The sequence below is a fragment of the Gymnogyps californianus genome, chromosome 7 (assembly GCF_018139145.2).
Source record: "Gymnogyps californianus isolate 813 chromosome 7, ASM1813914v2, whole genome shotgun sequence".
NCBI classification, from domain to species: domain Eukaryota; kingdom Metazoa; phylum Chordata; class Aves; order Accipitriformes; family Cathartidae; genus Gymnogyps; species Gymnogyps californianus.
In genome coordinates, this window is record NC_059477.1 from 9,088,296 (window position 1) to 9,197,185 (window position 108,890).

At 38.4% G+C, this 108,890-nt stretch overlaps 5 protein-coding genes across 11 annotated transcripts; 3 read left to right on the forward strand and 2 right to left on the reverse strand.

Annotated features, from left to right (window-relative positions):
- Window positions 1-10,705: 10,705 nt before the first annotated feature.
- On the forward strand, window positions 10,706-14,067 carry ASDURF (ASNSD1 upstream open reading frame). The gene is made up of 4 exons (XM_050900466.1): window positions 10,706-10,832; window positions 12,397-12,450; window positions 13,004-13,079; window positions 13,997-14,067. Exons 1-4 carry the CDS (start codon window positions 10,758-10,760, stop codon window positions 14,065-14,067), a joined length of 276 nt encoding a protein of 91 aa, XP_050756423.1. The 5' UTR covers window positions 10,706-10,757.
- Window positions 14,068-14,089: 22 nt separating this feature from the next.
- Window positions 14,090-18,916, forward strand: ASNSD1 (asparagine synthetase domain containing 1). Its single transcript, XM_050900458.1, has 3 exons — window positions 14,090-15,559; window positions 17,214-17,395; window positions 18,571-18,916. The coding sequence occupies exons 1-3, from the start codon at window positions 14,090-14,092 to the stop codon at window positions 18,830-18,832; spliced, it is 1,914 nt and encodes a 637-aa protein (XP_050756415.1). The 3' UTR covers window positions 18,833-18,916.
- Window positions 18,917-26,761: 7,845 nt separating this feature from the next.
- Window positions 26,762-32,123, reverse strand: OSGEPL1 (O-sialoglycoprotein endopeptidase like 1). Its single transcript, XM_050900459.1, has 7 exons — window positions 31,422-32,123; window positions 30,389-30,776; window positions 29,274-29,478; window positions 29,042-29,190; window positions 28,417-28,547; window positions 28,199-28,270; window positions 26,762-27,105 (listed from the first exon to the last, which is right to left on the reverse strand). Exons 1-7 carry the CDS (start codon window positions 31,631-31,633, stop codon window positions 27,012-27,014), a joined length of 1,251 nt encoding a protein of 416 aa, XP_050756416.1. The 5' UTR covers window positions 31,634-32,123; the 3' UTR covers window positions 26,762-27,011.
- Window positions 32,124-33,694: 1,571 nt separating this feature from the next.
- ORMDL1 (ORMDL sphingolipid biosynthesis regulator 1) lies at window positions 33,695-40,215 on the reverse strand. Of its 5 annotated transcripts, XM_050900460.1 has the most exons (6): window positions 40,184-40,215; window positions 39,692-39,760; window positions 38,916-39,080; window positions 38,434-38,614; window positions 35,902-36,053; window positions 33,695-34,404 (listed from the first exon to the last, which is right to left on the reverse strand). In XM_050900460.1, the coding sequence occupies exons 4-6, from the start codon at window positions 38,605-38,607 to the stop codon at window positions 34,269-34,271; spliced, it is 462 nt and encodes a 153-aa protein (XP_050756417.1). In that variant the 5' UTR covers window positions 38,608-38,614; window positions 38,916-39,080; window positions 39,692-39,760; window positions 40,184-40,215; the 3' UTR covers window positions 33,695-34,268. The 5 variants fall into 5 exon arrangements, with proteins under 5 accessions (XP_050756417.1, XP_050756420.1, XP_050756419.1 ...); XM_050900463.1 differs by lacking the exon at window positions 39,692-39,760 and having other exon boundaries at window positions 40,184-40,206; XM_050900462.1 differs by lacking the exon at window positions 39,692-39,760 and having other exon boundaries at window positions 38,916-39,083; window positions 40,184-40,201.
- Window positions 40,216-40,348: 133 nt separating this feature from the next.
- On the forward strand, window positions 40,349-87,368 carry PMS1 (PMS1 homolog 1, mismatch repair system component). 3 transcript variants are annotated; one of them, XM_050899804.1, is made up of 13 exons: window positions 40,349-40,399; window positions 43,407-43,560; window positions 47,559-47,741; window positions 49,850-49,952; window positions 51,626-51,789; window positions 61,596-61,712; window positions 65,490-65,612; window positions 67,661-67,804; window positions 69,110-70,005; window positions 75,220-75,675; window positions 76,222-76,352; window positions 84,099-84,259; window positions 86,941-87,368. In XM_050899804.1, the coding sequence occupies exons 2-13, from the start codon at window positions 43,429-43,431 to the stop codon at window positions 87,130-87,132; spliced, it is 2,802 nt and encodes a 933-aa protein (XP_050755761.1). In that variant the 5' UTR covers window positions 40,349-40,399; window positions 43,407-43,428; the 3' UTR covers window positions 87,133-87,368. The 3 variants fall into 3 exon arrangements, with proteins under 3 accessions (XP_050755761.1, XP_050755760.1, XP_050755762.1); XM_050899803.1 differs by lacking the exon at window positions 40,349-40,399 and adding an exon at window positions 40,644-40,699; XM_050899805.1 differs by lacking the exon at window positions 40,349-40,399 and having other exon boundaries at window positions 84,108-84,259.
- The last annotated feature ends 21,522 nt before the right edge of the window (window positions 87,369-108,890 follow it).

Here is a 108,890-nt window from a genome sequence, read left to right on the forward strand (position 1 = left end):
TCAAGTCCAAACTTAATTCTGAAACTAGTATGGGTTTCAACACAAGAGCTTGCTGAAACTTCTGAGGACTTTTCTACAGATTCCTAATGATTTATACCTGGACCTAACCAAAAATTCACAAACATCTAGAACTATTTAAGTAGGGAAGCTGTTTAACAACCAAATCAGCATCTGTATTGCATCATCATCTCTGCTTTGCTATCTAAAGAGTCTCCCAATCTCTTCTTAGTGTATAATTTTAATACACAGTTCTCAACTTCCAAACTGTTTTCTCTGAGATGATTCAGCCCTTGCCAATTTTTCCACATTATTCTTGTTTGATTTTCACTAACAATTTCTTAAGCTTTTCTGTCTACACTTCCAATATTTTATCTCTGCTTCACTCTTTCCTAGGAATGACACTAACTTGTACATTTTTTTTTTTTTTTTTTAGAGTTTAACTACAAACTCCTTATTTGACACTATACATACATATGAAACATAGAATTCTACAGTATAAATAAATGTTACTAACAATAATTAGAGTATCTAGGATGATTATTATCTAATACAGTATGCTTATGTGCATATAAACATGTATTTCTGTACTCACACACAAACTTGCACACACTTAAATTTATACAAATGAGACATGAAGTTCCATTAAAGCTAATGGAAATCCTCCAGCAGCAAGACTTTCAAGACTGTGTTGCTTATATTCCCTACAGAAAGAATGCAGTCACCTAAATAGTTCTTTACCAGCTAAATCTTACTCATCTTGCTTTGTAATCAACAGTCATTCAATTCAAATTACCTACACGAGGAAGGCAGCAGAATTCGGCTTTGCAGACTACTAGTCATTTAAACAAGTAAGATGCAGATCACATGTCCAAGTTCTTATAGAAGATGACGATAATGACTTTTATTACAGTTACAAATACCAAATATGATTGCAATCTAAAAATAAATCCATTTTCCAATTATTACTCAGAACAAGAAATGCTTTTTATTTCCCAATATCATGTATGAACAAAATTTTCCAATTTTTCAGTCATACAAATATGTATTTTATTCTCCAAGGTGTTAGCTCTTTTATTAAAAAAAATAAAGGTAGAGCACTAAAGGAGGAAGCATACAGTCTGCAGGAGTCTGTTCTAGTGCATGATTGAAAATAAGCATGGCAAAGTCTCCTGGCAACTTTGTGTAAAGACGCAGTAAACAAGTGTAAGTTACATGCAGAGTAACCGAATGCTAGAGCCTTCATTTCTTATCCAAAAATATTTTGAGTGGTTCTATGTACTGTTAAGGAGCTGTTGCACTCATTTCAGTAGCAGACAATCCATGTAAGACTGTATTTAGTGGACTTATTTAACAGAGGATTAAAAGTCAATTAAATACTTCAGATAAAAAGTAAAATGCAAAACAAGAAAGAGTAATCATCATCTTCCTCTGATTTTTAAAAGGATCATGACCTCCTAGTTAATATAATTTTTAATCAGATATCTTAATGTAATTTCTGCAGTAGCGGTTTAATTAATAGAGTAAATCTGATAGTTGCAAGGGCTGACTGCAAGGCCTTTTCAGCAGGTATTTGCCAAACCTGTCTGTTCTGCTTTAATTGTGCTGAATACAGTATAAATTCTTTAACAGTTGTGACAAACTTATCACTTAAACTCTGCTCACCAATAAGCCAGGCACAGCCTGTGACACTACTGTTGAGGGGCTTGGGCGTGGGTTTTTTTTCCCCACTGAGACAGACACCTCAAGAATCCTTGCAGTCCGACTGTCAACATCTTAACCATACTCTTTATGCCTAAGGATTGCTTTAAATTTTGAATTGTCTTTTGAGTTTTGAACACGGTTTATAAGAGCACTTAGACCACACTTAGAGACTATAAAACGTGAAGTCTGAACACTTCCTCAAGAGGAAGTAGCACAGTCTTGTTCATTCTACATAGCAATAAACCAGGGACTAAATTATAATCCTGACATTGACATGAACAGTGAGAATGGGGCAGATCAGTTTACCACAGTCTCCTATTTAATCTATGTTATGCGCAAATTAAAATGGTCTCCAACAGCCATTTTGGGGATTAATTACGTACCACTTATTACTTTCTGCATACTGTAAACACACATTATTACTGCAATATAACTTCTTTTGCAAATTGTTACTGAAAGAAAACGTGGCTTGCTTTTCCTTTTTACCATGCACTTGTGCTAGAAAACTGTAGTTCTTCTAGTCTAATAAGTTAAAAGAAGCAAAGAAACATTTATTCCTTAAAAATTCCTCCCAAATGCTTAGCTGTCCACCTGTAACAACTGAGAAACAAGTTCCCAAGCGATTTTGTTACACACTGCGCTTTCTTTCTCCACTCTGAGAAAGCAGACACCCATCTCCTCCTTGATCAGCAAACAGTAGGAGACAAATTCATCTCATCCTGTTAAAGAAGGTAGTATGATTTCAAAAAAATAAAACAACTTCTGCCACACAGGTCACATTTTTTAGTGTAATCAGTATTTGAAACAAATTGTTTTTTCTTTTTTATACTTCTTTGCATGTTTTTTCCAGGGCTTCATTTCTCAAATATATGGAGAGAGCCTATAGAGCTAGATGGACCTTTGATCTGACTCCATGCAGCCACTTGTGTGTTATCTTACATTCTAACCTGCTTCCCACCCCCCCCACCCCCCCCCCCCCGCCCCGAGTGCCATGTATCAGAAGTAGCAGAATTTTCATTGTACCAATTTGGTCCTGTAATTCAGATATAAGTACACTGACATAGTTTTATGACTGAGATAACATTATTGACTATTTTTGGTGCATTACAAGGAAGAGCCATATTCATATAACATACACATAGTCCACACTAGAAAAATCTACCACATTCCTCAAATACCTATTTTCAGCTTCCATTTCAAGGACTGAAATTCATTATTTCCCTGATAATCATTTTTCAACATTTCATTGAAGATGGAAACCAGCTGAGAAGGCTAAGATACAAAGAGAGTGAAAAACAGTTGCCAGTTTTCCATTCTTTTGAGAGAACTTTCATCCTTTTGGACTGGAATAATTCTAGAAATTTATGTTCCTTCATTACAATTCATTGTCATGCCTCTTTTTGTTCTGGTCTGGAGAGAATCAAATGTAGTCATATCTTGCTCATGTTGCTTGCAATTCTACCAAGAAAGGGTAGCTCCATAGTTTAGTTTCATATGCTACTACTGCTAGGCCACTCTAAATTTTTCCTCCTTTATGCCCATGTAAACTGATACTGACATTACTGTCACCTTCAACCTATTGAGACTGTAAGCAAAATTTGGCAAAGGTTGTTTATTCTAAATTCAGTATTCTTATTTCTGACTTCTACTGCTAACCAAGGTCACTACTTCTGAGTATGTCTGTCAAGTTACACTGATACTTTTATATTCTTTTTAAAAGGTTTTAAAAGTTTGCTCTAACAGCATTAACAGAACTTACAATGTGTGTAGGCTGAGATTTTAACTTACAGGTATCTAATGTTAGTTTCGGGCTGGTTTTTTTTCCTGAGACAGCTACCTTACTGTCTTGATTTCACAAGTGCTAAATACCAGTATCTTTCATTAAAGAAATGTTGGAATATTTATAGAAATGATATGTTACTCAAATGTTCACTGTTATAAAGTTGTATGATTTACCTAGGCTACGTCTCTCACATATGCTAATGTATGTCACTGGTAGAAAGACCTTTTTTAAGCTTTTTATTACGTAAACTACTGTTAAATTCTGAGCCATGGTCAATGTTTTGCTAAATATCCACCAGTTAAAATACATGCCAGGAATTATGTAACATTGCCTCTCCCTCGCTTGTGGCTATTTTTGCTCCAAATGATGAACTATTGTATTAAAAAAACAGCACTGTGAATACTAGGAACTCAGTCAACATTGCTGCATTTCAAGTAACTGTATCAGCTACAGATAATACTATTAACTTTCAAAGCCTACCAACATTTACATTGCTGGTTTCTTAGCGTCTAGTGGTTCTACCCTGGAAGAGAAGGAAACATTTTGAGGGCTACTATACTATCTAAAAGATGAGGTTCTTACATCTCACAGTAGTTATAGCCCTTTTGTAATACTACACGTCCTTCTTCCTTAATTGTAACAGCTGTAATTACTCCAAAAATTGTGGTAAAAGTGGGAGAGAGTACAGGATCAGTGATGGTGTTTCACAGGACGATAGTTGGGGAGAACAGTTAAATCTCAGTGATGTTTAGACTTTAAGATGACAATCATAGTAGTGCATAGGACACAGCAACTTGCAACTAGTAAATTTTGCTTTTCTTCAGGTTTTATGTCAACGTGACAAATGGAAGATGCTTTTGTCCTGTGATATTCCAAAATAAATGTTTCATGAGATCTATTCTGTGAGCTTTTCTGTCAGAGCTCACCTAGCTGTGGAATCCTTAGTCTGCTGTCCCATGAGAACTTGATCAGAATATTCCCTTCCAGCTACTGAGATGAAGTGTCTAGGCTGCCAAGCAAGCATGATGGTTTAAAACAGTCAACGTAAAAACTGTGATAAAATTTAAATAGATACAAGTTCACCATTCAGTGCAGTGATTTTTTTTTTGTACTGAGTAGTTTTCCAACTGTGACTTCATGAAGCAAAAATAGCCTCATTTTAAATATGGAAATGGTAATTTAAACATGAAAATGGTAATGCTCATAGGCAGAACATGTGAAGAAAAGCCAGGACCTCAAAGTTCTGTTCCTCACTCTGCCAACTCACAGAACTTTGGCTTAGATTTCCTCTCTGTATTTATCTATCTCAGTCAGGCATTTTGAGTTCTATGGACCCTTAAAGCATTCAGAGCACTAAGCATCATATTCATCATAAAATGATGGTGAACAAGTATAACCCAGAAGACTGAAAGCTCTAATAAGATTTCAGTTATTTGGGTCCCAGGTTGTTTTGCCGTGTGTGCAGGCTGATTTGTACCAAAGCTTCAAGGGGGCGGGGGGGGGGGGGGGGGGGGGGGGAAGGCTAGAGAGGAATAAGGACAACGGGTAAATGGGAAGCCCTCAGCATAGCCTAAGACACAAAGAATGAAGTATAAAAATAAGTGAAGCCCAACAAATTGTCTGATAACATGGCCTCTGGTACATTAGAATTTTAAAACCTGAGTTTCCTTTCATATAACTCCTCTCTCCAAACCTGGAAAAACTACATTCTCTCTCCTTGGTGTCCAAGTGGCTATATTTGCTCACTAGCAAGCACTAAGTCCAAATGTCTGTAACAATGAGAACAAATGGACAAAAAATACTTGAGAGCAAAACATTTAATAAATCAATCTAGGTAAGATCCTAATCCAACTGGGTGTCTTAGAACAAACAGCCTTACCTTCACTCTTGCCTCAGAGAGCCTTGCAAAGGTATTAGGCATTTCCCCCTTTCTCCAGCCTACTCAGACATGTTCTGGTCTGCCCAAGCTCACACTTAGGCAGGTCCACTTTGTGTCTATGGGAACATGCTTTATGGGACTGTAACCTATCTCAGCCAAAATGACCAAGTCCCGGATTCTAGGAGACCCATATTAGAGTAACACAAGCAGGCTACTACTTCTGTACCTTCAGCCCATCCTGCTCAGGCCTGCCTACTCCTTCAAAGCAATCTAATCTCTGTGTTTTATCTTCAGGAAAATATCAGTTGTACATAGTATTAAACACAGTACTTACTGTCAGGGAGGCACTCCCAACAGGAAATAGAAGCAGGCACATAATTATCCCTCTAGTCTTCTCCAGGCTTCCTAGCTCAGCTTGCAAAAAGCAGACTTACTGGGCAGGCTGACTCTTCACTCAGAGTGTATTTAGTGCAGTTCTCTTTTCCTTTTCTCATTAGGCAGCAATATTAGCACTGATCTGATTTTGCACCAAGATGCCCCAGTCCAAGGTAACACAAATGAGGTATAAGTCCATCCGGTGTTCATAAGCAGTTCTAAGCCACCATAACCTTGCTCCTTAGCAGCATCAACAGAAGAGCTTCCAGCTTGCAGCCACCGGGCTTCCAGCTTCATACTGCAAATGAAATGTTTGTTTCTGTAAGACAGAGCACTTGATTTTTTTTAAGATCCCTGAACATTCACTGCTCAAAATGTATATCTGGAAATCTGATCCCATATTCAAACTAGACTGTTACTATAGTAAACCTGTGTGTTGGTTATTCAAAGCATGTGAGGGACTGCCGTGCCAGGTTATGAACTCTCTATAACAAAAGAGAGCTCATAAACAAGAGACAAAACCAAATCTTTTAGTTCTACCTTTCTAAGTCGAACTACCACTCACATGAACTTCTCAACTCTCTTTTAAACTCTAGGCAAAGTGCACAACAAGGTCTTCTGCACTAAGGAAGCAAAGTTTATGAGAATTAAAGGTCAAACTGTGTTCTCAGCTACAGCAACATAAGACCTGGAGAAAGCCCTTGTATTCATTAGCATTACTTCAGTTTTACACTGAAGAACACAGAGTGGACTTGGAAAAGTCTATTTTTAAACCCTCTTTTATTTAAATTGTCAGATGAAAGACTATGCTTGGAGTATTTTACAAACAAGCTGCTTGGTCCAGCACTTTTAGAAGCTTTAAGGAATGCAATCAGATTGTAAAAACTAATGATAGACTGATGCTATGCCAGTTCTCAGCTATTTTCACAACAGCCTTAAAATATTCCATGTGAAAGTGAAGAAATTCTGCTTTTAATTAGAAAATTAAGAATATTATGTATCTGACCTATGCAGAAGTTTTGTGCAAAGGAGTTTTCAGATTGCTTTAACAGTGTATCAGAGGTAAATACTGAAAAAACTGACTGTACTTCAAGCTCATAAAATTGCTCAGACTTCTTGTTTCATTTGCAGTAATAGGACTTTTAAAGTAGAATGATTAGAGAGTTTGCAAGGTTTCTTGTGTAGTTGATAATCTAGATACTTAACCTAAGGAAACAAACCATGACTTTACTTAGATTCCAGTACATAGATCTGGATCCCTGGTTGTGTAAACTAACCTAACTCCCTTCAAATCCTAATGTCTCAATCAAATTAGCAGGAGTACCATAAAGCAAACCCAACTGATTTCAACAATTTGAATTTTCTTAGACTGATATGAGCTAGTAAGTTATTAAAATATAGGTTCAACTGAGAAGTCAATGTAGAGATCAATGTTACATCTCAGAATTTACTCACATGGATTCTGGTGTTACAATGTCTGAATACAAAATAACCCAGGATCAGAATTGAAAATGTTCCAAAAAGAGACAAAAAAACCATAAATGCAAATACCCTCTGGCCATGCTCTCCCCCTTCTAGAGACCAAATCCACCTGTCTTATATCCCAGGCTCCATTCTTTCTTTGACTATGTCTGGATTCACAGAACAGCCAGCACAGTTTCAGCTTGCTCTCTTGTGGCCAACATTAGAGCTACAACTGTCCTGGTACTGTTCAGTTCCAAGGACCTTCACACGTGGTTCTTCTAAAGTATGACAAATTTCCTCAGATTACAGTTGAACCTAGTAAATGACTCAAGTTTGAACCCACAATCAAGTTATCATGGCTTAACAAGTTACCAAGCATCAGCCTAGATAGATAACAGAGTACATGCAGATTTCTAGCCCACAACAAAGCATGGAAACTTGGCACTGCTAAGCCCCAAAGAGCATTATCAATGCTACCCTGTACCTCTCACATCCGTAAAATCATCTGACACAAATGTACTGCCAACATCTTGAAAAGAGGTCTTCAAGACTGATAGTGGTTTTCAGAAGGACAGCCTAACATTTTCAGCATGCTTTTAACAACAGTCTGTCAGAGCTTGAGCTTGGTTATTTGAGGATACTGTTTTGGTCATGTGTTTGCTAACATGGGATGGCAACTTCAAATATTTTCTGTAACTACTGCCTGTTTTGTAACTGTTTACATTGCTTGTTGGGTAATTTGTGTTATTTTGTATACTTTTAAAGATCCCAGATGCTGAAAAGGTGAGGACTTCAAAAGACTCTGAAATATTCCTTGATACTTTTTTAACATTGTGTCAGGCATTATTAACCTCCCAAAAATAGTTCTATGCTAGAAATAGTTCAGAGCACCAGAGCTCCTGCAAGAGAAGTGCACAGACACAAGCAGATTGACCACAGATGTATCACTGAACTACATTGCCCACTTCATTGTCAGCCAGATCAGCTCCTGCGTCACCTCACCACCTCTCACGAAGAACAGTGTAAGCATATCGCAATCAATAGAACTACAGCAGCCCTGAAATAAGGTTGAATTAAGATGTCACAGCTCTGCACGGGGAGATAAAAGGCGCCAGCCTTTTCCTTTGTTGAGTTTTAAACACAGCTGCTTTTATTGTGGGTTTGAACGTGGGTAATTTCAGGAGTAATCATGTCGCAGGAATCCATTCATTTTAAAAAGGACTTATCAAAAAGAACATTCCATATCAGTAGAAGAATCAGCAATTCGTGGTAAGACCATAAATTGAAAACATTCCACATTCGCTATTATGCCTCAAGACCGCTATCATAACTCTTATGAGCCAACCGATGAAACATTCTCAGGAACTAAGTGATTAATTTTTGATTAATAAACATTAACTGTATTTATTACTGAAGATGAAAAGGATCATCAGTACAGAAATTAATTATACTTTGACTAGTGAGTTACTTGATCATCAACCTTTGTAACATATCAACAGCAAATAACATACTCAGGCAGCAGAGGGTTGGGAGGTACTCGGATTGAACAAATTACTCCACAGAACAAGAGTGACAAACTACAAAGCACACACAGCAATGGCATCAAAACTGTTGTATGTGACCCAGGTACACGTATTTCTTCTAGAATTTGAAGGACAAGCCCCAGAACCTCTCCAACCCCTAGGCAACAGGTCCCCAGCAGCTTCAGTTAATCTGCTTCGGGACTGCCAGAATCACATAAGCACTGGTACACTGCAGAGAAAGCCAGATCAGCTACCTAACCTGTCTCACCACACAATCCCACAAGCAGCCGTGTTGATACAAGGGTGGAGGCAGAAGTGTGTGGTTGAAGGGGGAGGGAAGAGCAAGACTGACCTTTTATGAAACTAACCTCAGTTTCTCTTTCTGTAAACGGCAAAAAAACATAACATTTGCAAGTTAGTGTATTGTTAAATATTCTTATAGCCAAATTGTCTTTTTTCATGCTTCTACTAGGAGCCAAAATCCTTATTGTCCCTATGCCACTGCCAAAAAATCCGATCAACATCATGGACATTCCAACCAAGCTCATGGATACCACCAAAACCAGGTGTAATCTTGCTCACAAGCTTTAAGTATTATCAAAATACATAACACATACGATTATGTGAGCCACAAATCACAAAGCAGCAAAAGTCAACACTCCTACCTCACTTATTAAAGTAGCAAGTATTTCAAATAATTCATGAAGATTTACACAATATTTGCAGCGCAGTCAGTAGCATAAGGACTTGTAGGATTTTATGAGATTTCTATCCCAACTGAGCTATCGGTAGCAGTCTGTAAGTTTGGAATGGCTCTTGAGTCTTTAGAATAATTACACAACAACATTTAAAAAGAGGGGAAGGGATAACATGAGACCAAAAATTAACTGTAATGTTCCTACATCAACGACTTTGACAAAGTCTTACCCAAACTCCCCACTGATATCCACTAATACTCATTAATAAATATATGAGCTATTTTCCATGAAAATCAGCAGACTTCCAATTTCCTGCAATACACAGTTCATTCACCAATTAACTCAGTGATCAAAGCATGTAATTCCTTTCATAAGTAAAGCAAACTCTATCTTAAATTAATTATTTGCTCCTCATTGGTGCTACTGGAAGACATTTTCAAAACCTTCTTGTCACAGTAGTTGGCTCCTTTTACCATTTCTCAGCGTAAATTTATTTATGATAGGAAATCATGATAATATTATTTGCCCTTGCGCTATCATCATCCTGCCACTTAAACAACTTCTTCCCTGACGTATTTATAAAGACAGGAAGACAGATGCATCATTGCGATATATCCATAGTAGAATGGAAGAGACAGAGAAATATTAAGACCAACGTACCAAAGCGGAAAACATATAATCTTAATATCTGTAAATATTATATAATTCATGTCTCCTCTGGAATACCTTTAAGCAAACTGCTTAAAGGTATTTCAGAGCAAGCTGTCTGACTCTGGTCCAGGGTCACCACCACACCAAACAGTTCCAAGGCAAAGCACTTCCTTTTCTTTTTCATTTTTTTCTTTTTTTTCCTTCACACTCGACAAGGCCCAGTTTCCAGCCCTCATTCCAAACAGCGTTTTCACCTTGGCCTTGGCCAATGCCGTCACGGACAAAGTGACAGCTCACCGCGAGCGCATGATTCCCGGGAACTCTTCCACTGAGCCAGGACATCGCCTGCTGCCGGTGCGGACAGCAGGCCGGTACGGGGAGGAGCGGGCCCCCTTATCCGTTACCGCCAACGGCAGCCGCGGCAGGTGCGACGGATGACGGCGACAGCCCACCCCCGCCCCGCCCCATCCGACCCTCTCGCGCCTCACGGCTCGCGCGTGCTCAGCTACGCCTGCTGATTGGTGCTCCGCGTGGCCCGGCTGCACGCATGCGCGCAACGCCCCCGGCGGGCCGTTTGCGCACGCTCTGCCGCGGCTGGCCGCCGTTGCTGGGTGGTGGTGCGCGTGGGGCTGTCGCCGTTGCCGCCGCCGTTGGGTTCCCGGCGGGGCGCGCTCCGCGGGGGGATGTCGGGCCGCGCGTCGCGGCAGGAGGAGGCGGAGAGCGCGAAGCTGCGCCACAAGGAGGAGCTGAGCCGGAGGGTGAGCTGAGGCGGCCTGCTGCCGGCAGGGAGGGAGCGGGCCCCGGTGCGGCTGACGGCGGCGTCTGAGGCCGCGGCCCTCTGTGTCCCCCCCCACGTATCCCCGCGGTGCTCTCGGCTGCGTGGGGCGGGCTGAGGCACGTTCAGGGCCGTGCTGCCGAAGGGGGGGGGGGGCCGGGCGCCGGCGGCGGCTCCGCGAAGCCTGTAGCCTCGGATGTGATCAGCGTGAAGATGACGAGGGCGAGTCCTGTCAGGAAGCTGGGGCTCTTGTGATACGGGGTTTTCGTTGTAGCGCTCGGAGGAGAGTGTCTGTCGTGTAGCGAGTTCTTGTCGGCATCGCTGTTAGCTCTCTTGTCAAATTGTTTTTTTGGTTCTTAACTGCTCCAAGTTGAGCTTGAAATGTCAGGTGAATCGCAGTGGGGTTTTTCTTTGTACTTCAGCTGTATCTGCTCAAAAAGTCCCAAGGGATTTCAGTCACACAGAGGCTGGCACTCCTCACAAATCTGCTCTATTTTCCGTGGTGCTAATAGCTTTGTTTAGTATGAAATCTGTCAAGTCCTATGGAACTGCTTTCCCTCAAAAAATGACTTCCTTTCCATATGGCTGTATTGTATAAAGTCAGTGGCATTTTTGATTGTCTGGGAAGCTGTAAAGCTAGGACAAAACAGTATTGCAGGTTGTAATTTCTGTTAAGTGGCTGGTTTAGTCCATAGCAAAAGATGACATTGCTGGTTTGTCTGTTGGAATTGTAAACATAAGACATTGATGTAGCTGCTGGAAAAGTTGTCTTTTCTGTATGCCACGTTCAGTTTGGCTAACCTGGCTCTGTGGCAGCTTTCTAGTGTTGCACCAATTCCAGGAGACGCAAAGGAAGAACAAAGAAAACCATACTGTTTGTTTGTAACAAAAAGCATTAAGTGCCTGCTGACCAGATTTTGCTCTATTTTTTGGCTTTTATGATGGTCTTCCTGATTGCTCTTTAGCATTCACAGCTGTCATTGTAAAAGAAAATGGGAATACCTGCCACCTCTGCCAGTGCAGTTGAACAGAGTGGTAAATCCTACTAAGGAAGTTTGTGCAAAACTCCAGAGCAATAGAAAGGCTTCCATTGCTCTTCATACAGTTTTAGGGCTTTTGGGTTTTTATTGGTTTAATTTTGAATCTGGAGAATACCTGTGATTACAAAGTGTATTGTAGATATTATGCTAAATTGTGTTTTCTAAAGTTACTTGATGTTTTATTTGTTGTGTGCATGTTTTCTTTTCTTGTGGGGGAAAAGTGGGATCTCTGGTTATAAATAGCTAGAGGTACTCTGGCTTCCCAGTAGTGATTGCTTTTGAGGGTAGGAGAAATATCAATCCATGCAAGATAACTGCTCTAGAAACAAGTTATTTTAAGTATTTAATTTTTATATCTACTTCCACTTTGTAATCAATGGTCCATTTGGAGAACAGCGACTATATATGCATGTACCTGTCTTAAAATATCAGCGTGTTCACCACCAGGATTATAATACAGTGGTTTATTTTTAATAATTAAATTGAAGTGCATCTTTTGCCTTTCAGATTAAAGAGCAGAAAGTTGTAGTTGATGAGCTTTCTAATTTGAAGAAGAACCGGGTAAGTATTTACAAATTTGCTTTTGACTATTTCGTTTTAGCATCAGAGACATAAGCATAGAGACAAGAGGGGAAACAAAATCGGAGCACACTGTCTTTAATTTGTTTTAATACTGATTTTAATACAGATGTGGTGTGGTGTGCTGTTCTCAGAATAATTTGTTTTCCAAATGATTTGATTATGTACACTTGTGCAGTGTAACACAGTATGTTGTTGGGGTTTTGCCTTTTTATGTTTTATCTGAGTTATTTCATTAAGATGTTTGAGTTGATCAGAAGACTTCATGAAGTATTCTTATTTTTCACTTGTATGTGTTTTAAAATAGAATGTGATCGCTCATGTATGAGGAAAAGAGAAATGCAGAATAGTCATGGGTTGATCATGAAATGTTTTTGATGGTACAACATTAGAATGTTGGTGTTGTCGGGGCAGAACTTATCCTTCTGGCATAAGAGTGAAGGAGTATCTTGGTAGACCTGCATCAGCTTCTGCTGCAGTGTGGTTGCCAGAGTTTGTTGCTTTGGCTTAATGCAGCATTGTTTTTGTTTTACAGAAAGTTTATAGGCAGCAACCCAATAGCAACATATTCTTCCTTGTAGACCGAACAGAAACACTGTCTCAATGCAAAAGTAAGTTTGCAGTGTAAAAGTTGATCAAATAGTTAACTATTTAAAAGCTGTATTTGTAGCTGTTAATGATTTCAAAGGTATATTAAAATGAAAAACTGGCAACTGTATATCAAATACAAAGTAGACTTCAGACAAGTGCTTGTTTTTCTGAATTGGATAAATGTGAAAGTGTTTCCACTTGATATATGGATGTGGTAAAATAGCAAGTGCTGAAGATATCGGAAGAGGGAGAACGTCTGCCCCACAGAGGAGTCACTATTCTCAGTGCCCTTTGGGAAGCTGTGTAGCGCTTTGTCCCTTAAAAAAAAAAAAGTCCAAAAATTGCATGGGATGAGTAGGAAGAAAATAATGACAAGTTAAACTGGAGGTTAAGCTAGAAATCATTAGGTAGTTGAAAGAATGGATCTGTGGGACTATGAAGAGAGGAGAACGGATGATAAAGAGCTGATGATTGAACAAATGTTAGAAAAGTATAAATTTAGAAGTATAAGTTTATTTTCTGGAATCAACAATTGCTACTTTCATTTTCTTTCCTTTGATTTGAGTTAATAGTGTTGACATTTTAATTGACAGTTTACTCTTCTTATTATTACAAATGTGTAAATCATACTGATTATATAGGCAATAGTTGGCCATTCCCCTAATTCTTATACTTGTAGTGTGGCTTTCTTTGGGAGAAAAAAACCCCCATAATCTTTGTATAATTAAAGAAGAATAAGCTACAGCGAGCTATAGTATTGAGGTAACACAAACATAGCACTTCTGTTACTTAGTGTTTCCTGTTGATCTCTTTAATTGAACAAGTGGCTGGAGTTACTCATGTCTTAGATATACTCTTAAACTTATCTACTCATAAACTCACTCATAAACTTATCAGTTTATGAAACTGATTATTTGTGTATTTTTCTCTTACACAGATACATTAGATGAATTAAAGAAGGCACATCAGGAGATGGAAAATTCAGAAAAGACTAAAATCAAGAAATAGTCCATCTGAATCCAAAGTCACGATGTGTGGTATTTGTTGCGTTGTTACCTTGTGTAGCCAGCACGCTATTCATGATTTCTTTAACGAAGACATACTCTGCCGTCTTAGAAGAAGAGGACCAGACAGTAGCCAACAGTTGATAAAAACTCTGTCTGATCTCTCTTATGAGTGTCTGTTTTCTGGCCATGTACTTCACTTGAGGGGACTGGTGACTCCTCAGCCTCTGGAAGATGCCAATAACAATATTTTTCTTTGGAATGGAGAAATTTTCAATGGAGTGCATGTAGGAGATCTAGAGAACGACACTGAAGTAGTGTTTCATCATCTTGCATTATGCAATACTGAGGCGGACTTTTTGTCACTCTTTTCATCACTTCGGGGTCCATGGTCTTTTATTTATTATCAAGCATCTAGACACAGCTTATGGTTTGGTAGAGATTATTTTGGTCGTCGTAGTTTGCTTTGGCAATTCAGTAATGAGGTTGACAGTGCTTTCTGTCTCGCATCTGTAAGTGTTTATTCCGAATCAGGTAACCAATGGCAAGAAGTCCCAGCATCTGGCATTTTCAAAATTGATCTCAAAGCTTGGGCAACAACTAGATCTTTGTCTTTAACATTGTTTCCATGGAAGTACAGCTGCACAGAGAAAGCAGTAGAAGAAATATTCAGTAATGTTCTGGACCAAATTTCAAAAGACTTACCGAACCACATACATCTTGTGATGAGTGAATCAAAACTATGTCTCAGAGCACCAGTTATCCCCTTAAATAAAACAATTTCTGAAGCTTCAGGTGAATGTCCAGGCACTAATATTAGCAACATTATCCATATGGTTTCTGTAGAAACCCTTCAAGGATTTCTTGCAGAGGAACACAAGAAAAAATTAGTCCATCAATTTACGGATGTTTTAAATGAAGCGGTGAAGAGACGGGTTTTATCTCTCTTCAGAGATGAAGATCAGAAAACAAGAGAAGTTCCAGGCATGCCTAATAGGAAAGCACATGTTGCAGTGCTCTTTTCTGGTGGCATTGATTCTATGGTTATTGCAGCCCTTGCTGATAAACACGTGCCTTTGGAGGAACCAATTGATCTTCTCAATGTAGCCTTCATGATAAAAGAACAAGCTAAGCAGAAGGGTACCCCTAAAAAATGTACCAACCAGGAAGTGCAGCTTGATTTGCTTCGTTGTCAAGATCTTGATGCTAAAACTGGTGCTCATTTGTCTTGCTTTGATGTTCCTGACAGAATCACTGGTAGGGCAGGACTGAAAGAATTAGAAGCCATTAACCCTTCAAGAACCTGGAACTTTGTGGAAATTAATGTTACACTAGAGGAATTGAAAAAAATGAGACAACAATGCATTAATCACTTAATTTATCCACTGGATACAGTCTTGGATGACAGCATTGGCTGTGCAATTTGGTTTGCTTCCAGAGGGGAGGGTTTTATTAGTAACCAAGGAGAACTGAAACCATACAAAAGTCCTGCAAAGGTACTGATTTTTTTGTTTTCTGCCTTATGCTTGACTTGTGAATGTAAAAACAGTTCTGTTGTTTCAGAAATCAGCAGGGGTCTTTAATATTCATAAGGCTTCTGAAATTCAGTGGCAGAATGTAGGATAGTTCTGTAATTATAATCTTTGTGTAATTCTGGAGTTTAAGACTGCATTCAGTTCTTTTGTCATGTAATGTGTATGGCTTTTCATTAAGCTTGAATAAGCAACTATATGACTAGGAAAAAAACCATCATCTATCATTTTCGGTGTTTCAACTCTACTAGTGGGTAAACAGCTTTTCAGTCCAAACTGAATAGTTTAACAAATTTAGAGATAAATGTTAATGAATTATTAAGTAATACTGTTTTGTGCCAGCATACCAGCCCTTGTAAAATTACTAGCTTCTTATTTAGGCATGCTATTTATGTGACAAAGTAACAAATAATAATGGCAGAAAAGATGACTACTTGGAATTCTTTTGTAATTAAGAGTCTGATTGAATGGCAGAACTACAAAAAGTAGTTTTTTCCTTTTTGTAACTTATTTTCACGTATGTAGTATTAAGTAAAATCTTTTTAGTAACTAGATGATTTTCTTGGGAATTTGACTCTTATTTCTCACTTTGCAATTCCCTGATGGTTTGTGTAGGGAAGAATAAACTGTTTAATTTCAGGAATTTGCAGTCCACTGCTGCCTTTGCTTTTTGAGGCTCCTGTTACTTTTCTACTAATTGCTGGGTCCTAAAACCACAAAAAAACAACAAGAAAAACCCAAACAAATGCAATAGTTTGCTTAAACTACTACTGTAGAACACAGTTGATTTAGTGGACCAGTCTATTTAAGGATATGCATCTCAGATTTGCAAAATATACAAATTCATGTTAGGTCCAGAATATGTTGAAATGGGTCATGAGTTAATAAAACATAAAGCAAAAGTGTCATTTTCCCATCAGTTAGTTACTACTGTGCACAGGTGAAAAATCAGTTAACCACTAGCTGATGTCAGGTTAGTAAAACACACTTGACTGTTTATGTTAAGAGACTTCCACTTTTATAGTGAATTGGTGTTGAAGGCACGGTAATGGACCAGGTGTAGTAGTGTTTTTTTCTCTTGATAACATTTTATGTAGTTATTGAGTAGACAGAACAATATGAGACATTTTTACTTTGTGTAATGCAGTTGTTACTAACCCAGTAGCTGGTAAATTAATAGTAATCTGGGTGTACATTCAGATAACTATTTAGAGCATATGACATACCGTATAATCTTCGGCAACAATTTTTTTAATAAATGCTGGTGTTTAACAAATGCTGTTTATTGTAATAGAAACTAACAAAGACATTCTTCAAAGATACGAGTGTATTTGTGATGCATACAACATTATTTTGGTGTTTTTCCTTGCATCGGTAGAAATGTTCATGTGTACTTTTAGGTCTGATTGTGAACCTATTTCAAGTTTCCAGTGACTTTACTGGGAACTGTTTCAGGCTCTTTAAGTGTGTAAGGCACATCCCATCGTGATAGGTAATATATTTAGAAGTTGTGTATGAAAGTTATTCTCCTTAAGATGTAGTTAAACATTTAAGATCTGTTACGTATTATTAGCTTGCATAGATACTAAGAAAGATTTATTTTATTCTGTTTTCTTAGGTTGTGCTTACAGGAATTGGAGCAGATGAACAGCTTGCTGGATATTCTCGACATCGTGTTTGCTTCAAAAAATATGGCTTAGAGGGTCTGAATAAAGAACTTGAAATGGAGTTAGATCGCATTTCTTCTAGAAATCTTGGTAGAGATGACAGGATTATTGGTGATCACGGGAAAGAAGCCAGGTATTATTGTTTTAACATGAAGCAAAACTGGTTTTGCCAGTTAGATTCTGCTTTTAACACTCCAACAGAAAGCTTAATTGAAACTTCTATACACTTTATTGCCTCTAAGTTCTGTTGCAGTTTCGTTAATGTGTACTGTGTTGTGGGTTTTTTTGTTTTTGTTCTTAAAAAAGTCATCTGTAGTACTGTGGAGAAGTTACTTAAGGAAATTTAGCAACTTGAACATTGGATTTCCATCTAGAAGTTTTAAGAAGCAGCAACAGATGTTGAAATAGGCAAAATCAAGTTAGTTTTATCATTTTAAGTGGAAGAGTCTTCTGCACAACGTTGAAGTGTTCTGGTGTGGTCATTTGGGGAGTGACTTTGGAGAATGACAACATAACATGGAAGCCACGTATTCCTGTCCGCGCAGTAAAGTCATGATCAATATCCACTGCATTTCCTGGTTGTTAAGTCAGAATAGTTAAAGAATCATTTTGTCTGTGTTTACTTCCTCCATGCTACCACCAACTTGCAAAAAATTCCTTAGGTGTTGTCCAGTAGCAGGGGCCACTCAGGTGCATGAAAGGTCTTGTCATGTGATCTGTGATCTTTGTGCCAGTGTTTTTCCAAATCTGTTCTTAGTTGCACATTTTCAGTTTAGCAAAAAAACAGTTACATTGGTGGACAGGCAATGTTGTCAATCATGCATGTGATTAGATACGAATGCCTGGAATTTGGAACGTTGTCAGAATTTGTTGTGTAAATATTTTTGTTTCAAAGTTACAGTGTAGCTTTGTACAGTATTTTTAAATACTTAGAAGTTGTCTTGAGAAGTGTTACTTTAAAATTTGTCTTGCTCTTCCATTGTATTTTCTGATTTTCTTCATAATTTTTGTTTTGTATAAACCCAACATTTCTGCTGTTCTTGGTGCTTGTTCTTACTCTTTTCTTTGCTTGACTTCTGAAAACTTCCAGGCTTCTGAGGTTAAACATGATCTATTATGTTTTCCTTCTCCAAGACAGTGTAACTGCTTTGGAGACTTGCCTCAGTACTGTGACACTAACATTTAACGTACATCTATAGTTAGGAATTGACACAGACTCTGAAGTCTTTGCATGTGGTAAAGCGGAAGACCAAGACTATTTGTATGAAGTTTTTAAAGGGTCTTTCCCCATGTATATCTTTCCTTCAGGTTTCCTTTTCTTGATGAAGATGTTGTTTCATTCCTCAATTCTCTGCCCATCTCAGAAAAAGCTGACTTGACTTTACCTCGAGGAGTTGGTGAGAAATTGATTCTGCGCCTTGCAGCCAAGGAGTTTGGCCTTACAGCCTCAACCATTTTGCCAAAAAGGGCTGTGCAGTTTGGATCTCGGATTGCAAAACTAGAGAGCAACAGTGAAAAAGCATCTGATGCATGCAGCAGACTGAAGTTATTTTCAGTAGATAAATTATAATGCTACATCTTGAGATGTGGCATTTATTCTGTATGCAAGTTCAGTAAATCTTTGGAGTTTTCTTAGAATGTTTGGTCTGTTTTTTTTACACACTTGGACATTATTATTCATCATCAAAGTAATACATGTAGATGTGTGCTTGTACTAGAGACTTACTATGAATGCATCCTCGGGAGGGAAGGGAATACTGGGCTCTGGGGAAGAGAGGATAGCCAGAGGTTGGCTTTCCCACCCTTCCTAACCGATGTCAGTGTCGCAAAGAGCGTACTGAATCTGTCCAATCTTATATTGAATTCAGTACAGTAGATTTTCTCCTGTTGTAGAACAGGGCTGGTCTTGCAGCTGTGCTTTAGGAGAGGGTTTAAGTCATGGTTTTAGAAGGGAGGGCGCGGTGAGGAGCTGGCCTGGGTTGCCAGAGCCAAAAAGAGCTGAGGGTCTCAGGCCTTGTCGCCTTTTGGAGATCTGCCCTCCAAGCGTCATGCTTGCCCTTTCATTACTTGAGAAATGGACACCCCGCACGCACTCTGGGTGTTTTGGGCCCATCCTGTGCAGCCTCCCAGTCCTTGGCCAATTCTGCAGAGCTGGGTTGGTTGGTGGTACCCAGCCTGGGGCTCCTGCTGCTCCCAGAGAAACTGGGAAACTCCTTCCTGGCTGTTCTTTGTCCCTCATTGGCTCCCTAGCTTGCTGCCTCTCCTTTAGCTTTAGCTCTGCTACTTTTACTTCTAGTTGCAAAGCATCCATTGTGTACTTCAAGGAAGATCTCTTTTAAACAAAACAAAAAAAGGTCTCTGTCTTTAAAAAAAAAAAAAAAAAAAAGGCACTCTGGGTGAGTATGTGGATGTAATCATCGGGTTGAAATAGAAATATGAACGGACTTCTGAAGACAAGCTTGAGTTAGCTTGTTTTTCTAATTGTGTATGGAAGGATTGCAAAGTTAATGTAAGAAAAACTGGATACATGCTCTCCAGTGTTTTTGGTAAGGCCAGAGCTTAGCATTCAACATGCTACCTTAAAGTTCTGGGTTTTATGTTTGCCTAGTTAAGTAGAGAAAGGAAAAATCGTACCAGAAAAATAAATCCGTTTTCATACAAAGCATAATATATCTATTCCTACAAAGTATCTCTAAGGGTGTAAGTAGATTTTCCAAGTAATTTATCAAGTCTGTAAAGAAATATTTATTAAACCCCCTTAAGTTTCAGACTGCTTCAGAGCACTGGCAGATTTCTTACTGGTGCTCTAAGGAAAACTGAGTCCCTAGTACCTTACCCTGGGATGTTTGCAAGAGTTCTTGCATCATGCTCTAAAGCAGGTGGAGATGGGACCAAGAGGAACATTAGGTTGATGAAATGTGACTATTGTTCATTATTTGTTATCTCTGTAGTAGTGTTGGAGGGTTCCTAGAAGTCATGTGTCACCTAGGACCCCCCCCCCCCAAAAAAGTACTTTTCGTACCCAGGCAAATAGTTTCTTTTCCAAACTAAGAGGCCTCTGACATTTAGAGAAACATGAGAAATAATTTTGGAAGGCTTCTAAATAGTTCTAGGTAGTAGTTTTAAAAAGAAACCATGTAATTTGGTGTTGGCAAACTTTTCCATTTATCCAGTTATTCTTAAGAAATTAATTTATCGTTGTTATTATTTATAGTACACTTACTATTATTTGTAGAGTTTCTTGATCAAATGTTTGGTTCCAGGGCAGAGTGGAAGAAAAAGAGACATTTTAAAATACTTGATGTATTGAAATCACATTCTGTAACATTTTAGAGCAACCTATAGGAATGTTACTGTCTTTTAATCTTCTCCTTAAGAAATTTACTCTTTTCTTGCAAATATTAGTATAGTTCTTGTTTAAATAATATTTTCTCTCTTTTTTTGTTAGCCTAAGTATTGTATTTTAGGAACTGGAGAATATTCTTGAAGAATGCTCAGGCCTGACAAAAGTGTTCCCTAGAGCTGAATAAGCTGATGAGGCAACCTGCTTGTCGAACTTAGTAGCACAGAAAGATGCTAGTGCCTTGTTTGCAAAGTCTGACAAAAGTAAGTAGCAAGAATGAATTACTACCGTGTCCTCTAGTTGGCTGGCTTCAAAAGATGACATACAGTGCTCAGTAGAGATTCCCAGAGAAAGGCTGCTTGGCTAGCTAAAAAATTTATGTACCCAGACAGCAACCTTGCTAGCACTGATGGATTCAGATATGCCCTTGTATTATTAAGAAGTCCATCAGATTTTGTGAGAATTGGCTGTTGGAATTTGCTGTTTAAACCTTCCATCAGTTCAGATGCAAATTATCATCACAGCACTTCTTGTCAGCTTCCTCCAGCTGATACAAAAACTGGACAAATTTTGATCGGTGTTGACTACATGGTAGAAGTTTGGAGCGTACATACTCGGAGAAGCGTGTCTGGATCTTAGAGTTTTGGCGCTTAGAAATGAATATTTATACAGATGGGAAAACCCAAATGGATGGAAATATTTTTGAGTTTTGTTCAGGAGGCGAGTACAAAAACACTCCTATTAAAAAAAAAAAATACCTAATATTGCATGTAGTTTATACATGGCATTCCTAAAAGCTGGAATCATTACTTGAAAAAATGTAGATCATTGGATCTCATGCAAAATTATAAGCTGATACAAAATACTGTAAATTAACACATTTCCAAAAGAGCTCAGCTTCCATTGTGGTATTTAAGTGATTGGTCAGATTTTCAAAAGTCCTCAGTACTTGGAAGCTCTCTCTAAGAATAACAAGAGCTCCAGGCTTATGAATTCTTCAAAATACATCTCTCAAGACACATGCATATATTTTTTTTCCTAACGTTTTACATAGTTTTATTTACATTATTTGCCATATCTGTATAATGAAGATTTAAAATTAGTTGCCTTGCTATGTAACAAATAAGGTGGTGTTAGAGACAAAAGCATCTTTTTACTTTCTAACTTGCATAGAACCAATAATTCCCAGTGTATTAATAAAAATACTATCAGGTTATAGATGCAACAGTAAAGTGCATCTGACATATTTTTAAAAATAAAGAATAATGTTTACATTTAGGTGGTACATATTTTTATGGCAGGCAACAATAGGGTTCTAAAATGTTTCATTTGACCTTGTAGATTTTTGTACTCACTCCTGTTTTGCACGTCTAATTGATATTTCCACGAAACATGATTTTTAGGGAACCTATGATGAAAATACAAATGAAGATCCAACTTACAACCCAAACAGTACGGGGGGGGGGGAAAGTCTTTATGCAATATGCTGATAATATGCTATTTAAATTGACACTTGGCACTATGCAAGTTGAGCTATGTGAAAATGTATTTAGGTTTGATGCAGTGAATACGTTCACCAATGTGGTAAGATCAACAGAGGCCTATTAAGATACAATAAGATACCAGACTGCAGCAGAGGTTAGCTCTTCAGCAAAAGCTTCTGAAGAAACAATTGGAAAAAATCATAGCTATCTGCAGGAATATAGAGTACCTTAAGTTAATGAACTTTGATTCCATTTTTACTGGGGTTTAAAAAGAAGATGGAAATCCCATATTGAAGTAAATGTCTTCAGCCATATTCTAGTAAGAAAACTGTAAATTTACTAATTTTTAAAATTCAAATTTGACAGTGATATTTTTATATCCTCTAGATATCTTGTAGATTTATGTTTAAATGATAATATATTTATATCTTTTATATATTAAATACTAAAATAACTTCAGTGTTTTAAGCTATTGTCGTATTGCTACTTCTAAAAAAGAAAAAAAAAAACACTTTTTTTATATCTTGTGGAGTTAAAACTGAGAGAGGACTGCCACTGTTTGGTTTTTTTAGATCAAATTTCAAATGTCAACATTTTCAATATGCACAGAATGAGTATTTTTATGTCCATGGGGGAACTGAGTTTGGTACTGTCAGTAAAGGATATTTCATTAGAGATCGTGTTTCTAGTTTGCTGTCTGTCTTGTAATGTATGTGTGTGTATGTCTTTACAGCTAATAAACTATGAGAGAGAATATTGTACTTGGTTAAAATTACCATCGGAGATAAGGAAAAAACATGCTTGCTGCAGGAGTTAATAGGTTTGTCTAGACTATGTTGTTGCTTGGTTATCTAGGTAGTTCTTATAGACCAGGCTAATACAGAGTTCAGTACTTATTTCTCAAATGAGTATGCTATAAGAATACTTGCTGCTAATACTGAACTGTACAAGCTGGCACAAGATACCTTAATCGTAAAAACAGCATTGCTGTAAAAGCAGCATAGCCTTTAGGTGGCATTTCTGGATAGCACAATAGCAGCCTGAAGAATGATCAAAACAGATTCACCTGAGAAGGTATAAACTATTCCTTAAGAGATGCTTCTCATTAGATATGGGTTTTATTTGCTGTGACATGTGCAAAAGATCTGTATAAAGAGGCAAAGCACTTTTAAACGTGAAATCAAAAGTGTGCTTCAGCTTCCGTGTTTGCTGATCATTGGTAAGGCTTGTGAAGCTGCAATTCTGTCGGTCGTTTTATTGAGCTAAGCAGTTAGATATTGATGTAAACAATCCTTACAGCTGATTTAGTAACTGTTTTCTCATAGGCTGCCTGTTGTGCATCAGGCTATGAGGCTCAGTTGTTTGACATGGAGATGCCAGGTAGAGAATATTACCCCATTCCAGTGATGGAATTTGATGGTAAGAGGTAAGGAACGTGCACAGTAATATAGATAGTATAGTATAGTCTTTAAAATAATACAATTCCTTTCTGATTTCAGATTGGCATTTACTTAACTGAAATTGCTGAGTATACTATGAAGGTCTGAGAGGAATAAAGATTTTTATAGCTTAATAAAATGTACTTTGATTCCAGTTTGATTTTTTTTATTTTTTTAACAGATTAAATGACACTATCAAATACTAAAGTTCTGTACATATAGTACAGAACATATGTACATATAGTACAGATGTACATATGTATGTATAGTACGTATAGTACAGTTGCTGGCAACATACAGGGTTGCCGGCTAAATACTGTGCAACCATTTATTTTGTATAATGCAGTTACTTTTTCTGGAAATAATGAACAAAAGTTCTGTAGAAACAAATGAAAAACATCATTGTTCATCAAAATAAGAACTTGATTTTTTCGATGCTTTAAATTCAAGCATGTGGAAATACCCTTACAAATGCACTATAAAACCAAGGTTTAAATTGTAAACAAGCAGAGACTGTGGTTGGAGGTTTTTTTCCTTATTTGAGCACTGCAAAACTTTAAAATGTCCTACAGGAGGCAGTGGTTGTATTATTTCATGTAAGAAAACTGCTCGTCTTGCTATAGATACATTAAATTCCAAGTAAATGTTTTCAATTGTACTAACTACTCTAAAACTTATTCAAACGTATTTCATGAAGATAGAATTTCAAGATTAAATTATTTTTAGGTTTAAAATCTTACCAATTGTTTGACTGTTACAGTTACTGAATATACTTTGAAAACAAAATGACTCCTGAAGCAATACAAAATGATTACATTCTATGGGTTTTAATAATACCCAGAAGGTTAACATGCAATGAGGACAAGGTGTATATATTGTGTACATTATAGCAGTGTAGGGCTGCAAGGGATCTCCAGAGGTCATCTAGTTTACAGCCTTGTTCTGAGTGAAGAATGAAGTATTTGCAGAGCATTCTAACAGTTATTTTAATACATAACATGCAGTGATTGAGGAATCTGTTTCAATAGGTAACATGCTCCATTTCTTCCCTTCCTTAAAATAGAAAGCTTTTCCTAACAGTTTTTTAAGCCTTTTCTGCAAATTAAGCTAAATACTTTAATCCTTCCTGCAACGAAGAACAACTGAACACTGGTTTTATAACACATTTTAATAGCCTGAGAGTTCTTCAGTGTATCATCACCTTCATTGTTTTAGTCAGCCTCTTACTGCAGCAAAAACCCCCAACCCTGTATTTCTTGTCTCTTATGTGTTATTCCTATTACAAAGACCAAATATACACCTCTCTTAGCACTATATTGTTGATTCATATTAGATTTGATTCCATTACAGTCCTACAAATCTACCTCATTATTCCTAGTTGGTATTTTGTATTTGCTTGTCTTTTAAGTGTACTAGTCTACTGAATTTTATTTTGGGGTTTTTTTTAACCAAAGATCATTGTAATTGTAAGTAGGTTTTCAAAAGTGTTAGCAGCTGCTTTCAAAACGATATAAGCTGCAATTTCACTTCCTTTTGTGCTATCAGTTTTCAGCCACAAATAAAAAAAAATGTACAGAATGAGACATTGAAGCAAACCTTTCAAGACCTTATGTGCTCTATAATCACAGTTCATCAAAAGGCCATCAATAACTACTCATTGAGCACAGATTTTCAACTGTGTAATGTATTTTATTTGATTTACTGAGATAGGCCAGGAAATTGTCATGATAGCATTTCTAATTCCTTGTTACAAGACATCTCCACTTAAATATTTCAAGAAGTCTTTAATATAATTACTTGGGGCATCATTCCCATGTACTTGTTTAGGAAGAGCTTTAAGTATTATTTTAATTAAAAAAAAAAAATCATTTTTGCTGTGTAAACTCTTAAACACTTAATTGAGATGAGATAAACATAATAGTGATCTATTAACTGTATTTGTAGTATCATGCAAGGAAGTTTCTGTGGTGTTAGAATCAAGCGCTCTGGTCCACACAATAGTAGTTTTGGGAGGCTTGGGACATACTGGAACCACTCTACCTCCAGTGCGTAAGGCTGCATCCCTGATGGGATACTGTATGACAAAACACAGCTATTTAGGGATTTCTTCCTCCTTGGTGCTCAGAAAGTTTGGAAGCAGGGAGAGACTTTTGAGCAGCAAGACTGACTGGCTTGTTGATCCCAAGGAAGGTATGACCAGCACTAAAAACTGGGATAATTCAGAGATTAGGTGTAATACAGAGGAAAAAAGGTTTTGCTCACTGTTAGTTTCACAAATTCCAGTCTTTCATCTATGTTGAAATTAGTGAGCCAGATGTATAAACATACTGCTGGATAGGGCCTATGAAATGTGATAGTTAAATTTATTAAATGATATATTACTTTACCAAGAAGTTAAACTACTTAATGATACAGATAAATCACTTTCCCACAAAAATGAGACTCCAGAAGTGCTATGTAACAGAATGTAAATACTATGTACTCTTCCAGTGCTTTCTGTTCAATGAGGGATCTTAACGTTTTTCCAAAAATTAGGTATTGGAGAAAAAATAATGCACATACCTGGTTAATTTGTTACATCTTGCCCTCGTGTTTAAAAAAAAAAAAATAAATAAAAACCAGGCAACTTGTCTGTTTATAACTGTCCCACAAATCCCAATTACTTGTTTGTATTTAAATGGAGACAATTTAAAACATATGCATTATGAATTAGAAAACTCTTACTGAAGAGGTACTTAATACTTGAAGTATTTATTCCAGTAAATACCATTGCAATGAATAATAATGTAAAAGCATATTATACTGATTATCAAAAGGCAAGGTCAAACAACCTATTATTCACATCACAACTCAGAACTTATATCTTAACAGCTCACACTGTGATAAGCTTTACTGAGCTGTTTACAAAAAAAAAGGAGAAAATTAAAACGCACTAGCCCTATACCCCAAAATTTTAATTTTGTGTAAGTAAGAATAGGCTTCTCACACCAGCAGCAGAAAGTTAGGTACTGTTGAAATTCAATTGTACTGGCACAGCTAAGACATTGCAATCTTCTTGAAAATCTGTGCGCTCTCGTGTTCACTTTCTGTAACTTTTCAATCATGGAAGGTATGATTTTTTTTTTTAACATGTAGTGTAAATTATAAACCTTATATAAATTATATATTGTATTGTTAAATTATAATATGGTATGTTATAAATATAAAAACCTTATTATAAGTTATAAAGTGTAAACAATTGAGATATTTTAATTTGTGTAAGTTTATTAGAAAGTGCACTTTTTTTTTATTCTTTTAATACTTAGAACTCTTAGACATTTGTGGAACAGTAACTGGAATCATTTTGGTGATACCACACAGCATTTATTTCTCCAACAGGTGATTTTCAACACCTGTAAACCAAGTACTGTCAGTAAATGTAACAGCATTGAAACAGTTTTTACTGAACAGTTTGTAGTTGCATTTACGTTACTAAGCTACTTTTTAAGATGCCAACCATCGTATCTTCTTCTTTAGTTTTGGCACCTTGATGGAATCTTCTTCAACTCTTTTTGAAATATCAATTCCAAGGGGAGCTCTAGAAAATAATAAAATTATGTATTTGTTAAAAATAAATAACATTATTGCCATATCACAGATGTGCAGATTCACAGACCTTTTTTTACAATGAGCATGGGAGTCGCAGTATTTTTGCAGATTCCCTGCACTGTTAGACTGTGTGACCATTAAAATGGTCCATCTGAGGCCGTACCTAGAAGTATCTTTACATTGAGGAAATGTTTGCATTTGTAGCCATTCCAAACTCAGGAAACACAGCTGTGATTTCAAAGCCATCTTTTGGGGATGTTGTTATATTTAGATTCTGGTTTTAGTTGATAATTCATTTTACATCTCACTGATGAATGCAAGACACACTAGAGATTCACAGGTATCTCTTTCTGTGATAATCTTAAAGAATGCGTAGCCTACAGCAAATAAAACTTAGTGTTTTATTCACTGAGATATATAAAGCAAGTTATTTTTGAAGAAGAGTATTTTATCATTTTTCATGTGAAAATTATAAAACAGGTTTTTTTGTCCTGAGACCTTCCAAGCCTGTTTTCCTGGAAATGGAAAAGGGAAAAACCTGAAAAAATTTCAAGTTTAAGACCAGCTGGTACTTTTGAAATACTAGAATTTTGTTTGGCCTTAAGCCTAGGATCTACTTAAATCCATAGAACAAGTCTTACCTAATAAGTCATTAAAAAAAATCAGTATTATCAGATGTTACATGGCAAGTTCTTTTTTTAAGTTGATTGCTCATTATGAATACACAGTTTGACTTGGAGCATTTTCATTTATGTCTACAGTGACTGAGAAGCTAGGGGGAAGCGTATTACAGCTTAACTTGCTCCAGTTTTCCCATACCACAATGGTAATAGGAAAATACATAGAACTGTTACGATGTATGCTAAGTTTCTGAGCCACAACAAACATAAATGGCAGATGCTATCATTTGTATTTCACAACTACATTGAAAAGGAAGTGCTGGTAACTTTTAAAGCTTATATGCACTGCAAAGACATTCCTCATCAGCTTCTGCTACTCTTTTTAGTCTACACTTCCTTCCACTCTCACTGACCCTAGTGAATAAGTGAAGAAATAGACTGTGAATGAATTGAGTCACTTACTTTGGTTCATAGCGGATGCCGTCAGTACTATGTAAAACACCAAGTCCTGCACGTAACCTTTCAATGCCATTCCTAAGCAAGAAAGCAGTTACATAAAAATGTACGTCATAACTATGTGAATATGTGTATGTGGTTCAGTCACCATAAACAGTTCTTCACTCTGATGTCAACTTTTAAAGAACATTATAGAAACACATGCAAAGAGAAACAACTCTTACCATGCAATCATAACACCATTATCAGTGCAGAGTCTTGGAGGAGGACACAGAAAAGCAAAATCATTTGCATCTGCCAAAGTCTGTAGACCTTTTCGGATATACTGATTACTTGCAACTCCTCCTGATACAACCTGACAGCAGTTTCAAAAAGAAAAAAGGCATTAACTCAAAAGTACTGATGGGTCACACTCAACTAACATCCTATTTAAAAACAGGTTATCAGATGAAGTTCTGAAGACAGCAATAAATAACGCATTTGAAGATTAAAACGTATCAGAAAAGAGTATGGTAAGCAAGCTTGTTATGCTAAAAGAGATTCCTGAATAAAAGCATGTTATAACTAGAACAGCTGTCAAGTATTGGGGAGCACTAGGTCAAATTATGTGGCCTGAATTGTTATGGAGGGTCAGATTAGATGGTAAGAAAATCTCTTTCTACCTTAAAACCAAACTATGAAAGACTTTATTGTAAATATTTATATGACTATTACTTCAATCTTGGTATTTGAACAATGTAATACATACTGACATCTTCCTTACCTGTCAAGGGAGAAAGTACAAGGCATCTGCATATTCAAATGATGTTATACAGTCAAATATAAAAAGGAAAAAAAATGTATACCCACCAAAGTTGCATTTTTTGATGATAATATGCTATTTTTTATGCAGAACAGCATGGCTCGATATGTCCGCTGGATAATATGAACAGCCACTGCATGCTGTACAGCAGCAGCAATATCCTTAACACAGGATAGGATCTCGCCTTCTTGAATACCTATAAAAATGTATGATCAAATGGGTTTTCCTGAGCACAGGTCATCAAAAATATGGTTTATATCTGACTTTGTTTAAAAATACCTTCTTCTTTTTCTTTTTGTATAATGGCTTTATTGACAAGGCTCTGAAGTCCAGAAAAAGAAAAATCACAGTTACGATACTGTTGCATGGGAAGTCTGAATGCGTGCTGTTGCCGGTTTCCATTTTGAGCCAAGTGCTCTATTGCCTTCCCCCCAGCCATGCTGTGGCACTCTGGGTGCTTTCGTAATGAGAGTCTTCTTGCTACCTAAGGAGATAATAAACAGCAGACTCGGAATAGAGAGCTAAATTAATTCCTCCTGTAACTGCATCACTGTATTGTAGTCCATGGAGTAAAATTAGACACCACAAAATCTAATCCAATGGTAAATTACGAACAGGGCATGGTAAGGACAAGACATAATGCCAGCTGGATTTTTTTTTTTTTTCTGGAGTAATTAGAAATGCAATTCTAGAACAATTTGGGCAAACGTGAGGATCAATGAATTTTGCAGGAAACATTAATTACCCAATGTTTATGCTATAGGAAACACACAGGGACTGCCATACTGTATTACCAGATAAATAGGAACAAAGCTGGTTTCAACTTTCAACAATCCCCTTTCTGACTCTACTCACTCCCCCACTTTTTTAATTAATACACACAAATACTGTTTAAAAACTCTGCTTGTGTTTGAGAACAAAACTGTAAGTGACCAATTTTACAGATTGTACTCAGCGACCCAGAAAACTTAAGATTCTGAAAGCCAAACCAGGCTTTTCAAACTGTACAAAAAAAAACTGGTAAGGAATTTTTTAGTATGGATTGTTTTAAACCTGACAGCATCCTTTAAAATATCGCTATCATTCTTCTCAAATTCATACAACTCGTTTGTATAATGGGTGTCAATGAAAATTCCAACACCAGTTTTGGTTCTGTTGTCTATTTGCTAAAAATATAATTAATTTACATATGTTAAAAATGACGCTATGCATAGATTTTTAACAGCCTCTTGTGTCTTAAATCTATGGTATTTCAAAATAGGAAAAAAACAGTTAAGTAAAGCTCATATTGCACTGTATTACTGTCCTTGGGCTGATGATAATACTACCATTATGTAGTATAACCGCAATAAAAAGAAGAAAAAACTAGATTCACTTATGTAAGGAAATATTACCTTATCCAGCATGTCACCTGGTGCTATATCTATGGATTGTCCAAGCAGAAGGAAATCTGAAACTCCTTGTGCTACTGCCAAGATGCAGTGGCCTCCAGAGAGTAAAAGAACCAAGAAGGGAAATTCCACGTGATGCGTCAGTCTGATGGTCAGTGCGTGAGCCTCCATGTGATGAATGGGTATGAACGGCTTCTGGTACTTGTTCACCATGTTCAAGCTGTACTGCAGCCCTACTTCAAGGCTTAGTGCAAGTCCTGGTTTTACTGTAGTTGCAACAGCTGCAAGTTCATGTACAGAAACTCCACTGACACTAAGAGCCTCTTTTACTACTTGGTCGATGTTTTCTCTGTGAAGTTGCTGTGCCACCACAGGAATTATTCCACCCGCTCTAGTAAAACCAAAGAATTACAATACCTTTGTATTTCATAACAGATAGAATGGCATAAACATAGATTTCAGACGCCTCTTAACCTTGCCGTATCCTGCCTGTTTCCTTAGTACATCCTCAAATACCTTGTTTAGCGTAAAGGGCATCTATGCACTGAAGAGAGCATAATTATCACTGGGAGGTCAGAAAAGGATGCAGCTTGCCCTTTTTCGGTACACATATCTCTTAAACGTATCTCAACACTGTTCCAAAACAACGTCTGTAACTTAATATTCACAAGCCCTCACTTGTCAGTTCATGTACTTAGCCACCAATGCCTATATTTGATTAATTTTCCCTTAAAAAAAATTGAGATATTTGGTGGTTTTAACAGTAATAATGATTTCATCTTTAATTCAAGCTAGACAGATAAGTAATCTGTCTCTTTTTGAAAGAAAATACTGGAGGAAACTTGTTAAATGCACAGCATTTCTTTCCTCACCCTTAGTAATATCTCAAGCAGAATGTGTTGTGGCCCAAGGGATAGGCACCTACCCACTTCTTACCGAGTTTTCTGGAGAAGACTTTTATACGGATGATATTACAAGTAAGAATAACAATAAAATCATTATTAAGGCGAAAGCCCCGAGAGAAGTATATTCTTACTGTAAATGGACTTCCTTCTGACAGTGCAGTGCCTCTCCCAGAACATTGCCGGCATCGTCCACCACAGCAGCGCCGGTGTCATCACAGCTCGTCTCTATTCCCAGAACTAGTTTCCGAGGATGCTGTTTTCCAGAGTGAGCAGAGCTGCTTCTCAGCCACACGGCTCGGCCGTGTTTAACCGATTTCAAAAGGCTTTTGGCAATGCTGTTCATTGTTAAAAATCTATCTGGTAGCTATGTCTACAAAAGAACTGTACAGTTTTATTACTGGAGGGTTTTCAAGCATGTGTTCTGGTCTGATTTTCTGAAGAGGTGGCATTACTTTTAAAGTTACGAATGACCACACATGATATTTAAGACCCTAAGGAAAAAAAAGTTGGGAGGTAATGTCTCTGTTTTACCTTAATCATCCTTCAAGAGAGTTCTTCACCCGCGCTTGCTGCGTATGGTGCTGCTTGCAGTCCTAAGGGAGGGGCACAAACCACAAAGTAAACCCGTGACCCGCGGCAGACCGGCAGCGTGCCTTAGGGCTTTGCTGCCCCCGGCGCCAGCCCGATCCCCAGCTGTTAGCGGTGGTGTCTCCAAGTAGCCTCCTCTTTGCGCTTTCACCGTCAAAGGCTCGCTTCCATCCTCCACAGGCCCACGGAACCGCCTCACGCACGGGCAGCGGGTAAAGGCGGAAGGTGCGCCCCGGCTCCGGCCCCCCGCTGCGCCAGGGCAGCGCCCACCGCCCGGCCCCACCGCGGCCGCTTCTCAGCTGCCCCGCCGGGCGCAGTCGCACTGTGCCCTTGCACCCTGACTTGTCGCCATCTCACGCCCCTCGCCCTCCCCTTTTCCCGGCGGCACGTTTCCGCCCCGCAGGGGTACACCGCCAGCCGGGGCCCGGGCACCCCCGCTCGCCCACCCTCCTACCCCCGGCCGCGGCCCCGGCCCAGCCCCCACCCGCGCAGGCACGAGGTGCCACCGCCGCCGCCCGCCCTGTCGGCGTGGGTCAGGCAGCGGCGCTGTCCCGCCCACCGGCGGGTCACGGGGCGGGGCTCCCCCGGGGCCGCCCCCGAGGCCGGCGCGGCGCGGGGCCGGTTGCGGTGGACACTGCGCTCAGGCCTCCCTGCAAGGCCGAAAAAGAAAGGCAGGCGTCCGAGGGCAAGCAGTTTTAATTCCGCAAGTCGAGAGCTTTGTACAACCGCCCAAAGGCCTCCCTGCCCCGTTACCTGGGGTCCCGGCGGTACCCAACGCGCGTCGCCGCCACTCTGTGTCAATAAATGCGGTCCGTGTCTTGAAGTCCTTGTCACTTGTACACAAAACAGTGATTTGCAAAGGGCTAGCATAGCCTTGTGGTGGTCACTACTTAAAAATTAGCCAGTTACCACTTTCTGTACAAATAACACAATTACTTGCAATTGCTAAAAAAAAAATTCATAACTCGTTACATTGCCTTTTTTTTTTAAACAGCATCTTTATCAAGAAAGTAAATAGCCAGAAAACTCTCTTAGCAAGAAAATAAGTATGCCACTGTGAGCTTGGCTTTTTTTTTTTATTATTTTATTTTTTATTTTTTTTCCAGCTCACTGGCTGTCACTGCAACCAAAATGTAAATCAAGTCTTAAATGGAGTCTTCTGTTAAGTCTGAGCCGGTTTTGGCTAGCAGACATGTGGTAGACTTCAAAATTAATCCTTTTTCGCAGATAGAGAAATAAGTGCTCAGAGCTCTAGATGTACCTCCTTCACTCTAGTTCCAGAGCTGATTACATACAAGATCACTCAGTACTACATGGTACCCCTAAAACACAGCATTCCTCCCCATTTCCAAGACATGCAAATTATCCACACCTTTTTCTGCAAAAGCACAGTTAGTCCATGTGATTTGCCTATTCACCTACTTTTAGCTCGGCTTCTATTCTAACTTACGACCTACACAGAGTTTCTCTTCTGTGTTCTGACATTGTTGCTCTATAATGGAGCTGCTTCTCCTACAACAGCAGCAGCCCTTTCCCCCACCATTACAGGCCTCTCAACTACTGAAAAGTAATCCATCAGTCAAGTATCAGAGACAATAGTCAAAAATCCACATCTTAAAAGAAATCTCAATTTTTCAGGATGTACCACTTACACATAGGAAAGTCAGCATCCTGGTAAGCAAAATGAAATAAACACAACAGTGGCGACTTGTAAAAGCGTACATAAACTGAGCTATCAAGTTGATGTAGAAATCCCCTGAGCTGACAGTTAAGGACTTTCTTCGGTCTTTGTGACAAAAAAAATCACAAGAACAGATAAGGCATGAATTACAGCATCAGTTTATGCTAGCTGCCACAGTATTTACTGTGAGACAAACTTTTACAATGCAATAACAAGCACAACCACCTACAATCCATACAGCAGAAACTAGCTACTTTCACTTAATCTAAGAATGCGGTCTCACCAGTCCTTGGCATCGAGGATCCTGGATTTATATGTAAAGTTACCATTTGCATTATGGTTGACTGGGTATTTGTGAAACACTGCTCTCCATTTCAGCTGTTACTCGCACCTTCCTTACAAGTCACTTGCATCAGCCAGGTATACATACAGTCTTAGTGGGGATTATGCTTTAGAGCTGGGCCTGCCCAGTTCTTCATGGAAATCTTTCTTCTAGAGGTTTCCGATTCACATTTAAGTATTTGAAGGCATCTTCTTATAAACTGAACTTTCATCCCAGACAATGCTGCAGGAAGTAGGAATTGTATCTCAGATGTAAAAGCACCTCTCATTGAATACCATTAGATACACAGCACAGCAGACTCCTCGTTTCCTTCACCTGGGGAGCAGCAGTAGCCATGTCAGGGGAGGTCAGTGTCAAACCTTCTGCTTAATATTTATTGATGCCAAAAATTCGAACGCCATGCAACTGTGGCAGCTTGGGGATAAGCACGGTCAAGAGAGATGTTGTGTTGAGGATAAAGTGTGTTGGATCATACTTTGTGTAGAAACTCGCCAGGAAGTACCTGCAGGAGAAAAGGGAGCAAGCTTAGCTGATGACACCCTTGTCTAAAAAATAAACAAACAAAGCATAGTTGAAAAAAGTGCTTTAGCAATCAGTAATATTTTACTGGTTAACAACCGATCTATTCCTGTATTAAGTATCTGACCTGAGGTTCTAGAATATCTACAGCAAAATCATGGACTAAGTCTCTTCTTCCCATACTCCTCAAGGTGCCAAAAAGCAACTCTCAGCTAGTATTTTCCTCCAGCACTTCTCCCCGCCCCTCAAGTTGGAGTCTCTGACTTCTGCACCTACAAGCCTGATTTATGATACCTTTTAAATAGTGTAAGATCTGTTACCAAAATACTCGCAGTTCTGCTACCCTAGCAAGCTCAGTGACAAAGCATGTGACATTTTTCAGTGCAAAAATCATTTATGCTGAGCACATCTGTGATTGGCATGATTTTAAAATGCTTCCCGTCTGGCAGATGTTTCCAGCACATTTTTCTTTTAAGCTAGTTCACAACCTGTTCAACTGCAAGAATAAGGAAATGTGCATCAGAAAATCCAATTCACTACCAACTTCTTTACACTTTGAGCCAATAATTTCATCTTGTTCTTTGCAAAAACTAGTCACAGAAATGAGGCTATCAGATTGTTGGGGGTTTTTTCCCAGCAAAACGGAGATGTTTATTCTGCTACTTATGCATTATTAGTGCATGAAGAGAACCATACACAAGCGTTATGAATACAAAATTCCCACTGGGAAGTGGGAAGCTATCTTTGAAGAAAGAGGATTTTTTTTTGAGGAGTTATATATATATTTTTCAGTTTCTATCCTTTGTGAACCAACTTTCTAAACACGATGCAGGATCTTCCCTCCCCCCCACCCTGCCATGCAAGTGGACAACTTCCTTCAGGGAAAAAGAGAAAGCCTTTTTAGAGTTGGATACTAAATACATATCTGATTTCCTTTAGCTACACAACCATACTTTTGTCAACAGAGACAGGCGGTGTAGAATTTCTGATCTATTTACATAGCTAGTGTAAACAATCTGTACAAAGCAAAACCAACATGCAAAATCCTAGACTGCCACACTCCTCGTAATTCACAAGTTGCAAAATGGTTAATAAATGCTGTCATATGCTAAAGGCAATTAGTTTAGATTTTCAATATTTATGACTTCACAACCTCCTAAAGAACTTCAAGAGTCAACAGTAAGTTTTCCTCACAACATTTCTAATCTTTAAAACCTGCCCCACTAATAACTGTTTGCAAACTTCGACTTCAGTATGTGAACTAGAGGGTCAAAAGCTGCAGGAAGAAAGGTTGTTGCTTATATGGCCCGTAAATACGTACTCCCTACCTCTGTGATGTAGAAACAAACAAGCAAGCAAAAAAAGAGAGAAAATGCTTTTAGAATGTAAATTGCAACCCATTTTGTTGCACCTTTTGAAATCATGGTTTTATGATTCAATTCATAAATTGAATAAATTCGTAATACCGTTTTGAACTCACAGAATTATAGGAGAGATTGTGAAGAATTTCCTTGAAGATGTAAATTGTACTCCATAATCCAGTTGTTCCCAGTGTGTTAGCAGCCTAGCTTTCCCCTGATCAGGTGTTTCAAAAGGAGTTCCCTTTACTGCATGCAAAAACACATACATTCCCTGGGGAAAATAAAAAGTGAATACAGTGGCACTTTTAGCTATGGTTTTTTATAATTGTTACATTGTTCAATGCATTGTAAAAAAAGGGAGTACATGAATTCTCACGCAGAAGAGCTGCTAGCCTGTAATGTCAAATTATTGAAGAGGAAGGAAGAGACAAGAAGTGATTTGCCCGAGGTTGTGCAGTCAGTGGCACAGTCAGAATTAAAGCCAAAGTCTATGTGACATCCGATCCACTGCCTTGTCTTCTACATTAGATGGCAGAAATTGCATGAAGTCAACAGAATTTTAACAAGCACTGTAACAAGTATAGGGCTGCTGATTTATATTACCACTTTCCTAACACAGTGTTAATTGAGTTATGAGGCAGAGTCTGCACAAAGCAAAAATCTATCTCCGAATCCTGGCAATATTACAAGAACTTTTGAAAGCTTTCTCAGCCCCCCACCAGCTTCAAATACTTCAAAGCCGACTACCAGCAATCTGTTGAATACCATCTGTCCATCTCTTTGCTGCTTCTCCTTAACCACACTGGACTTCCTTTGCGTTTGTTTCTGTTTGATGGGAGCATGCCATGTCTGGTCTGTTCTGAAAGATCAATTTGGGCCCATTGATTTCAGATGGGGGAGTCCGCCCTCTTCAGTTTTTACAAACATTTGTTTTCTATCAAAGAGAGCACACCAACTCCAAGCAAGAGTCTCTATCAGAAAGTATCAGACTTCCTTTTCTTTCCTTCAGGTTCGTTCTTATGCACATACAGAAATTGTTATAGAAAGCTTTATACAGAAAAATCACCTTTCTTCCGCGTTCTTATAAAGGAGGTGAAATTTGAGCAAGTCACTTCACGTCTTCTTCCACTTTTTTTTTTGAACAGCCCCCTGACCGGAGGCCTACTAACCTAAGACAATTGATTTGCTTAATTAATTCTTCAATTCATGATGTTTGCAGAGTCTCAGTTTTAATAACTTAATCAAAAGGCACTTTTAGGACAGATCCAAATGCTTACTACATACTTTATTTTGCACTGGTACTTGCGGAAGGGACCACCAAAAATGCTTTCAAGGTGAGCTAAGAGTTTTCCATTAGTGGAAATTCAAGATTTTTTTGTTTGTCAAACCATTCAAGGACTTGTTTCCAAAAAAGTGCCATTTAAATGCTGAAATATCCAGAAGTGCAGTTTATACTCATCTTTCAGTGTTCCACTAGAAAACTACTTGCCAGTGCATGCTCTCACCCCTGTTGTCATTATGGCTACTTGCAATGAATTTGGTAAGGCATTTGGGAAATATTTAGTAACACTTGTCTCTGCCAGTATCTTCTGAAGTCAGGCATGTCCGATGCTGTCAGAGAGAACATACAAAATGCTCTAATGATGCTTACAATCTCACTATTAGTTTTAAACCTTTCTACAAAAACAAAAAGCTAGAATAAAAAAAAAAAATCACAGGATTCAAGAGGATATTATCCAACCTCAGTCTTTAAAGTGAACTATCATTTTCCTAAATAAGGAAGAAGCTATCTTTTTGTGAAGACTTCTTTGCTGTTAATCTTAGAAAGCTGAGTTAGCAAACCTCAAGTATGATGTAAATTGCTGGATTATGCCCCTCTTTTCTCTAAGCTTGGCAGGACCAATATACATACTTGCATTACTTTAAATGATTACAACAAAATTATAGCATCCTAGGGAGAGGAGGCAGAAAGATTCTTAAGGTCTTCAGCTTCCAAACCCTTTTGCATACAGAAGTCATCATGCAACTCACAACCCACTGAATGACAAATGGTTTCAGGGCTTGGGTCAAGGTAGTCCAGTTTTTCCCACTGCTTTCAAGTAAGATTTTTCTTATGTCATGTATAGTGACAAAGTTGCATGCTGAAGTCATTCCGAGCCTGACCAGAAATCAAAGCAAGAACACAAATGCTGCTGTCCAAGGAAACAGGTAAAGTGCTGAAATTAAACATTTTGGGATACTAACAGATTTATTTAGAAACATTAGTAGATAATAGCCAAGAATTAAAAATGTAACATATTTTATGGATTCAGCACAGCTCTCTAACAATATACAAAACACTGTAAAAGTCGGTTGGCATGATGATTTTATGTTTGCAAGATTCTATCTTAATTAAATGCCTTTTAAAAGAATACATAAACTATGTAAGGAATATTTCACGTCTTTTGTGCTTAAACCCAAAGTGATCATGTATCATTCCTCCTCCCAAAAATAGCCAACTCATTTAATAGTGGATAAGCAAAGTAGAGGTGGTGTTTTAGCTAGCTGGATTTCATTATCCATACAGCTTGGCTGTTTTTCTCTTCTCCTGCTACTAAAAATAAATACATATGAACAACTTTTGAAATTTTGTTACAAGAGAGGGTACTTACCAGGTTGTGAATCACATTTGTTAAAGTCCAGGCAACAGGGACACTAAAGAAAGGAATGCTGAGCAAGACAATGTGCAGCATGCCGACTCCGAGCGCGTATGTCAGCCACATTCCACGACTGTTCATCACCCGGGTGTTTGGATTTACCTCGCTGTGTGCAACTCCTACGTTCATTTTTACCCTATAAAACAGATCTGTTTGAAGATTGAGACTACTGTTATAGAGAAGTACTTAACACATGCAATTTTCAAATTTTGGAAAAGGCTGTTTTAAATAAGCAGGTCTGAAAGGAACACAGTGCATAAGCCAAGATGTACCTCAAGATCTTCAAAGTATGGTTCTATAGAGAAGTCAGTACAAAGGGGCTGTTGGGAACTGTTTGTTTTAAAAAAAGCCCAAACAAATAAAACCCACAAGCCTGCTACAGAAGGGACATTTTAAAAAAATAGTAAGCTGTGCTGTTAGAAGCTGAAGTTGCAAACCTGTAAGAAACCAAGTTTTGTAACTTTTGTCCTCTAAATTCTTTTCTCCGTCCACGACAATATCCAGTTCTTTTCCACTTCCCGTATCAGACAATTTTCCTCCTGTTTCTTGTTCATGTAATGGCTAGTGAAGAATTCTCCATATACCAATTGCCCAGCCACCTACTGCTAGAAAGAACAAAGACTAATTTATGCCTGCTTTTCTTGCAGCAGGGTGCAGACTTCAGATTTTCCTCTCTCCCCATCTGTTAGTTTTCAGACAGACATTTCCATCTTTCAAATCTGGCTGAAATCAGCCAACGGGTTCAAAAGTTTTCTAAGTGACAGACATGCGCAGAGATACACAGAACAATTTCATCATGCTGATTTCTTCAGGAGATAGACAGAACTTACTGGAGGTGACACTCTCGTCCTATTGTACTAAAATTGGTAATGATAATTAAAAAAAATAATTGCGTACTTCATACTCACGTGATCTGTGAGACTATTTATATTCATTTATGGCACTGGGATGGAGACTTTTTAACTTCCTTCTAAACCAGTGTACAAAAGCACTGTTTAACCAGCAAAAACAGCTTGCTTTGGTAGGAAGTTTGTTTTTTATATTTGCTCAGAGCTGCAAAGCATGGTAATACCCAAGTATTTTGCAATATTAACAGTAGGCTGTAGAATAAAAATAGATGCGATGAACCTGAAACTGAACTGGGGCAATCCTGATTTTAATCAATACTTGTTGCAAAGTATTTCAAAACGTGCACGCGCAGGGAACACATTACCTGAGATGGGTGAAGTCAGATTGTTCCTCCCTCCCTCCCTGGGATGCAGCACCGCCGGTGAGCGAGTACCTAGACGTACATCTTGGCATAATCTACCATCTCTTCCTATTTTTTCCTCATGTTTCTTGTCTAATCAGATGGGCACCTTCTCTCAGTTCGCTGTACCCCTGTGTTTTCTCTCTCATCGCCAGGAGCCCGGCCGCACGAAAGAAGCGGGACGCTATGCCCGCAGACCCGGCGCACGTCGCCCTCGCCGGAGCCGGGGCCTCCCCGGAGAGCCGCCTCCCTTCCCGGCCACGCACCGTGCGGGCTCCCCGGCAGATCCCCCTCCCGCCGCCACGGCCCGCCGGGCCCCGCCGCTCCGCCTCAGGGCCGGGCCTGGCAGCAGCCGCCGAGCCGCCCCGGGGCCTGCTCGCAAGCACCGGCGCGCAGGCGGCGGCGGCGGCGGCCCGGCCCGCCTTCCCGCCCTCCGCCTCCCGAGCGCGGCCCCACCTTTCCGGAGACCCGCCGGCCCAAGCGCCGCCGGCCGCGCTGTGGCCGCGGCCGCTGAGGAGCAGGAGCGGAGCGCGGGCCGCGGGCCGCCGGCCGCAGGTAGAGCCCGCCGGCTGCCCCGTGGGCAGGGCGGGCGCCGAGGGGAGGGGCCGGGCCGCCCGCACCGCCCACGGGAGCGGCGGCGGCGGCGGCAGCGGGGGCGTCGCGGACGCGCAGGTAGCGCAGCCCCGGGGTCCTGCGGGTGGGCGGCCGCCCCGGAAGGGCGGAGGGGCGAGGGGCGGCGAGAGGCAGCTGCCCGCCTGCCGCGGGAAACGCCGCCGCTCTCCCCCGAGGTCCCGGCCGGGGCGGGGACGCTGCTTTCTCCGGGTAGCTGGCGGCACCGCGGCGGGAACCGCTGCTGCCCCGGGCTGCGCGGAACGGGTCTGCGCCTGGGCCTGGGCCTAGGCCCGCGCCTGGGCCTGGCGCGGCGCGGCGCGGCGTCCCCCCGTGCGGGGCCAGGCCCTGCTGAGGAGCGAGGTGGGCTGGCCGGGGCGGGAACCGCGCGTCCCTTGCGGCGGTGGCTGCCCCCCCCCTCGCCGAGGGGCGCGGCGGCGGTGCTGCTGGCGCGGCACCCCAGCTTTTCTTAACGAAAAGCAGAACTGGGAACTGGGGGCTGTTCGTGTGGTTTTAGGGAAACTCAAGGGTGACCGTCTGCAGGTTTTATCTGCAGCTTTTCTCCCTTTTTTTTTTTTTCCTCATAAGCTGAAGAATTACCTGAGTACGTGTTCTGCTGGACTCCTAAGAAAGGTGGCTGTTGGAGTGGGGTTTGGGTGCTGCTCTAGAAATCTTGCCAGGCTGCAACTGTGAAGTTTAAGGACTTAGTTTTTGTTCGCAGTTTACCTGATGGCGTGCGGTATTGCAGCTGTTTAGAGAGCCCGTGTTGCTGGGGGGGTCTGACTTTGTTTAGAGGGGTAAAAGGATTGCATCAGTGATGGTGCTCAAACACAGAAAAAACTAGGCCTTCCCACTGAGCACGGATTATAATATGCTTGGTCAGTGAAGAATTGTAGTAGTAACGTGGCTTGAGCTGAAATATGTGTCTTTTAGCTAAAAGTAATCAGAGGCTGGATGCATTTCCATAGGTAGTACCAGAGGTCCTTCCCTCCCAGCAGGTGCCCCCGAGATCTGCCCAGCGTGGCCGTATGACCACGCGCGTCCTCCCTCTGCGGTCCGGCGAGCAGCCGGCAGCCCTGCGCGGGGTGGTTTGGGTCCAGGGAAGGGCAGAGCACACTGGGAGCTGGTTCCTCTTCCAAACCGCCTGCGTCAGTCACACCTCATAGAAAATTTGTCTTTGGGATCTGCAACGTTGCTGTTTTAAGACCCTCCCTTGTCTCAGTCAGTGTCTTTTGATAAAGATATCCAACTCCGATCTGGCACTTGTCATTAGTAAATCATGAGGGAGTCCTGTGTAACATGTGAGGAAACCTGCCTTCTTGAATGCGTGTACATGATTAATATTGATGTGTCTTCAACAACACACATCTTCCCATGCTCCTTTTCCAGTTTGTTTGGTGGAAAACTGATTTGTCAGATCTTTTTACCACATCTGAAAAGCAAACTCCCTTTGGAATGCAAATAATAAGTATAAAGAGAAAACCTCTTTGTTGCCGTTCTTAGAAACGTTTTAATGCTGCTTCCTCTTCAAAACACTGTACTTTTTTTTTTTTTTTTCCCATGTAACCATGTTTTTGCTTTGTCTTTTATGTTTAAAGACTGGCAGTCTTTAGAAGGATATCGAGGCAGAGAAGTGTCCTGTTAATTGTTGTATCAGCTGCATATACCCTGCAGGATAGTGGTGCTCTGCGGTGTTGGCCGCAGTCCCTCGCTGTGTCCTGACTGTGTCAGGAGGAAATCTGGGTTTGCTCCATTCCTCCACACGTGCTCATTTCCTTGGGACGGGTGCTGAGTGTGCAGTCTGTGTTCTCCAGCAGATAACTTGGACTGAATCGATGGGGAAGCCAGGACTGCTGGGATTATTTGCCTTTCAATGTAAATAACATTATGTAACATAACCCAGTAAAGAGTGCTGCTGTGGAGAGAAGAAACCCAAGTCTGAACCATTCTTGAGGTGCAAAGAGCTGTCTAGCAATGCTCTTTCTCCCTTCTTTCTCGTGTGCATGAAAAACTGTGGTTGAGTTCTGTGTGTCAGGCAGCAAGGATCAAGATTTTTCCTGGAGCTTGGTTAATTGTGTCTACTTGGGTACTTAAACAGAAATGCATACAAAAATTTGCAGATCCACTTACCATCTCCTCATGGTAGAGTGTGCCTGTAATGCAGCAGGAATTTTATAACACTTGGTAAGTGTTTTCAGTGATTTAAAAAAAAAAATCTCCATTGGCTTATAATATGAGGCATCTCCATTTTCAAGTGGAAGATAGAGGGACACAGAAATAAACTGACCTGCCTGAGGGCACACAGTAAGTCAGATCAGAAAGACAAGGTTATAATTCAGAAGTTTTTTGGTTTTGTTTTGTTTTTCATTATTGCCAGTAGATCACATTGCTATTGAATATGACTTTTGCCTCAGCACCACTGTGCTTCCTCCCCACTTCTTTCCCAACTCCAAAACAGTTACCTTCAGGTCATATTTCTTCCGTGAATTTTTAGGTACTGGGAATCATACACACAACACAGCAGTGCTGAGCTCAGAAATTTTAAATGTAGGAGGAAAAAATGATGCGAGGAGTTTGTGTTAAAAAAAAAAAAATTAATAGAAGATTCAGAAGTTCTGTTTTTTTTGCATCAGTGCTGGAATTAGACCTGATGCTGGGTAAATATCCTAGCTGAAGACGTTTCTGACTAGCACTCTGTGTTAACATCTGGTCTGTCTGCTCTGTTGTAATTGCAAGATCACAACCACATTAATTTAGAGGAGATGACTATATAAATGTGAGATAATACACTGTTTTGCTCAGTATATCTCTGAATTCTTAAAGTTTTTGATTAGAAGTTTAATCCACTTAAACTAGTGTTTTCTAGTCTAGACCTGTGTTCTGTTTCTTCCACACGTCAAACTCCCATTGACTGCAGAGGAAGCTGGGTCCTACTGTATCTTGAAAATTTTACTCTTCAGCCGTAATGTTACATTTCACGTACATTTAAAAGTTGCTGTGAAACAATTACTTAGAAATGTGTATTTGTAATGTGCCTTTTACATTCTTTTTCTGTTATCCTTCTATGCAGCTTCTCTGAATCTTATTCCACTATGAAACAGCTGTCGGCAGAGACTATTCGTCTCCTTTCTAGTTCTCAGGTGATTACATCAGTTGTCAGCGTGGTGAAGGAGCTGATAGAAAATTCCTTGGATGCCAGTGCCACAAATATTGATATTAAACTGGTAAGTCCTCTTTCTTTCTCCTGCAAAGAATTGGACGTAAAATAAGATGCGAGGGATGTTGTTCCACTGCAAATGTATTTTTTAGGCTATTGTGGTTTGGGGAATGGAAGGGTATTAATCGTATTTATACATATATATTTTAACCTCAAATAAAAATGGTCCAAAATCAGTTTCCATTAACGTTTTTGAGGCCCCACTGAAACAGTAAGGCATACTTGTGTTCCTGAGTGTATCTTGGGGAAAACCTGTCAACTTCTTTAATGCTTCTTTTCCTACTTACAAATTACTTTATCTGACTAATAGCTTGTTTTAAAAGATGTTGGACTTAAGTTTTGCTGCTAGGCTGGCATATTGAATGCTCATTACAAAATATTGTCAGAAGGTGAAAATGGAAACAATGGAAAAGGTTGATGACCATGCTAGATGCTTTTGTAATATAAATTACCACATGGTCCCTAATTAGCATGGTGAACTCTGGCTGCTTCTAACATTTTATTTTTATAAGATGTTAAAAGAAAGTTGGCATATCACTCAAGGATAGTTTCTGAAAAAAGAAAATATTGCTTATAATAAAGAAGTTGTGCTTTTTTTTCCCAAATTGGGTAAAATGGCTAACTGATCAGCTTGTCTTGCTGCCATGAGTATTTCTGGTTTTGCAGTATTTTGTCAACAGCTGCATAGTAGCAGTATCTCCTACTTAGTAAGAAAATATGTTGTTACAGTCTGTATAAATGGATGTACCCAGAACTGCATCCAATTTCCTTTCCTGCAAATAACAGTGAATGTATAAGCTATTATTGAATTAAGTGTTAGACAAATGCTCTTAATTAGGAGGGCAGTTCAATTTCTGCTTGTTTCTTTGTCCATGTCACTGCTGTCTTTTCTGAATTAGCCTCAAGTGTTTTCCATCTGAGTGTGGTTTCCTTCAGATGCCAAGGAACATGCTTATTTGTTATTTGCCTTAAGCAAGCTGAAGATACTCTGTCTTCACTATGGTCTCAGTATTTAGACTGCATAGTATCTTGCTTCATGAGTAACTCCAAAGTGAGTAGTGTGTGCACAGTTCTGGGGGTAAGGGTATCAGAATCAGATCCTGTGAGCTGATCGATAACTGCAAGAAGTCAACACAAGGTTTTGGAGCTTTCAAAAATTGTTAGAACAAACCTTGTCTCGCTTACTGGAGTGCCGATATAGAGCCATGCAGATAGCCGGAGGAGAAAGCCCTCTAATCAGCGTGGGTTTCACAGTGCAATAACCAGTTGTTTCCATAGTGAGAGGTCCCAGATCAATTAAAAAGAGCATTTTCAACCATTTCCAGTGCATGAGTCATCTGCACTACTGTTACATTCTTTGTCAGTTCAGCCCAATCCAAATCACTGTATTTCTAAACAAACAAACAAACCTGGATTTACACAGGTTGTCAGTGAGTAAATGAGATTTGCTGATTGTTCTTCTGTGAGTACTAGGCGAGAAGAGAAAACCTGCACTTTGCACAACTGTATACAGTAATACTGTAAAACTGGATTTTTTCCGGGATTTTTTTGTGATAGGAATATTTTTATATCAAAATACAACTTTTATTGCGTGAAATTTAAATAAAGTTGATCACATTAATTCTGGATTAGTTCAAAAGCATAATAGAGAAAGGAAACTTTGAAATTCTGTTTTATGGCTTGATGGTTTTTGCCTGAAACTTGCAGCATTTTCATTGTTTTAACCTTTTCCAGATGGATTAGGAAGGCTAGCTGATTCATTCAGACTTGTTACCCAATTTGCCTAAACAAAGACAAGAATGGCTTTTTTGGAGACAGACAGACAGGAGTTAACCTGCAGGTGGAATGGTAATCAGGTAGAAGCCGTGGCAGAGGTCAGTTGTAGTGGGAAGCTTTGGCTAGTGTTTTATTCTTGTTAACTTCTTGGTTGACCAAACTCCAATAGGTGATGTTATTGACAATCTTTGCACTGTGTATCAACTAGCTTTTACACAAGACTGGGAAAAACATCAGCTTATATTGTACTTTTAGATAATGTGATATTACTTTAATTATGATTAAAAGGCAGTCATTTGATTAGAAACTGAACTGTGGCCTTTCTATAAGGTGTTGAGTGGTATCTGTTTGTTTATTTGAACCTCAGCTTTGTTACAAACGTGGTGCAGCTTGTCTTGTTGTTAGCAGCGCAGTCAACTGCCTCTGTCGCATGGCTGTGCATTAAGCATATGTGGAATGATGGTTTTATTCTTGACATGATGTCCTGGCTTCAGGTTAAAGTATGCTAAAAACCACTGATGCAGCAATATAATTGCTTGTGTATGGATAAAGGGACTCCACGGGCATCAGTCTGTCAGTTTCCCTGACTGACCTCTAACAACAGGAATTTATGAGAATAATCTACAGTCTTGACTGAGACCTGCAGGTTTTAATTAATAGAGAGGATGAGCAACAGCCTGTGTTAGTAGCTGGTGCAAAGTTGGGATTCAGGAAGGACGAATCTTAGCTGCAGGTTTGCTACCATTATACAAAATGGCTGTTTTAAAAGGCAGACACTCGTTTCTGCAACTTTTTTTCCAATGCATGAAGTGGGAGCTTCAATTCTTAGAACCTTCTCAGAGGAAGTTTAGCTTGGGGTGAGATTCCACTGTACACCTGATCCATCTCATCGCCTGAAAAGCAAAGATTATGTGTGAATACAGATAATATCTTTAGATACCTTCCTTTTGTTTTTAATTGCATTATTTTTTTACTTCGAGAAATAACCCCGGGAGTACATTATATTTTTTCATAATTGTTTTCAGTATATGCCCAGGTGGGACAGCAAAGTTAGTTATGTTTAATCAATCAGCTTTCTGTGAGCAACCGTCACGTGCTCTGTATGGCATCAGTGGTGGTAGCCACTCATTCAAGATATTCTTTCTAGGCAAAAACAGTTTTAAGGTTGCCTAGATGTATTACACACTACAGCACATTTTTCTGTATGTTACATCATAATCTTTTCAAAGAACCAGGTGTGCTTCTGTAAAAGAAGTTTAGTTAGTGATCCTGCAGCTCTAATTACTTTCTTTTCCTGGCTTGTGATTCTTCTGGGTGTGATTTACATGTGCAGATTATAAAGTAGCTGGAAGGAAGCATTTGTTTGCTGCACCTGTTTGAGATGTTATAGAACCTGAATTCCATCTTTCATTTAGCTGTCCTAATTATCTGGGTTTTCAGAGTTTTACCCTATTTATACTGGTGCTTATTGAAATGACATATTTAAATTAGAATTCAGTAAAATATGTATTGCATATATGTAAAGGTAAATCACAAAGATTGAAATTTGCTCCCTTGAAAGCTGTTTTAAAAGAGCCTCTAGGAACCTTTACTTCTTTCTGTAAAGTATTGTACCTCTTTACAAGCTTTCTTATTTCTGTCCCCATTCATGCCTTGACCCCATTAGAATTTCAGCTTCTGTATATTGAGACACGATATAGAGACTGGAAAACTACTGAAGTAGTGAAATCACATAAACCAAGACTGAAATTGAAGACAGTTCTAAGTGAGGCCCCGCTGACTTTAATGGATGCAGGGATGCATTTGTGGTGATTTCAAAAAAATTGATACCAAATAGGTAAGAGAGGTGAAAAGAGGTGAAAACGTCTTTAGCTTTCCAGCTATAGATCTCTTTCTGAGCTTAGGTTTTGCAAATTTCATCATAGTTTAAAAAAGATTTACTTAATTCCTGTTTTAATTTTACTATATTTGTATTAACTGTGCTGTTTCCAAACCACGAGGTATGAATTACATTATTTAATTAGAGAAACCATCACTACTATCCTAACGTGGTATTTTTCTTTTTTTTTTTTTAAAACAAAGACATTTAATCGTTGCTCAGTTTCTCCAAATAAGCAAAACTCCTGCTTCTATCTGGATGGCTAGTAGCTGTAACCTTAGCTGCTTCAAACTTGTGTCTTAATTCATTCAGTTGTTGTAGTGCTCCGTTATGTTTTGTTCTTTTTTTAGGAGAATTATGGGTTTAACAAAATAGAAGTAAGAGACAATGGCAATGGAATCAAGGTTGCTGATGTTCCAGTTATGGCAATTAAACACTACACCTCAAAAATAAGCTCTTCTGAGGACCTTGAAAGGTTGACAACATATGGTTTCCGTGGGGAAGCTTTGGGATCAATTTGTTGCATATCAGAGGTGAGCAGTTGCTATGAATGTGTCTAGTCTTTTGTGTTGTGATTTTGTGTGTGTGTGTTTGTGAAAGTTTTATTAAAATATCAGTGCAAAGACTTTAAATTGTTCCAGCAGCCTGCCAGGGATATGTTTTCTGAACAGTTTGGCTTGTGTATGCTGCCTTTCCCCCCTTCACCAGCAGTCATGTCATATGGTTAGGAAGCAGTATGGATTTCTTGTTAGTGTCACTCCTGCCTTTCTGTCATACTGATCACAGCAGTGCTCTGTTTATTTTCCTCAGTCAGAATAGGTCAGAGACAGATTGCTTAATATTTCCTTTTCTTTTGTGTCAGGGTATAGATAAATGATTCCTTATACCTACATGTATAGATACATGATTCCTGGGAACATTGGCTTATGCTCTTTAGTGTTATCAGCAAATATAATGTCAAAGAGTATGGCTGAGTTTGCTGCTTGAATTAGGGTAAATCAAAATGAGGAACAGCAGATGGTGGCCAGAAGAAATAATTTCAGGGAACTGATGGCCCACATAGCTACTGTTCCAGTACCGATTTCTGCCTTGATGTTATCTAAGTGATCGGCAGTCATGGGATCTTGCTGGGCTCCATATTGCTCCTTGACATGTATATGACTGCAATTGCACAAACTTTGTTGTCTGTATGAGTAAACGGGAACCTGCTCCCTGGCCTGTCTGAGTCTGATCCATATGTTTGTGTTAAGAGGACAGACTGTACTGATACTTAGAATTTAACTTGTTGACTGAAAGTAAGTAAGTTTGTTCAAAACCGTGTGAAAAGTGTTCAGACTGTTAAGGGCACAGCATCTACCTGTTCCATTGTGCTCTGCCTTTCTGTATTCATGCTGCGCCAAGGTCAAGTTTTCGATTCTTCTTTCTAAGTCTGACAAGGATAAGATCCTGCAAGAAGATACTGATATCTGTGTCTGATTGGAACTGTCAACTGTCAGGGTCGGGAGAGATGTTGGAGCTTGACTCCTTGCTACTTTGGGCTACATTCACATTGCACTAAGCAGGAGTGGGTTGTGTGTTTGGATGGAAATTTCCAAAGATGCTTTCAAAAGTGTTGGTGTTTTGACAGATAATGACAGACCTCAATCATTGTTTCCTTCTAATGAGTTGTCAGAGCAGGATGCCATCTGTTCTGAGCTTTTAATCAGCTCTATGGTATGTTTCATAAGAGATGGGAGGTGGCTTGAGTGTATTAAGTACTTTAATAGGTATTACTTTAATCCTTGGATCAGTAATTATGTTAGTTAAACACTCCTGGCATTAATTGCGTTCTGCCTACCCAAACTGCCCCCTGAAGTTTCATTTAAGAGGTACTTTACTATTGGCCCTTAAGTAGGTCTGTATTATTGTCATTTCCAATTAATCAATTACTGTTTTTTCTCTCCAGAGGCGTGGCTGAACTCTGAATGATTCATATGAGACACTAAAATAAACCAAAATATCCTGAAGCTCTGTGTGTGTGATAACCTTTATGTCTTTCAGGTTGTTAAAGTGCAGTGGTTTTATTGTTCAAAATGTTGATACCTGAACTCAGGGAGCTGTAGTTTCACTGAACTCCTCGTCTGGCTAAAGCCGATCTCTGTACTACCTTAATAGCTTACAAAATATGCTACTACTGATTGCTAGATATGTTTGGGTGTGGAAAGATAATATACTGTTTGTTTGATAGTAGTCGTTATGTTTGTGGAATCTCACATGAATTTAAGAAGTAGTCATAGTGTGCCTTCTCTCACGAAGGATGAAAATGCAAAATTATCAGTTGATTTAGTTGTTTATTTAACCTATGTGAGAACAGAAGATATAGGAGTGTGTGTTGTAGGTAGTAGGGTGTGCTATGCTTTGGTTATTAGTGTGCTAGAAATGCGTAGCTTTTAGTTAAATGGATGGAAAAATGAGTAATAATGCAGAATGTTTCTGTGACTGCAAGAAACACCTGTAGAAGAAAAATTTTATAAACTAATTAAATGTAATTGTGGTGACTAAAATAACACAATGGTAAGAGTGTTAGCAAAGCTTGTCCAAGTTGATTCTGAACTTTGTGAATCCTTGATTAACATCACTTTTTTAAAATCACTCTTTTCAGGTTTTGATCGCAACAAAGACAGCTGCTGATGATTTCAGCACTCAGTATGCTTTGGATAGCAATGGGCATATAATTTCTAAAAAGCCCTCCCATCTTGGGCAAGGTAGGATATCATTGTTCTGGTGTTGTGCTGTGATAGAAGTATTTTATGGTTCTCTGAGGCTCTATTTGATGTTGAAATACCTGTTCTGTACTTGAAGGCTGAGTATGAAATCTTTGCAGCTGTAAACATTTCTTGCCTTATGTCTGTCAGCTGAGAATGTGTTGTTATTGTAAGAAATAATATGTCTTGAAAGTTGCTTTAGATAGTAATTATAAACTAGTTTCTCCTCTGACTTGCTTCTTCAAGCTGACAGCGGAAATAAAAGCTATAAAAATTCAATGCCCCAGGTTCAGGCAGACTTCATATAAGTATATGAAAGATTTGTTCAGGACCAAAATGATGTTTCTGTACATAGCAAAATCCTTGCTTAAAGGAGGAAGAGTTGCCCTGCTGCTATACGAAGGAGTTGCTGGAAGCAGCATGGCTGTAGGACCAGGCAAAGTCACAGTTCTTTCTAACCTGCAGGAAGGGTGTGTTGCTAGAAATCCTTTTGTGCGTTTGTGTGAAAGATTAAAGGTTGCCCTCACCTCAGAGGCAGCCTTGGTGGTTCAAACGTGGTGTATGTTTAGGGTAGCATCTGCTCTACTTCACGCTCCGCTCGGCTGATTGTTGCTCAGCGAGGACCATTGAGACCGCGCTGTGTCCTCCCATTCACACTCCAGCCGGCGTGTACTCGCAGAAGAGGTGTGCTCCTTTCTTGTGACAAGGGTGTGCTCCTGAGGAAGCAGTTGCGGCTTTTCCATAAAGCTCCACTTTTCCCAGCTGGGCCGCAGCGGCTGCTTGTCAATATTGTGCCCCCAAGCTGCCCCCCAGCTGGCTGCAGTGCTTGTACACCAGTGGGGAGCTGACTGCTGACCCAGCTCCCTTCCTCCTCAGCGCTAACTGGCCGCAGGGAGCCATTCAGCCAGAAGAAGCTGCCGAGGGCTAGTCAATGGGCAAATACTGAAGAAAGGGCTGAAGCTGAGAACTGTCATTTTAGCTAATTTTAACCAGGGACTCTTTTAAAGATGTAGACTGTAGTATTTTCGATGTCCAGGAAGCCTGTGGGTTATGTTGCCTTGTCTTTTGTCAAAATTGTTGAATGATGTACTGAATTCTGTGACACATATTTGATACTTTGCAATATCCTTACGGGCTAGGAGTTTATGTGATTGTGTTGGTAGATGAATATTCCTCCTTTTACTATGTACTGTGCCTTGAACAGAGATATCTGGCTCTTCAGGTACTACCCTAAAGCAAATGCTTCTGAAGGGCCTTAATGGAGCACAGTGTTGCTTTGCCTCCAGATATGTCTGATTAGATTCTAGTCTGTTAATCATTTTACTAATGAAAGTTAACTTAATATGCACTGAAAGAGTCTTCAGCTTTATTTAGTGCTGATTCTCACTATTGTCAGGGTGTACAAAAGAAAGCTTAACGCTGTGATCATAACTCTAAATAAAGGAGGGGAATCACAGCTCTTGAGGTCTACAGGTATTTTTTGGGGGAGGATGACTGCTAATACGGTATATTTCTTCTCATGCTAATATATCTAATTTAGTGTCACTAGGGTTTATTTGGTATGCAGCAGAATACAGACAGGTCTCTTCAAGTAAAAATGAAGTTTCCTCAATATCGAGTCAGTGGTATGCTTTCAGTGTAATTTCTACTTATTTTTTGTCACCTGCTTGCAGGTACTACAGTAACGGTCCTAAAGTTGTTTAAGAATCTTCCTGTAAGAAAGCAGTTTTACTCAACAAACAGAAAATGTAAGGAAGAACTGAAAAAAGTCCAAGATCTACTGACAGCATATGGTATCATAAAGCCAGACCTGAGGATAACCTTAACACATAATAAGGTAATAATGAGGTTTTCTCTATCAGCTATCTTAAGGATCAATTTCTGATGAATTTATGCAGTTCATCTAATACTTACATAAAATCTTTCACTCCTAGGAATTTTCTTTCATCATAGGTTTGTTTTGGACTTCCACTTCTTTCTTCCCTTCATAGATGTATATTTATGATGGTTACAGATTTTGATCCTAAACTTTTAAAACTCAGGCTCAGATCTTTTTGGTCTGCTCCAACAGATGCCTGGCTAGGTGTATGAAGTATAAAAATTATTCTACCTGCTAGTGGTATAAGAATGATTTTACGTGCTGGTGGTTAGTAAAGATGGTGGTGGTGTTCTGCAGAACAAAGAAGTGAGACCTTACTAGGCCATGGGGTGTGATCAAGCGTTAACCTAAGCCAAGTGAAAAAACTCTCAAAATTTACTTGGTTAGGCTATCTGGATAGACACTATAGCGCATAGAGGTAGCTTGCTGTATGCTGAGTCATAAGAGCTCAATACATCATGATGGTTTTATTTAAAAAGGCTAAAAAATTCAAAACAATTTGCTACCTTGGTGTAAGCAAGAGTAACGTAAGTTATAACAACAGGCTTTAGTTGAGCTAGTTGTTGTTTGTTTAGACTTGGGGGAATGGATTCAGAGGCTGATTGGAGGCTACTTTGACTTCACAGTATACTGAACAGTAATTCTGCAACACAGCTACAGAAATGACACGTTGAGCAGTTCTCCTTTACCTGACCCCAATTTAACATAGCTAATTTTATTGGCTGTACTGCTTTTGACACCTCTGAGAGGAAGGCTGCGCTAATGAATTTCTAAGTTGCCACAAAGTAGAGAGTGACATCTCGTGGCCAGATCCCTCAGCAATTCTTTTTCTGTTCTAAAATAGTTTTGTTTGTTGATCTTGCTATTTGGGCTGTTCATTCAACCCAAACGTTCGCATTTCAGTTCCTTTTCAGTGGGAATGATGAATGACACTGTGCTTTCCTGAAATGACAACAGATTGCCCATCCTTTTCTGGAGTTGTATAACATGCTCTGATTATGTATGTATTTCTAAATATCAAAGTGTAGATACTGTGAAAAACAAAAGCCAGCCTTGTGGCTACAGAATTAGTATTCCAAAGCTGAGAAGGTGTAGCTACTTTCAGTCTTATTTCATTGGGACTAAAGAAGATTTGAAACGAGAGATCTCAGGGCTGTACACTTCTTAAATTGTGTTAAGCTCCTTGACATATCTAGCAGTGGTTCACAGTATTGGTCTTAAATGTTGGTTAATAAAACTAATTCGGTCTTTTATTGGTGGTTTGTTTTTGCCCTCTCTGACAAGTTGCGAATGATTTTTTTAATGGTATTTTGATTTCATCCCCTTTGATTAGACTATTACATATCTCGTTTTTCTTTTTTTTCTCTGCTTATTTTAATACAATGGCAATGATGTGCAAGAAGTTGATCACATGTCTTTTTCACAATACTTACTGCAAAAATGGTGTGGAGAGCAGCATGATAGTAGCCATTGCACGTTGGTTTTGACTACCTGTCCTGTTAGCTTCAGAGGTAAATTCTTCAGTACACAATTTGAGCAGGTAAAATCAGTACAAATGCTATCTGCATCCAGTATCATTCATTGTAATGACAGAGATGGTGCTGATTTTTTGGGTTCTTCATTTTGCACTGCCGGCCTTATGTTCATTTAATTTATTTAGAAAAAAGAAAACAAGTAAGAAACTGCTCAAACATTTCAACACAAGAGGTCGCTCAGTAGCTATTGCTGAGCAGGGAAAATTAAAAGCTTAAGAAATCATACAGAAAGTGTAGTCTGTCTCTGTGCATGTGTAAATGCTTTAAAATAGTCTGAAAATATTAAAAAACTTTGCATGGAGATTCCTGTGTTTCTACTGCTGTTGTCATTCCTTGCAAAATAAAAAATTACCTATTGCATCATACCTTTTAAGAAATTTGAAATTCTGAAATTCCAATGCATAACAACTTTCAGCAGGTCTATGTGCATCCGTTTTACCATAATATCACAGAACATGAATATTCATTAGTTCTTCTTCCTTCAGATGCTAAGTATTATTGTCATTAAAATTATTAATTCAGATCAGAAGGTGTTTTTCCTGTAGTGATACCACCGTATATCTGTGCTAGAATAATACTCTACTGAGTAGGGTTGTCTGTGATTTTTTTCTTTTTTTTTTTTTGTGGTGGCTGTTATATTTGTTTGAAATGTACTAAGAGAAGGAATCAACTTCTTAGAATGGTTTTATTTTTCATGTAGCTCATAGATTATATATTAGTTTAAAAAAATTGTATGTGCAATTATTCAGAGGAGTTCCTAGAATCCCAAATTCTTGAGGCTGAGCCAATACTTTCTGTTGCAATGGAAGAAGATAGAAGTCAGGAGTAAGATCAGGTTCCGAGGCTTAAAAGAGCAAGAAGGTAGCCGAGATGAGGTATTACAGAAGGAGATGAGGAAAGATGGGTCGAAACACTAGAAAGGGTACTAAGTGAAAAAAGTGTAAATGAAAGTGTATTTCAAAGAAATCTTCAAAATAAATTACAAAACCAGTACATTTAAAAAAAAAAAAAAACCAAACAACCAGTCTTTAAAGTCCTGTATCTTAGGAGAAATTAAAGGAAGAAAGCATAGCCCTAGCTTTACAGAGGAAGAATGTAATGAGGCTGAAACTCTCACAGAAGTGTCTGAGGTTAGGCACATGAAAATGGTTGCCTACTTGATTCTAGCAGAAACTTACTTTGGCAAGTCAGGCCACTTATTGAGCTGTTGAATGTATATATGTTTTTAGGATGCACAATACATTGCATGTTTTATTTCCACCATGGCTTTTTTTAAAGGTGTGTGTCTTGTGCTTCTGAATGAAATTTCCAGAAATTTTTCTTATTGTTGTGCCACATTTCATATCTGTGTTATTTTGGAAAATATTACCATTAAGTGTCTGATTTCTTTTCTGTGAAGAACCACAATGTGCTTCCTGCCTTTGGGTTGTTTTTTAGTAAGTAAGAAAATAGATACCCTTTTATCAGCCATCCTAGGGTTCATTTATTGTGTACTCTCCGTCAGTGGATTTCCGAGATAGGAAATACCCAATTGCTCTTTCTGCTCAGACTGTTTTGTTTGCATTAGCAATAAATAATGAATCACTTTGCAGATCAACCCTTGAAGTACTATTGCTATTTTGACAACTTGGATTAGCTAGTGCTCCTTCTTTTTATGAAGGTTTATCCTGCCAAGACATTCTTTGAATACTGATAATGTTGATCCTCTTGCCAGTATGGTTATGTTAGAAAGAGGTATTTTTCTTCTTTCATCACCATGTTCCTTGAAAGCATATTGAATAATGAGACAGCCAAATGGAAATAATTTACATGAGTATTCAGCAAGTTTATTTAAAGTTAACATTATCTGAATGCGTGCTAAGAACATTCCAAAGTCAGCTACCACTTAAACCGGGTCAAACTCTTCAGCCCGAAATGCCATGTTCTAGCCACCTATGCGCTCTGGCTGTATTCTACCCAAGGTGGTGTAGGGCTCTTCCCTGGAGCAACGGTTTTCACACTCTTCACTGTAACACCAGTAGCCCTTGACTCAGTCTTACAAGCCACTGATGTTCAAGAAATGCCTTCGTGTGTTGAAAGGCTGATGGTACGGAATACTTTAATTCTGTTCTAGTTGCCTTTATTCCACAAATGCCGAAATGAGAGAGGACACCCAATAACTATACCTGTTGTAACAATTTCAGATATAATAGGGCTGAACAAATTATGGTAACAAGTGGTGTAGATGGTCTCTATCAGCAGGTCATACCGTACACAACTGGTCCCATGTCTTGTGCAAAGCACAGGTGGGCCATAAGTAGACTCAATAAATTTTACAGTTCCTGTTGAGGAAAAATCTGCATAAGGGTATATTTTTTTCCAGTGTTTCTCATGCATAATATTTTGAAGCCTTGGTCACACACAGTTCTGTCTAGAGCTATGTCTTGTTTGTTTCTTGAGAGAGTCATGGGTCAGAACTTCCAGATGCAAGAGGTCCGTGTTAAAGCTATTATTATAACTGTGGATGGTGTTCTTCCCCAAACCTGCTTTGTGGTTGGTGTTGACCTAAAGGATGCCATCTTACAGTGAGTCTCCTCTTATTTCCAAAGTTGGATAATCTCAACCTACAGTCTGTGTCTAGTAGTCCAAAACCAGTTTGGTTTTTTTGTGTCTGAGTCCTCTGTAATAAGTGTGGATTTTTTGAGATGGAGTAAGCATGTTAGGATAAATTTACCATTTTTAATAATGGGATTATACTTTGCATTCATTCATTGTGCTTCCAAACTCTACTGTAGCTGCATGTTGAAAAGAAATCTGCATTGAGCAGAAACAGCAGCACGTAAGCTCTTTCTTGAGTTGGAAAGGCTACTCTATTTAATGTAATGATGATAAATTAAGTCCCTCCCTAATCTGTGTGTCTTAGAATATAAAGAGGAATTATGATTAAGAATCTGCAGTGCTCTACAGCCAACATGCTTTGATGCTGACCTGGAATATAGCTCAGTCTTTACTTCCATTCATTGTTCAGTAGCTTTGCTGAGAAAGCCAAACAGAGAGTTAATTATGATGTTTTTTGTGCTGAGGACACCTGTCTACTAGGAAATGCGCTGAGACCCTCAACTCAGTTTACATCAGCCAGAGAACAGCTGCCAGATGGTAACTACTTTTGGTCGCTACCAACCTGGTTGAATTTGAACTGGTGACCTAGAGGTGAAATGCTTTATATCCTATTACTAATTCCTTGAGGTTTCCAGTTTCTCATCCATCACTTTTTTCAAATGACAGCACAGTATATGTCTGAGATCTCAAAACAATTACTATTTCACATATGCAGTGTGTGTTGCAGAATCTGAGATGTGCCTTTAGCTCTTTCAAGGCTTTCACACTCACTTTGTACACTTAAAAAAGGCTAGCAGAAAAAGGATGTTTCCAAAGCCGCCTGGGAGTTTTCACTCTTCCTTACCAATGTACTTTGTCACAGTTAGGTATGTTATTTTTGTTAACCACTATTCTACAAAAGGCTTTTAAACCTTGCTTTATTTAAATGGAATTCACTGTGATGATGTACATCCTCTGAATGATAGTTTAGGATTAGAAACTGTTTTTTGACAGTAGTTTAATTGTTTGGGAGGTTTTATTTTATTTTTTTTTCCCTTCTGCTATAGAAGTGGAATTTCTCTCAACACCCACAGCTGAACATGTCTGGTTAAAGCAGCCAAAAAACTTACAACTCTCTGTAGTCTTTGTAATTCTTGAAAGGCTCTGAAGACATGTGTTACCAGATGAACGTCCTTGGCTCCTTGTAATATCTGTTAGCTCCTCTCCTAACTTACTTCCCAGCTCCCAAATCCAAGCATTTCTCCACTGTATGATGCTGTAAGAAAGCCTTTTCATTGAGAGAACGCTCTCATATCACAAAAGGGAAACCTGAGCAGGAAATATGTCAAAATTTATAGGATGAACAGTGCTGTGGAACATTACTGTCTTTCAACAAATCCCTTGATAGCTGTGATGTCTGATGCCCGTGGGATAGACAGGTATGTCAACTGCATCTGATGAGGGGAAAAATGGTGCCTTGAGTTTCTCTATTGCATACCTCCACTGGTAGTTGTCCCACCATCACTTATGAAATGGATGGGACAACGGATTCCTCAGGGGCAAGTGTAAAATGTATGGGGAAAATAATTATGATTATGTAGAGAGTGGCGTTATTTTTCTTTAAGCTAAATTGAAAAACTGCTGTGATTTCTGTTTTCAAGGGAAGGTTATGCAAGAGCTCTCTTAGTAAGATAACTTACCATTGGTTTTAAAACAAGACACCAGTTATGGCATGGAGCTGATAAACATCAACACTTTTCAAGGCTGGGATTTTAAAGAATGTGGTTAAGACTTTATCTTGATCTCTTCTTGATCTTAGCTGATAGGCTTTCTTCCACTGCAGAGAATGTGCCAGCCCTTGCAGCTAGGTGTCTGTGCATCATAAGCAAAAGAGATTATACACATTGTACAAGGTGATGTCTTTTTGTTTCCCTTGGGCTCAATTCAAACTTTGGATATTGCTGCCTGGCTTTGTTCTGTTTTTATACTCTCTTAGCAGGTAGGCAGCAATGTTTTCAGTTATGTTGGAGCGTAATAAACTATTAGGTTTTAAGTCAGGAAAGTTAAGGAACGTGCTGGCCCAAAGAGTTAACTGTCTGCAGTGAGATCTCGGATGCCAGGGTGACAGGATTTTTGAAGCATGTAAAACAAAATTAGAGAGACTGTGAAATACAGTTCTCTTTTACAGAGCTAACTCATGTTACGTTACCAACCTACAGTTCATATACAGTGCTTGCTCTACTAGACTTACACCTCCAAACTTTATTACAAGATAAATAACACAATGATTATCACAAGACAAATAAAGAAAATAAATGGTTTCTGGGTAGTAAAAGTCCACTTTGTTAAGTTACTGCCATTATGTAGTAATAAGGTAAAGGGGATGAATCTGTTTAACTTGTAGCATCATAGTTGCGCTGAGGTAGGCACAGTCAGCAACAGCATCCAGTCCCCAGCTCTAATTAAGATTTTTCTTTTGTCTGATTGCAAAGCATTGTGGCTGCTGGTAGAAGTTCTAAAATATGAAGGATAGTTAGGGACAAGGAGTGGCTGCATTTTTTTCTCTGTCCTTCCTTGGTGTCTTTGAGGAAACAAATAATGAGCAGCTCTTACTCTCCTTAGTGCCATATACCAGGGACCCCAGTGGGAAGAGGTTGCATACTCTTTCTCCAGTCTTTACGCATTTTTCAAGGAATGCTTCTGGGCTGTGTGTATGCATCCTGAAATAACAGAGATGCCTGCTGTATGTGTGCATGTACGTTGTCATCCTCCACAAAAGTGTGCGTATGTCCTAGAGCTGGATGGGGGTGGAGGAGTACGTACACACAGACACACACACACATGTACTTATCTTCTGTATATGTGCAATAGATTTTATATACGTTATGACATTTTGTAAGATCTAGATCATGTAATCCCCTTCAATGAAACAAGAAGGGAGGTGGGATATATTTGGCTAGCTCTAGCAAAACCGAAGATGGGCCATATGTAATAATATATGTTTGAGTAGGCTGTTTCTGCAGTGTCATCATACTGACTAGAGTCAGATTCTTCCTTGGCTCATCCTGGACACCCGCTTTATATGACCTAGAAAAAAAATATGGGGGGTGTGTGTGGGTGTGTATTTTTAGCTAAACTAAAGGGTATAAGCAAGGTTAAAAAAATAGGGTATTGCAGGAACCTCATGGAAACAGGCACTTTCTAAAATAAATGAAATGGAACAGGCTTTGTTTCTTTGTGGATTTTTTAATGCCTGTCGATAATCTGAAGAGTCTAGAAAAATAATTTTCTTTAAATTAGCAGCTATTCTTATGTTGTTGCTTCATAATGTGCAGTCAGGGCTAAAAATGAACACACAGTCTATTCTGTGTTTATATAAGATAGAAATTTAGGAATTCCCTGGCCTCTTTAGTATGTAGGCTTTGATTTAACCTACAGTGGTAACTAGTTCCTAAAATTTTGTCTGTAGTTCTGAGTACTAATATCTGATAAATATATGACTAGTTAAAAAATACCCCCTGAACTTATTAACGGTATCTACTTTTAGCAAGTTTGCATTTAAGTTCTCATTTTCCACAGCTTTCTTAAAACCACCTTACTGAAGTGATCTTTTCACAGTCCTGAGTATCAGCCATTCAGCAGGTCAAGCAGTATAATAACCTTGCATTAATCAGCAGCTAAGATTTATATCTGTATCTGTGGTATCACACTAGTATAACCTAAAATAAACAGCATGATGTTTATATTAGTCATGTAACAAGTGTCTTTCTCAGTTTGGTCACATCCATTTAATTTAAAATATATCCAGTAAAGAAAAAATTGCTTGGCACTTTGTGTTTCCATTTTAAGTATTCAATTTTAAAATAGAAGCAGTACAGGATATGTTTTATAAGAGGAGCTCTAAAGAAGAGGACAAATTCTTTCATCACTCCAAAATGTCTTTGAGGAGACTTACAGCAGGTGTAGAGGAGAGAGGCTGAGAGGCAGCATGCTTTGGGTAGCCCCGGGCTGTCCTTTGCCACTGCCTGCTGCTGGAGCACAGTGGGGGCTCTCCCTGCCAGAGCTGTGAGCACCCGGCCCGTGGCTCTGCTTGCTTGTTTCTCCTTCTCCTCTTCTTGTATTCGCTGCCCTCTCTGACATAAATTGTCCTTTGTGTTTGAGGGGTTTGCGCTCGCTGTAGGATGATTGAGCTGTGATCCAGCATGTGCTAAGGGCTGTCAGGCTGGTGTCTAGGAGGTGAGTTAGATTCAGGCAGGACTAAAAAGCCCCACTTCCCAAATGCTGCAGAGTGTACGTGGAAATGGAAAATTAAAGATTTGGGGAATAGTTTTGGGCTCAACAGTCTCAATGCTTTACAATTCCACCTGTCCTGTAGGAAGGGAATATCATTTTACAGGAGCACCGTGTTCTTCCGTGGAATTCACCCCTCAAGGCCAGCAAATATCCCACTGGACAGGTGGAATTTTAAGGCTATGTATTGCATTTCTTGAGATGGGTGCGTGTGTATTCTTTGCTCACTTACCATGCTTTCACATAACATCCTATACCACGATACTGTGAACTCATTTTGAATTTATTGGACACCTAGCACCTATTTAAAACATCAACTTTAAACAGGACTGTAACATCAGATTTAAAGTGCAACTTGCTGCATTTTTTTTCCTTTTGTGTTTGAATGTTGCACATTGAAATACACTCAGTCAGCTAACAGTGACAGAAATAAAGTGGATCTGAATTTAGCAGTCTCAGTTGCCTAGAAGCAGAAAGCCAACTAAGCAAAATGTTTTTGTTGTTGATACACAGCAATAAATGTCAGCAGATTCATAGTTAAATTTGTGGCTGTTTAGTATAGGACTTCTCATTAGTGAGAGACAAAATTTCACCTCCCAAAGTAGCTAATACTTTCTGTATATGTAAGTGGGCTTGACAGGTAACTTCTGATGCAAGTTGCAGTTTATACTGCCTTACTGTATTTATTAAATCTTTGCAATACTATTGCAAGATATGTAGCTAGTAGAGCAGATATCCTTTTATCCGTCTAACTTTTACGAAGTTTTCATGAGACAAACAACTACTTTCCTTATAAATACTTCCTCAAAAACTGCTTTCCTTTCTAAATAGCAGGCTTGTCATAGACCTGAAGTATCCAGATGAGAGCTATGAGTGGACATCTAATAGCCTGATTTCTACCAAAACAGCCTATCTGTTGAGTATAAGTACCATAAGCATTGCAGTGCCCACCTTCAAATGTTGACGACTGTGCCAGAGACATGTCATAAACCCTCAATTTATATGCTCAGTAAAAACACAAAGCCTACTGCTATATGTCTAAGAGCAGAAGTAGTATTTTTATTGATTTGTTTTTAACAATTGTTTCAAGTGCAGAAGTCCAGGTTAGCCATGTAACATCCATAAATACAAGCTTTGCTTAATTTTTCAATCACTGAGTCTAAATAAGTAATACAATATGAGAAGACATGCCAAAAAGTACCATATCGTGTGTGTTAACACTGAAAGTTGTGAATGTAGGAGGGTCAAAGTACAGAATGTTACATATACAGTATGTGTGCAGTTGCATATGCATGTTCGTAGACATGACTTGAGTTCAACAAATATAATGTCAAAAATTTGACTCTGTGCCATTTGTTTCAGGCAGTTATTTGGCAGAAGACCAGGGTGTCAGATCACAAAATGGCCTGTATGTCAGTTCTGGGAACAGCCGTTATGGGCAGTATGGTACCTTTTCAACACTGCTGTGAAGATCCTGAGGTGAGTTTAAACTTCCTTCTCCCAAATCCACTTAAAGCCTGTCAATGAAGAGACCTAAATCAATATCCAAAAAGGAGGCTTTGGAAAAGAGAATATTGTCTCCGGATTGACATCTGATTAACGCATTTGGTTCTGTTACTGTCCTCTCTGTAAAATTAATTGGTTTGGTGATTGAAAATCCACTCCAAGAATCATCTAGTGAGGACTCATGTGGCACTGATCAAATGGCAGTAAAAACAGTTGTGATGACAAATGCAGAATTGCTGATTGCTTAGAGCTGTCTAAGTTGGGATTCCTGGCCCACAGGCAGGTTGTGCTCTGATTAATATCTAAGCATTTATATCGTTCTCATCCTCATGGCCTCTTAGCCTTGTACTCTAAAGAATATCCCCTCAATTTCAGTGAGGGGCACCTGAGCAGCAAAAGAAACACATACTTAGAAAGCAAGTTATGCAAAATTTCCACTAAACGTATATTTCAAGGAAATACTAGTTAGTTTTCAAAAAATTCAGTGCACTTGGCTTTCTTTGCCCCTGTTGAAACTGAGGGAATTCCCCATGATACTCTCCTTTGTCTAATATTTTCAAAATATTTTTTACTCTGCTTCCATTTTTGTTGGAGACATTCTTATAAAGGGGAGTCTTGCTACTGCCGATCCTTCAAAGTTGCACTTTCCTGTATCTTGTAGTAATAAATCTTGACCAGTCACAAAGATGAGATGAATCACCATCTGTAAAGTCACAGTGGCTATATAGCCACTGAATAATAGCGTTATTCAGACTTTAATAAAGTCTGTATATATATGTATTAAAGTTTAATAGCATTATTCAGACTTAAATCTTGAGTTTGTCAGAATTCTTGTAGTATACATATGCAGGGAAATGAGGGGAAAAAAGCAAAGTTGCTTCTTGTAGTTTACAAAGTTTTAGTTGCTTATGTCTGAACAGAACATCCAGAGTCATTCTTACCTGAATGCAGGTTGGATGTGCCCCACAGGGCAAGTGCAGGGGGCTCCAAAGGGAAGACATGGGGGTATTTAGAAGGGACTAGCTTGAAGGAGGCACTCAGGTTCTCACATTACCTCTGTGCTATATCATGAGGCATCCATATTCCTTGAATAGAAGTTGGGGAACATTCCATCTCTCTCTCTGTCTCTAAATAGTGTGTAAAGTACCACGTGCATCATTTATAGGTGTATAAGTGATCCATGCATGTTGCTCACGCACAGATCTACATTCAGAAACCATGGACATTTCTAAATTAAGCAGCCAAACACTATGAAATGACAGAATTAAGGTTGCCTGTGTAACCCTTTCTTTGTCCCTTGTGTGCAGGTATTGGGATAGGTATTTAATGACAAGGCATATGCTGCTTTTTTTTCTTCCCATTAGGTCCATGCCTCATTCAGTATACAGACCAGAGGGCAGCTCTTTAATTCTTTTCCTTTCCTACTTGTTCATTGTGTAGCTTCATACTCCTTTGCTGCAAAGTCTACTCTGAAGACAAAACTAATGTTGCTATAAACAACTTTCTGTAAGCTGTACATTACTAACTGCAGTGTTAAAACTTCTGTAATAAGTGATCCAGGGGTTTTAAAGACTGACCTTCTTCAAAACATCTCTGTTATGAGCACTGAATGAAACAAGAACACATTTCAAGCTGACTCCAAAGCATGCAAACTCAGGACCTACTTGTAAAATAAAAAGAAAACTAAGAAAATAAAGAGTTGACACAACTTTTTACATGTACAAAACAGCATCTATGCTTTTTGCATCCCTAGTCTTGTAAATGGATGGATCTATTTCGATCTATTTCGGCTGAGAGCTTTCACACAGGAAATTTTCCTAGTCTCTTCTTTTTCTGTGGAGGTTAAGTTTAGCAGATACACGTGCCACTGGGAAAAACGTAAGTACTTAAGAAAGACATTCTACTGTCCACTCAACACAGATATATTTTAATACATGTATAAGTTGTTTTTTATTAAAGTATTAATTTTGAAAACAGTAGATCTAATTTAAAAGCAAAAATTCTGTAATCCAGTCTCTGTAATTTTATCTTTATACTTCATATACTTTCATATATGAAAATTCTAATAATTAAGACTGGTTTTAGAAATTGTTGCTAACTTTTAATAAGCATACTGATATTCTACGTGGCTTTAAATAGTAACAGCAGTCAGCCGTTTCTAAATCTGGCAACTTCTTAAATGAGTTACTTAGAGACTTTCAGTTTTGCTTTAATGTTGTTTGTATATAAAAATATTGTTTGAAGTGAAAGACTTGAACAAATATTTGGGAATTAGAAAAGGAGCTTGAAGCATAGAGGAGGAACATTCAGGGAGGATGTGCTGAAGTTGCAGAACAAAATCTAGAAGTGCTGCATGTTGTTTTCTGATAATCATCCAACAGATATTTGACACCTCTTTAACTTGACCAGTGGTATTTGGTTATGTGCGACGCTGCTGACCAGAACACTCCAGCTTTAGCACAGAATGCTTATTACAAGGTCAAGAGGGAATAAGGGAGCACATGAGCCGATAGCTGGCGTGACGTAGATGAATGGGAAGAATAGGCCAAATCCCAGGGATTTTAAATTCCGTTTCAAATGCATGATAATTTGGATTTCAGTAAATACAAGTGGTTCTGCCAAAAGCAAAGCTAACGAGGTCTGATTTCTCTGTTCAGTGATCCACCCTACTACCAGAACATTCTCTAGACTTTCCCATATCTCCAAAATCTCCATCCTCATGATGCCCTAGTGTTCCTTCACCTATTAGTTTGGGCAAGTGGCAGTGGGGCGATGTGTGGGGCAGTGTGTAGGCTGGTCGGCACATCAGTTCTTACACGCTGATGGATCCTGGCTTTTGAAAAGTTACAATTGCCTTTTCCTCAGTAGGGTCATTATCTTGAGGCTCTCCTCTCCAAACAGCTGTCAGTCATCACAGAAATTGTGGAAATATAATATCTTTGGGATTTCTGCTTCTTCATCAGATTGAATTGAAATCAATCCAACAGTTTCAAAGTTGCTTGGTGGGGGAGAGGAGGATGTTGTGGGACAGGCAGCACAAGTCATTGGCTTCATTTTGACCTAAAAAAAACTAAGCTAAAGAATGTCAACAGAAAAATCTTAAAACTTGGAGTTAACGTTAGGTAACCGTGTGATTTTCTGAGGCTCCTTGGCAGTGCTGTGTGCTCACAGGTTCTGCTGCGATCTGTGAATCATGGGTGCTCAGCACTCTTGAGAGTCAGATGATTTGGATACAAGTGGTGTAGGTAAATTTAGGTGCCCTGAATAAATGCCCTATGACAGGCTATTTAAAGTAAGGTGGCCTGCATGTGGAAAGGGAGGGATTGTGTGTTTTGGGCTTTCGCCGTAGGGGTAATTCACTACTGCCTTCACCAGGTTGGGCAGCAGCGCATGCCTTTAGCTTGTACAGGGGTTAAGTTGGCAACCTTACAGTCAGCAAGCCTAAAGCTGGCTGGCATTGTTCTCCGCAGCCCTCAGCTGCAGACAGCAACCTGGTGCAACTGGCAGTCCAAGTGGGAAATTTCTCAATAAATTGATCAAGGAAAATCGATACAAACCGATCCTTCTCAACCTCTTTTTTTTTTTCCTAAGTGCTTTTATTTTCTTGTATCATAACTTTCAAGAAGCAATGCATGCGTTCGAATGACTTGGACTCCTGTACAATTTCATTTTAACGTCTCACCTCTAAAAAAAACCTTTTTGGGGTTCCCTTTAAAAAACTTTTGCGCTGTATTTGTTTTATCATTGCAGATAAATCTTTCTGGATTTCTCCCAAAAGCTGAGTCAGACAGTTCTTTGACAAGCCTTTCAAGTTCAGAAAGGAGTTTCGTTTTTATAAATAATCGTCCAGTTCAACAGAAGGAAATACTAAAGGTAACATCCTCTAGCTTTTTCTTCAAGGAATAGACATGTAACTTCTTTGAAGACAGAGACACCTATGCAGTCTACAACCTTTTTCCCACATAAAAAAACTAGAGTGTTACAGGTGAAGATACTAGCATTTACAACAGAAACCTCTTCCACAAGTCTGATGCTCATGGTGCCTCAGTTCTGTTCTATTTGCTGCAGTCACTTAGGACCACAGAGCTGGAGGTTATGTTTATGGCTGTTTAAAAAAATGTGTTTTCAGATACTCTATGTGAGAGACCACAATAGTTGATTCTTTCTTTCTATTAGCCTGCAGAAGTACACCTGTGCAGTTTTCCTTGAGGGAACTTTATGTTGTTTCTTGTAAGAGAATTCTTCTGAAAATAAAGTTTTGATTTTGTCCACTTCTTGTTGTAGGCTTATCAAGCAAATACACATACTTTCCCTTTAAACTCGTGTATGCATTGGATAAAAATGAAAGTGATAGTGCAGCAGCATTGGCTACAGCTAGGCATTGTGTAGGCAGAATTTGATACTCTTGGGTTTCTCACGCTACTGAACCTTGCAGCACCTCACTTGGAGCAGCCTTGCTGTCCTAATCCTTGCCGTCCCCAGAAAAGAAAATCACATTCATGCCAAAGTGTACGTGTAGGTTTTAAAGTGGAGATAATGAAGTAGTTTTCAGTTGGCAAGCAAAGCTTTGTAGATGTAAACCCTGAACTTGTGTTGGTACGTTAAGTGCCAAATAAGGCTCATCCATCTCCACGCAGTATTTGATGTGCCGGTTCTTCCGGGAGTTCAAGGCTCAACTTGAATCCCATGAGAGAGACAACTTTTTAACCAGAGCGTGGAGGCCTAGATTGAAGGTGGGATTCAGAGTACTATCATACAAAGTAAAAATACATTGCCCTTCATTTAGGGCTGTTCTTGTAGTGGTGCAAGTGATAATCTTCCACTGCCTTCCCGCCCCCCCCTCCTCCCCCCCCATTGGGGTTTTTTTGGCCAGGTGAGGATAACAACACATCTGTAAGAATACATTTTGATGGGTTTGGAAAACAAGCTATAGATCACTTACTTTTATCTCTATACTATGTATGGGGAAGAAGTGCTGGTGGACCTCTTATTACTACAGTTCAGTGCCAGCTGAGGACAGACTATGGGGATATTAAGGTTAAAATAACTTGAAAATGTTTAAGTAAGTTTAATGTTATTTAAACAATATTTAAGAATTGAAAATTAATTAAAAAAATAAAATTTAATCTGCAGCAGCTCTTCATTTTTTACACTTTCAATTTTTTTTTGTCTTGTTAACTTATTCTTTTCTCCAGTGTGTATGTCTGTCTGTTGAAGGATCCCTGATACTAGAGGGAAATGCAAGGTTCTTTATTTGATCCTTCCATTTAATGAGACCAAAATTCTGAAACAACTAAATAATTCTGTAGTCTTTTGGAGGAGTTTTTGGCAGGATTGTAGAGAAAATAGTAAGGACAAGCAGAGTTTGAGAAAAGCTGTAAATTTATAATTGGGTTAATAAAAGGAATAAATTAATCCTGTTCTGGGAAAAGGGCAGGTCTGTGGGTGCAAGTGCTGCTTTCTCAAACAGACTTTAGTTTGGCTGAAAGAGACAGCAGTGTAGTAGCATGCTATATGAGTAGATTTTCTTTAAAAAACAAATAATAGTATCTGTGTTGATTGAGGAAGTAAATATTGGAGTTGCAGTCCCATTTGGGCATATCGTATCTTTTCTTCCAAGTGTGATCAATACATTCATTCAGAAGGTCAGAGTAGCTACCATTTGTCTTGGAATTGGTTCCTTTTTTTTTTTTTTTAATTTAGCTGTGAAGACATGGAAACCACCAATAACTGCCCTTTTGGTGGTTATTCCAGTATACACGTATACCCACGAGGACCTTTGTAGCATTCCTTTAACGTCAAAAAAAAAAAACCAAAAACCCAACAAACCAGTTATGCTTTATAATGTCAAATTTTGTTTCTGTGCCTTTGTGTCTATTTTATTGCCTTTACTGACATCTCTTTATTAAATCAATCTGTAGTTAATTCGACAGTACTACAGTCTGGTGATGCACAAGGACTGTACTCGTTTATATCCTGTTTTCTTTTTGAATATTACTGTACCTGCCTCTGCTGTGGATGTGAATTTAACACCTGATAAAACTCAAGTTTTACTGCATTATAAGGTAACTAAGGTTTTAATCCGTTTTTGAGTTGTCAACCTTTTACTTACGTGAGCATAGTAAGAGCTTCTGGAACTACTGAAATGTCTGAAGGTAAACAGTGCCACTGATTTTTTTTTATTTTTTTTTTAGTTACATGATAGCTTGCTTTATCACAGGACTGTTTTGTTTGAAAAGTATTGAACAGGCTAAGTGGAGGATTATTCAAAATTAATCTCCCAGTTGATTTCAAAGATCACTTTTACGCTGTCAGATATATGTATCACTTTGTTTTCAGATGGCACTATAGTGAGAGAAGCTAAATGGAATTATGATGTGTGTATCCCTACATGGATCTCATGCTTAACTTCATAATTACACTAAGTAATCACTTTTTAAATGCCATGTACATTAAGGTGGGGGGGGGGAGAGTTGATTTCTGGTCAAAGCAATATTTTACCATTATGTGTATAGATTATTGTTGACATCGCTTAAGTTTCAGGATATCCTGTTCATACTGTCAAGACCTGAAATTTAGACCGTACAAGCCCATGTTTTAGAGGCTGTGTAGTGATAAATTTCCATAAAGTCACTTTCACTTATTAGCACTGCATATGAAAAACAGTGCCACAGAAATTAAGAAGGCGACATAGGTAAGGTGGTTATTCAAAGTGAATTTAGGTAGTCACACCAGTATGTTAATCCTCTTCTTCGCTGAAAAGTTTTTGTATTTGCCTATGTTAATCTTGTAAATGTACTGCCTGTTAAGTGTCACTTGTGTGAAAATTAACACAGCATTCTCACATTTGATCTAGTTTAAAACTTTCCTTTGGCATTAGAAAAAGGGGGTTTTTTTCTTTTGTGGTTTTTTTTCTTTTTTGTTTTTCATTTCCGTCATTTGGTGCAAAGTTGTCTTGGAAGCATGCACCATAAAAGCACCTACACAAACATGCTTACATGAAATGGGATGTTGTTGGTGCATCTGTCTTGACTATAAGCTTCTAACTCCATATAAGGTGGGAACAGTTTTACCTGCTACTGGTTTAAGTGGTCAGTACCCTGTTATAAAGAAAGCACTTAATCTTTTTTTTGACAACCAGTGAAGCAGAATACCTATCACAAAATATTTGAGGCTAAAGGTGTCCAGTTCAGAGTCTTTTTGAGCATGTGTGAACAACTGAAATGCAATAATCTGTCCAGATTTCTCTGAAAAATATTGGGAATAAGATCACTTTGCCTATTGTTCTATATTCTCAATATCTGTCAGTTACATTTTCAGGTGTAGTTGTGTGTGTGGCTTTTCTGATTTTTGGTTTTTTTTTTTCCCAGGAATCTGTCTTACTTGCTGTTGAAAATGTGTTGAAATCACTGTATGGGCCACTACCTGCTACAGTCCCTGGTGAAAGTAATAAAACAGATGTTACCTCAGAAGACATGTTTGTTCATAGAACAGAACAAACAGATGTGGTTGTTAATGAAATGGGACCATCTGGAAACAATGATCTACATGCTCATACTTCATTCCTTTCATTCAGCAGTGATGTGCAAAACTGTCAAGCAGGAAAAAACACAGAGATCTGCTTAAATCATCAGACGTTTTGTGGTGATAATGTACATAGTCGCCTGGACAAAAAAGAGGCTTCTAAGAGTGATGCCTTTCCAGACAGTTCCTTAAATTTATTGTGTGAGGAGGAACAGAATGGACAGAATATGACTGATATTCAAAGTAACAGTGTTCCCGTGGACCCCAAGTCTAAAAAAGCCAGTGAGCATCTTTTGAGTTCTGATAATATTGATGAAATAGAAAAAAATGAGGAAGCCTTAGTCCCTAAAGACTTACCTGAAATCTCTGCTGATAATTGGAGTATGGGCAGTGGATTTAAAAACCATCTAGGAGACAACCTGGAACCTGTTAAGATTTTGATTCCTGAAGTTGGAGGAACAATTAATAACCAAAATGAACATACTGGTGAACAAAGCAATGATCCACAAATCTCAAATCAAAGCATAAAGAAAAGAAATGTGATAAGTGATAAATTTGGACATGTGACGGCTTATGACTTAATTAGTAGTAGAATAATAAGGAAACCAAAGTCTGCAATTGGATTTTTCACTGAAGAATGTCGTCCAAAATTGATAACTGATAATCCAAAGACCAGCATGGAGGACATCCTGCTGAAAATTGAAGAGCAGTGGAAGAATTTGAATGAAGAGGAAAAAAAGAAGTAAGTTTTCAGGCTGTGACTTGCTTCTAAATCTGGTAGTTACCAATGAGTCACCTGTAGTGAATTAAAAAAATAGTAACTTCCCAGGTATTTATGAAAAAGTAGAAAATTATTTTTGACTTTTCAGTGTCAGCATCAGTATTGTGAATTGTCATCTTTTGCTGTGTGCAGACATGCACTGCTGTTTTGAGTTACTCATTTTGCCACTGTGCCGTGCAGCAGTTAGGTAGGGACAGTTTTGCTGAATTGTTATTTAGAGATAACAGGCAAGAAAATGTACTGTTTGAATCCTGCAAATTTCTGTTTTCTAAGGGCTGCCTGTATGTTGTCACTCCTGATGCACTGTCAATGAAAAGCAGCATGGTGATGGATGAGGCACCGTATAGTTCCTCCAGAGCTTTTCCAAGGAACAGTTCTTTTTTATTGCTACAAAGTGAGAATTCTTTTTCAGGATCTTTAGTACTTGAACATTTGGTAAACTCCTTTCCACTACATTTAGTACGTATCCCAACCCAGGTTACCTCAGAATTGTATTTGTAAAACCCAATGAAATGACACAAGGAATTTATTTTTCTCCTAAACAGCTGTTCCAGTGTTGATTCAGAGAGTATAGTACAGTTTGAATTTAATCTGTTTCAATCAAAACCAAATCTCTTCTTAGATTACAATCTGAATAGCTAAATTCCGTATTCTTCTAAAACAGATTGTCACTGAGTTTTTGAAATCCGTCTGCAAGTAAGGGAAATATTTTAGCCTAATTTGGGGCGGGGTTTGGATTAGTTAAAATATTAGGTATATGTTGTCCTTTATGTGGAACTTATATTATGGTAAAAGATGAATTAGAATAACAGATTTTGAGACATTCTAAGACAGTTTTAAAAAAAAAAAAAAACAAACCACCAAACCTTCCACATCTTGTTTGTAATCTTATAAAATGTAAAACACTGTAGGGCATCAGACAAATGAGGAAAATAGAAGTAGTTCTTCGATAGTTTTATGTGTAATGATTTGAATGCATATTGTGATTTGTAGCAGAAAGTTTGGGAAATGAAATTTTGGTTCTGAAGAACAAACTCATTGGAACTGTTGTGAAAATGTGTTTTGTTCATGTTATGGAAGCAAGGAGAGGGAATTAAGAAAAACCACTGAAAAGGAAATTATACTGGCCAAAACACTGTAATTTTAACACTAATGAGAGATTTGATTAGGAGAGTGGTAAGAAGGAGAAGCTATACCTATTGAATTACTGTTAATATATCTGGTTTTTCCTTGACTTCTTGACTTTGTTTGTTTGAAAACATCTGCATTGTTCTGAATACCAGCTATATCAGTTAAGTAAAACCTTTTTATCGAGCTTCTGATTTACCTAATTTAAAGCTCGCTAAGCAAGCAACATGCCATGATCACAAAACCATACATGTGAGAAAGTGTTTTCTCCATCTCTGCATTAGCAGAAATATTAATGTAATAGTAGAAATGTACTCCAATTATATTCATGCTTTTAATGAAATGAAACAAAAGGTTCTGCCAGCTGTCTCAGAAAATTTTAATTTGCTCTGCTTTAGCTTTTGAAATTTCATGGTTGCTTTCCTGGTACAACTGTTATGTTTAAGAGTGTGCCTACAGATTAACTTTGTATTAGTTCAGGAAGGAGACCTCTCTGGTAATGAAGTTTTCCTTATATGTAGGATTGAATGCAGTATATTATATATAGTATATATATTTTCCTTATGTGTAGGATTGAATCCAGTGGATGTTGAAGTGATGAAAAATTTACCACTAGTAGTATCCATACATTTCAGCTTTGGGGTACCTCTTTTCCACTTTAAATCTTTTAAAATTGCCTCAGAAAATAACAAATAAGAAGAGATATGCAGACATCTTTTCCTTCAAGGCAACAATCCAGAAGAACTGTGGTACGTCTGGCAGAGAACGTAAGTCTTGCCTACCAGATACTCTGGATAAATTGGGCCACCTAGAGGTAACAACAAATGTATATACAACAGGGCAGCCAAAGTGCCACAGTTCTACTGAGCATGCTATACCTCCAACTTCATGCAACCTTGCTGGCAAGACACCACTTTTCCTGGGCTCTAGTCCTCCATCCTTCTGTGATAAAGTCATGCGTTTGTTACAACGGGTGTGCTTGGCTTCAGCATCTCTGTTTCTCTCTGTGGCTCCTCCAGCAGGTCTAAATGAGTTTAAATCCCTTTTGGGAGCAGTACAACCAACAGATGTCTCGTAGTGACATAGGATGGCCTTTTCAAAACAAGCCAGCATTTATTACTCAACCGGAATGTAAAATGTTATGGTCTTTAGGTTATAATAGAAGAGGAAAGCTTCCATGCATGTCCATGTTGGCAGCATCGCATATCCCCCTGCTTTGCAAAGCCAGGATTTAATTTCTTGCGCTCACTCTGCTCTTACTTAATACAGCTTGCGTATGTTTCTGGCCTTAATATTTCATGCATATCAGGCTCAGGTAGGAGTGGGAGAAATCCCTCCATGTGCCACGACAGTGGCAGCAGTAGTTATCCTGAAGGTGTAAGAAAGGTTCAGAGCTACACACACCTTATCATAGGACTAACAAATTACCTTGTCAGCACTCTACAGTAATTCTTCATGAGTATATTTGTACCTTGGTAGAAACATCATTTCAGATAGCGTGGCCTTTGCTGTCTGTTGACAGGTAAGAGCATGCACACAGTCAGTCATTAGTGGCTAGTAGTAACTAGTTCATGTGTGGTAGCTTTTTATTGCCTCATAAACTTTCCATGCATCTCATGGCTTGTGTGTGTGTGTGTGCGTTATTTGCAACTCTCTCACATTGGGGTAAATATGCTTGCTTAGCAATTCCAGAAAAATTCTTTTCACTGTATTTTAACCTTTTAGTTAAGATGTTCTCTCTCCTTTGGATGGAGGTCATTTGGTAGTACCATCTGGTCATTGGCCATCCATCATATCCCTAGCCAGCTCCATTCATATACTGCCAGATATTAATGATGAATAATGGTATTAATAATTGGTATCAGTCCTTCCATACTGTTGTTGTCCCCAGCATCTGTTCAGTCATAATAGTAGGTCCATATTGTCCACTCCTAGGAAACAGTGCCAGTCACCTGAAACCTATGCATTTCAGAAGTAAACTGAAAAGCTGATATGGGCAATTAAAAGCTTTTTTTATTTTCCTCTTCACAAAGCAAGGAAACATAGAAGTAGAATGTAATACTCATGGTGATAGTCTGAGTTGATTTGGTTTCATTATGTGAGGAGGCTGATGCTGAGATGTGTTACATTCAGAATGGGATGCCTCTATTCTGGACACATATGAATCTACACAAGTGGCCATTTCCAGTCAGAGTATGCTCAAGTTCAGATTATTTGTCTTACAAGGTCTGAGAGACCTTATATTAAAAGGCTTTTGTTATATGCTAAATATTTCATTTGGGTTTAAGATGCAAGGGGAAAACAATAAATCGTGGATCCATTTTTCTAGTTAAACCAAAGCTGCCTTTGAAACTAGAGTTCATTCTAGTCTTCCACTCCCTCCTTACACCCAGTTTTGCAAATTTCCTTGACTTTAAGTTTTGTAGCTTCAAGAAAGGATCCTGAATTTACAGTCTAATTCACAAAGCAGAGAAGAAACTGTTCTTGTAGCACTTGTTGATTATACTTGCCTCTGTGGAAGGATTTTTGAAAAGGCAAAGGTGTTCCCTCATAGTTCGTAAACCTGCTGTTTTCTTTGATTCTGAGCAAATCACTGATAGTGATGTATATGAATTTGCAAAACTCTCACAATCAAAGCTTGTAAGGCTAGAATTTTTCTGATGGTAGCCTAAAATGATAGGCAAGTTGGCCTTTCTTTGGAAGTGCTTTTGTTTTGGATTATCAGTGTATCACTGAAAGCTCAGTTCTCTTATAGTTAAATCTTCTCCTGCATTAGAATTGGATCTATTCAAAACAAAGTATTTATTGATCTGTTCAAAGGTATAAATGTATTTGGGATAAAAAAATTTCTATTCAAGTGACTTCATCCATTCATTTTAAAAGGAGCAGATGTTTTTTATCTTAATGTTTACTCCATATTTTCTAGGACATGATTTATTGCAAGAAACTATTTAAGCTGACTTTTTTAGTTAACTAAATATTGGTACCATATGTGAATGCTAGCACATCATAATTAATTGCAAATGGTGACCCTTTTGCTGACCTTAATTTTCCAGCATGCATACACATAATTGAATCAAACTGTTCCAGCAAGTAGCAATAAATAAATATGACCAGCTAAAATACTTATTTCCAATACTTACATATGATAGTACTACTTTTTTTAATTGAAGATTGGACTGGTTTGAATTACCTGCTAGAATTCAGAATATCAAATAAGGGCAAAAAGAGGGAGTTCAGCAAATTATTCCTTTGGCCTTCAAAAAAGTAAGATTCATATGCGGTAGGCAAGCATAAACCTGGCATCTATAAAAGTTTAGCTATCTTCCTGAGATTTGTAAACTTATTAAGAATCCATTCAAGTTGTAGAGATTTAGTATGTATTAATGTTTTAACCATTTAGACAACGTTTAGGAGTAGTTTGTTATTGAGGACTTTTTGAAAAATCTGTAAGTTTATTAGTTACAGAATTCTGTGGTAATCATATCTATTCTGTATTCTCACGCTTTATGTGGCTAATTTTAGACCATTTGAAATCAAATGTACTTCTTTATGTTAAGTAAAGCCTGAGGCTTATGAAGTTATTTAGGCTCCAGACTCTTACCTGTCTGCATGGACTCCCCTTGAAGTCTGTAGAGCTCTAGAAGCTTAAATGACTTTGTGAATTGGGCTGGATGTGCCTGTGATCTGATTGTGAATTAGGGTTAAACACAGTCTTTGGGACTGAGGTCAAAAGCAACTTGCTGTAGCTCTTTGTATGATGCAGTTTACTCCTCCCCCTACAGTAATTTAGGTTTTGCTGGCTGTCATGATGAAGAAAAATTTCCAACTCATCATCTTCAAAGGGTAATGTAATACGGGCACAGTCCCCGATGTCCTTCCATCTCCGTCATAGTGGAAAGCATATTGATGTGGCTACTTGAATGAACCATGGGAGTTGTTCTTGTCTGTTGAAATGGTTACCTTGCCTTTTGTTTTAGTATGTTAGGAGTTGGAGTTTGGGGTTCTTTATCTGATTATGCTACTGGTTTGTTTTCTCTTTTTAAGTTATGAAATAAAAGCTGCTAAAGACCTGGAACGGTACAATAGAGAGGTCAAGAAAGCTATGGGACAGACAGTGCACCGACCAACAAAGGAGGCAGAAAAACAGAAACCCAAGCTGAAGACTTCCCCGTCCAACCAGCAGAAGCTTGACAAGATATTTCATGCTCAAAATGAAAAGAAGCAGAAACCTGAACAGCCTACGAAAATTGTGACAGTGCCTTTTTCTCTGAGTTCCTGTAGACATCAGCTCCAGAGACACAAGAAAAATGATTCGGATGAACATGAGCTTTTCCTGATCCGCCGTCAGAGTTTTCCTGATGTCTGGATATTTGCTACTGAAAAAAAGCTAATGTTGCTGAATCCATATAGATTGGAAGAAGCCCTGCTATGTAAAAGATTACTGATGAATCATAAGCTTCCAGTAGAGAAACTGGACAAGCCAATTGTGTTAACGGACAGGTATAGTACAATTGAGCAAAAATTTGTATTTTATTTCAAGTATCATTTGGTAATTACTTACAGTAAATTCTGGTAAGGCCCTGTTTGCTAATTCTGTGATTATTTGTACATTTGTTTATCTGTAAGAACAGATTTTTATGTTTTGTATACTTTTACCTTACAGTAATGAGCAGGCTTGGTCATACTCCAGTTGAAATAAGTATGAATTTTGACCAGTTTTACTGGTAGTGCAGCGAAGACAAATTTCTTCCCCCAGAGGGAAATTAAATGCTCCACATTTTCACGACTTCACTCTAGCTAACTTTCCCCTATGGATTAGGGAATGGCTGATGTAATTATTATTATTATGCCTAAACTTGGTCACTCTTTAAGATATGTGCATAGTTGCAATTCTGTTTCTTTAGACAAATTGCTTTTTCAGAATACTTTTAAAAATCTCGATGACTCCTCATCACTTACTACTTTTTTCTGTATTTTTCTCACAGTTTTAATTTTCACATTAAGGATTTTCGTTTTTAACACTTCGGGGGTATTTTTTTTTTCCAGTCTTATTGGTGGATCTCAGTATATGGCCGCTCTTTATAAAATGCAGAAGGATTACCAGAGTTTCAATGGATCAGGTTGTTTGTCAGATCCAAGGCTTGTAGCAAATGGATTCCAGATAAAAGTGATAGAAGGTATGATGGTTTTAAAAATCTTTTAGTTATATTGGGACTTGTTTCTTCTGATTTAAGAATTTAAATGATTGTTAATGTAGATCATGTTATTCTACATCACCTTATCATTGAAAGCACTAACATCCTGCTTTCCTTAACATTGAGATTTGATTACTTGGCAAAGAATGTAATCTTCTACATAGAACATTGAGTGATGGAAACTGATAACTGAACAGAAAACTTCAATAGTATTTCAAAGAATGCTCTGAAATCCACATTTTACTGACTCTTTTTTTTTCTTCTTTTCTCAAAATGCTGGATGTCGATATCCTTAATAGCCATTCTGATAGAATTTAGATTAAAGTGATGAGAATTCCCTAGTCCTGGCAGCTTCTTCCAAGGTGATACTTACTTGCAGAAACTTCTGCAAGTGTGTGCTTTAGCTGACTACTCCTCTGCTGTTGAGCAGTTGAGGAGGTCCAGTAAGGAGCTGGATCTGGTTATTGACTTACTTTCATATCAGAGTTGTAACACAGAGCCCAAAGGGGCCAGTGAATAGAGGGTGACAGGATCACCACACCTTTTGATAGAGTTCAGTCTGAACTTTTTTTTGAGACAGCCTACTTTTCAATGCCTCTACATTGATCACAGAATAAATCTGTTTCATATAAGATCCTTTTACCTTAGCAAGAGAGATCAAATGTTTATACATTTTTCTGAAGAACAATTTATAGGGATGCTGTTGGCAACCCACCCAGGGTCAGTTCTGCGGATCAGGATTTGTCTAGCAGAATTCCAAGAAAAGCAAACATCTTTGGGAGTAGTACCTAGCTGACAGCCCAGAGAAAAGATTCGCTATAAGAGCTGTTGGAAATGCTATAGCTTCATGTGTTACAGATCCCCACATATGTACAGCGATGACAGATCTACTGTAACATATGGGATCTTTTAAGAGTAGGTACAAAAAAGGGATGTAGAGCAACTCCTTCACTCAGAGGCTGGCTCTTGGGAAGAACAGAGCCTAAGCTGTTTTCTTTACTGAATCATACACAGCAAAACCAAGGAAGCTTCTTTCTGACTGGCTAAATCCCTACATAAATAGCAAAAACTGTGTAGAAGAGGTGTTCACGGTAATAATCTTAGATTGAATGATTAGGGGAATAAAGCGCATATTCTAAGAGGCAGATCTTAAAAGGTTTATTCAGTCTAGCACATCAAAAGCTGAGGAGGTCTATGATACGTCTCTAGACAAATATGTGAGAAAGGGATTGTTGCTTAGCCTTTTTGCTTACATACCTTCCCCCCCCCCCGCCTCCTGCTATTGTAAGTTTGCTCAAAATCTAATTGATATAAACTGGATGCGAATAAATTGAATGTGAAAATTTGAAGACAGTTTCTAGGCAACAACGGAGGAGAGTTGTTGACCGATCTTGTGGTACTGGAGATTGGGAAACTAGTTTTAAGATAGCTTGATTAGTTTACGAGCAGAATTGTACAATATAATAGCAAGGCATTCGACACAGTAACCAGGAAGTAGTAACCATCTTCCAATCCTGTGTTCCTAAGTATGTAAAATTAAGGAAATGAAATCTTGTGAGGAAACTGTTCTCATTTGGTTTACAGTTAGTGAAAGTAAAAGTGCTTTATATGCACTATATAGGGCTACGAACCACGGTCATGGACTTGATCAGTACCATACGGCTAGCCCGTATGAAGAATGGGAATCTAATTCAGTTCTTTGTCCCAGTCTTATATTTTAACTACCTGAATGAAACGTTAATAACATCTGAGGCTTGTCAGTCATGTTTATAAGCTTCTGTTGATGACATTATAGCAGTTACAGCCTCTGTTATTAAAAGAGCATACCATTGCAGATGAAGGTAGAAATACCAGCAAACAAATGGAATTTCTCCCAGCCTGTTTCCCAACGGACCCAAGGATTTTTACACAATACTTCCTCAGTCCCTCCTTTTTGTTTTTTTTCTTAAACTCATCCCTGAAATATGCTGTCTTCTCCAAATGTGCTGCTATCTTCTACAAATACCTATTAAAGCTGATTTTTAGAAACACGGGTATTAATTATTAACACTCCTTACGTGTCCTTCTCTGGGAATTTCACTATGCAGTTTGAGGTTCTTTAATTTATAGATTCTTGTTGTATAATCTTTACGGAAAGTGACCTGCAGACCAGGAGTGATTTGTCCCACTTACACCTGAGTATTCTATAGGATTTCTCAACTTTGAGAGAACAAGTTCACCTCATAAAACATTCTTCACTATCCTTATAAAAGCATTTTTTTTGTTCACTGTCTGAATTCACTGTCTATTTTGGGGGTTTTTTGAAACTCAGACACAGCCTGAAAAGGGGGCATTCAGATGTTGTTGAACTAGAAGTTGCCTCAGAAAAGTTTTGTTTCTTCAGGATATATTGCTAACTTTTTGGGACAGGGTTGCCACTTTGAATGGTGGATGATAAAGTCACAGCTTGCTGTGGAGAGGTGTCCAGAATGCAAATGTGCACTTAACTCATGGTAGCTGGAGAGTTTCACCTTAGCAGCATCCGTAGGAGCGCACCTGAACCCTATTCTCTGTTCACATACCTTTATAACTCATTTTTTCCCAACTTTTTGGGTGAATTGGATCAGTCCTAGTATTTGCTGTTTCTCAACTGAACTATCAACTCTGTCCACTGTAGTATATTTGAAGGTCTATACTTTCCTTTGGGACTTCAACCCTGACATGGTCATCTTAGATGTCCCTTTCAGACTGCTGGTTAATTTCTTATTAATAGCTACTAGTACATGGCTTCCTCTTTCATCCTGGGTTAAGAGTTTTATTTTCTGTAGTAGAAAATTTCCTTTTTCTGACAGACACATCCTCTTTTTATGTCACAAGCAAAGGTTCCATTTCTTTAGCTTTGAATTTGAATGTGAAAGTGGTATTTCTGGTAATTCCTTCTTGCAAAATAAATCCTTCTGTTGATCCATGTGGATAAGTCTGTGATGCCACCGGTAGCTCTAAGATACCTTCCAAAGCGAGAACAAAGGAAACTTAGCTGCTCCAATTCGATGTTTGGCAGTTTTGGCTGCAGAAGAAGAGGCTTTCCTTGACCCATGGTGATCTCTGAAGAGGACTGTCAGTCTAGTAGGTGGCATTGATTATTTGTTTAAATCTCCACACACATTCTGCCAAAGGAGAAGAGAAGGACCCTGAGTATTGCTGGCCATTATCATATATTACGTCTACTCATGATACTCAGATATTAATTTGGAACGCAAAATCTCTTGCTTTGGTATTGAGCACCTCACTAGGACTGTTTCCTAGATGATTATAATGACTTGAATATAGGACCGTAGATTCAGTCCTTATTTCCTCTTGGTGTGTGAGGTGGTCAACAACAAGAAAATCTGAACAGCTGCCGTAATTTGGAAGGTGACTGGTAATTCCTTTGTTGTGTTGGGCTTGCATCTCAACTGGTCTTTGTTAAAGATGCTTCTTCGCAGTTTAAATTCCTACCTTTTGGCAACGTATGGCACAGAGGAACTTTTTGTAAAGATTTTGATTCTGATAGTTTCTTACTTGAAAAAAAATAAACATGTAGTATTAGTTTTTCCTTATTTGGATGACTTGTGTGTAAGGGATAACTTCTCTCATAGGATAAAAAAAAAATAATTCATTAGTCTTACACTAAATTTGGCAGGTCTTGGGATTAATACTCGGAAATTGAATCTTATTCCCTCACAGTGCTTGGAATTCATAGAAATACAACTATACTCTTTAATGGCCAAGACCTTTTAGCTAGTGGGGTGGTTCTGAACTTTAGTTACTCTAATAACCTACCAGGAGTCTTTCTCACGGGCATAGCATGGACATGCCTCACTCTGAACCCCATGGCACCATGTGACACCAGATGCACTACTCCTAGTAGGTTTTTGAAAGGTCTAATTAGGCCTTTTCTTCCTAACAAGGACACAGTTCCACATGGAGTTTTGTTCTTGTTCTGTCATTTTGGTGGGAAAACTGTTTGAACTTCTGGCAATGTTTTCCTTTTTCACAAATGCAGCCTTTGGATAGTTATTTTTACAAGAGCACGAGAGTTTCAGGCCTTACTTGCCTATTGTTTCATTTGAGGATAAGTCTGTCCTTTGAATGCTCTCTTGTTGCAAGACAGGAATGTAATTTAACTTTGCTCCATATTGTTCAAAGACTGTATGACTGCAGCCAAAGTTGTTCTAAGTATCCTAGATCTTGGACGTGCCCTATCTTCTTGTTTTGGTAGACTAAGATCTTTTGTAATGTCTCCTTGTCTCTACATTGATTGCTCAGCAGTCTAAGGAGTTTTCAACTAGATTTTTATCTGGATAGCTGACAATGAAAAACATGTTGTGAAATAGCTCAGAAAAAGCTTCTTACTGGAAGTACATTAGTTAGGCAAAATCAATGGTTTCTTTGTGGAACGTGCCAGTTGTTGTGATTTGCAAAGCTGTGACGCTGAGCTCCAGTCTGTCTTCCCCTGCCCTCCCACCCCCTTGTGTTCTGGCCTTACTGAGGCTTCAAGTGATGCTACCTTTGGGAGAGCAGTCTGTTTGCTTTTACTTAACTCAGTATTCTGGGATCTGCCAGGCATTTGTTTACTGGGTATAGCTTGCAATGACCCCTACATACAGAGAAGCATTTCAAGAAGTAAGATGGATTACTTTCCGTCCAGTTCTTCTTAAGATGTGTTTGTTATATGTACCTTCACTACACATCTGTCTGTTTGCCTTTGTGAAAGTCCTAGAGAGATGTGAATTCTTGGCTGGAAGGCAACTGAGAGCAAGGAACAAGTCTTACCTGTTTTTCTAACAATGGCAGGCGTTAGGCCATGCTCCAAGGCAGGCTTTTAGGGTAGAATTGTTTGCCTGATAGAATATGTGTACCCAACATATGTATATACAAAGAATGTGCTTACAAGGCCTCAAAGAGCAGTAATAGGTAAATAACCCATCTTCCTAGGTAATACAAGCTGCCTCAGCTCTTGTAACCGACCAGTGGAAAATCATGCTGCTACTTAATTTCAGTTTGATTTTGACCATAGACTGGAAGGTAGATAGTCTTATAGCGTCACCTAATCTAGATGGCAGCTGGAAGAGAACAGTTTTTCCTGGCCATCAAGAAGGAATTATCCAAAGATGATTGTGAATGCTTTGTTTGGAAAGAGAAAGGGGAAATCTGTAGCAATGAGAAATCCACATTTTTAGTCAATTGAAAGCTAGTTTATTTGTTCACGGAAATATTTTCCTTGGAAGTTGCAAAGCATTTCATAGAAACTGCCATGGAAACTGCTTGAAGACTGCTGTTTGAATACTCAAAAATCTTAACGTATATTTTGTCAAAAATGTACAAGTACATTGAGGCTCGGACATCTGCTTATATCATCAAATGTTGCCAATATCAGAATTCCTGCAAAGACTTGCAGATAAATATATGTTAATCACCATGCAGTGGGCTACTTTGCAGTCTAAAGAATGTAAGCAGAAAAGGAGAGTGACACACAAACAGAAATACCAAAGAAGAAAACTTCTCTTAGCCAGAATTTGTATTGTTTGTTCTTATGTTAGACTCTTTAAAGCCCCCTTTGACTTTCAAATTAATGAGCAGTATGGTGAAGTTAATCCTGGCTGTCAAAATTTGCAGACAGGAAAATTGGTATTGGTAAAACTGAAGAGTATTGAGCGTTATCAGTCTTGTTAGCAAGCAAGTATGATTGGTTTACTGGATTTGAGCAAAAAAAAAAAAAAAAAAAAAGTTTTGCAAATCCAGAACCTCACTGTCATGAAATTTTAAGAGGAAGCACTGGAAATAAAAGTTTTTAAACTGAAAATCTTAACAATTGAAACTTAACTAAATTTTGTGTCCCGTCTTTGGTAGCATATAGAGAGGTAATTATTGAAAGGTTGTCAAATAGACTAAGTTCTCATTTTAGGGAGAAAGCAGCATGATCAAATGGTCTTGGAACAGTTACTCAAATCTAGTCTTTCATTAAAGCAAAATTGGGATAAAAATGAAGAGAAAAGAGCTGAAGGAGATTAAAACCAGACTTTATCTTTTGCTCCTGTCTCTTACTGGCAGCCTTTCCCATGGGGAAATATTGGCATAGTACACCATCTTATCTCACCTTTAATAACTGGCAAACTTTCAGATAGTTTGCTGAATCTGATCACAGGCTTACAGCAGTACATAAAAAATATATCTGTTTTTGTTGGCCACGATTAGGGAAAGACAGCTTGAAAATGAGAAGGAAGACAATGCTGGGTGAAAAAGGAAATAAAGTTTCAAATTTAAAGCAGTGTTAAGTAGGTAGCTGGAAGGAGTTTATGTGATTGGGGGCGGGGGGGGGGAGGTTGTTCTCTATATCAAATTCCCACTCTGGTCAAAGTATCTCTTGCCATGAAGCTTAAAAATGCCCAACAGCATTATTTACCTGGTGACACACACATATTTAGAAAAATTTTCAACCTGCACAGTCCCTGCTGTTCATCTATGCTCTTATTTAATGACTGTCAAATAAACAATGCCTGGTCACGGATAAGCCTCATTCTACTAGCTAATGAAAGTACATTGTGGTGACTTAAATTGCATATATATTTTCTCTCACTTCTGAAATCTTTCACATTGTTGTTTGGATTAGGAACATGAATGATCCCTTATCACAGTTGGTTAGTTTAATCCACTTTGTAGCAATCTATTTGTCTCCAGCTCTTTTGACTTTGCAAAAAGCATTCGTGACTCAGGCTGAATGTAATTTATCTTACCTGGGGCCATTACACAAGAGTGGATTTGTCTTTGTTATGAATTGTATTCTTCCATGCTCTCCTTGTGAAGCTCTTTACTTCTTAGACTTGTAGTGGAGGAAAAGGGAAGGTAGCCGTGCGGGTTGGGTTGGGATTTCTGTGCACCCAACATGGAGAGGAGGAGCTCTGAAGGACTGCATGAGAATATGTGAGCCTGACCCCTAGAGAACTTGCTTCTGACTGGGAATGGAAGAAAAGTCAGCTGTACAGTAGCAACTTCATTCAATTTTTTTGCAAGTAGTGTAAATAAGAAGTGAAGTCTCTTACACCTCCAAGTTTGAATAGGTATTTTGTTGAGAAGGTTGTTTAAATGTTTTATTCATCATTCCTATTCAGAGTGGTACCTACTGCAGCTGTGATATCATATGAGTGATAGTATGAAGTGTGTCACAGAGCCTTTAGTTATATGGGCTTGAGTTCTTCCTCTGTTGTGGTAGGAGAAAAAACTATTTTTTATTTCAGTAGAAGCTGGATTTGTTATGATAACATTTGAACTCTACAGATGTTTAAACCAATTACATAGGAAATAGTGCCAACACTGTTTTAGTTTTTTTCAAACTAAATTGTATTATATTACTAGCTTCTACTGTAATTTCATGTATGTTTAATTAAAGCCATAGAAGCTTTAATTAAAGCTATGCTAAAGACTGGGAATGCTGCAAAATGTTTTAAGCATTTAAACAGTGCCAGCTAGGATTTGTATTAAAATGAGCTGAGACATTTGTGATGTGAATAGGCACACATCATCGTAATGAAACATTGGACAAATAAATGCTTTTCACTCCAAGGGAGGAGCAAAAAAAGTTTCCTAATTGTACTGAATTTGTGAGCCTAATTTACTAAGTGATTTTATACCAGTTTAATTTTCTCTGAATTGTTCCAGAATAGAAATCAAAGCAGTGTATAAATTACTGTTTTGTTTTTGTGTTTTCAGGTGCTTCAGCTACAGAAAGTCATCTGGAAATAGAAGGGATGGCAAATTGTCTGCCATATTACGGTATTTCTGATTTGAAAGAAATTCTGAATGCAGTAGTTAATGGAAGTGCAAAGGAAGTATATGAATGTAGGCCTCTCAAAGTGATAAATTACTTGGAGGTAAGACAAAGCAAACTTCTGTTTGCTTTTAAGTATTGGCCAGCTAAGCTTATAGTAAATCCTTAAACAGCTTGAAAATCTTTCTTCAGCTTTCTGTTCTAATTAATGTAGTGCTGTTCTAAACAGAAGTTACTTTTGAAAAGGAGAATGTCATGTCCTCTCTGAGATGTATAGGTTCTGCATTGCTTACCATAATATTTCCATCAGACATCCAAAAACAGTCATCCAATGTGCTATAATACATGCTGAAAGCTGATTTTCAGAAAGTGTTTCTATATAGGCAGTTTTCAGACTAGAAAGGCATTTCTCCATGTTAGAATACAGAACTGCCATAAAATTGCTTTACAAAGTCTAGAAGGCAGTTGAATCCAGACAGTCATCAAGATTTAACTCCTTTATAAATAAATCTATGAAGAAGTTATAAAATTATTTAAGGTAATAGTTTATAAAAAGTAGGTGTTAATTGAAGCTTAATTCTCATGTAAACCTCAATGAGATGTACATCATGAAAATCAGAAGGTGCACCAGTTCCACTTAAAGAAGAAAAATTCCTATGATTCATTCAAAGAAAGGGCAGAGAGAGACAAATGGAAACTTTTTTTGCCAGAAAAGCAAGCTATCACTGGAATTAAGACATTGAAGTAAAAAATAGTCTCACATACAGTGAACCCCATATGCCTCTGCAAATGCTTGTATTTAGTTAACATCAATAACTTCTGCAGTTAAAGGAAGCACATACTGACAACCAACAGTCTTGTAAGTCCACTCTATTTAATAGTGACTAAGTTCTGCAGTGCACTGACAGAGAGGAAACCATGTGTTCCTCACAAGCAGCCAGCATTATTAGTTGCCAGAAATATAGTACTTGAGTAAAAGAATCTTTAATCTGTTTTCTTATGGAAGTTATTATGCAACAGTTAGAACTGGAATGACTCTTGTTAATATTTGATATGCAAATAGATAAAATCGGCCATCCAGAGACAATAATGGGCGTGAAGTTTCAGAGACAACTAATATATGTGGTACTAGTTAAAGCTGGAGTAACTAACGATAGTAGTTTTCTGTCACTTCTTGTCTAGATGTTTCACTAATGCTATCTTTTATCCCAATTCTTAAGATCTCTGTTCAAAAAGGTTACCAAAATACATGTTAAGTCTCTTCTTACTTAAGCATTTGCTAACATGCTTTCCTGAATTGGGCTACTTCAAAATGGGACTTAGGCATTTACACAGAATATGTGTTTTATCTTTTAAACATTTATTATACAAATCTTTCCCTGTCCTTTTGGGGCAGTAAGTTTACAGCTGCCTTTGGAGCAAGTGATTCTGTTGAGTACTGCTGAACCATTCTCGTGGACTCATGAAAGAAGCTTGAAGAAGGGGTGACTTAAGTGTTGAGACAGGAATGGTTTGTAACTTGGTTTGAAGGCGGAAGCTTTATTTCGTCTACTTACAAATACCCATCAGTCGGATTGAGTGGGATGCAGTTGGTTTATATGTAGAGAGAGAGGGACAGAGATACACACATACATATAAAGGTATATATCAAGAGATTATCAAAGGAAAGGCTTATTAAAAGCAATGTTGATCCTGTGAGGAACTGTTAGAAGATGCATGTGCAGCAGTAACAGTAGCTGGAAAATACATATTAACTAGGAAGTATATGCTTTGCCACCATGAAAAAAAAAAAATACTATAAAAATAAGTTTTTTGACCATTCTGGGGGGTAAACACTGGAAACGCCACTCACCGTCATGTTCAGAATTGCGACTTTTATCATAAGTTTCATGTTTGAGCAGGCAGCATGTCTGCAGCTTTTGCTGTCTTTTGGTAGACCCAGAAGAAAGAACAGGGTAATGCTTAAAGAAGCAGCCTTCCTAGGTAGAGAATAGTCCACAGTTATCTTTTTTTCCACTTGGAAGAGTGGGAGAAAATCCCAGACAAACAAAATGAGAAGATTCAGATTAAAACTTTATGAACACTGCTTCAGGTTTGTACAATGTGAAGGGAGATTGTATACCACAACCATTTCTGTCTAGGCAACATTACTAAAGTACAGAAGAGAAGGTAGTGGCAGGAATGCCCATCTTGGAGGAGGAAACAAAAAACCTGACAACTTCTTTCTGAAGTTGCTTGATTCTTTGAGGATGGGTGCTTCAGTAATTGTGTTCAGCAGTCACTTCTGCTTTCTAGTATTGTGAGATAACTGGATGCAATAGACAATAGTTAATACAACATTAATCTAAAATTTCACTATAATATTTTTAAAACTCTGTTTAGCTGACTTTGACTTCATATATGTTAGTTCTAAACTTTGTGGTGTAGAATGTGTCTTGTGAACTGGTAAACATCTTCAGCTGATACTGGTGCCAACAGGAAATAAGATATTCAGAAACACAAAGCATCTTGCAAAAGTGGACCCTAGAAGAAAAAGAGTGCAGACATGACCAGGAGACTGACTGTGTGTGACTCCACTGTAGAATTGTCATGAAATGACCAGTAAGATATGTTTAGAGTTACATTTGGGTTTCTGGGATTTGGAATATTTATCAGCAGAAAAAAGAAGAGTGACCTTTAAACAATGAGTGCTTAATTCCTGTTTTCTGGTAGCCCCAGGTTAAAGTGTTAAAAAGTGGTACTTTAAAACTATTGGGGTTTTGTTTTTGTTTTTCCTTTCCACAGGGAGAAGCAGTACGTTTAGCTCGGCAGCTGCCCTTTCATTTGTCAAAAGAAGATGTACAAAACACAATTTACAGGATGAAGCAACAGCTTGGAAAGGAAAATAAAGGCTGTGTTCATGGTCGTCCTTTTTTTCATCACTTAACAGATATTCCAGAAGTTGACAAGCACAACTCCACGGAAATTATTCAGTAAATGGAACATTTTGTTTGGCATCGTATTTCTCTTGCTTAATTTTGATCATTACTCTGTCATTTCAGTATGTTTTGTGCAAAGCTTTTGTATAATGACTTTTCATTATCATATGTTCACCTCCTAGAGACTTTTTATTTAAACTCAAATGCTACTTGAAAACTGGAAATAAATACTGTAGAGAAATAACTCATCACTATTTTTTTAAAGAATTTATTAAAGAAACGTTCTCAACTGGTTTGATGCTTTTCTTATTGCTGCAAGTTTTGACAGTATGTCAAAACTTTTTAGATGTGAAGTGGTTAGAAGTTGCTTTCAACAGAGCCTGGCAAAGTTTATTGTACTAAGGACATGAGATGTTAATTTTCAAAGGAATGCCAGATAGCTATAGGTATTTAAATGTGGCATTGCCATATGCAGTTATTATAGTTACACTTCTATGGTGTTGTATTTCTATTTAGAAATTGTTAGCTCGCATAAGTGACTATTGAAGTCCTAGTGTCCAATCTCCAAAAAGCTTTTTTACACACTTAGAAAAGTGTGATTCTTAAAAGTATAATACACTTAAAATTTTAAATCAACAAAAACTGGCCAATGACTTGAAAGTGAAAGGATCAGAGTCACAAGAGCACAGGTTAGCACTGAAAGCAGATGCCAATACATGTGTGTTGGTAAAATGCTATACACAAACTGGGAGTGGGAAACATAAACTGTCCTGACTGAAGGAGAATGTGGCATAACTAGGGCAAAGTCTGCTATATAGAGAGCTACTGATTCTGGTAAACTTGTTCATTCTGTTTCTACCAGAACATAATGTTTACTCTTCTGTTTCAAGTAGTAGCCTACTTCCATAAAGCTACCCAATTATGCCTTCTGTGCGTAGCAGATGCAATGTCTCTGGAAGAGTTGTGTTTTAAAAGTTTAATGAAAGATCACCTGAAAATTCCAGTCCATCTCCAGTTGTTCTGTTGCTAGCAAATCTTGGCACTATGAAAATGTGGTGGTGAGACCTAGCTTTGTAGTGGTTCTGTGGCTGCTAGGTAAATGGTTGAAGGTTGCTGAAAGACCTGAGTGCAGGCTAGTTTGTGGACAGGAGTATTGGACCAGACAAGCAAATGTACAATCTGAAAATGTAAATTACTGATCTATTACTCTGTATCAAACAATGCTGAACTGGTGAACTAAGTTAAGAAATCACATCACAGCAATACATGACAACATACAAATTCTAAACTGAAAGGTAATGATTATGTTTTTATGCCATTAAAGTAAGTTTATCCTTTTCATAAAGAGCAGGGATGATTGGAGGGCACAAGCAGGATATCTTTCCAAACTTAACCGGTGAGCAAGGCACAAGATGAGAATGTCACTGGAAAGCTGGACACTTGTTGGCTGTAAATGTCACTCGGTGCAGAAGATGTGAATTTTTAGAATGGAAGTGAGAAGGTGGATGGAGAGACAGGAAGGAGACGTGACTCTTGGCTCCGAGGGGGAAACAGGATCCCAGCCTTGCGGTGGATGCAGAAGGTTATAGTTTGTTTATTTTTATTCTTGTTTGGATACAAACTGTGAGAGTTTAGAGAGTAGCCATTACAGTGAGAAAAGCCAAAGGCAAGCTGGAGAACAGAAATTTATCTCCAAACTAAGTTTGTTGGACCTCAAACGAGTATGTGCACCAATTTTAGTCAGTTGGGAATATAATGTGTCGTATTTAATGAGATAAATAATTGCTAGTTCTTTTCCAAAAGGTGAATGTCGTGGTTTAACCCCAGTCAGCAACTAAGCACCATGCAGCTGCTTCCCCCTTCCCCCTCCCAGTGAGGTGAGGAGGAGGAAAGAGGAAAAAAAAAGTAAAACTTGTGGGTTGAGATAAGAACAGTTTAATAACTAAAGTAAAATATAATACTAACAATAGTAGTAATGAAATATAATAATAGTAATGAAAAGGAATATAACAGAAAAGGAAGGGGGCGGGGGGGAACAGTGATGCACAATGCAATTGCTCACCACCTGCTGACCGATGCCCAGTTAGTTCCCAAGCCACGATCCGCGCCTTCTGGGCCAACTCCCCCCAGTTTATATACTGGAAATTTGGGGATCAAACCCACGACCTTTTTGCGTTATTAGCACCACGCTCTAACCAACTGAGCTAACCACTGGGCATGATGTTCTGTGGTATGGAATACCCCTTTGGCTAGTTCAGGTCAGCTGCCCCGGCTCTGCTCCCTCCCAGCTTCTTGCGCACCTGCTTGCTGGCAGAGCATGGGAAACTGAAAAGTCCTTGGCTTAAGATAAGCGCTACTTAGCAACAACTAAAACATCAGAGTGTTATCAACATCATTCTCACACTAAATCCAAAACCCAGCACTGTACCAGCTACTAAAAAGAAAGTTAACTCTGTCCCAGCCGAAACCAGGACAGTGAAATAGCTGTATCCTAATTATACTGGAGCAAATGCTAGTATCTTTGATAAGACTAGGATCAACATCGCATGCTTTCATATAATAGTACCGTTGCAGAGGACAAGTTGTTTAATAGGTATTCAGGCCCTAGGCTGAGGCCAGAAAGTGATTGGTAAATTGGTATTCACAGGTGCCAAGGTGGGCTTAGTTGCTATGGAAGCAAATTAGTGTCGGGCATTGCTGTGGGTGCAGGTGCAGCAGGTTAGGCACTTGGGAGCTGGGTCTTCCCTCCTTCCCGGCTCCCTTCCCTCCTGGCTAGGTTTGCTGTCCTTTACCTCAGAGGGCTGCTGTGGATTTCTGCCTTAGGTACACGTACGTACAGTTTGTTTTCTGTCTCTGTGGGATATTGGGGATTGTCGTGTGGCTGGGTGCCAGCAGTGAGTGCTGTAGCACGGCTTCAGAGCTGTAAGTCTGGGTGTCTCCGCACTGCGGTACTCGTGGTTGCAAGTGCAAGTTGAAATTGTGAGTTGCTCTGATGCTGTGCTGATGGGAGATGGCTTTAGATAGGGTGGGTCTCTCCTTGCTTTATCCAGTGTGGACAGAAGGAAATGTGACTTTGTGTTTCTAGAGATGCTCCTACTGATGCCTCTGGTGATGCATCCATTTTATGTTCCTTATTTAAACAACAGAAGTGCTCCAGTTCTAGATTTACAAGTTTAAAAGAAGTCAAATGGTGTGCTTGATTTAATGGTTCTCAAAAAGGAAAGCACATCAACTTACTGCCATTGCATCAGCACCTGGTGCCACTCAGATGTTTCATTAAGTGATGAACCCCACGAGGCTCTCTGAAGAGCATGCAAAGGCTGCCTGTCCTTGCAGTCACTCAGGCCCCAGCTGTATGGGCTGTTGGAAAGGAAGAAGAAAACCTAAAATGCGTAACAATGAGTAGACTTGGTTATTGTTGTGTTTGACCTCTTACCTTAGAGGAAAAAGCAGCGGGGCAGGAGCTGGTGGGCGCATGTCCCAGCGGCGAGCGGTCAGGCTGCCACGTCGTCGTACCCCACGCTATGGACCCACGCAGCTGTTTCCACCACGAGTGGCCAGGTTGGGGCATTTCAGGGGACTTCTAGTATTTGCGCTGCCCTCTGCTGGCATTTTATTTTTGTACAATTTTGACCACTGAAAGTGATGGGTAGGCAGGTCTGAGGTTGACCATGAACGAGCATCATTCCTTCCTTGCTTTCAGTCACCAGCAGGTCAAAGTGTTATTGCTTATGACGCTTCTCATGGTGTGCATGTTTGCTTTCCTCAGATATGTCTAGTGCAGGCAGCAGTGTTCCCTGAGTGATAATCGGGAGCTTTCCAGACTGAAGCATGATCTCATAGTAAAACTTAAAAAGCCTTTTGGTTGTACGTAGCTTTGCATTTTTCAGAGGATCATCTGTATAGTCGGTTTGGGCAGGTTCAGTTCTGGTGGGGTATTTGCAGCTCAGGTGTCCACCTCGCCCAAATTCTGAAAAGTTGCATATTATTTTAATAGGAGACCATTGAATAACAATTTTCTTTTTAAATACAGGAAAACCTCACTGAAAAAGAATTATTTTTCCCTGCATATAAGTATGGGTATAAACGTGAAATGGAGGTAGCACCTTTTACATGTTTCTTTTCTGAATGTATTAGGAATCTTAATAATGAAGTTTCTGTTTCCTCTCAGTTAAGAAGTGTGTGTGTGAAGGGCTTTGGAGTATTTCTGGGGATTTTTTCCTTCCTTTAGTATGAATAGTAGCAGTTCAGAGAATAATAGCAAAAACAGAGGAATGCTTGACTTATTTCAGGAGCACTTAGCAGTCATTGGCAACAGTAAAATCTGTATGATGTAATTTGTGATTTGTTAAAATGGATTCTTCTCCTCTACTTCCATATTCTAATATGGAATATTTAAAATACCTAGCAATAGAATCAATACTCCCAAGCAACACTCTATTTAGTTATACAAGCACCCATTCCTTGGTCTCAATTTATGCAAGTGGTTTCATTCCTCCTCCTCCCCCCCATATACATTGGTATTACTTTCATGAAAGTAAGCATCAGAGCAACTTTTTAGGTTTTTGAAAGGGTTATAATATTTGGTCTTCAGAGCTTGTTTTATCTTCTGTAAAGCAGGTCTAGTTTTGGTTTGGTAGGGGAGTTTAGTTCGGTTTTGTTAAACAAACTTCTAATTCTGAATTAATTTTTTGGCTGCAATAGCAACATAGAAAGATTCTTGAATGTTTTGTTTCTTTTGTACCCAGCATTTAACAGGCTGGATTAGCAATTGTAAGAAACTTAAGGTACATCCATTTAATTTTGCAAATGGAAGGCCTCCAGAAGTAGCTTTTATTTTTTTCCTCTCTCTCTAAGTATGGAGTATCATATCTGAAATTATGGAGAGTATAAATGTGGAAATGTTAAATCTTTTGTTAATGGCTTCGAATTAAGCACACATTGTTGCAGATGATTTGGAGGACTTATTTAAAGTAAATATACAATTTCAAGCTCAATTATCATTCATAGTTTAACTGAACATAGTGAGATATTAGGTCTGTGAATTTGATACAGTGTTACTTCATAATTACGATGCTTTTTTACAGTAAATTTGATATAGAACAGTTGGTAAAGGAAAGCTGCTGAATAGTGTGACCAACCATTTTATGGGACACATCTGGTGCATTAGTTCAGGATGTGCGCTGCAGAAGAACAGAGCCTTTTGCACAAAATGAGAAGGAAGCTAACTCCACATGTATACGTTTTGCGGACATGCGGAGAGGTTAAACAATTACAAGTTAATTGTGTAAGCTAATAGGAGGGGTGTTCGTAATGTCATTTCAAAATAGCTAAGGAGGAAATGGAGGAGAATTATTGTTTTAAAATCTCAAATGAACGGTTTACACCTGTTGATGTTACATTTAGAACAGCTGTTTCTTTTATTATCAGTAAACAGATGCAGAAAGTAATGGAATGTTTTAAAGCAATATGTTAATCCTGTCTTCCACTACTGAACATTCTCACAATATTATGATTAAATATTAACTGTAATGCTGCTGTCATCTGCAGTTACAGAATTCTGATTTTTTTAATCACTTTTGTATCTGAAGTTTTGAATGTTTATCCAAAGTTATTGTAGTCTTTCATTAACCCATCGTAAGTCTTTTTGCACATCAGTAGTTTTATTGATGATTTCATTGGGCTGAATTACTCAGCCAAAGCGACCCTGACTTTGGTTTTGCTCAAAGGTTATTTCTGTATTTGTAATTTCACCCTGTAATGAAACAAGCTATATTTATAAGGGGAGGAAAAAAAATTGCTCTTGAGGGCCCAGGCTAATGCACATTTTGTATGAACTCTGTATGAAGTTGGTTGGTATTATAGGTGAAGCTTTGCCAGAGCATGCTCAGTTAGGTCCAGTACTGCATATTGGGATAGTACCGATCAGGTGGTGCGGGAGAGGTTCTTGTTGAGTGCATAGAATTTTTTGGTTTGTGTGAAAATAATTTTAATCTTAGTTCATTTATTTTCTGTATGTCTTATGACAAATGTATTGTGCTACTAAGGTTTTGAAATAAAGAACAGCTACGGTTCTGACAGCCTCTTGGAAAAAAATAGCTCAAAACTGCAGATGCAATACCATGTGTACCTAGGAAAAAAAAAAAACCCAAGTATTTCAAAATATTTAAAAATTAGTGCCTAAACTGGCCTGAAGGTTCCTGGAAACCAGTACCTGCCACTCAGATGCTCAAAGGTGACAGTAGTAGTTCAACTGGAAAACATATCTGTCTTAATTTTAGAATTATAGTGCCTGTAAATGTTCTAAAAAATGTAGCATTTCAATGAAATAACATGCGATTGTGGAGCATTACTAAATCAGCACTCCAAGAACGGAAGCGCAGAAGATTAATACTGTATAACTTGTTTGGCAGATTAGTTTTCAGGAAATGTAGAGACCAATGAATATGGCAGCTGCATTATTAAAATACTGTATTCAAGCCCAGGTCAAATTGTTCATTCATGCATGGAGTAACTCAGCATTAATTGAATCATTACATTTTTTAGATATTTTAGATCACCGGTATTTTTTGCTTCAGCACTTAAAATGCCTGTTTAAATTACAATATTCACAAGGAGCAAGCATTTTGACTGAAGAATGCTGTATGAAGTGTTTATATGTGAGTGTTCACTTGTCAGGTCATTGCAGTAATAAAATTGCATTGGTAGAACTAAGGTTCTACCTTATTTCTAATGGCAGGACAGCCTATTTTTGAGGAATTTAAAAATGCTTAGTCAGGTAAAATTGTCTAAGTTGATATAAAATAACAAAGAGGTTATGTCTTTCCTTGTTCTTGTTAGCCTGGTACTGTTTATGTTAGATAAATGAGAGAGAGTGTTCCTGATGAAAGGTAAGAGAATTTATTTTCTCAATTAAAAAAAAAAAGGGGGGGGAGGAGGGAGAAACCCTCTCATGTTCGTTAAGTAGCTTTAAGAGTCCTGTCATCTAACTTCAAGAGAATGGAAAGGAAAATTCATTTTGAAATAATTTGATTTTATTTCATATAAAGGAGTTGTTGAAAGGCAAATTGTTTCAGCTGTGAGGAGCAAATCTAGGTATGATTCTTGTCAGACTTGGCCAAAACTGACTAGTAGTAAATAGATTATCTCAAAGCAATGTGCTGTTGGATGTCTGTTCTTCACTTAAGCAGGCAGAGTTTGACTATTATTTAGTCATTTAACATTTCTGACATTCCCTGACAGCTTAGATGTGTATAATTTAGAACAAGAACCTGTTAATACTTACTAAGATGTGTGAAACTATGTATGTGTAGTTCTAGAAAAATATTCCCTCATCAGAGGAATTCATACAGTTACTTCTCCCACAAGGTAGCCTCCTCCATTACAGAACATTTCCTTAATTGTTGCACTTAAAGCTTCACATTCAGCTTCAAAATCCCCTTTTTCAAAACTGCTTGCCCAAGATCCCATTGCCATTTAGGAGAGCCATACCTTCTACGCTTTATTTACAATGGCCTTTGAGCAACTGAAAATGCTGCCAACTCCTTTAGGAAGTGTGGATTTGAAATTCCAATTTTGGTCTATGTCTGCAAATAAGTAAATGTGATTATGCATCAACTATAACAGCAATAAAACGGATACTGGCCTTTTAGACTAGTGTTTTATACTATTAGTGAGCTTCACTGTAGAACCTGAAAACACTTAATACTACACCAACCACGTGTAGACTGTGGAAACTGAAGAAACAGCTCAATCAGCCTTGAGCTGGATGCAGAGTTTACAGGGGGGAAAAACCCCAAATTCTGCAATTCAGCTTACACTGTTGCATTTTTACTATGACGAGCATGAGCCTAATGGTTAATGGGTGGGTGCCGTTTATTCTTGCCTAATTATGAACTCCCTGTGGAGTCCTCAGGACTGTGTCATTTCTGACTCTATACTACTCTGAGTCATCAAAAGTTACGCAGTTTTTCATTGTTATTGTGTCCTGTTTCTTCTGAATTTATTTGGATGCTATGTAGCAACAAAATGTCATGTTAAATTCTTTAATCATGTAAAGTAATGAAGGTTCCAAGCACCACTAGATTTTTTTCTTTTTTTTGAAAACCTGTGTGAATGCAGAATTAATAAGACTAAAATCAAGTCCGTCTAAGGAAAGGCTTAAATGATAAAATATATTGCAATAATAACTGTCTTGCCAGTTTTTTTCTGGTTGCCAGTCTAAGTCTTTTAACTGTAGCTCAAAAATCTGGAGCAAGTATTTTGGCATGGCACAGTTTGTTATAAGGAAGATTTAATAGCTTGTTATGTCCTATTTCTATAAACAGAAGTCATTTAGAGTTCAGCAGATATATTTAGAATCAGCATTTGTGCTGGTAGTTACAAGCTGAATAAAATAATCTTTGAAAAGCTCAATATACAGAAGGGAATATGCAAGTTCAAATTTACCTCGCAACTAATTCTCTTTCAAGACACTTAGGCATATTCACAAATACTAACCTACAAAATCGGGAATCACATTTATTATTTTATTTACAAAACTTTTAAATAATGAGTTGAAGTGTTGTGAGCAAACATTAATAGTTTTAAGAGAGTTTTATGATTACTGCGGTACAACAGGTCTGCTCCTGCACTCTTTACCCTGGCAAAATTCCCTAATCTTCAAAGAGGAGGATTTCTCTGTCTCAAAGAGTGCAGTGTAAGGCCCAATAAGATGGACAGCCGGAAGCTCTGGAGAGGTCTTCTCTCCTTTGGGGTGGTTTGGGTCAAAATATTAATAGGAGTTTACATGGAGTGATTTGTAATCTAACCTGTGATTTGTTGACTTCAAGGTATGCGTAATATCTGAAAAATGTATGCGAAGTCAGTTTAAGGTACGAGTTTTATAGCAAATAGTAAATTAAAACCATAGTGACCTTTTGGTCTTGCTGATCATGTGCATAAAGTTGTTCATCTGTTGGTCTGTACTAATCACAGTAACAGGACTCTTGCTCAGGGGAGAGCAGGCGTGAGCAATACTCTTGTATATTTGTTCTTCTACTGTGGTTTTTATTGAGAAAATTTTGCGATTCAAATGTTTACAATCACACCTTGATGCAATTTTTGCATATTCTGTTTTGGAAAAGAGTAGTTCTTATGAAAAAGGGTTCACTTAGTGGTGCAAATAGACATCAGTGCCCTAGTTTAAATTCCAGTTGATATTTCTGCCCTGATTGCTGGCTCTGGCCACCTTGGTGTGGAGTCTGATAATTTCTACTATATCATTTCTGGTATAGATTTTGCCAAACACTCAGGACTTTGAAAACTATTAATTAAAAGCATATTACATGTTGCGCTTAAATATCTTTTCCCTCCTGTATTTTAACACTGTTAAACAGTGTTATTATTAACACAGTTAATAATAACTGTTGTCCTTTCTTCTATATTAAGTGTCCATGCTTTCAGCATCACAAAGAAGTCACCCAATCATGTGATCACTCCATCATTAAAGAAGTATCTTGCAAGGATTGTTTTGCAAATAACTAAAACCTTCACTTTATATCTAAACAGGACATTTTTCAGTTTTTACCATGTTTGCATTTTGATTGTTTCAGTAAGCGTCAGAGAAGTTTTCATGTAGGTGTACAATTTTTTCTCATGTTACTTACAGAGATTATAAAATGATGATTTACAGTGTTTGTTGCTGTTCATCCAAGTGTCAGAAACGTGAAGTTGTATACACAAATGAGAGTCATATGCCCATTTGCCCCCTCATTAAACTGGCGTATTGAAAAGAGGACTGGCCACGTAGCTGGCTGTTGGCACATCTGGGAACAGAACCTAACACGCTGATAGTGTTTCCCCACTTTAACTACATTGGAAGTCTGCTTGTTGGGGAAAATGATATGCTGGTACCAAATGATATATATGATGTGCAACACAAAAGATTTCCTGTTTTCAGTTTATATGACATGACCTGTGGGCTAACTGAAGAAAACATCACTGAGAAAGTGCTATATCTACATATACAAGTGTTCCTATTGATATGTTATTTTTCTAAGATTTTGCTGAGTAAAGCTATTTCCATACATAAGCGTTTTGGCCATCTGCAACTGCTTGTCAATGAGCCTGGTTTGAGAACACTGGTCGTAATTGTAACCTCAGGAATGTGTGACCAGCTCGCGGCCAGCTGTGCATGCCCTGACTTTTCCCAGGTGTTAAGATACATGGCCACTTTTGTTCACTTTAACCAATGGGGCAAAATATGGTCCTTGTTTTTCCCCACCTTGTATTAAACCTAAAAACTGCTGGGTTTTATTATTTTTTAATATGTCACAGCAAACAACTAGATGAAGTTGTCAGTGTTGTTTAATTATTGTGCGTATGTGACACAGTGTGCTGCGTCTATATGATAGTGTGTATTTAGAGAAATACAAAAAGGGTCCTCAGTGCGCCATGGTCTTGCTATAAATTAACAGTGCTGACCCTGCAAATCACACAAATGCTCTTTTTTTTGTTGTTTGAAAAAGATTTTACTTGTGTTTCAACAGCATAGATATTTCTGCAGTTTAAGCCTCTTCAGCCAGAGGGAGTTTGGCTACATTTTCTAATTGGTTTTATTTTAGTGACCCATTTCGTGGTCATAGGAACACTTACTAGCTGTCTTCTGCATGGGAACCTCATTGGAACTCCTCCTAAATCTGACCTGGAGTTGTCTGCGTAGGGGTTTTCCTATTTTGTCTTTACCTGTGTAGCATTTTCTTTACTTGTGTAGCATTTTCCATATTCAAGATGAGGCATGAATAGCTTGAAAGCAATACATATGAACACAGGACTCCTCCTTACAGGTGTTGGAGGGAGAGGGCACTTCTAGTAATCACGAGGGCAAAATTTGCTTCATGGCCTGTGACACTCTGGTTAGTCAAGTAAAAAGTGAAAGCACGCGATTAAATTATGGACATGATAATTTGCACAGTGTGATTGTTATAAAGGAATAAATCAATTTCTCAAGTCCCTGCTGTTGGCTCTTATTTGCAAAAAAGCTGACATGATCTCCACATAGCAGATATGGACAAGAAATGAGTTTGTAACTTAGGCCAATTCTTTACATGGTCAAAAAGACACACGTCATCCCTAAAAGTAACCTGCCTATTCGGATCAGTTCCCATGGAATGAACTCAGACCTTCAAGCAGAGCAGGTCTGTGTCTTCTGTAACAAGTTCTGAGTTCTTGAAGTATGAATTTCTGCCTTTTATGGCCTTTCAACGACCTTGCATTGTTGGTTTTGGTCATCTTTGAACGTAGTAAGGACACACAGATTCTAAATCAATGCTGGGGTTTTCCTAAATGTTCAGAAGTCAATGAGGGATGAGCACATGTGAAAACTTTGTACGTGCCTAAATGCTTTTCCAAATTTAGTTCTTAGGGACTCAGAAAAGCTCATTTAATCTTGAAAGTCAGTGAAAAATTAGGCTCCTAAACGCTTGCTTAGCCCTTGAAAAATGTACAGAACTGTTTGGGGAGGAGGAGAGGATCACACCAATCCAGTGCTGAGACCTGCTTAAACATAAACTTGTAGCAAGACAAGTTCTCCCTTATAGCTGCAATGATATGGAGCACTCTTGCATGATGGTCTTACATCAAAGTCTGAATGATGTGCTTTTTCAAGGGTGATTTTGTAGTTAAAGTACTGGTCTGTGAATCCTTTTTAAAAAGCAGGGACTGTCCACTCTTCACCAGAGCACACGGGAGAGCTGATAAGACCTGGGATGAAACTGCACGGTACAAATCACTCGTAAGTGATTTGTGCCTCTGACTGACGTCTCTCCAGTGAAGACTCCCAGATATGTACCAGCGTTGTGAGATTCCTGTAACCACTGGTCTTTGGTATTTCCTGTGAAACTTAAACCTAATGTTCGAAATCTGCATCAGCACTGAACTATTCTGTCCTTTGTTTTCTGTTCGTCAAGGTGGCTTTTCTCATTAGCATAAATCACAAAGCTCCTGCAGCAGTAGCGTTGTCCGTATGATATACAGCATCTCTGCTGTGGCCAAGGAATATTTACAACCCAAAACGCTCTGCTTTGCTTGATTTGGAGAAGCCTTTCATTGTTTCTTCTTTCACAGTTTCTTGCATCCTAACGAGTAATTCTGGTTATAAGATGGAACAAATAAGGGTCTGTAAGAGAAAAATCTTATAGAATACCGTGATACCTTTATTATTATGCATGTCTGATGTGAGCAAAATAAATTAGCCAAAGGCAAATAAAATGCACCCCTGCAGACATTCAGAAGTGTAAAAACAATGAAATAAAAATATCTGCAGTGCATTACATTAGACTATGGTAAAGAAGTTAAATGGCTCTAAATTGTGTGTAACCTAGTTGAAGAAATAAGATACTTCTGTGGGGTTTGGATACATAATGTAAACAATTTCAAAGAGTATTTGGCAGTCTCTTGGAATTTGCTCCAAATGCTTTTGGTTCAATGGGAGCGAAAAGCTATGCTCCATTATAGCCTCACTTGATATTTTATTTTGGAGGAAGGAAACTTGGAAGCAAGTCTACTTTTTTTTTTTTTAATTGCTTAAAGGTGACAGTGGAAAAAAAGTAAGATGAGCTGCATGCTTATATTTCTTCCTACCTGCTCATCTTTCTTACTTTCATTGTTGCCTTTAACTTTCAGTCTTAAGCAAAAAGAATTAAAATGCACACACATATATCTACTAACGTAAGATATATTAATAAGTGTAATTGGTGACAACTGCTTATTTCATATATGACAGAAACTGATCTGTACACATGCTTTAGTTTCCTGCTCTTTCTCAGAGGTTGCTCTTGGAGAGGGAATAGGTATTTCTGATGCTATCTTCCTATCTGTGTGTCTTTGTCATATTTATTTATTGTTATAGCTGCTGAGATGGTCTTGAATGCTTTCTTTATGAGGACTTAGGACTCACTGGAGTAGGAAACATTTTCTTCCTGTACAGCTTTTGAAAGATCAGTAAGAATTGCTCTGATTCAGTGCAGCTTTCAATCACGTTGCCTTCTGCTGCATTTTCATCAGTTATTGCAGACTAAGTAGTATTAATCTGCTTAGTAGTTGGGTGGAAACCACAGGGAACAACTAGAAGTTGATTTTTCCCCGCTTCCTGTAGCGGCATACGAAACCAGTTGAGCCGAGCTGTTAGCCTTGCTCCTGAGGGCTAATATAAATTAAAGGTCCTGAGCACTAGGGGTTATTAAAATTCTCATAGGGCTCTTTATAAGATGTTAACCCCCGTGGTCTGGCCAGGCTCCAAACAGGGTAATTACATTCTTCCTACCTAAATTCCCCCTGCAATTGCAATTCGATGTGCTGGTATTCCTCACTTCCTCTCCTCTGCCGTGCCCCGTGGAACAGTTGTTGCATTTCATCCCAGAGGTACTTGCTTGCGGTGACTGATGGAGTGATCTGTGTGTAGAGTCTATGAAGCATTTTAAGAGCCTTTTGGATGAAATGTAATTTATGATGCTTAATTTTTTTTTAATTATCTGCTCTCTAAAATGGGCTAGGTTAATCTGAGCCCTGAATGCGTGTGAACTGTGTGCAACAGACCTGGAATGAGACAGTATCAACAACTGTTCTTGTTCCTCGTTGAACTTCTTCCCAGGGGTTTTTTGATAGAAGTAGTCACAGACCAAACTAAAAATACAGGAAGGCTGTTCTAAAGGGTTCCTTACAAAATAGGAAGAATATGAACTACGTAGTAAGGCTAATGTGATTTTTGCCTTAATTGAAGTACATATTGAAGTGTATATATATACACACATATATATAATGTTCCCTCTGCTTAGGGATTCTGTTGTAACTTTAAGAGCAGCATCTAAACATTCATGTTCTGAAAGTTACTCTTTTTCTACCACATCTTATACTAGAAATGCCTTTTAGTATAAAAACACTATAATTTTTATTAAAGATATTGCATACTAATTGGAAGTAGACTAATTATGTATAAATTTAAATGTTGCCTATAAGCAGACAGATACGGAGTTAGTACTTCAGTGTTTAACAAGATAGTAAGGGAATATCTGTATGTGCCAAATATACAAAGACTACAAATACAGTGTTCTCTAAATATGAGATTTGCTTCTCGTGTATCTGCAATACAAATAGGATAAAGTGATGCTGGGGGACATCTTTGTGTTTAGTTTAACATTAGTTTCTCTCTTCACTTGTGGAGTGGCTCATACTAAGCCTAACTGTACTACATAGGAAATCTTTGTACAGATACTAACCTGAATGAACTAAACTTTTATTTCACGAGATCACTTAGTCTGGTTTGTTGTGTATGACAGGCCATTGCATTTCATTTGGTATTAGTGTCAAGCCTGAGTATTTGTTTAGGTCAGATATTTCTCTCCTAGAACATCAGTACGTAGGCTACAGGTAGAAACAAAAGATCATTGTTCATCTGTGCCATAATGTGCTCACTAATTAAGTGAGATCTCTCAAGGTGGTCTAAGCAGGTGAACTACTCACCATGCTGCAGGGCAAGTTGAAGATTTTGCAGGTGACTTGTCCGGTAGCACAAGAAATGTATTTCCAGTCCCAGGTGGCAAAAATCAATATATGACCCGACACAAGTGAATATGATGCACTACCTGAGCTCCTGAGGGGATTCTTGGTGTTATTTTCTGAGTCAGCGCAGATCTCCAAGCATCTTGACCCCTGCATCAGCCAGTCGCTCTCTGGTGCTTCTGAGGAAGGTTAAAAAAGCAAAAACAACCAATCAACAAACTGAAAAAACTCTTCTTTATGTAAAAAGAAAAAAAAAAATCTGTCTACTATGTTACAATAAGTTTGAAAGCCTGAAGCTTAAAATGTCCTTGCAAGGTCTTTCATTGTGTTTTGGTGAGAAACTACACTACTGTGAACATAAGATGCCTTTCTGTTTGACCTGTGATGAAAGCTGAACTAAATTTACTTCAATATTTGACACCAAATTCAGCTCAATGTGCTCTACTGCTTGTTGCTTAGAAAGGAGCCTATACTAACTACATAGCCAGATGTTAATATGAGTTTTACCTATATAATCCCATTCAGTGTGGCTTTAATGCATTTTAACTTGGCATAGGACATTTAGTTCTCTTGCCTATGATCAATTCAGATATATTCTTACTTAAAAACAGTTTGCCATTTAGAATTGAAATAAGCCATTTGTATAGTTTTGGTACTGTAACCTTTAAGAATGTGCTTTTTTAATTGCAATATATAATAGTAAATATTTGCATAAAATATAGCTGTGCTACGAAGCATTTCTCTTATGATCATTTATAGTTAACATTACCAATGCAGTTTAAAAATACATGTAGTTTGTAATTCTGTTACAGAAGGAAATGTGTTATTTTTAATTAGTTTATGTGTAAGTAAATATAAATAGCTTTATTCATACTGATGGTCTCCTAACAGGCACAAGAGCAATGTACTCTCTCTTGCCATCAACTCTCACATGCACCCATGTCTTCTAAGCATCCTAAAGTTATTATATTATTTTATTTGCTTGAGCTTTGTCAAATCAGCATCCTTTTATGTTTTGTACTAGCTTCTGTTTCCAAGATGAGACACAAATTCCTGGAAAATTTCATGCAGAAAAAACCCTATGTATTTTAATACTATAGGAACATTTCTTTTATTGAATAATATTTTTAGGTAAAGGTAATCTGATAGAATAAGGCAGCAAAGAATTTATTTAAATGGACGCTGGTTCATAGCTAGATATCGTGGAGGTGCATACCCCATAATTTTGTGCATCTATGATCTTTCTAGCTTTTCTTGTTTTATATCTTTTCTTTACCTGACACTGTGGTGTAACTTTTAAAGTGTCTGTTTTCCATTAATGTATCATTTAATTTTTCAGAAATTAATATTGAAGAACAATGTATTAAATTTGTCTATATTTTGAATTCTTTTTAATTCTGATTTCCTGTTCTTTCAGCAAATAGTCTCTGCTGTTCGTGCCCCCCCCATCAGACTTTATTCTTCTCCAGTAAATTCTCTCCTTCACTGTTTTTTTGCTGCTGCTGCTTCTTGCATCCTCCCCCTCTAGAAAGGAGGAATGTACTCTTTTCTTCTACTCATGCATGACTTTCTCACTGTCTCTTGGTCTTTCTTTTTTGTTATCCACAACTGTCTGGTTTTTTTTTTTTTAAACTCTCCATCTACAGCTTCTTTCCCCCCTAGCACTCACTGCTCTCATGAACAACTTTAATTTAATTAGAAATGCCTTTTTGTTGCACTATGAATTCAATTTTATAGAACTCAGTAGAAGCTTTCATATCTAAGGTTGAAAGAAAAAGGTTTTTTTCTGTTCCACACAGTTTCCTGCATATTTCTTCTTTTTTTTTCCTCATTGATACTATTTTTCTTCTTTCTCAGCCTGTCTCTTTAGCACTCCAAACTCAAAAATTCCCTTCTGTTGTTGCATGTAATTAAAGACACAGTCTGATAATTAAATATTCTAAAATATGTACAAAATTCAGCTCAGTGGATTTGCATTAAGCTTTTTTGGGAAAAATAATTTTCAGTACTAGTGTCCTAGTCAACGTGGGAAATATACCTTAGAAATTTCAAAAAAAGCATTAAAGCAATTTTCCTCAGAGCCCCACCCTCCTCATATTTAGGAGATTGTGTAGTCTACCCAGAAGAGTAGATTATTATTGCCATTCATTGGAGTGAAACTGTAGCAGTATCTGTACATTCCCCAAAAATTCACCATCATTATGGGATGTTGTCTTTAATGACTGCTCTAAATTCCTTTTTTTTTTTTTTTTTTTACAACTATTTTGTTAACTTGGTTGTGGAGACAGGTGGATATTTGCACAAAAATTTTGTTGTGCTCTTGGGGAAACCAGTCATACCAGGAATACTCACTTTAACTGAAATTGAGATAAATAATTTGAGGGTGACTTACTTAAGTTTTGAAACAGTTAATGCTCTCTTAGGAGGAGATGAGGGGTAGATAAATGGTGAACAACTGGGAAGCTGGCTCTGAAGCACGTGCTCGTGAATTTGGACACCGACTAATCTGTTTTGGCTGTTGCTGGCACCGCAAATAACAGCATAATGCAAAACCTTCCTGTTTCTTCCCGCTCTGGCATTTTAACTTTCCACCGAGGGCAAGCAGCGGCCACGGGCCGAGCCCTCCACAGCAGAAGCGGGAGCAGCAGCTTGGCCAGGGCTTCTCGCATGGCCGAGTCCGCAGGCTCCCTCTCCCCCCTGCGGCTCTTCTGGCACTTGTGCTGATTGTTGCACGGTGGAGCACGCGTTTGGGAGGTTTTTTTCCCCCCTTTGCCAGCCTGGAGTCAATCTGTGACATCAAATGAAGCATATGACTGGTGAAGGGGTGTCAGCTGCAGCCGTATGGCTTGTGTGTGCCCAGGAGCAAAACTAGACACCTGTAACTGTTTTATGTTGTACCATCTTCCCTGTTTGCCTTGGCAGGGTTACTGGACTGAGAAAATCACCTAAAGAGAATTGCTAATATGGAGGTTTGCCATTTAGGGTTATCTCATACTGTTTTCCTATTAACTTTTCACATTAGGAAGCACTGTGGAATTTGGGTTTTGTTTTTGCTTCCTTTTAATTGTTTATAAAGATGATGAGCGGTATATGTGACTTCTTCAAAATGTTCTCATATTTAAATTACTTCTGTTGGTTCCCTTAGAAACTAGATCCTTTGCCTTGTCTTGGAGAGAAGTCACGCTCTTCAGAACTCATCACAAACTTAGTAGGCAAACTTTACTTGATATCACTGTTTCATCATCTTGTTCAAAAGTTGTTCTAGCACTTTATCTCCTTTAGAGTATCTATCTTTTTTCCTTAACTGATGACCCAATGATCTAAATTTAGCCTTGATTTTTTAAATTTTTTTTTTAAGAAGGTATCAACAAAATGGAATTTATCCTCTACTTGCTCCTCTCAGATGCCTCAATTGTTTTACCTTAGCTTGGGTTGTAGATGTGTGGTAAATCACTGCATTACTGAAGTGTTCTCTGTATGCTCTCTGTTTTGTTCCTGAAACACAACAGTGGTTTGTTGTTGAGGTGTGTATCTAAAGGATAATACCACCCTGTTCTTTGCATCTGCTTGGGCTTCCAGCTTATGTGTGGCTTCAAGACTATGTGGAAAGTCTGTGTGACTAACATAAGAGTGTGTTGTGATGCTCTTGGACACCAAGGGCTGAAGGTGTAATTTGAAATAAGTAAAAAATATGAAGAGAACCTATATATAAATTTATAGTAATGTGCACTTCATTCGGGAAATGTGGACTTTCTTGTGTTAGTATATGTGCTAATATAATTTCGTGTGTATGAGTCCTACAGATGTGGGGCTTGATTATTTCAAACAGCGCTGCCGCCACCTGCCCTGTGGGTGCCCTCTTCGCCTTTGTATCTGAAGAACTAAAGAGAAGTAGCTTCAACCACATCATCTTCTCCTCTTCCAACCCACTTTTGCAGTATTTCATATTCACTGCTTGGGAGAATATTATGGGCTGCCTTGCCTTCAGGACCGATCATCTCCCTAACAGTCCTGTTCTCACCTGTTCTGGCACCACATCCCTTTTTAGCACTGCTGTTATCTCTCTTGGCTCTGTCCCATAGAGCATCTAAAGGAAATGTTCCCTGAACAGTTTGTCATCTTCCATTCAGCCAGGGTTTTTTTTCCCTTCTGATCAGTGTAGATGTAGGACAGAGTCCCTGCTGTCCATGTCCTTTCCGGACACTTGATGGTGCGCCTTCCTGTGCTCCCGCCGGCTGCCTGCCACGAAGCCACAGCTCCATCAGAGGCTGGGAACTTGCAAGGAGCCTCATGTGTCCGTTGTGTCATTTGGACCCACGCTGAGAAACCACCTACCCAATACTGGGAATTTAAAATTAATATAGCCTTCTGTATGGCTATTGCTTTGGCTGGAAGACATGATATAGAATGGATCTTGTGGAAAATCTCTCGTATTGTATGTTGCAAGAAGATTTAGGTGTGCTGTCAAGTTTCTGCAAAAGGTAGTTTTAGACTTTCAATGTAACCAAATAATTTATCTTCTGTTTTTCCTCCCAAAGCCTGTGTTTTATTCTGAACCATGCTAAATTTCACACTTCTTATGTGAAAAGGTTTTTGTGGTTTAATGTAGAGGAAACTGAATACTTTTCATTATTTCCTAGACCTTTTTCCTACCCTCCATGTCTTTGTGCCTGCTCCATAGAAGTAATAGGCTTTATCAATCCCGTCTTGATAAAGGCAGCCTTCATATGTTTCAGACTCTTCTAACTATATTAAGACTAGCTATCAAATAACAAGGAACATATTAAAGCCCTGTTCCTCTAAGGCTCAGACAGTCCCTGCTGCTTCCCTAGGAACTACAGCAGTTCCTTGGTTTTTCAGGTACTGCTGTCTAGAGTTAGATTCAAGTATTAATTTCCCGTATCTGTTGATGCAGAGTTGTAGAAAGGATTGGTAGTCTGCTCTCCTCACTCTTCAAATAAGAGCACTTTTCTATCTTGAAGCTCAGTGTACAATACCTTTCAATCACATAGATGAGAATCTGTGTGGGCAATTGGTTGGGAAATAGATTTCATTTATGCTGAAATATGTATATACTTTCAAAGTAAATTTGTGTATAGTTGCAATGATCCTCATTCTGACGCCCCCCTCCTCCCCAATCCCAATTAGCTGAAGTAATATAGATTCAAAACTCTGAAGTTCAGGTTAAAAAAAAAAAAAAACCAAACCAACCAATCCCACTGAAGTGCAGTTAAGGTTCTGCTACCCTTATAAAGCAATAAGGAGGGCAAACAATGTACGGTCACACCTAAAGAAACACTTATTCCAAGAAATCTGATTGCACGCATATAGCAAACACACAGTTTATGCAGAATCTGTGTGGACAAAACACATTTTCAAGATCTATTCCCCTATAAGGATAATATTTTTATCATATTCCTTAAGAACAGGAGACAGTCTGACAAATTAAGGAAAAATACATTGACCATAGCTGGTAAATGATGACTGGAATTAATTAAAGTCTTGATATGGTGAAATTCATACATCTTCCTTATGGTCCTATTTGCTCCTCTAATAACCTCCTATATTTTTTGGTTTTAGCAGTGATGTCAGTATCTTGGACAAAGTTCAGCAAAGGAGCTATATTAGTTTTAAATTTTCCCAGTAGTTCCTTACATCATATTATGGCTCCAAAATAACTAAATATTGTCATCATGTTTGGTTTGTGCTTTTGATTTCAATTCCCAAGTTGTGTAACTCTTTCAAAATAATTCAAGCCTGATTCGAACTCCCAGAACAACTGTAATACTAAAAATGGGAAGTGGGACTGGTCAGTGTTTGCGTAAATAAAAATGTCATCTGCCTCCATATGCCTGTACTTGGAAGGATGCTTGTGTAAATCACTGAAGCTGAGGAATAAGATCAGCAGCAAATGATGATCTTCAGTGATGCAGTTTCCGTCAGAAAGGGGCATCTAAGAGAAGGTTGTTTATGTATGTTTGATGTAGGCTGGCAGACAGGTGGCTTCAAAGATCTTCAAGGAAACATTGAATGAACGCATATAAGGATTTCTTTAAATGACAGAAGATTGGCCTGATGCAGGGAAATAAAATGGCAAGTGCGTTTGGGGTTCCCTGTCATTTAGAAAGTAAAGATTTAAGCTTGACTGTAAGAGGGCATTGGAGCAATCGTAAAGGAAAGTGAGTCTGGCATGAAAGCATTTAATCAGATGTAGAGTCAAGGTAATGATGAATAATGACTAAATACATTTGTAAACAGGTGCAGAACATTTTTTTTTTTTTTCTTGCCTGGAGAGCTGCCACTGTTATGTGATAGCTTGATATTTCAGCTAGAACTACAGCTGGAAAGGCAATGATATTGAATGATTTTCATTATCTATTCTGTGCTGCTGAAATGGACGTAACCATGTAAAATAATACTAATATAAACTCATCAAATAGACTTTGCAAAAAGCTTTACAAAAAGGGATTTTTTTTGTAAATGACTGTACATTTGTGGAAACGCTTTGAAAGAGCTCTGGGCTGCTGATTGAGTTTTCAGGTAATTCTTTTAAACCTGTATCACTTAAAGTCCTGAGCTACAGCTATAAGAGGCCTTACCCCTGAACTTGTCACTACTGCTGCTCTCTGATGTGGCAAGTGGCCTTTGAAAACGGACCACTCACCGGGACAGTCTGATACCAGCTGGTGATTGTTGTCCAGTATTACTGTTATAGTGCTAGGACTCTGTTGTAGATGCTGCATAAACTTGCAGCAGAACTGCAGTTCCTAATCTAGGACAATTAGTGACAGTTGCTAGACTAATGCTAATTAGAAAATTAGCAGTAATTTGTTTTCAAACTGCATTTCTTGGCTTCACTAGGTTCACGCTACAGGTGCCTGGAAACATGTTCGATTTTGATGCGATCATAACGTTGACTTAGCTTCTTGCTGTCACTGCCTTATATTCAGAGCATCTATTTTTATGCAACTAACATATAGATGTCTTATAAAAACCTGCACAGCAAAGATTGTAATATTCCCGAGGCTAGAAGGAGAGCAAGAAAGCAAAAGCATCACTAGCTAACTGAGGATTATTTTTAATTCAGTATAGCATGCATAAACAAACTTGAACGGGACCACTTGGTTTAAAAGTCTAACTAGAGAGAGGTTCTTAATAATAAATATTTCTTCTAGCCTTGGACTTTCGGACTTGGGAAAGATATTAATGTGCCAGTACTAAATATATAACGTGGTTTAGCTTTCCACCAATGTTTTTAGTTTCGCAGCTGTTTCTAAA

What these genes read in the sequence shown, in the direction of transcription:
- ASDURF (XM_050900466.1), top strand. Translation starts at nt 10,758, where the DNA reads ATGTCGGGCCGCGCGTCGCGGCAGGAGGAGGCGGAGAGCGCGAAGCTG. An exon ending in AGGAGGAGCTGAGCCGGAGG is followed by an intron (nt 10,833 to 12,396) that starts GTGAGCTGAGGC and finishes TTTGCCTTTCAG; the next exon opens with ATTAAAGAGCAGAAAGTTGT. An exon ending in CTAATTTGAAGAAGAACCGG is followed by an intron (nt 12,451 to 13,003) that starts GTAAGTATTTAC and finishes TTTGTTTTACAG; the next exon opens with AAAGTTTATAGGCAGCAACC.
- ASNSD1 (XM_050900458.1), top strand. Translation starts at nt 14,090, where the DNA reads ATGTGTGGTATTTGTTGCGTTGTTACCTTGTGTAGCCAGCACGCTATT. An exon ending in CATACAAAAGTCCTGCAAAG is followed by an intron (nt 15,560 to 17,213) that starts GTACTGATTTTT and finishes CTGTTTTCTTAG; the next exon opens with GTTGTGCTTACAGGAATTGG. An exon ending in GATCACGGGAAAGAAGCCAG is followed by an intron (nt 17,396 to 18,570) that starts GTATTATTGTTT and finishes TCTTTCCTTCAG; the next exon opens with GTTTCCTTTTCTTGATGAAG.
- OSGEPL1 (XM_050900459.1), bottom strand. Translation starts at nt 31,633, where the DNA reads ATGAACAGCATTGCCAAAAGCCTTTTGAAATCGGTTAAACACGGCCGA. An exon ending in CAGAAGGAAGTCCATTTACA is followed by an intron (nt 30,777 to 31,421) that starts GTAAGAATATAC and finishes TGGTTTTACTAG; the next exon opens with AGCGGGTGGAATAATTCCTG. An exon ending in ACAAAAAGAAAAAGAAGAAG is followed by an intron (nt 29,191 to 29,273) that starts GTATTTTTAAAC and finishes ACATTTTTATAG; the next exon opens with GTATTCAAGAAGGCGAGATC.
- ORMDL1 (XM_050900460.1), bottom strand. Translation starts at nt 38,607, where the DNA reads ATGAACGTAGGAGTTGCACACAGCGAGGTAAATCCAAACACCCGGGTG. An exon ending in CAAATGTGATTCACAACCTG is followed by an intron (nt 36,054 to 38,433) that starts GTAAGTACCCTC and finishes TATTTTCCCCAG; the next exon opens with GGAATGTATGTGTTTTTGCA. An exon ending in ACAATCTCTCCTATAATTCT is followed by an intron (nt 34,405 to 35,901) that starts GTGAGTTCAAAA and finishes TTTCTCCTGCAG; the next exon opens with GTACTTCCTGGCGAGTTTCT.
- PMS1 (XM_050899804.1), top strand. Translation starts at nt 43,429, where the DNA reads ATGAAACAGCTGTCGGCAGAGACTATTCGTCTCCTTTCTAGTTCTCAG. An exon ending in ACTGCTGTGAAGATCCTGAG is followed by an intron (nt 61,713 to 65,489) that starts GTGAGTTTAAAC and finishes TTATCATTGCAG; the next exon opens with ATAAATCTTTCTGGATTTCT. An exon ending in CCAGATAAAAGTGATAGAAG is followed by an intron (nt 76,353 to 84,098) that starts GTATGATGGTTT and finishes TTGTGTTTTCAG; the next exon opens with GTGCTTCAGCTACAGAAAGT.